Raw genomic sequence first — 144179 nt, 5'->3', positions numbered from 1 at the left:
TAAATGAATAACTTCTGTATGGCTCATATTTAATGCACGATGTATATTACAAAGTGTATTAATATGGCCATACAGAAGTGCTGAACCTCACTTGCTTTCGCGAGACAACCCCTTTAATGACTACTGTTTTATCCTCTACAAGACTGACCTATAGCAGTCTTGCAGAGATTGAATTATACCTACTGTATGTTATGGCGACTCTCTAGTTCCCGAGTTACAACCTTAGTAATAATATCACCCATCAAGGCTATTCTTTCTTGGTGGTGGGGAGCCTATGGAGACTTGCAACACATGTAGCTCCAGGATGTTACATTTTTCTGGATCTTCACTCCTTTCTCTTTTTTTGAGATTCACTTTTTGCTGTATTAAATGCTGCCGGGATCAGATGGTGCGGATATCCCTCCCCTTAATGATATTACTCTGGGATACGAAATCTTTCTTGTATAATTACATCGGAGTCTTTTGAATTGACCAGATAGTATACTTGTTGTCCATTTATTATAGTGAGAGCTTTTATACATAGTTGGCTGTTTGTATCTGTGCTTTTACAAAACTTTTTGGTGATCATTTAAAATCTTCCCATCGTGATCTTCCACCTAGCTGGCCCCCCAAAAACCCCAGACTGACTAGGGCATGGATTGTGGGCCGCGGCCAACATGTATTTCCTCTCACGTAACCTCAGCTATCCGGGGCACTGCAATGGGATTTCTTTCTGTACCGTCTGTGTGTTCCTGCTAGCCACCTATGCTGCGGGTGCACACAGACTTGCCATAGCGGAGTTGTACCTGTCTGTCCCTAAAACACTGACAGACTTGGGTAGGGTGCAGAGTGCAGATGCTTTACCCCTTGCGTTGTGGATGAGGTATCCGACACCCAAACAGAATGAGTAGTGTGTGGACACATGGAGTCCCCATTGCTATGTCACTCGCAGCACCTTGGGCCACACAAGGTGTTTGCTGGGACCGAGGCTGACCCAGGGCCCGCTAACATACTTCCCACACTGAGTATTGCTGCATTGTGGAGATGTGTAGAAGTGCTGGGCTGGCAGCGGACTCCCCTTTATGCCCACGTTTGCAGCTTCTGACGGAGGTGGCAAAGGATTGGAATGATGATGGAACGTCAATCTATTATCAATTCTCAAGAGCATTGTGGGCTATGGCCCACACTTTCAAAGAGGGTTGCTACCTGGCCCTGCCAACCCTCTGCAGTGTGTGCCTCCGGTTCCTCCTCATGGCAGACGCACTTATAAATAGACATGAGGGTGGTGTGGCTATGAGGTCAGTGTGTGGCATGAGGGCAGCGGAGGGCTGCGCAGGGACACTTTTGTATGCGCTGCGAACGCAGGGTCGTGCGGGGGGGGGGGGGGGCGGTGTGTTGGGCAGCATGTAACCCAGGAGAAGAGGCAGCGGTGTGTCCCACAGGCAGTGATTGTGCTTGGTTGGAGGTAGTGTGGTGCTTAGCCAAGGTGTGCCTTGCTAATGAGGGTTTGTCCAAAGTAAAAATTGTTGGGAGGGGGGGGCACTCTTGCCACTATTGTGGCTTAATAGTGAGACCTGGGAACCTGAGATGCAGCCCTGCATGTTGCCCCCCGCCTGCCCTATCCGTTTCTGTGTCGTTTCCATCACTTTCGTAGGTTTTGCAGATTTGCACAAATAAAAACCTTAGCGAGCATCGGTCATATACAAAAATGCTTGAGTCGCCCATTGACTTCAATGGGGTTCGTTACTCGGAAAGCTCGACTCGAGCAACGAGCACCCGAGCATTTTGGTGTTCGCTCATCTCTAGATTTTACCCATATGATGGTTTTACTGCCCTATTTTTTTCAGCAAACAAAAATAATTTTTGCTTTGTTTTTTTCCCTATGACATACGAGGTTACTTTTTATATCTTTTTTTAGTGACATTATTTTTTGTTTTTTTTACTTTTATTGGGCATAAAAACAATTTTTTTAAATTTATAGTTGTTTATTTTTAAATTTTGTATATTTATGTTAAAATAAAGTGCAGGAATGGGTTCCTTATTTTGTTTTGGGTGTTGTTATATATTTTCTATAGTCTCAGATTACAGGGTACATATGGCAACAGTTTTGGTTGGTGTCAGGGGTGGGTCATTTTCTTTTTCATATGTATATTTTAATTTTATTCTGTAATTTTTTAACCTATTTTTGTAACTATATTTTTTAACATCTGTCCCCCATTACCTCATATATGACCTCTGGGGGTCATTCACATTGTCTTTTTTTAAAAATAATTTCCCACTTTTTCATTCTAACTGGGGCAAACATCCCATTGTAGTGACAGTAACAGAGCTGATCAGGGTCTGCTACAATCCTGCAGCCCTGCTGTGCCAGGGGGCACCCAGCAATCACGTGATAGCTGGGTCGACTAGCTGAAGTAACACTTCCGCTTTGTCTCCGCACTACATAGCACTCATTGAGTACTATGTAGCCTGTAAAGGAGTAAGCAGAAGTGTTTTTTAACCATTTCTGCCTTCTCCTCCGGGTCCTCAGCTGTGACTAACAGCCGAAAACCCGACCTGCTCCGTGCTGTACTTTTGCTATTGACCAGGATTAAAGCACAGGACCAAGTGCCATAAATTTACTGCACTGGATCCTAAAAGGTTAAAGTGCATCTGATTTTTCACAATAACCTATCAATGTTTGTAAACATGATGAATAATGCAATTTCTGAACATTAGATTACTTGTATCCTGCATTTTTCACCAGCTTTCCCCTCTAATTCTTATTGTTTTTCCTGAGCAAATGGGTAGCTAGTTACTGTGGTCTCTCCCATACACAACACACATAGGAGAGCAGGATATCTATTGTATCTCTATGTAGCACTCCCTAGTAAGTAAAAGCATCATGGAGGACAGTGTCCATCATACCAGACGTGACATACACATTTTTTTTTTTAAACTCGTTTTATTGAACAGTATGCATCCCATACAACAACAATTGAAATTAACTGTGTATACATCAAGAAGCTCTTTGGCATCGATATTCAGTACTCAAATACATTACATTTTCTCTGTGTTTATCGAGTATATATTAGTACATGCATTTATAGTGTTAATGACATTCTTGTTTATTTTACATGTCGAGCCTGGGTGTGATTCGTCTTAATAAATTTTGAAACATTTCCTGTGTGGGGTTTGTGTTTGTTGATCCGCACCATATTCCCCAGACTTTGTCGAATTTTTCCGGGTATTTTCTGTTTTTGTAGACAATTTTTTCGTATGGTAGGATGGTATTAATGATACTCTGCCATTTTGTAATTGTCGGGGGCGCCTATCCATCCATCGCAGCGCTATAATCTTGCGGGCATAGAATAGTACTTTAGTAAGAAATATTTTATCATAGTGCTGCCACTGTTCCTCGTCCATGATCCCCAGCAGACACATTGCAGGGTCCAGTGGTATTGGTATTCCCATCAGTTGGGTTAGGAACTCTATGACCTCTTCCCAATACGTGTGTACCATCGGGCAGTCCTATATTAGATGGTTAAAGTTTGCGTTTGGTGCACGGCAGCGGTGACATTGGCTGGTAGCTGATCTATTCATTTTGTGGAGTCTTGTAGGTGTTAGGTAGCATTGGTGCAGGATGTATAGTTGGGTTAGTTTGTTGTTTGGTGAGACCCCGGTGTATGTAGCCATCGCGGTCTCCCAGTCCTCATTAGTCAGTGTTGGGATAAGTTCTCTCCATCTTTCCAGCACCGTCGTTTGTGTGCCGGGGGTCCTGGAGTGTAGTAGGTGAGTGTATAGTGCCGAGATTAAGCCCCTGGGACCTTGTGTGCGCAGTATACCTATTAATGGGTATGTTGAGAAGGGTCTCCTGGGTTCCGGGAATTGGGCTGTCAGCGCGTGTCTGAGTTGTAGGTATCTGAAGAACCCTGTTCTAGGGACCTGGTATAATTGTTACATTTGCTCAAAGGAGACTAGTATTCCATCGATATATAGGTGTTCCAATGTGGTAATTCCCAGGTTTGACCAGAATTGTCTGCTTGGTAGGTTCAGTAGGTGCGGCAGCGCTCTGTTGTTCCATAAGGGGGTCTCCAGGGGGGTGTCATCCCATCTAGTCAGTTGCCTACATGCCTTCCAGACATTTGTTGCAAGTCTGTGAATGGGCAGCCTTTGTTTTGTCAACAGTCCTGGTGCCTCCAGGAGGATCCAGAGTGATGTCTGTGAGAGGAAGTACATCAGGTGGTGCTCGGAGTTCGGGAGGGGAGAGCCTGACAGCCAGTAGCGTATATATCTGACTTGTCCCGCTAAGTAATATATTTTAAAGTCCGGCAATGCCATCCCTGCTAGTTCTTTGGGTTTTTGTAGGGTCTCTATACAGAGTTTGGCTCTGGATTTCCCCCAGATGAATGAGGTTATTAATGAGTTAGTTTTTTTGAAGAATTTTTGTGTTATAGTCGTTTCTGCGTGCTCCAACCGATATAGGTATTTGGGGAGTATTATCATTTTGATAAGGTTTATTCTACCTGCTACAGATAGGGGTAGAGGGCTCCAGGCTCTTAATTTCAGTTGCAGGGTTGTCATTAGGGGTGCAATGTTTAGATCAAAGCTTTGGGTGTGGTCTCTGGTGATATAGATCCCTAAATATTTGAATTGGGGAACAATTTGCAGATTATGGTACACTTCTCCCGTCTTCCACTCCTCTCCTCTCAGCAGCATAAGGGTAGACTTCTGCCAGTTAATACGTAGGCCTGAGAAATTCCCGAATTCGTCTATTTGAGAGATGGCCAGCGGTAGGGTGTGTTTGGGTTCTGGCATATAGAGTATTATGTCATCTGTATATAGTCCTATCTCATCCTCTCTAGGTCCGATCTGGATCCCCTTGTATAGTGCGTGCTGTCTGATCTTTAGAGCCAGGGGTTCTATGGCAATTGCAAATAGAAGGGGGGAAAGTGGGCAGCCCTGTCGGGTCCCCCTACGGAGTGGGAAGGAGGTGGAGATCAGACCATTTGCCATTATTCTTGCCGTCGGGTCGCTGTATAGGATGGAGACCCATTTGATAAACGGCTCTCCGAATCCCAATTTCCGTAGAAACTCCATCAGGTATGGCCATTCTACTGAGTCGAATGCCTTGGCTGCGTCCAGTGAGGCCAAGGCCCAGTTCGCTCTCCCCCTCCACCCCACCTGCGTGATTACCTGCGTCCTTCTAATTGTCAGAACCGGCAACTCTCGGGGCCGCCGTGCCCGCACCACCGGTCCGGCCACCCGGGGTACAGGAGCGCGGCGCAGAGGTACCCCGGTTCTGGTGATCTCCCCGGGCCGCTGTAAGACTGGTCGCCGCCGGGTTGCTAGGGAGGCAGCTGGTGCTTCTAGTCGCTCGACTACCAGGCTGGCTTCCCTAGTAACTGTCTGTGCAGCTAGACTGGGGGCGTGTCCCCAGCACCTCCCTGATTAGCCCTGCTGCTGTCAGGCTCTCCGCCCCAATCAGCTTCTGGGGCGGGAGCGCTGACAGCATTTAAATAGGTGTGTTTTCCTCTCAGGCCTTGCCAGTGTTAGTTCGGTCTTCCAGCTGCACCCGCGTATTCTTTTGACTCCTGTTTGTGACCCCGGCTTTCCTGACCTCTGCTATTGGACCTTGACTACGTTTTGCCTGACCCCCCTGTACTGCGTACCCTCCTGTTGCCGACCCGGATTGTCTGACCATTCTACCGTTGTTTGTCTTCAGTGTCTGTTTGTCTTCCCGTGTCCCGCTTCCCTAGTGAGGGTAGGGACCGCCGCCCAGTTGTCGCCCTGGGGGTTAGCCCAGGGGGGCAAGTAGGCAGGGACAGGGGTTGCGGGATATCTCAGGGACCCCCATATCCCGGACACTGTCCTGACAGTAACACTGGCCGAACGAAGGTCAGACCCTTGCATCCGCCCGGCAACTCTGAACCCCTCGATGGAGGCCATGGCAGCTTTAGCGAACCAGGTCCAGTTCCTTACGAACCTTGCCCAGGACCTAACAGCCCGCTTGCAGCGACAGGAACAAGCGGCAGCTGCAGGTCCCATGCAGCCCCCTTCCGCTCCAGGAACAATGACAGAACCTCGAGCCACGCTTCCGGATTGTTTCTCCGGAGAGAGAAGTCAGTTTTTCGCATTTAGAGAGAGCTGCAAGCTCTACTTTGATCTCCGCCCCCACTCCTCTGGTACTGAATACCAGAAAGTGGGAATTGTAATTACCCGCCTGAGGGGAGAGCCCCAAAATTGGGCTTTCTCATTACCTGCTGGCTCTCCCGCCCGACTATCCCTTGACGCCTTTTTTTCCGCCTTGGGTCAAATTTATGACGAACCCGACCGTGCCGGCTACGCAGTCTCCAAGCTTCTGGCCCTGCGCCAGGGTTGCAAGATGGCGGAGGACTACTGTTCCCAATTCCGCCAGCACTGTACAGAATCCGGGTGGAATGATGCCGCCCTAAAAGACCTATTTTTGACCGGTCTGTCTGAGGGTCTTAAGGACCTACTCGTGGCCCACCCGGAGCCAAGAACCCTGGAGCAAGCCATGTCGCTGGCTATTCGGGCTGACCGACGTTTGAGGGCCAGACACGCCGCTCGGACCACTCCACTCCCCACGCCCACTTCTTCTACTGACCCGACTTTTCCACCTCCCACCACCGAGGCCATGGAGCTGGGAGCCATGAACCCCAAGCAACGACGGGAAAATCGCCTGAAGAAGAACCTCTGCTTCTACTGTGGGGAGCCGGGTCACCGCATTGCAACCTGCGCCAAGAAGCCATGGCAGGGAAAACGTCCGCTCCTAGGCAGTTGTCCGGAGGACTGTCTAGGAGCCAAGGTACCCCCTGTGTTGTCCAAAATGTTATTGCCTTGCACCCTAGAATTTCATGCTTTCCACCGTACTGGGCAAGCCTTTGTTGATTCTGGGGCTGCGGCGAATTTCGTTAACTTTAATTTCGTTGCTCAACTGTCCGGGGTTTTTTTACGTTTAGAGACCCCGATTCTGGTTTCAGGAGTGGACTCCACCCCATTGCAAGCAGGGGTGGTTAATCTGGTTACCCCTGAAGTAAGGTTTACCATAGGAGCCTTACACGTGGAAACCTGCACCTTTCTAGTGATGAGAGATTTGTCTGTAGACGTCGTCCTAGGCCTCCCCTGGCTCCGGGAACACAACCCGGTAGTAAATTGGGACACGTTGGAACTGGTAAAGTGGGGTCCCCGCTGTGCCAACCACCTTTGTGCGGTGAAGGTGGGAATCTCCACCTGCGAGGGGACCCCCCTACCAGAATACCTCTCCGAGTTTTCTGACGTGTTCTCCAAACAATTATCCGAAGCTCTGCCCCCTCATAGGGAATGGGACTGTAAAATAGACTTGATTCCTGGGGCCAAACTTCCCAAGGGCCGCATTTATAACGTTACGGTTCCTGAGAGAGAATCCATGAGGGACTATATCCAGGACAGCCTGGCCAAGGGGCACATCCGGCCCTCGGAATCCCCGGTGGGTGCCGGGTTTTTCTTCGTTGAGAAGAAGGATGGGGGTCTCCGGCCCTGTATTGACTATAGAGAGCTAAACAAAATCACAGTCCGAAACCAGTATGCTCTTCCACTCATTCCTGACCTCCTCAACCAGGTCGCTGGTGCCCGATGGTTTTCTAAACTTGATCTCAGGGGAGCATACAACCTCATCCGCATTCGGGAGGGGGATGAGTGGAAAACCGCCTTCAATACGCCCCTCGGGCATTTTGAATACCTAGTTATGCCTTTTGGATTGTGTAACGCCCCCGCCATTTTTCAGGGGTACATGAACTCAGTGTTTCAGGATATCATGGGGGTGTTCGTGGTTGTATATCTAGACGACATTTTGATTTTTTCCTCCGACTTGCCGAGTCACCATACTCACGTTCAGACTGTACTAGCTCGACTCAGACATAACAAGCTGTTTGCTAAACTCGAGAAATGTGTTTTCGGGGTACAAAAGATATCATTTTTGGGGTATATCATCACGCCATGCGACTTCCAGATGGATCCTGAAAAGGTGAAAGCCATCACGGAGTGGGCCCAGCCAGGGTCGTTGAAAGCCCTTCAACGCTTCCTCGGCTTCGCCAACTACTATCGCAAATTCATCAAAGACTTCTCCGTGGTGGCTAAACCTCTAACGGACCTCACCAGAAAGGGGGCAGATGTGAGGACCTGGTCTTCTGAGGCTCTGAGGGCCTTCGATACCCTAAAGGCGGCGTTCTCTTCTGCACCGGTCCTAGTACAACCGGATCTGTCCAGCCCTTTTGTGGTGGAGGTAGATGCCTCTGAGTTTGGTGTGGGAGCGGTACTGTCCCAAGGTCCCTCCACTCTCACCAACCTTAGACCGTGTGCCTATTTTTCTAGGAAGTTTTCTTCCACCGAACGGAACTATGATATAGGCAACCGGGAATTGCTGGCGATTAAGTGGGCTTTCGAAGAGTGGAGGCATTTTTTGGAAGGAGCCCATCACCAGATCACGGTACTCACAGACCATAAAAACCTCACCTATCTAGATTCCGCTAAGAGGTTAAATGCTCGGCAAGCCCGCTGGGCCTTGTTCTTCTCTCGGTTCAATTTTGTTGTTACCTATAGACCCGGTTCTAAGAATGTCAAGGCTGATGCCCTGTCGAGGAGCTTTGGTTCTCCGGAACCTGCCGAGCCGGAGCCTGAGAGCATTCTCTCCCCTGGGGTGGTCCTCGCTGCTGTCTCCTCCGACCTTTCACCTCTCATTCACGCCGCTCAACAATCTGCTCCTGAAGCCCTTCCGGAAGGCAAATTATTTGTCCCGTTATCACTGAGATTGAAAGTGTTAGAGGAGACACATGCTTCAGTCCTAGCTGGACACCCCGGCATCAGGGGTACGCTGGAGTTAGTGTCCAGACTCTATTGGTGGCCGCACATGGCCAAGGAGGTACGGGTATTTGTGTCCGCGTGCCCGGTTTGCGCAAGGGGGAAGAATCTCAGGAGACGTCCTGAGGGTCCTCTTCTTCCCTTGCCCATTCCGTCCAGGCCATGGTCCCATTTGTCCATGGATTTTATTACTGATCTGCCATCCTCGCTGGGGAATACGGTCATCTGGGTAATAGTAGACCGTTTCTCTAAAATGTCACATTTTGTTCCGCTTTGCAAGTTGCCTAACGCCAAACTTCTGTCTGAAATGTTCATCAAGGAGATTGTTCGGTTACATGGGATCCCCGAGGACATTGTGTCAGATAGAGGGGTTCAGTTCGTCGCTCGCTTCTGGCGAGCCTTCTGTAAAAATCTAAACGTAAATTTGTCCTTCTCCTCCGCTTTCCATCCCGAGAGTAACGGACAAACGGAACGAATGAACCAAGAACTTATCCAGTATCTGCGACTGTTTGTCTCTGATAACCAGTATCAGTGGGCCAACTACTTACCTCTCGCCGAATTTGCTATCAACAACCATGTTAACTCGTCGACCCAATTGTCACCTTTTTTTTGTAACTATGGGTTTCATCCCCGGTTCTCGCTTTCCACTCCTGTGGTCTCGAACAATCCGGCCGCCGACATATCCTCTGAGGAACTGTGCACAGTTTGGGCCCAGGTTCGTAAGAACCTTCAGGGTTCCCAAGAGAAACTGCGTAAATACGCAAATAAAAGATGTACCATCTCTGCACCTTTTGTAGTCGGGGAGCAAGTTTTGTTGTCATCCAAGAATCTGAGACTCAAGGTTCCCTCCCTGAAACTTGCTCCTCGGTTCATTGGCCCATTTACTGTTTCTCAGGTTATCAACCCGGTGTCATATAAGTTGGCACTTCCTGACCCCTGGAAGGTCCACAAGGTTTTTCACAAAAGCTTACTTAAGAAGTATGTGACTCCAGTTCTACCCACCCAGAACCCGCCTCCTCCTTCTCTGGTACAGGGGGAACTGGAGTATGAAGTAGAAAGGCTGGTGGATGCCCGACGGGTTAGAGGTGTGCTGCAGTACCTGGTCCACTGGAGAGGATTTGGCCCTGAGGATAGGACGTGGGTCCCTGCCAGGGACGTTCATGCGCCACGCCTAGTCCAGGCATTCCACAGGGCTTTCCCGCTTAAGCCCGCACCTGGCCATGGGGGTCCGGTGTCCCCCCGTAGAAGGGGGGGTACTGTCAGAACCGGCAACTCTCGGGGCCGCCGTGCCCGCACCACCGGTCCGGCCACCCGGGGTACAGGAGCGCGGCGCAGAGGTACCCCGGTTCTGGTGATCTCCCCGGGCCGCTGTAAGACTGGTCGCCGCCGGGTTGCTAGGGAGGCAGCTGGTGCTTCTAGTCGCTCGACTACCAGGCTGGCTTCCCTAGTAACTGTCTGTGCAGCTAGACTGGGGGCGTGTCCCCAGCACCTCCCTGATTAGCCCTGCTGCTGTCAGGCTCTCCGCCCCAATCAGCTTCTGGGGCGGGAGCGCTGACAGCATTTAAATAGGTGTGTTTTCCTCTCAGGCCTTGCCAGTGTTAGTTCGGTCTTCCAGCTGCACCCGCGTATTCTTTTGACTCCTGTTTGTGACCCCGGCTTTCCTGACCTCTGCTATTGGACCTTGACTACGTTTTGCCTGACCCCCCTGTACTGCGTACCCTCCTGTTGCCGACCCGGATTGTCTGACCATTCTACCGTTGTTTGTCTTCAGTGTCTGTTTGTCTTCCCGTGTCCCGCTTCCCTAGTGAGGGTAGGGACCGCCGCCCAGTTGTCGCCCTGGGGGTTAGCCCAGGGGGGCAAGTAGGCAGGGACAGGGGTTGCGGGATATCTCAGGGACCCCCATATCCCGGACACTGTCCTGACACTAATATTGTCTGACGTGGACATTCCCGGAATGAAGCCTGATTGGTCTGGATGTATAATGTCTTTGATTGCTTGGTTTAGCCTGGAGGCCAACACCTTGGTAAGGATTTTATAGTCCGTGTTTAAGAGGGAAATAGGCCTATATGACCCACACTCCTCTGGATTTTTATCGGGCTTCAATATGAGAACTATGTTGGCTTCGAGCATCGATTCTGGGAGATGTTTTTTCTCAAATATATTTTCATATAGCGAGAGTAGTTGTGGTGTTATTTCTTCTCTGTATTGTAAGTAAACCTCTACTGGTATGCCGTCTGTACCCGGGGTCTTATTTTTTGCCATATCCTCCATTGCCTCCCCTATCTCTTCTATTGTAATGGGGTCATCTAGCAGAGATCTATACGTTTCTTGTATTACTGGGAATGTTATACTGGTTAGGTAGGTCTCTAGCTCTGTTGGGGTGTAATTAGTTTGGGATTGGTATAGGTCAGAGTAAAATTGTTGGAATCTACTTAATATGTCTTTGGGATCAGTAATTATTGTGCCCTCCGCTGATTTAATCCTTAGTATGGCCGGGGAGGTAGTCTCTTGTCCGGCCATGTATGCTAATAATTTGCTGGACTGGTTACCCAGGTTCGAAGAAGGACTGGCGGGTAAAGAATAATTTTCTTTGGGCTTTCTCTTTTAAGTGTAACAAATACTCTCTGCCTGCTTGTGGCCATGTATCTCTTTTTTCGTTTGAGGGATCAGATATGAATTCCTTTTCTAGTTGTCGGCATTGTTCCGCTAATTGTTCTCCTTCCTTTGCTGTGGTTTTTTTGATGAAGGAGATTGAGGATTTAAAACATCCTCTAAGGTATGGTTTGAAGGCTTCCCAAACCAACATCCTATCTGGGCTTGCTTCGTGTGCTTCATAGTAAATTTGAATTTGGTCTACTATTCTATCATTTGGGCCAAGCAGTGACAGCCAAAACGGGTGTATTCGTTGTTTCTTGATAGCAGGAGAGCCTGGATTTTTGAGGGCCATACGAATTGGTGAATGATCTGATACCCCTCTTGGGAGGAATTCTATGGATTGAATTTTTGAGAATAGTGAGGGAGATCCAAATATGTAGTCTATTCGACTCAACGCATGATTATGGGCTGCGTGACAGGAGAACTCTCGCTGGTGTGGGTGGAATGATCGCCACATATCCAACCATCCCGTCACTGAGATCATAGAGGCTAGGTGGGTTAGGCCCGTGTCCCCCGATCCCCGAGCACCACCCCCAAATCTGTCAAGGATTGGGTCCATGACCATATTCATGTCTCCCATACAGATAGTCGTTGCATCTGGTGAAAATGAGGCAAATTGTATTCCTTCTGCCAGAAGGGCTGTTGACGTTGATGGTGGGTTATAGTAGCATAGGAGTACATATAGATTGCTATTTATTTTGGATCTTACGAAGATAAATCTGCCCTCCGGGTCTCTTTTCAATTGTTCCACCTCCCATCTGAGTGATCTCTCTATCAGTAGTGACACCCCCCTGGAGTATGATGTGTGATATGAATGTGCTGACCACTGGACCCATGGCTTCGACAGGCATTTGGAAGTTTCAGGCGTGAGGTGGGTCTCCTGTAGGCACAATACATGTGGTCGCCAGAAGCGTATTAAGAAATTTATTGTGGTTCGCTTCCTGGGGGATCCCATGCCTCTGACGTTCCAGGACACAAAGGTTATCTCAGCCATTGGCGGAGGTGATTTGATTGAGTCCGGATAGAGTTTTTTGTGGTATCCTGGCCCCCAGGAAACCCCTCGTCAAGCCTCACCACATCTTTATTACTCGTTATGCAATCGCATTTCAGTACATTTACAGGAAAAACATTATCATTGAGCACCCGATGCATACAACTAAGAAACATTGCGGTAGTATATTACCAACTTGTAACTTCTATAACTTGTAATTAAACAGGTTTTGGTAACTGAATACTTTCTTGCTATGTCAGTATTCGTGGCTAATTTTTACTCGGGGTAACCAACTTAGCATAGCTTCAACGTTCGCTATACTCGTGGTTCTATTGGATTGTTAAAGCAGTGGTGTGAGCCGACCATATCTCGTTGTATATTGGTTAGGTGGACTCCCTTTCGGAGGGAGAGAGGAGGGGGGAGGAGGGGGTGAGAAGGAGAGAGGGCTGAAGGGGAGGAGAAGGGAGGGGTGGGGGTAAAGGTGGGAGGGGGTGCTATGCCGGGATCGGCCCGGAGGCAGCGCTTCATCTTTGGTTTAATGGTTTGCAATATCATTAAGTGGTTTTAGTAACACATTTGTATATCGCATGAAAGTCCCATCACCTAAAAGGGAGATAAAAAAACGGTTAGGTTTTGTATACGTTACAGTCCTTCTGGTTGTCGTCTGGTGGTTAACCAGTCTTCTGCTTCGGATGGTGAGGTGAAGAAGCGGGTGCGCTCTCCGTCGATCACTCGCAGTCGCGCTGCATACACCATGGAATACGGGAACTGTAAATCTCGAAGTTGCCTTTTAACGCTGAGGAATGATGCTCTTTGTTTTTGGAGGTCTGCCGAGAAATCCAGGAAGATGGATATTGTGGCGTTGTCGTGACGTAGAGGTCCTCCTTTTCTGGCGGCTTGCAGAATAGTATCTCTGTCACGGGAGTTGAGTAGTCTTGGTAGCAGAGGTCTGGGTGGGGCCCCAGGTATGGGTGACTTCATTGGCACTCGGTGGGCTCGTTCGATAACGAAGATTTGTGATAGGTCAGCCTTGGGAAGAAGTTCGCGGATCTATTTATCTAGGAATTCTTCGGGTCTCTGCCCCTCGGTTCGTTCTGGGAGGCCGACTATGCGTATATTATTGCGTCTCGAACGGTTTTCAAGGTCGTCCGCTTTTTGTCTCCAGTAATCGGCTTTTTGTGTGAGGTCTCTTATTGTGGCTGACATTGGGGAGATGGTATCATCTAGTGTGGATATTCTGTTTTCCGTATTTGTGACTCTTTCTGTCAGCTTTTGGAGGTCTTGTCTAAGGAGGCTTACATCCATTTTAACTTCATCGATTTTACTGGTAAGAGTAGTCGTAGAAGTTTGGATTGCGGTTAACAGCTGCTCGGACAGCTGTTGTAGGGTTTGGACTGTCCCCTCTACTGGGCTTGAGTTGGTGTTTTTTGTCAGGGGAGGTGAGCCCCCTGGGGCCGATGGTGTGGGGTCGGAGCCTGGGTCCTTACGGGTTTCATTTCTAGCAAACGCCTTCAATTTATCAGCTGTTGCATTCTGCCTGGTAGGCCCCATGCTGCCCTCTCAGGATTGTTTGGTGGCGTGCTCGGTTGCTTTGTCTCAAGTTTGTGGTGTTAGATACTGAAGTGTCCGCTGACGTGCCCTTTTTATGGCTTGTGTATCAATTATATGTGGCGCAGGGCTTGTATATATGGTGCTTCACCCCTGTTTCGTCTGACTGTTACGCTTTATTAGCAGTGACTGTTTGCCGCCGCCTGCAGAGGGGGGGGGGGGGGTTCTTCTGCAGGATCTCTGCCACCCTTTCCCTCTATTGGAGGTATTCTGTGGTTGCTTCTGTGCCCTCTTCCCTTGGTATGGTGGGGAGGGGGGGGGGTCTGCTCCTGGGCTCTGGTTTGTATAGGATATAGTGGCTACTGCCCCTTTCCCCCCAGCACTCAACTGGTTGCCGCTCCCAGTGTTACCTCTCTCCTCCGGTAAGGAGTTCTCTGCGCGCCCTCTCTGCTGAGCCTTTCCCCTTCAGGGCCTGTCGGCTCCGTTCACAGACCGGCGGCTGTATCAATCGCGGTGCCGTGGGTCCGCCGCTGGCGTCGCTATAGCCGCTGGTGCTACGGGTGCCTCACTGGGTGTCCGGCTCCTTCCCTCTCTGTGTCAGCGCGTGCGGGGGGGGGGGGGGGGGGGGTTGCGCCGGGCTCCGGCGGTTGCTCGCCGGCCACTAGTCTTCCCTCAAGATGGTGGCGGTGACTGCAGCTCCACGTGCTCACTCTTACTGTGGGTGCCGTGTGGGTACTGCGGTGCTCTGCGGTGTCGCCGGTGGTCCTGGTCTCCCCCTCTCTTCTTTCTGCTGCGTGCAACACCGGGTCCGGGGCTTGCCGGCTGGCTGTTACCTCGTGTTGTGAGATGGCGGTGCCCTCCGCTTCTCGGGTCTCCTGTCGGCGCTGCTGTCGCTGTGCGTTCTCCAGGGGCTGCTTTTGTTGTCTAGCCTCTTTCCCCTCTCCTCTAGAGTTGTTATACCGCGGTTGGGAGTCCTCAGGATGGGTACAGGATTGTTTTTTGGTCGGTTAGAGCAGGAGCCCTTCTTACATGCGACCGGTCAGCTCGGCTGCTTGGCCACGCCCCCCGTGACATACACATTTTAGTCTATATTAGCCTTTCAAATTCTTCAAACTGGCCATACATGTTTAATGACACCAGGCAACGGATAAATCATCTTTACGAGAATAGTTTTTCAAAGATAATTTGTGGACAAAACATTGTTCATAAAAACATAAGATCTTTTGACCAACTCTTGGTTGAAAATTTCTAGTGCAGCTGACTCATTTTCAGATAATGATAATCTATCCTTCATTCATTTCACCTGATGAATGATTATTTACTTGAAATTGTTAATTTCAATCAGCTTTAGGGCGAGCACCCACTGGCGTTTTTTTACCTGCGTTTTGCGTTTTGCGTTTTTCCTGCACAGGCATAGAGATAACATGTGTTCCTGTCCACTGGCGTTTTTTTTTGCGTTGCGTTTGCGTTTTTAACATAGGAACTGTCAGTTGCATATGTGTCCTTATTTTTCTCCTAATGCACCCATGAAAGTCAATGGAAATTAATGGAAAAGCCGCGAAAACGCCGCGAAAAACGTGCGGAAAAATCGCGGGAAACGCGGCGAAAACGCTGCGTTTTTTTCCCGCGGAAAACGCAAACGCCAGTGGGTGCTCGCCCTTATTCTGGAAGAAACTGGTAACCAGTGTCCAGGGGCATAACTAAAGTTGAATGGGCCCCAGGGCAAACTTTTAATCTGGCCTTTCCCAGCTTGTTGCTTTGTTGAGTAATGCCAGTTCCAATGGCGATGCTAGGGATATAGTGTCAGGCAGACAACGGTGAATCTACCTTGCCACGCACCGTTTGACTATGGGCTATCTGGGGATGCAGCATCTCAGGTAGCCTGATTTTCATCCATCATCCCTTCACATGGGATACGGTCTTTGCTGCAAGATCCCCAACCAATACTCATCTACATAGTTATAGTAGTGTGGCTGCTAATGCTGCACAGGGCAGAAGCATGGTACTTAATGGTGTGAACAGAAGCTTATCCAGAGATGTAGCAATTGTCAAGACTAATGACACAGAAACAACAATGAGGTCCAGGCAGTAGGTCACAGCAGGCAGCAAGCAATAATATAGTTAAGTAAACAGAGCCATGGGCAGGGAGCACAAAAGTCATAATAACCATGAGTTAGAGCAGGAGTCAGAACCAGAATACAAAACAGGGGCTTTGTCACAAGGGCTGATGTAGACCAATTGCCTAGGCTTCTGCCTTATGGGAAAGATGCTAAATATAGCTAGGGTTGAATGGTGATTTGGGGGACCAGATTAGGGAGCACATGCTGTCCCTTTAATAGAAGTGGCAGGAGTGCGTATGAGTCCTATGGGCATAGAAGAGGGGGTGAGCTGAGGAGGCATGGCAGGGAGCAGTCAGGACCCCTTGTGGCGGATAAGAAGAATGGTGGCAACCGACCACAGCCCAAGGAATAGGTACACTGCAACGGCAGCCTGTCATGACACACACACATGCATATATATAAATAAATAAAAGAGAGAAAGAAATCTGTTTTTATTCTGCCAACCTTACAAGTAATTATAGTACAACAAAAGCCAATGGCTCACAGGTGAAGTCCTCTCTGATTTGGGGGATTCTCTTTTCTTCTTCTGATGCCGTGAACTGAATTAAGGATGCGGCATGGGACGAGCGACAAGGGGGATAGGAACGGGTTAAAGGAGAAGCGAGCGAAGGTGGGCGGAGCTAGGACAGGAAAGGGAAAAGGGGAGAAGAAGGAAGTGGAGCTCAGTGCAGCGGTGAACAGCGTGGAAGAAGGAGCTAAGAAGAGAAGCAGAAGGAACAAGCAGCCAGTTTGAGAAAAGAAGGAAGAAAGAATTTTGTCACAAGCACAGAAGACTGTTTTCTACAAGCAAGCAGAAGAAGAGACCGGGGACAGAAGTCCAGTCGAGTGGAGGAAGAAAAGAAGATCGGGAGTCGGAGACAGCGTGAGCGGCAGCGGGAGAAGAACAGAAGATGGAGGAGCTAAGAACACAAATAAAGCAGGCGGTGCGGGAAGACGGCACAGCATGGCTGGAGGACTTACTGCGATCCTGCAGAGCCGAGTCGGAGGCTGGAATCCCGGAGGCGTCAGAGGCACCGGAGAAGGAAGCGGAGAGGAGCGCAGCCCAAGAGCGCGAAGAGGAGCGTGGCCGTCCGAACAGGCGAAGAAATCCCCCAGCGAGGCTCAGCCCGAGCCCGGCGGCAAAACGGCGCAGCGACAGAACAAGCAGGGGCGACGAGAGAGCGAAGGAGTCTGGAGCGGTCGGCAGGAAGAAGGCGCCAAATTCAAACCGCGCACCGGAAGCAGCGCGTGCAAGGAGCCAGCGGTCACCAACGGTCGGGAGCATGGAGCGGAGGATGGGTCTGTCAGCGGCAGCGGGATCCGGAGCGAATGAGCAGCGCGCTGTCGGGCGCAGGACGACACGGACCGGAGGAGGTGAGGAGCGGAGCAGAGCGGAGGAAGCGTCGGGGAGCGCGCGGTATGGCCGCAGGCTCAGGCAAGATGGCGGCGCCGCGTGTAGAGCAGAGCAGGTAGGAGCGCAAGGGGGAGGGGCCACCTCAGCTTGGAGGGAGAAAAGGCGTAGGGGGTTAGTTGCCAGGGGGGGCATAGGGGGGAGGGAGCCAAATAGCCCATCGCATAGCGAGTGTAGCAGCGCAAGCAGCACAGCACGCAGCGCGTTAGCGGCACGTAGAGGGGGGGTCAGCCCGCGGGTGTGCAGTGAGAGCCCGCGGTACCGCCGCAGCCCCGTTCAGGTATCGGGCCATAGGGTAATTAACCCTTTGTATGCCTCTAGTTCTGAGGGGTCAGTTTACGAGCAGCAAACCCGCCCACGGCCAGCATCCCACGATCGTACCCACGAGGTTTCACAGCGCCATATGCCAGGTGACCTCCGGCCATCGAGAGGTGAGCCCGCCTCCAGTAGGTCCCATAGATTTTGTTATGTGAACCCCAAGTATGTGTTCACGGCCGCTGACCCTTCTGGTTACTCTTCCCATAGCCCCGCAAGCCACACCAGTGACAGACGCCAGGGGCAAAATGCTAGGCGCAGGCAGAAGGAAAGGAGTGGTAGAGAGGGCTTCGCGCGCGACAGTGACAGCGAGCTAGGTAGGGTAGGCCCAGAGCGCGGTAGGGAAGCTTTTAGAGAGCGTGAGGCGCGCAGAGGCGATAGGCGTAGGGCGCGTCAGGCGTTTTACCAGCAAGAGAGCCAACGTCAGCCGGTGGCGGCGTCATCAACCATCCCGAGCGGGGATTACATACGCCGCAGGAGGCACGAGAACGAGCAGGAGCGGCCATATGGGGGCTATCCCGGAGCTACACAAGCAGGAGCGGCGCAGAGGGCTACACGTTCGAGGGATCGGCAGCCATCAAACAGACAGGACAGCAGGACCGGGAGTCGACTGGCGGGGACCACGCCCTTGGCGATGCCGGAGGTCGGTCGAGCCGGTGAGTGTGACTATAAAAAAGCTTGGTGTAATGTGATGGATCCCGCGAGAGCAGCGGACAAAAATGATCTGGTTACGGTTTTAAAGTCATTATTGACCAAGGTTGACTCAAGCGCAGCGGGGGGCGAGGGCCCAGCTGCGGTTGAGATGGTTTCTGAAACAGATCCGTTGGAAGGTTTGAGATATGCGGATTCGTTATTCTGTGGTGTTGCCCCATTAGGGGTCGGTTTAACGGATGATGTGTTGGAGAAAATCCGCAAAGGTGTATACATTGATATTTGGTCGTTGTTATCCGCGGATCATGTTACTGTTGATAAAGAACGATTAGCCGAACGCAACACGGAAAAGAAACAAAAGGTTGCTAAAACGTTCGGTAATTGGTTACAGGCCTTTTCCGTGTTGGCTTATGTTGTTTGTCAACATCAGCCGAAAAAAGGCCCTGAATTGATGGTTTATTTGAATACGATTTTCAGTGCTTACAAATTACACGGCGGGACCGCGTGGTGGCGGTATGATGAGGATTTTTGGCGCCGTGTATCAGGTGTGAGTCATGTTAGTTGGGCGTCAAAAGCGACTGACGTGTGGATCCAGTTGATCTTGTCGCAGCGTCCGCAAAAAGCGCCTTTTCAAGGGGGAGCCGCGGGGGGAAATCAACAGCCCGCTGCGGCCGCAACCCGACCTAACGGTTCTTGTTGGCTCTTCAACGAGGGCCACTGCAGATTTCATGCCTCCTGCAGGTACAGGCACGAGTGCTCTGTCTGCGGAGGGCAACACGCGGCGATTCGCTGTTTCCGAAAGCAGAGAACGCCAGCAGTGGCGGGTGCCAGCGGCACAACGAACACCGGTGAGAAGCAAGCGCCTGCTTCCGTGGTTAGACAAATACCACAGGAGGCAGGAAGCAAAAATCCTTGAGCAAGGTTTTTCTACTGGTTTTGTTATTCCTTTTGTTGAGCAGTCAGCCGTCACGTTATCTCGCAATTTAAAGTCCGCGGTTGAAAATCGAGAGCTCGTAATTGAAAAATTGTTTAAAGAGGTAGAAATGGGGCGCATGGCGGGCCCTTTCCCTGAACCGCCTTTTCCCAATTTACGGGTATCTCCGCTGGGCTTGGTACCCAAAAAGGAGTCGGGCAAGTTCCGCCTGATCCATCATTTGTCCTTCCCAAAAGGGGAGTCGGTGAATGTTGGTATTTCAAAAGAGCAAGCCTCAGTGGTTTATACCTCTTTTGATCATGCGGTTCGTTTGGTCACCAAGGCGGGCAAGCGGGCGCAATTGGCGAAAACGGATATCGAATCCGCTTTCCGCTTATTGCCGGTTCACCCGGATTGTTTTCACCTTTTGGGTTGCATGATCGATCATTTTTTCTTTTATGACATGTGCCTGCCCATGGGTTGCTCGATTTCGTGTTATTTTTTCGAGCTGTTTAGTTCCTTCCTGGAATGGATCCTCAGGTATGAAACGGGCATCACGTCGGTGACGCATTATTTGGACGATTTTTTGTTTATCGGTACAGAAGCGTCCGGTGTTTGCGGGTTTTTGTTGAATACTTTCCAGGATCTCATGCAGCGGTTGGGGGTCCCGTTGTCGGCGGAAAAGACAATGGGCCCCGTTACTTGTTTAACCTTTTTGGGCATTGAAATTGACACGGCTGAAATGGTTTTTCGGTTACCAACGGAAAAAATTGCACGGCTTCGACAAGCAGTAGCGGACGTGGAACGGTGTAAAAAAGCCACGCTGCGCCAGTTTCAGGTACTCATGGGGCTGCTCAATTTTGCATGCAAGGTCATCCCCATGGGCCGCGCGTTTTCTAGAAGGTTGTCTTTAGCCACGGCGGGGGTCAGTGAGCCCCACCATTTTATTCGGGTCACGCGCGGGATTAGGGATGACTTGCATATGTGGAGGATTTTTTTGGAGACTTTCAACGGGCAAGTGTTGTGTCAAAAGGAGGAATGGTCCGGGGCCGACGTCAACCTGTTTGCTGATGCGGCCGGATCGGACGGTTTCGGAGTGATATTTAAAGACCAATGGTGCAGGGAGTCCTGGCCAAGGTCGTGGATACAGCATCAGCTGGTAAAAAATATTACGTTACTGGAATTCTTCCCGGTGGTGGTGGCCCTGGAGCTCTGGGGAGCGGAGCTCCAGGACAGCAAGATTTGTTTTTGGTCTGACAACGCGGCAGTTGTACGAATTATCAACAAACAGTCTTCGGGGTCTCAGCCGGTGTTGGCTTTATTGAGACACGTCGTGCTGATTTGTTTGCAACGGAATATATATTTACGCGCGAAGCACGTGCCGGGGTTTTTGAACGGAGCAGCTGACGCACTCTCTCGTTTTCAGATGGAGTTGTTCAGGGAACGGCACCCGCGGGCGGAGACCGTGGGGTTACGTTGCCCGCTTTTCTTATGGAGCCTAGTCGAGAGGAGTTGTTGAAGCTTGTGGAAGCGTCGGTTTCAAAGGGAACATGGAGAAGTTACAATACGGTCTGGTCTGCATGGTTGGCATTCACAGGTGGCCGCGTTGCGGGGGGCTCCGCTGCGCGCGGGGCAATAATGGATATGTTATCCGCGCTACGATCTCGTCAAGCGTCATTTGATGTCGCCAAAAAACATTTGGCAGGTGTCGCCTTTTTGTTGAAGTTGCACGGGATAGAGGACGTGACAAAGGACTTTGCCATACGGCAAATATTGCGCGGGTGGAAGAAGGACAAGCGGCGGGTGGATGCCCGCCGGCCCATTATGTACAATTTATTATGCAAGCTGCTGGACGTTTTGGAAGCCACGTGCGTCAATGCAGAGGAGGCGTTGTTATTTAGAGCGGCATTCATGTTAGCCTTTTTCGCAGCATTAAGGATCAGCGAGTTAGTTCCCGCAAGTAAGAAAAAAGTGGGAGGCCTCCTTTTTAACGACGTGCTACTTTTAAATGATACGTTACGCGTGCGCGTCAGTCGGTCAAAAACGGACATCTATGGCAGAGGCGAATGGCTGTCAATTGGCAGCCTGGGTGCGCGTTGGTGTCCGGTGGACACGGTTAGGCGTTATTTGGCTTCAAGAGTCACAAGCGGGCAATTTTTGGGTCATGCGTCAGGTCTTCCGCTTACTCGCTTCCAATTTTCGTCGGTGTTACGCGCGTCTTTGCGCGAGGTAGGCCTAGAGGCTTCGGAGTTTGGCACTCATTCTTTCAGAATAGGTGCGGCAACGACGGCCGAGTTAGGCGGGATGAACGAAGTAGAAGTAAAAAGGTTGGGAAGATGGAGGTCTCAGGCATATAAATCATATGTGAGGCCAGATCTGATGGTTATATGAATTTTCGTCGGCCGTGAAATTTTTCTTTTGCTCGTTAGGGTTTTTTCCTAGCCATTTCGAGGTTTTTCTTGTGTTTTTTCTGTGCTTACTTCCAGCTGCGGAGCCGTGGAAGGTGTGGATCATAGGACATTCCTACATTTACTGGGCTGAAAAGAGAGCAGCCGTACGGCCGGCTGGTCGGAGTCTGAATTTAACCGGAGCTGCCGTAAATTGGCACGGAGTCCGAGGGCTTCAATGGCCTAGTTTGTTACGGATCGTTATGGACATCAGCAGGTGGACCCCCCGAAGAGTCGTACTAGTGGTTCATGCCGGGGGGAATGACCTAGGAAGGATGAAAATGAGAGACTTACTGGTTATTATGAAGCAAGACTTGCTAAGGTTCCGGGATTGCTTCCAAGAAGGAATTTTGGTTTGGTCAGATATAGTGGCCAGAAGGAGTTGGCGAGGAGTACGCGATCCGGAAGCGATAGACAGGGTCAGGAGATTAATCAACTTAAAAATTTCAAAGTTTGTACAGTCACTGGGTGGCATCGCTATCAGACATTGGGAGTTGGAAGAAAAGGAGAGAGGAGCACTCAGAGATGATGGAGTCCACCTGAGCGATGTCGGTATGGACACTTTTCTTTCGGGTTTGCAAGATGGGGTGGAGATGGCTTTGGCACGAGTTGGTGGGGTGGGGCGGCATGCGTAGGAGTAAACGACGCATTCCGCGTGGCCTGGAGTTTTTTCCATGCTGGAGAAGGAGAGTCGAGGAAGGTTAGCAGCCAAGGACCTGGGCTCACGAATTTCCTCGGGACTATTGTGGACTCAAAGTTGGACGTTTACGGCATGGAAAAGGTTTTTTCTCATAAAAGGTTTTGTTAATTGAATAAAGTTTTGATAAGCGTTGGTTTAATAAAAGCTGTGGCCCACCCCACAATTTTTACCCAACAGAAGGTCTAATGGTTATTTTAGTTATGTTAGTTAAGTAAGCGAGCATAGAGTTAAGGTTATTTGTCGCTGGTCTCTGATGCCGTGAACTGAATTAAGGATGCGGCATGGGACGAGCGACAAGGGGGATAGGAACGGGTTAAAGGAGAAGCGAGCGAAGGTGGGCGGAGCTAGGACAGGAAAGGGAAAAGGGGAGAAGAAGGAAGTGGAGCTCAGTGCAGCGGTGAACAGCGTGGAAGAAGGAGCTAAGAAGAGAAGCACCCACCCGCCCGCCCCGAGGCAGGGTGAGGAAGATGAGCGACGTCGAAGTTATTTGTTTTTCAGTTCGGATCAAGGTTTTTTCTGTTTTTGTTTTTTCTCGGAAGTTGTCACAGCTACGTTAGGCCTGGAGTTTTTTCCATGCTGGAGAAGGAGAGTCGAGGAAGGTTAGCAGCCAAGGACCTGGGCTCACGAATTTCCTCGGGACTATTGTGGACTCAAAGTTGGACGTTTACGGCATGGAAAAGGTTTTTTCTCATAAAAGGTTTTCTTAATTGAATAAAGTTTTGATAAGCGTTGGTTTAATAAAAGCTGTGGCCTACCCCACAATTTTTACCCAACAGAAGGTCTAATGGTTATTTTAGTTATGTTAGTTAAGTAAGCGAGCATAGAGTTAAGGTTATTTGTCGCTGGTCCCATATGGCCCACACTGCCAGGTTTGGACTGGCCTATCAAGAAGCAAGTGAATTTCCTGGTGGGCCCCTGAATTAACAAGTCTGGAACCAAAGCCTGCTGCCTTCCCCCAACTCAGCAGTTGACTGCAAGCAGCAAGATAAGATGTCATGCATTACACACACAACGGTAGGGCCCTTGTTCTATCAGAATGTGCTCTACTTCCTGAATTCCTTTCTGCATGGCGCCATCTGCCTAGTTTGCAGATGTCTTTGCTGCACGCATCCACGCGCTCCCTGTGGTGGGGCAGCAGTCGCAGCAAGCATATTTCAGCTACCTGCCCACATCCTGGACCTCAGTACAGTGGAGAACTTACAGTGAGTGACTGTCCCCTGCCCTCTTCTCCCAGTAGCAAGAGGGCATCACATAGTCCTCCTTCCTTGTTATTCTGCAAAGTGTCCACTCCAGGAGTTACTTGAGAGGGTATCTCTGCTACTTTCCTGCCAGGTCCAGAGGAAGCTGGAGAGCAGAAAGCTTTATCCATGGTCAGGTCCAGTTAGGCACTTGGAATATTCTGCAGCCTGGATGGGAGTGTATACTATACATGGCTAGGTATATTATATCCCAATGAGTGTATACGCATATGTATATACGAGTATCATGCCCCTGTATGTGCATATTTACAAAAGTATATATACACTCTTTGTAAAAAAAAATCAAGCACCTGGAAGGAGTTGTCGTTTTGCTGCAAAACTCAGCATGCAGTTATATCTCAGGCCGTTATGCAAATGATTAGAGTTGTGGCGTGATTAGATGAACGGTCCTGTCACCTGAGGCCCCAAAAGTGGTTCTACTGTTGGTCTATAAAAAAGCTCTCAGAGGCTCCTTGTGTGTACTAGACCTCTTTTTCCGCTTGTGTAGAGCTTGTTGACCGCTAGGCGTCTTTACGGCGCAATTGAAGAGATTTTGCACAGTTAACAGATCTTTGAGAGGGGGGTGCATTATTGGAATGTGAGAAGCTGGATGGTCACATGTAGCACACAGACATATTTGGCTTCTCGCTGTCCAGCACAGCTACATCTTTTTCCACCTGTACATAAACATTCCATCAATAGTTCTCGAGACTGGAGTAATGCCCTGTTGTGAGCCACACACAGCAATAGTGCTAACCAAACATTAATATCACCCCTTTTAGGACCCGCACAGCAATAGACGCTCTCTTTGTGCCCCATACAAAAATAGTACCTCAATAGAGTATTAGTGACTACTTTGTATTCTTACTCAGTAATGATGCTTCCTTTGTGCCCCTATATAGCAATAGAGCCCTCATATAGTATGGTAAAAAGGATGCATCTAATTCAAAATAAGACTCTGCATGCAGCCTATCATACTTTTTATGTATTACTTTTCAAATTTAATGACAAGTGTCAGAACTAGTGCTAAGTGTGGTACTCTCAACATACAACTGCACCATTGTATTTGGTGATGTCCTAGGCTTTAAAAGTTTGGGGAATATATTTCATAATTTTGCGTCCGTATGTCAGACCATGGTGGGGTTTACAGCTGTGAAACGCCGTGGGAGCCCCACAGTGTGTTACGCTTACAGCTGTGTGAGTTCGTCCTAAGACTGGTATAGTACAGTAGTACTTTGCCCACAGAAAAAGAGACATCAGGATCTCTGGAGAGCAGGGGAATAAGTTGTGGAGACTTACACGTCATCAGCATAAATAAGGTGCTGAAAAAAACCCATTTTGATAGTTTTTCAACTTCCCGACTGAGTCTACAGGGCATGAAGAGAAAATAGAGAAAGGCTATTACTGGACTGTGGGGAAGCCTTTTAGAGAAAGGAAAAGTACAGGACGCAGATCCATTAAAACAACAGTGACAGGTTCTATATAAGACAAATCCAGGCCAACCATTTGGCCATGCAGTACTACAGGAATAATGTGCACTGCTTAAGAACAGATTTACATATTTAAGATAAAGAGAGAGGCTTTACAAGGACATAATGGGATTAAAGCAGCACCAGCAGCAAATAATATGAACACCACTATAGTAAGTAGTAGAATTCTCTTTCTCCTGTTATAGGTGGTCACCAATGATTACTATAGTTACACCAGTATAAACACATTAATCATCCTATACATACAGTAAGCATTCAGAAGCAAAGCTGTGTATGTCAAAATAATACATGAACACTGTACACATATATAACAAAATTGATATTCCCTTTTTTACATCATCGTAGCTCACATTGCAGCCTATTTCCGGCCAATCCCTTTTAGATTTTTTGCAGTGGTAAAAAATATTTTAAAGTTGATGGGAACGAACAATTTCAACTAAAAAGAAAAATTCAATCTTTATAAAATAACTGCAAATGATCCTCATGAACGATCAATGACATGTCATGATCGTTCACAACGAGTTGGCTATGGTAGAGTTGTTTTTCAGGTAGTTGAAGGTAGTTGAGTGTGTGTGGATGATTTGGACGAAATTATCTGAATAGAACATCCCGAGAGGATAAGTCTATAAACACTACAGGATACAATGTAGAAACATGAGGTGTCACAGACCATCGCAGACAGGAAAATAAAAAGGTTATGGGGGTCAAAAGTTGGTGACTGAAAGCATAAAAAACCCCTGTATTTTCTTTTTTAAGTAGCACACCGTAATATCTTAAAGACCTAAAGGACCAGACATCTATTAGCGATTTTACCCGTGTGTGGTTTTTATGGTCCTATTTTTTTTCATCACATATAAGACTATTTTTTAATTCCCTTCTTCACTGTAATTTTTTCCCATTATTTTATTTTATATGGGGTAATGTGTAGAGATGAGCGAGCACCAAAATGCTCGAGTGCTCGTTACTCAGGACGAAATTTTTGCGATGCTCGAGGGTTCGTTTCGAGTAACGAACCCCATTGAAGTCAATGGGCGACTCGAGCATTTTTGTATATCGCCAATGCTCGCTAAGGTTTCCATTTGTGAAAATCTGGGAAATTCAAGAAAGTGATGGGAACGACACAGCAACGGATAGGGCAGGCGAGGGGCTACATGTTGGGCTGCATCTCAAGTTCACAGGTCCCACTATTAAGCCACAATAGCGGCAAGAGTGCCCCCCCCTCCCAACAACTTTTACTTCTGAAAAGCCCTCATTAGCAATGCATACCTTAGCTAAGCACCACACTACCTCCAACAAAGCACAATCACTGCCTGCATGACACTCCGCTGCCACTTCTCCTGGGTTACATGCTGCCCACCCCCCGCACGACGCAGTGTCCACAGCGCACACCAAAGTGTCCCTGCGCAGCCTTCAGCTGCACTCATGCCACACCACCCTCATGTCTATTTATAAGTGCGTCTGCCATGAGGAGGAACCGCAGGCACACACTGCAGAGGGTTGGCACGGCTAGGCAGCGACCCTCTTTAAAAGGGGCGCGGCGATAGCCCACAATGCTGTACAGAAGCAATGAGAAATATAATCCTGTGCCACCGCCATCAGGAGCTGCACACGTGGGCATAGCAATGGGGAACCTATGTGCCACACACTATTCATTCTGTCAAGGTGTCTGCATGCCCCAGTCAGACCGCGGTTTTTTATAAATAGTCACAGGCAGGTACAACTCCGCAATGGGAATTCCGTGTGCACCCACAGCATGGGTGGCTCCCTGGAACCCACCGGCTGTACATAAATGTATCCCATTGCATTGCCTATCACAGCTGAGGTAATGTCATGTTTAATGCAGGTGGGCTTCGGCCCACACTGCATGCCCCAGTCAGACTGGGGTTCTTTAGAAGTGGACACATGCAGTTACAACTCCCTGTGGACCCACAGCATGGGTGGCTCCCTGGAACCCACCGGCGGTACATAAATATATCCCATTGCAGTGCCCAGCACAGCTGATGTAACGTCAGCTTTAATGCAGGTGGGCAAAAAATTAACTGTAGGATTACACTGTAGGCGAGGGCCCAAAAAATTGGTGTACCAACAGTACTAATGTACCTGAGAAAAATTGCCCATGCCCAACCAAGAGGGCAGATGAAACCCATTAATCGCTTTGGTTAATGTGGCTTAATTTGTAACTAGGCCTGGAGGCAGCCCAGTTAAAATAAAAATTGGAGCCTTGTGGGCCTAAGAAAAATTGCCCGTTCAGCGTGATTACGTGAGGTTTCAGGAGGAGGAGCAGGAGGAGGAGGATGAATATTATACACAGATTGATGAAGCTAAAAGGTCCACGTTTTTGATGGTGATAGAGAACAATGCTTCCATCCGCGGGTGCAGCCTACGTATTGTTTGCGCTAGCGACGGCTGGACGGTGCGCTGAGAGACATTGGTGGATGGGGCCGAGCACAGCGGAGGTGAGGGTGTGGGTGCAGGCCAGGAGACGGTAGTGCCTGTGTCCTGAGTGGGGGGTTGGATCTCAGTGGCAGGTTGGGGCACAGGGGGAGAGGCAGCGGTGCAAACCGGAGGCGGTGAATGGCCTTCGTCCCACCTTGTGGGGTGCTTGGCCATCATATGTCTGCGCATGCTGGTGGTGGTGGCTCCCTGGCTGATCTTGGCGCGACAAAGGTTGCACACCACTGTTCGTCGGTCGTCTGCACTCTCAGTGAAAAACTGCCAGACCTTTGAGGACCTCGGCCTCTGCAGGGTGGCATGGCGCAAGGGGGCGCTTTGGGAAACAGTTGGTGGATTATTCGGTCTGGCCCTGCCTCTACCCCTGGCCACCGCACTGCCTCTTCCAACCTGCCCTGCTGCTGCACTTGCCTCCCCCTCTGAAGACCTGTCCTCAGTAGGCGTAGCAAACCAGGTGGGGTCAGTCACCTCATCGTCCTGCTGCTCTTCCTCCGAATTCTCTGTGCGCTCCTCCCTTGGACTAACTCCAATTACTACTACCTGAGTGATAGACAACTGTGTCTCATCGTCAGCGTCCTCCTCACCCACTGAAAGCTCTTGAGACAGTTGCCGGAAGTCCCCAGCCTCATCCCCCGGACCCCAGGAACTTTCCAAAGGTTGGGCATCGGTCACGACAAACTCCTCCAGTGGGAGAGGATTCGGAACCATTGCTGCCCATTCTGGGCAGGGGCCCGAGAACAGTTCCTGGGAGTCTGCCTGCTCCTCAGAATGTGTCATTGTAATGGAGTGAGGAGGCTGGGAGGAAGGAGGAGCAGCAGCCAGAGGATTCAGAGTTGCAGCAGTGGACGGCGCAGAATTCTGGGTGGTCGATAGATTGCTAGATGCACTTTCTGCCATCCACGACAGGACCTGCTCACACTGCTCATTTTCTAATAAAGGTCTACCGCGTGGACCCATTAATTGTGAGATGAATGTGGGGACGCCAGAAACGTGCCTCTCTCCTAATCCCGCAGCAGTCGGCTGCGATACACCTGGATCAGGAGCTCGGCCTGTGCCCACACCCTGACTTGGGCCTCCGCGTCCTCGCCCGCGTCCACGTCCTCTAGGCCTACCCCTACCCCTCAGCATGCTGTATTACCAGTAGTGCAGAAACAGAACGCTGTAATTAAATGTGCCGCTTATTGGCCTGTGGTTGGAGGCTGACTTCCCTTATGGAACGCACAGCAGAGCCAGGAAACAATTTTGCGCACGCCTGTAGTGAGACGTAGGTGCGTATGACTGAGCTAGTGGAATTCACAGCGCAGAAGCAGTCAAGTGGCCAAAGGCCAGTAGTAGGCCTTAAGTATTTTGCTTCTATTTTTTTAAAATGCTGAGCTGATACAGCAGACAGATACTGTAGGCAGCGTATAATATTATGTGTACTCTTTCCCTCTGGCGGGATGACGGCGATCATGTAACAGAGACAGCAGATCCAGGAAACAATTTTGCGCAAGCCTGCTGTAATGCTTAGCTGCGTATTAATTAGGACTACTACCCCCAGCAGATAGATACTGTAGGCAGCATATAATATTATGTATACTCTTTCCCTCTGGCGGGATGACAGCGCTGATGTAACAGAGACAGCAGATCCAGGAAACAATTTTGCGCAAGCCTGCTGTAATGCTTAGCTGCGTATTAATTAGGACTACTACCCCCAGCAGATCGATACTGTAGGCAGCATATAATATTATGTATATTGTTTCCCTCTGGCGGGATGACGGCGCTGATGTAACAGAGACAGCAGATCCAGGAAACAATTTTGCGCAAGCCTGCTGTAACGCTTAGCTGCGTATTAATTAGGACTACTACCCCCAGCAGATAGATACTGTAGGCAGCATATAATATTATGTATACTCTTTCCCTCTGGCGGGATGACGGCGATCATGTAACAGAGACAGCAGATCCAGGAAACAATTTTGCGCAAGCCTGCTGTAATGCTTAGCTGCGTATTAATTAGGACTACTACCCCCAGCAGATCGATACTGTAGGCAGCATATAATATTATGTATATTGTTTCCCTCTGGCGGGATGACGGCGCTGATGTAACAGAGACAGCAGATCCAGGAAACAATTTTGCGCAAGCCTGCTGTAACGCTTAGCTGCGTATTAATTAGGACTACTACCCCCAGCAGATAGATACTGTAGGCAGCATATAATATTATGTATACTCTTTCCCTCTGGCGGGATGACGGCGATCATGTAACAGAGACAGCAGATCCAGGAAACAATTTTGCGCAAGCCTGCTGTAATGCTTAGCTGCGTATTAATTAGGACTACTACCCCCAGCAGATAGATACTGTAGGCAGCATATAATATTATGTATACTCTTTCCCTCTGGCGGGATGACAGCGCTGATGTAACAGAGACAGCAGATCCAGGAAACAATTTTGCGCAAGCCTGCTGTAACGCTTAGCTGCGTATTAATTAGGACTACTACCCCCAGCAGATAGATACTGTAGGCAGCGTATAATATTATGTATACTCTTTCCCTCTGGCGGGATGACGGCGATCATGTAACAGAGACAGCAGATCCAGGAAACAATTTTGCTCAAGCCTGCTGTAACGCTTAGCTGCGTATTAATTAGGACTACTACCCCCAGCAGACACGCAGTAAACTGAAGACGGTCACAGGCAGCCCAAATATAGTATTTTTCCCCAATTTTTGGGAAAAAGCCCACTGCCTATATAGCCTGAATATCTCTTTCCCTGCCTCACCAGTACTGGCTCTATACTCTGTACAATGACTGCAGACTGCGGACGCAATGCTCTGCACGCCCGATATACAAAAAAAAAAATTGTGCAACACTGCTAAAAGCAGCCTCAACAGTACTGCACACGGTCAGATGTGGCACTAAGAAGGACCGTTGGGGTTCTTGAAGCCTAAAATAACTCCTAACGCTCTCCCTATTGCAGCTCCGGCACCAGCAGCACTTTCCCTGATCTCTGTCAGAATGCATCTGTGGCGAGCCGCGGTAGGGGCCGATTTATATACTCGGGTGACACCTGATCTCCCCAGCCACTCACTGCAGGGGGGTGGTATAGGGCTTGAACGTCGCAGGGGGAAGTTGTAATGCCTTCCCTGTCTTTCTATTGGCCAGAAAAGCACGCTAACGTCTCAGAGATGAAAGTGAAAGTAACTCGAACATCGCGTGGTACTCGTTACGAGTAACGAGCATCCCGAACACGCTAATACTCGAACGAGTATCAAGCTCGGACGAGTACGTTCGCTCATCTCTAGTAATGTGTACAAAAGTAAAAATAAAAAGATTTTTTAAAATTATAGTTATTTATTTTTTAAATTATTATATCTATATTAAAATAAGGGACAGGAATAGGTTTGCTATTTTGTTTTGGATGTCCTTATATATAATTTGTATCATCTCAGATTACTGGGCAGACATTGGCAGTGGTTTAGGTCGGTGGCGTCAGTGGGCCATTCTTTTTTAAATATATATATTGTAGAGGTGCACTGCAGAGAATGGGCTGTAGGGGGCAACAGACAGGCATTCTGGTGCCTGAAAAAAGGGAAAACGCCTGTGGTGTGGTCAGGAAGTTGGATATAAGAATACATTCCTACTACACCCAGGGAGATGTTGGCTGAGTGAGCCAGAGAGACAGCTCAGTGGAGCTGGGAGGGCTGCTAGCCCCTGGGTCTAGTGCAGACCAGGAAGGCAGGAGGTTAACAGGGTTGACCACCCTAACCTCAACACCCAGGTGGGGTGTGGATATGGACTTTATGCTTTAGGCCGCCTGCAGACGAGCGGGTCAGATCCGGCAGCGAGAAATCTCGCCGCGCGATCCGACCCCAGAGCCTGCAGGGGCGAGCGCGTACTCACCCGCGCCTGGCGGCCCCGGCTCTTTGATGTGCCGGCTGCCGCGCAGCCGGCGCATGCGCAGACCGGAGCCGGCGGCCAGGTGAGTGCGTGCTCCGCACAAAATTAGAACATGCCGCGGTTTGTTTGCCGCGCGAGATTTCGCGCGGCCAGACCGCGGCCGTCTGCATAGGAGTGCGTATTGTAATGCACTCCTATGCAGACTTTCAGCGGCGGAAATCCCGCGGGAAATCCCGCGGCGGGATTTCCGCTCGTCTGCAGGCGGCCTTACTGAAGTATGTTATATGGACTCTGTTTACGTTGTTTGTGCTGTGAATAAACACTGGCAGGAGCCAAGTTTAAAGAAAATACACGTCTCCAGAGAGTGTTTCTGCACAGCTGGTGCCCATTCCGGTCTGGAAGTGGGAAGTAGGCCCCAGCTTTTTGTGGCAAGTTGGGGTTACTTGCCCGGGATCTCCTGCTTATTTTCCCCTGCCCAGGGGTGGCAGCACCGCAATGATGTCCAGAAACAGGGTAAAGTCCAAATGCTGGTTCCTCCAGCTTTTATTTCAGCATGGGTATTCAGTTTACAAACAGCCCAGCATATCATATGCAACATGCAACTGCACACTGTTGTCCGCCACAGTGCTCACAGCAACGTACACCGCTTCTTCCAGTGGACCTTCCAGGAAGGTGACTTCGCCCCGACAGGCGATGAGCAAGGGGCCGACTACCCTGTGTCCGCTCTGTGCTTCCAAGTCCCTCACAGACCAGCACCAGGTCTACATAAACCTCAGGCCCCACAGGCCTCAATGGACCTAAGCTCCACAGGCTTCAATGACCCTGAGTTTGTGAGGGAGGGGAAATTTAAACTGTGTAGCCGCACCCTTGCAGGTGCAGGTTAAGTAAATCAAACACAGTGACTGTGCTCAGAGGCCCTCTACAGGCCAGGCTTGCTACTGCACTGTCATAATATATGTATGTATATATATATATATATATATATATATATATATATATATATATATATATATATATATATATATATATATTGTTCTGTAATGATTTTTTTTTCTTAGTTTTGTAACTTTTTTTTAACATCTATGTGACCCATGATGTCATATAAGACCTTCTTTGGAACATTGTCATTTTTGTTTTTTAATTCCATACTTTTCCACACAAGCTGGGGCATGCATAAGAGCTCCGGTTACAGAGGTAACTATCTAGCTTGTAAAAAAAGAAGTCAAAAGCTGTTAAAAAACACTCTTGTTTTCTCTTCTGGGTCTTTGGCTGTGTCTGACAGCTGAGACCCCGACCTGCTTCTGCTAGATTGCATGAGCTTTAATCCTGTGCCATATATTTACTATCAACTGGGATAAAAATTCAGGATTAAGCATCATATGTTTACAGTGCTTGGCCCTTAATGGGTTAAAGATCTATATGAATTTAGTGCCACAGTAATTGTATTTCCATGGGGTATTCACACTTGGATGTTAGCAGATTCTGTCCTTGGGGACCTTGCACACAGGCAAAATAATCCCACCGGGATGCAGTGAAAGTCATCACTGCAAAATGAAGGATGAGTTACACCATTTTCTTTCCACATTAAAATCTGCATGGAGTCGTGCAGAATTTACCGCGACTTACAGTATGGAATGTGGAAAATTACGCATGTGTGAAAAGTCCCTTAATTATACATTTTGGTGATGTTCACATCTTTAGGGTCCTTTAAAAATTTACCAAATTACTTAAAAAAACCTCAGCATGTGAACATCACCAAAATGTGTACTTTAAGGGACCTTTCACACATGCAGAATTTTCCGCATTCCGCACCGCAAGTCGTGGTAAATTCCACACTAAAATGCATTTGAAGAACTACAGAATTATATTTTATTACCCAGTCCAAATACTGCATCAGCTCCTTTAAAAATACGAATGTATTTCTGCCAGCGTCATTTGCTGCCCTACGTACATGCACTGGCTGTAGAGATAAGAGTCCTTCTGGGTGACTCTATTAGTCTGCCAAGATTATTTTGTTGCTTGCACAAGTCTCATAGTGAAACTCAGATGAGTGTCCTGCCTTCCTTGTGTGATCAACATGAGGATTGAATCGAAGCCTAGGGACATTGCTAACCCTACACCTTGCTCATCGTGATGACTACTAATTGATATGGTTTATATCTGATACTCTGTCCTTTCATGTCATTTGTTGATATCACCTAAAGGATGAAATCGAATTGCTACATCTGACACATTTACATTTTTGTCTTGATCCACTAATGTGAATATATGAGCTGACATTTTCTATTTATATAGAATGAATGATCGATCATAATTCTATCACTTTTGTGGTTGGTAAGTTTATTAATTTCATTTGATGATCTAAAATTTGTGGTAGAAATCTATTTTATCATATTATTTTTATAACACAATCTACACTCTTTTGTACTATAGAGCTGATTACTCTGTTAGTTGGCCCAGAGTGTTGGACCTTGAGGTATATACTCCAACTGTCAGCTTCTCAAATGTAGAGCATACTTTTAAGCTTTGCAAGGGTTAGAAGAAAGAAACATTCAGACTCCAAGGTTTCAAATCCAGGACCCGAGTACTGTAGGGCAAGACTGCTAACCACTGACTCACCTGTGCTGCCTACTTCAATATACAATGCACTTGGAAAGTCTTCAGACCCTTTCAGTTTTTTTAACATTTTTGGTCGTAGCCTTTTGCAAATAAAAAAAAAATATATCTAGTTTTTCCCCATCATTCTGCACTCAGTAACTCATAATGACAAAGTGAAAACAGAATATTAGAAATCTTTTCCCATTTAAAAAAAATTAAAAACATGTAAGTATTCACATCCTGTACTCTGCACTTAGTTGAAGCACCTTTAGCAGTGGTTACAGCCTCCAATCTTCTTGGGTATGATGCCACAAGGTTTAAACACCTGAATTTAGTGATTTACTGCCATTCTTCTATGCAAAAGTCATTGTCTTGTTGGAAAGTGAACCTTCTGCTCAGTCTAAGGTCCATTACACTCTGGATCAGGTTTTATATTAAGAATATGTATTTTCTTTGCTCCATTCAGCTTTCCATAAACCATGATCAGTCTTCCTGACTCAGCCACTGAAAAACACCCTCACGGCATGATGCCTCACTGTAGGGATGATATTGCACAGATGATGAGCAGTATCTGGTTTCCTCCAGATATAATTCTTAGAATTGATGTTAAAAAGTTAAATTTTGGTTTCATCAGAACAGAGAAACTTGTTTCTCTTAACATAAAAGTTCTTTTGGTCCTTTTTGGCAAACTCCAGGCAGGCTTTATTGTGTCCTTTTTTTAAAGAGAGGCTTCTTTCTGGATACTCTGCCTTAAAGTGCAGATTGGTGAACTGCTGAAGTGATGGTTGACCTTCTGGAAGTTTTCCCCCATCTCCACACATGTTCTTTAAAGCTCAGCCAGAGAGACTATTTGGTTATTGGTCCGCTGTCTTACCAAGGCCCTTCTCCCTCATTGCTTAGTTAGGTAGGTCAGCCAGCTTTAGTTAGATTCTTGGTTATTCCAAACTTCTTCCATTTAAGAATTATGGAGACCACTGTGCTCTTGGGAATGGTTTACTACCTGTAAAGAGGCTCTCCTTTGATGTATACTATAATCTCATTTGTTGAGTTTGTAATTTGATTGTGCTTTTTTCTTATGCTTGATAAATTGCTATTTATGCATTTAGACTTTATTCAGTTACTTTTTAACATTATATATTTATGAATTGGTGTTGTGATCTTTAGAATCATTTTCTTTGTGATAAATTATTATTCTTAGGGATCTTTCACATAGGACGGAATGGGCTGCAGGACGCAGTTCAGTTGCAGATTTTTTGATTGTGTCTGAACATTTGAACCAACATTGTCTCAAGAGTAAAAAGAGGACGTGGAGGGACTGGAATATAATGAAGAAGAATGAGTAGTGAAAGAAGAAGATGAAGGATTTGAGGAAGAATGTAGAGTAGTTCAGAAAATAACCAGAATGGCGTGTACCTGAATAAGAATATGCCAAATCCAGATAAGAAAGAGCTGCTGTTACTGAGAGATGTGAGCCTACATAATGATAAGATGTTGTATGTTGAAAGGAAGACTGAAAATTCACTGGGGCAGCAGAATCAACTAGATGGAAGTAAATCGCTTTCACTGTGAGGATTCTTCTATACTCATAAAACTTAACTTTTAATATCTGTCTAAAAGACTTCATGCAAAGCCTGAAGCAAACAGCGCACAAACATAAAGTACCAAAAAGGTATATAATTGCCATGCACCTTAATGACCAGGAAGCATAGAGCCAAGGGGGGAGAACATATAACCCCTAGTACATACAAAGGAGGGATAATCCAATCTCTTTTATAGAGACAAAAAAGTAGTATAGAGGACTAAAATTAAATCTCTATAACTTATTTAGAAGATAATTGCCTCTACCCTCCACTAATAGTTCCCGTGATCCTATCTTGTTGTATGGATCAATTATAAGTAGTACCGCATCTATCCTATACGGATGATATATCCATAAGAAAAAAACTGCTCTGATAGTCTGAATTTATTCGGGTTTAGGAATATCCACGAATGGATTCTGAACACTGAATACGGGGTTCAATGCGTTTCCACCGTAAGTACACAGTTTCGTGAGGAACCACTAAGTAGCAGCGTAGTTACATGGTTGCTCTAGTTTAGCCCTCTATGATCTTAAGGACCAACTCTCAATAGGATAGAGAAATGAGGAGTACAAATCAATTAGAGCTGGAACTAGTTAGGCCAGCGTACAAACCCCCAACCTCTATCTAAACAGGAACCAAAATAACAAACAGGTAGCAGCACCAGCCCGTATGGTAGGCCGCGAAGAGTCCTGCCGGAAGTGCGGGGCCGGCCGCCATTTTACCCGGACGCCGCCGAAGTGAGGGGGGAGCGAGGCGCGACACAGCAAGGAGCCGCAAAGGATGCCTCCTGTGCCCAGCAGACACCTGGTGAGTCACCAGGTACAAAGAGGGGAGGCCTGACTGACACCTCCCCCCCAAAGAGACCAGCCCAGCCCCCTGGACTCTGGCCACCTACTCAGAGAGGCTAAAGTAGGGACAGAGGCAGCTGCAGGTCCTTTATGAGACCATAATGGAAGGCGATGAGGAGTGGGCAGCCTCCCCCGGACCCTCACCAGTGACCCGGGAAAAAAACCACAACACGCACATAGGCCCCAGCCTCACCACTAGAAGGGAGCAGTTACATACCGACCCCCCTGCCCCCCTGCCTCCCAGACCAGCCCTACCACGAAGGGAAATGCCACAAGACAAGTCACCCCACAAAGGGGAACATGGAGATAAACACCCCACATATGCCTGGGTAGCCAACCCTCTACAAGGGCCACAGAAATCCGGCACGAGCCCAAAAACAACGCCCAGTGACCAGCCAGGGAACATGACCCCGCCACACTTTGAAAAACCCTCTTCTGACAATTGGGACTGGAAGGAACATCTTAGATCCATCCCAACCAAGGGAGACCTCGACAACCTTTTTGCCCAATTCGCCTCGTCACAAAAGTCAGCACTCGAATCCATACAAAAAGACATCCAGCAGATGGGACATCATGTAAGAGAAACGGAGGAAGCACAGGAACAAATATACCAACACGTGAGCGAACATCACGATATCCTGTGCGAACATGCTAGCCAGATCTCAGAACTCGCTAACCACCTGGACGACATTGAAAATCACCACAGGCGTAACAATTTAAGGATCAGAGGCTTAAGTGAAGAGATAGAAAGCAGACACCTTAAGAATTGGGCACAAAAATGCTTTGGAGAGCTCCTGAACAGACCCCCAACGGCCCCGATCGAGATCAACAGGATACATAGAGCCCTGGGGCCTAGATCGACAGACCCTGGAAGACCACGTGATGTGGTCTGCAGGATTCCCTTCTATAAGGAGAAAGAGGAGATCCTGCGCCAGACAAGAGCTAAAGGCCCGATAAAAGACAAAGACGTGCTATTCTTACCCGACCTGTCAAGGAGAACACTTCGGCCCCTATTAACATCTCTGAAAGAACAAGGAATCCCTTATCGTTGGGGCTACCCGTTCCAACTGGTGGCAGGTACAGGCAACGAGATAGCCGTCTTTAGATCCTTAGGAGACCTGCCAAAATTTCTCGCAGTCCTGAAACTCCCAATGATCTCGCTCCCAGATTGGCAGAGACCGAGTACTCCGACCCTGACTCCACCTAAAAGTCAATGGAAAACAGTACATCCTGGCAGGAGAAAGCAGAGCAAAGGTAGGGCCCCATCACCACGAGACTCAGTCCCCTAAACCGCGGAAGGACCACCGGATAACAGAGACTTCCCCCCCAGCTTGGAGGCAATCACAGCCACAAAGAAGAATTAACCCGTTGCTGCTTCAACCCTCCAGTTCCCCCCCACAGGATGTGCAGAAAGACTTCATGTGGACCCTGATCTCAGGATTCGGCATCGTTTTGCCGCCCAGGGAGCCAAGCCCCCCAGGGTTCAGCACTCCACAAATACATCATCGGAGTCCCAGCCATGTGAATACTCCATCGTGAAACTGAGGCACAGGTCCCCCCCACCTACCCAACCCAACCAGGACTTCCTACTAATGCGCCCCCCCGCGACACATCCCGCAGGGACATCTCCATCTTCCCCACCAATCCCGCCAACATCATCCGCTTCCGACGCTTTCACCTGCATTTTCGCCCTTCCGCCCCCCCTTCTCTTCTCCCCTCCCACTCTTTCTCCTTTATCTTCCCTTTTCTATTGTATACAGTATTATGGTTTGGATGCCCATCATATTGTTGTCTTTTCCAGCCACCGTGGGCGGGAGGAGCTGCGTTAAGGAGACTCGACCTGACTCAGCCGCCCCCCCCACTAGGGATCACAGCAAGCTACTGCTGCAGAGACGTTAGTCGAGTGATAGTTTTAGTAGTCCGCCTGAGGTGCAAAGACTGCAATGTTTAAGTTGTCACTTGGTGGATTGTTGTTACCCCGACTACCCCCTCCCCATCTTCCCTCCTGTGTGCCCCCTACCCCTGCCGGTCCCCAATTCCAGGTACTGTTTACGAGTGGGATTCTGTCCCATGACATACGCTAGCCAGCACTCCGTCGCTCCAACAAACCCAGATGGCCTGATTAACAATATGTTCTTTCAATACAAAAGGGCTTAACTGTCCTAATAAACGGAACCAAGTGCTATACAGACTCCACAGGAAGCGGGTTATGGTAGCAATGCTACAGGAAATGCATTTCCCTCGAGGCCGCCGGACTGTGGTAGGAACAAATTCTACCCCCTGTGGTTCCATTTCACCCATCCCGAGAATAAAACTTGTGGAGTCTCTATAGCATTCCACAAATCAATAACTCCTACAGTGATGTCCCAAGAAGGGGACGAGGACGGGAGGTATATGTTTCTAAAGGTATCCATTGGTAACAAGATATACACGATCGCTAACCTATACTTTCCTAATCAAGGACAAGAGGGCTTTGCCACCAGAGCTCTCCGGGGCCTCTCGAACTTCGCAGAGGGAACTCCGATCATACTGGGAGGCGATTTTAACATGTTCATGGACCCCCGATTGGACTCTTCCACAGAACACTCCACGCTCTCGAGAACAGCCATTCGCAGGGTTCAGAGAACTCTCATGAGCATGGACCTGATAGACCTCTGGCGCATCCTCCACCTGGGTAAGCGAGACTATAGTTTCCACTCCATGGTACATAATTCATATAGCAGGATTGATTATGTATTCATCTCACATAGCTTACTGGATGGGGACCCTCAATGCTCCTTAGATGTCCTACTATGGTCTGACCACTCCCCGGTGTTTGCATTCGTGGGCCCGGGGGACACTGAACTGAGGGCACCCACATGGCGTTTAAATGATAACTTACTCAAAGATGTCGCCTGCATGACTGACGTTAAAAGAACAATAGAAAATTTCAAGACAGACCATGACCTGGACCCCACACCCGCCCCATTAAAATGGGAAGCATTAAAGTGTGTTCTGAGAGGGGTGTTCATCTCACGCGGGGCAAGGATCAAGAAAGAACAAACCGCTAGACTTACCCAATTGATAAAAGAGCTCCACCAAAAAGAGACATCAAATAAGGCCCAGCCATCTGCCACCCTTCAAACGGAAATCTCAGATATCCGCCATAAAATCCTAGACCTCCTCGATCAAAAAGCCCTTAGCATGAGGGACAAGCTCAAAGCAGGTTACTACGAGTATGGAGATAAGGGTGGAAGATGGCTGGCTAGAGCTTTACACCCACCGGCACATACACCGGCACAAAGTGTCCCACCGGCACATACACTCCATAAATTCATCTGATGGTAGACGAATCCACACTCCTAAGGGAATACTGGAGGAATTTCGTAGGTATTACTCCAAATAATACAATATTCCCGAGACACGAGGCACGTCGGTCACCCAGCACGCACAGTTGCTTGAGGAGTACCTAGACCTGTATACCCTGGAACGATTTACGTCAGAGGAGGCAGGGGAACTAGACAGGGACTTCGAACCAGAGGAGCTTTCCAAGGTCTTAGCAGACACCAAACCAGGGAAGAGTCCAGGCCCAGATGGGTACTCCCCGAGGTTCTATAAAGCATGCGGGGACATGGTCTCAGACCTCCTGCTTCGGTCCTTCAACACCATCTCCCAGGGGTGCCCGTTCCCTCCCCAGGCCTTACAAGCGTATATCGTCCTGATACCCAAACCAGGGAAGGACCCTCTAGCCTGTGGCAGCTATCGTCCCATATTACTGATCAACTGTGACCTTAAAATCTTTTAAAAAATGTGAGCAAATAGACTGAACCCCTCGATCCCTCACCTCATACATAGGGACCTAGTGGGATTTGTACTTGGGAGGGAGGCAAGAGATAACTCCACCAAAACCTTGTCCCTAATTGATCAGGCCAGGAGAAAGGGAATTCCTCTCTGCCTGCTTTCTGTCGACGCTGAAAACGCGTTCGACAGAATCAGTTGGAAGTTCCTGGAGGCGACCCTTGAGAAATTGGGAATGGGACCCAGAGCCTTATCGTGGGTATTGGCATTATACAGTAGCCCCTCGGCCCGGATCAGGGTAAATGGTAGTTTGTCCATTCCCTTTGAGATTAAAAACGGTACGAGACAAGGGTACCCCCTATCGCCAATCTTGTACATTTCAGTGATGGAGACCCTAGCTAACGCCATCAGGAGCAACCCTTCAATAAGAGGGATGCAGATCGGGAAGATCGAACATAAAATTTCACTCTTCGCAGACGACCTGTTAGTGTATGTCACCGATCCCCGAGTGGGCCTCCCTAATATTATACAGGAATTCGCCGCCTTCGGGAAAATAAGTAACCATAAAGTCAACACACAGAAATCTGTAATTCTCAATATCTCTATCCCCCAGGGGGTCGTCGACGACTTGGCCTCGACCTTCCCCTTCCTTTGGAAGCAGGTTTCAATCAAATACCTAGGGATCCAGATTCCGACAGACCCGACTGCGTTATATGAACTAAACTATAAACCTCTCCTAATAGCCCTCCAAAAGGACTTGGAGAAGTGGGACGGAATCCCACTATCATGGTTTGGCAGGATGAGCACGATCAAAATGGACATCCTCCCTAGGGTCCTTTATGTTTTCGAGACGGCGCCTTGTAGTCCCCCCAAAACCTTCTTTGATAAAATACGTAGCCAAATCCTCCAATTCATTTGGAAAGGGGGCTTTAGGAGACTAAGCCATAAGAGCCTAACCAAACAAAAAGAAAAAGGGGGAATGGGACTCCCAGACCTGCATCTATATCACAAAGCCACAAAGCGACAATAGGGACCTTCATACTAGACCTCTTCCACCATAAGTCAGATAAATTATAGGTACAAATAGAGAATGATAGCAACAATTTCGACACAAGGGGGGGCGTTCTGGATTCCAGGCTGGACGAATAAGGAGAGGTCGGAGGCCTCAACCCTAATGATCTCGCTCTTAGAGGCTTGGCGGGGGGGGGGGGGGGGTGCAAGATATCGGTCCCGGGGTCCCTCACCCCCCTTACTGGAAATCCATTATTCCCAGCAACACATCACACACACAGTTTGGGGTTTTTGCCTCATGGAGCCGAGGCTAGGGTCGGGGAGGTGTTGGAGTCCGGAGGGCTGAGAGACCTAGTAGACTTACGGGGGACATCGGTGCTGCCCCCTGGCTCATGGATGCAATTTCTACAGGTCCGTAGCTACCTGGGAAAAATAAAACCCACCCAGGGCTGGAACACAAATCTCACCCCCTTTGAGAAGCTATGCTGCACCTCGGAAGTACCCAGACACACGGTCTCACTGCTCTACAACCAACTACTAGTCGAAAGACTAGATGACTACCGCCCCAGATGGCTGGGGGCATGGAAGGAGGCGTTGGGCGGGCCGGTTCCCAGAGAGCTCTGGACTAGGGCATTTCAGCTTACCCACAAAATGTCCATTGCAAGTAAGCTCCAGGAGCTAAACTTCAAAATCCTAGCCAGATGGTATATGACCCCGGAGAGGCTTCACGCCTTCTTCCCCTCGACACCGAACACGTGCTGGCGTTGCCAGGCCGGGATCAGCTCGATGCTTCACATTTGGTGGGAATGCCCTATGGTCGTATCCATTTGGCAAGACATGAAGAACTTATATGAGAACACTTGCAGGGACCCCCTGATCTTAATACCAGAGTTGGCGCTTCTGTCCATCCCCCCAATAACCTATCACTCAAAAAAGGCCTCTTAAAATTTTTCATCATGGCTACCCGCCTGACAATCCCTAGGTTCTGGAAACAGAACATAGAGGTCCCCAGACACACATGGGTGGAGGCGATGGACGAAATCGCTAGGATGGAGAGGCTGAGGTTATCCGATGACCTGCAGGGCTATAACAATTATTACAGGACCTGGGCAACGTGGATTGACATACGTAATTCACCCCGATTCTCTAGATGGCTGCAAACTGGCTAATGTGTATAAGACGTTCCAACCATAATCAACATGAACAAAGTCAAACTCAACACCTGGACCCCCCCCATTCCCCCTCGCTCCCCGTACCCCACATCCCCCTTTTCCCCCGCTTCCCACCCCCCTTGTTAATGTTTGTAATATCTTACAAGACTTCCCGTTGTATTACCCAGAGAAGTTCATTATCAGTACTAAGAAAGAACCATAGCTGTTTAACTTCTAGATATTCTAGACATTTTCTCATTGTAATTGTTTGGTATTATTGATGAAACCTAATAAAATCTATTGAAGAGAACCAACGACAGAGGAAGAAGTCTCCAGGCTCCTTTCCGCTGCCCGCCTCACCACCTGCGCTAGCGACCCTCTCCCCTTTCACCTCCTCCGGTCCCTTTCCCCAGCTCTCATTACTCACCTCACCACAATCTGCAACTTCTCCCTAACCTCTGGTACTTTCCCCTCCTCATTTAAACACTCCATCATATCCCCTCTGCTTAAAAAAACAACCCTGTACCAGACTGATGCTGCCAACTACCAACCCGTCTCAAACCTCCCCTTCATCTCCAAATTACTAGAACGCCTGGTCTACTCCCGTCTTACACGCTTTCTCTCTGACAACTCACTCCTCGACCCCCTCCAATCTGGTTTCCGCTCTCTACACTCGACCGAAACTGCCCTTACAAAAGTAACGAACGACCTGATTACTGCAAAGTCGAGAGGTGACTATTCCCTACTAATCCTCCTTGACCTGTCTGCTGCATTTGACACTGTCGACCATAACCTCCTTCTCACTATGCTCCGCTCTATTGGTCTAAAGGACACTGCTCTCTCCTGGCTCTCTTCCTACCTCTCTGACTGCTCTTTCAGTGTCTCCTTTGCTGGTTCTATCTCCTCTCCACTTCCTCTCACTGTTGGGGTACCCCAGGGCTTGGTCCTTGGTCCCCTTCTCTTCTCTATCTATACTTCCCCTAATAGGACAAACCATTCACAAATTTGGCCTCCAATACCATCTCTATGCTGACGACACCTCCTCTCGTGGGATCGCTGGACCATTCCTCCAAAATATCACCGACTGTCTGTCCACTGTCTCCAACACTATGTCCTCCCTTTTTCTCAAACTAAACTTCTCTAAAACTGACCTCCTTGTCTTTCCACCTTCCAAGCGACCTCCCCTAAACATCTCCATTCCAGTGTCTGGCACCATCATAACCCCCAGACGGCATGCGTGATGCCTTGGTGTCACACTGGACTCTGACCTTTCCTTTACCCCCCATATCCAATCTCTGGCCCAAACATGCCACTTGCACCTCAGAAATATTGCTAAAATACGTCCTTTCCTAACCACGAACACGCTAAAGACACTCGTGGTCGCCCTCATCCACTCCCGGCTTGACTACTGCAACTCGCTACTCATTGGCCTTCCCCGCATCAGACTCGCTCCACTCCAATCCATACTAAACGCAGCAGCTAGGTTCATTTTTCTATCCAGTCGTTATTCAGACGCCTCTGCATTGCCAGTCGCTGCATTGGCTGCCCATGCACTGCAGAACTAAATTTAAACTCCTCTACCTCACTCATAAAGCTCTGTATGGCGCTGCGCCAGCATACATTGCCTCCCTCCTGTCAGTACACCACCTAGCTGGCTCACTCCGATCCTTTAACACACTCAGACTAAACACCCCTGTAATACGAGCCTCACATGCTCGCCTACAGGACTTCACCAGAGCAGCACCCATCCTCTGGAACGCTCTACCCCAAGGCATCTGGACAATTCCCAATGCACGAAATTTCAGACGTGCCTTAAAAATGCACCTCTTCAGGGAAGCATACCAAATCTCCTGACCTAGTCCCCTGCCCCTCCCTATGGTGCCCCACCCCGTTTGCCTTCTAATAATTGATCTGCACATGAAATTCCCTTCCCTATTGCCTGTGTTCCCCCTGCCTTACTTCCCCCCCCCAACCGTGCACCTCCTGTACCTCCCCCAACCCATTTGTGTCAAACCCAATGTACTTCACATTGTAACTGTTGTAATGTTTTGCATTTATCCATTCCTGTAAGCGCTGCGGAATAAGTTGGCGCTATACAAATAAAGATTATTATTATTATATATTTGGCATCCCCATTATCAACAATAATATAAAACTCTGCCTTTCTGTGGATGATCTTCTTTTAATCCTTACCAATCTTCTTACCTCTCTTCCTAACTTATTAACGACCCTCAAAAAATTTAGTGTAGACTCTGGCCTTAAAGTTAACCAGATCAAGTTAGAAATTCTACTCTGTAATACCCCTTTCCATGTTCAAAAGCTTATCGAGATCCATTTTAAGACCAACACCCATTATCTCCCCTACAAAACTTACTAACTATTGATAGACTTTACAAATGGAACTAGGAACCACTATTCCGCCAGCTCAACCTGGACTTGTAAAAGTGGAATTGCCCTAACCTATCTTGGTTGGGATGAATACACAGTATAAAAATGGTATTCCTACCATGACTTCTCTATCTGTTTAGATCACTTCCCATTCTTATTCCCACATCAGCTATACAAGTTTAAACAAGTTTTGTCCTTTATTTGGTCCCATAAACACTTATGCATAAAAAAGAACACCTTGTATTTACCTTTATATTTTCTCTGTGTCTAACCTTCTTAAATAGTACAAGGATGACACATCTCGCCCAGATACTTCCCATATATGCATGTTCTCATTCCCCCTCTGAGTCTCCATAGAAGCTACCCAATTACATCCTCACACTTGGTCCTCCCTGCTTTGGACTAGTAAATCCTTTCCAACAGATTTTCGAGCCACTGCCTATTTCTCATTCTATTCTAGCCTGGTCTGGCGAAAAGTGTGATTCAAAATATTCCATCGCTCAGGCCCATCTCCACTTATCCTAACCTATACAAACCTATTTTAGTATATCCAACTTTAAAACCCCATATGTCCAAAGCAAGAATAAGTCAACTTCCCCAGGATTCCTCATCTACCATAAAGACCTATCTCATTGACCCAGAACCATACCTCAGCAACTAACCTCTTTGAAATCCAGGAAATCTGATGATATATTAAGCTTGATGCAAAGTGCTAATATTACTTGTTATGTTCTTTTCAATGTTTACTGCCTATTATACAAATGCCTTCCAATATGTCTCTACCTATACTCCCCTGCATGGGGTTTTTAAGGCAGATTGTTACCAAATTTTATATTTAAAATTCAGTAAACACATTTGAAACATAAAGTACAACATTTAATTTTGAAAAATGCTATAAAAGTATTTTAAGATTTTCTTTAACGGAAAAAAAAAATAATTCTGAGATTACTATGTCACTTTAAATTTCTTATTACTTGTAATATTAAATATGTTGCCATTTTACCAAACAAATATTTTTGATAGCAAAAAACATTCTTTACAATTTTAAAATAAAATTAAAAATAAATGTTAAAAATTTTAGGCATATTTAGATAATTATAAATAACACAATTACTATCTTTATGTTGCAAACAACTGAACTATAATTGTAATCATCTAAAAACAGATCCAACAAAATTTGAAAATTATACGTTAAAACATTTTATTATGCTTAACTTGTTCACTTAGCTAGACACATTGGTTTTAAATAGAGATGAGCGAACGTACTCGGATAAGCACTACTCGTCCGAGTAATGTGCCTTATCCGAGTACCGCTGTACTCGTGCTGAAAGATTCGGGACGCGCTGCGGAGCGGGGAGCTGCAGGGGAGAGCGGGGAGGAACGGAGGGGAGATCTTTCTCTCCTTCTCTCCCGCCCGCTCTCCCCTGCTCCCCGCCGCAACTCACCTGTCAGCAGCGGCGCTCCCCGAATCTTTCAAGACGAGTACAGCGATACTCGGATAAGGCACATTACTCGGACGAGTAGTGCTTATCCGAGTATGTTCGCTCATCTCTAGTTTTAAACCTTCACATTCTATTTTTAAGCATTAAAATCATATTCATATAAAAACGCTATAAGGAAAATTCATGATAATAATTTAAATGTATAGATTACACACATGTATGGATTTGTACGTGTTTAGACTTTGTTAATAAAACATATGAGTGAGCATAACTATTATTATGTAAGTGTTCTAATGAAAATACCATATTTTTTGCTTTAAAAGACACCCTCTTTACTCCCAAAAGTGGTAGAAAAAAGGGAAACTTTAGTAAAGAAAAATTTGATCAGCTCAGAATTACTATCTTCAACATTAATTGGGACAGCGTTCTCAATAGAGATGAGCGAGCACCCAAATACTTGGTTCCGCGTTATTCGAGTCAAGCTTTTCGTAAAATTCCAGTGCTCTACTCGAGTAACAAACCCCATTGACTGCAATGGGAGACTCGAGCATTTTTGTATGTGGGACGCCGGGTGCCGAGTTTTTTTATTTTTTTTCTAGGTTCGTATCTCTCTCTCTCTCTCTCTCCCCTGTTTGCCAGACAAAAAATTTGCTATTGACGCGCGCTGCGTCGCGGCGGGGAGGGGCTCAAACAGGCACGGCACAGCAGGTAGGAGCCAAAAATTGGGGCGGGGTTGAGTAACGAGCACTATCGAGTGCGCTAATACTTGAATGAGCATCAAGCTTGGCAGAGTATGTTTGCTCAACTCTACTTCTGAAACATAATAGTACAGGCGACAAATGGGAGAAGTTTAAAAACAACCTAATTACCTCATGTGAACAGTTCATACTCTTTAAAAATAAAAGAATTACAAGTAAAAGGAAACTAATGTGGCTCGACAAGACTGTAACGGGGGCTATAAGCGAAAAAAAGAAAGCGTTTAAATTATTAAAACAAGAAGGCAGCGAAGAAGCGCTAAAAGCATAGAGGGGAAAAAACAAATTATGTAAGGAAAAGATAAAAATTTCAAAGGGGGAGGCAAGGAGACTGATTGCCAAAGAGACCAAAAATAACCCTAAACTTTTTCTCAGTTATGGAAATGGTAAAAGGAAGAGCACTGGCCCTTTAATTAACAATGCAGGAGAAATCATAAAAGATGATGGTGCGAAGGTTGAACTATTAAATAGTTTTTTCTCAATATGCTGAATGTTACAGAATATTCCAGTGGCTGTGCAGACACCCTTATAATATTGTTCCCACTAGCCTTTCATAGTGGCATTCTGCAGGGAGGCAATCAATACGTTTTATGGTCTTAAAGTGATGGTTTTCAATTGTGCTTAATTTTTCTTTCTACCCCATCTCTGTATATTTAGTAAAGAATATACTTTGCATACAGCATCTATCTATCTATCTATCTATCTAGATACTGTATGCAAATTATAATCATATATACATAAAAACATAGTATATGTATTGTTATGAGCTATAAGGCACACTACCTGTACCTACTTACTAGCATACGGTACTTATATGACATATCATACCTGTGGGGTTAATGCTGTGATTTGGGCTTTGACAAGTACATTAACTTTATCCGTTCAGAGTATAATGTGTTTGCAATGTTTACACTGCAGATTAATTTGCCAGCATAGTACGATAAGTAGGTTGCAGTTGTCTCTGACCATGGGATTTGCAATTATTCAAACATCCCTTTGTTTGATCTAATAGAGGTCAAGAACTGTAATCTTGGACTTATAGGATCAACACTCTCATTGACTACTAGAAGCTGCTTGGGGTCATTGTATATCTAATCAGATAATTTCCTTAGCTGTCAATGAGATTTTGTTATAATTAACATATATTGGAAAGAACAGATAATGTGATATATTAATGTGGATTATTTTTATATCATGTAATAATTATTTTTTTTTTGTAATTTCAACATTAGGGAAAAAACATTGGGTGCAGCCACACAGCACATAAGATGCAATTTGGATTAGTTTAGATTATCTCTGTATTTATATGCTATACTAGATAAGAAATCCTATAAATGAAAACAGATCCAAAAAGCAAGCATTAAAACAACCATATAACTTAGCTTTTCTTCCTGACTCAGCCATACACACGTACACTTGGTATGCTCTCATTCATCTAATGTGTATGGGCACCTTGAGGTTTGGAAAGGTATGGTTTCTCCTTTGGGAGAGTGCCTAGTGAGGAGATTTATAAGACCACCCATGCTCCTTTTTGGAAATTTATGCAAATGTGAAGATGGAGTGCCACCTATTGGAAGGCAGCGTCCCTGAAAGTCAATATCAGACTTTTTAACAAGCCTTGTACCAATGACTAGGAATATCAGTCAAAGCCAGAGTCTTCTCTAGAAGGAAAAGATAAACTATGCATAAATTTCACTAGGTGCTCTCCCTAATGAAAAACAATAATCTTCCCAACCTATGTCAAAGGCCTCTCACCTAGCTAACTCAATAAACCTAGTGAACACTGATAAGGAGCAAAAATCCAGAAATAGTCTGTTTGTGCATGGTTTATCTTTTCCCTCTGGACAAGACTCTGGCTTTGACTATGTTCAGGAATTGTTACAAAGCTTGTTAAATGCCTCTGCAGTCTTCCAGTAAGTGGTGCTGCAGAGGCATTGTTCCATCTTCTCATGGGCACCTTAATATACAATTATTCACTGGGTATATCCCTTAAAATATAACTTTTATTGACAAATATATATAAAATGTTTGGGCCTCACAAAAAACAGACAAAACAAAACAAAACAGAAACAGAGCAGGAGATAGAACCCTGGAAAAGAACCGAGAAAAAATCTACGAAGCTGATCCCTCCAAGGTAGTACGGGAGTGTACTGATGGATAAGACACTACCGACTCACTATATCAACCGCTCCAAAATCAATTCAAACCCATTTAAAGATAAGATGGGTTCTCATGCAACGTGTGGTTTCAAAGACCAATGAAAGACAAGTTCAGAACACCAGTGGACAATCAGACTGGGTTCTCCTAGCAAAAAAAAAAAAAAAAATGATATTTTGAAAAATTGTTCTTGATCAAGACAGGAGTTGCTGTTCTTTCTCTCTTCTTCCCACTTTGCTCTATCTCTAACTGGATTGGGTTTTTTTTTTTGTTTTTTTTTTAACCTTTTGTTTTGGAGCACTCTCCATGTATTGTGGAGACCCTGTTCTGTTTGGGATATTGTTCCCAGGATATTACTTTATCCTAGCACCTTCTAGTGAGGAATCAGTGCAACATTTGTAACGCTCATTTCTCCATAGGTGTTTCAATCAGCCTGGTTAGTTTTTATTTTTATGAGCATACTCCTTATTTTTCTGGGAGTTTTTCTATTATTGGGGGAAGTGGTATTTTGGTACATTTGTTCTGTTATGGGCAATTTATCATCTTTTTATTTGCCCATACGGATAGGTACCACCTATTTTACCATATAACAGCATAGCTCACAGCATAGGGCATCTGCTTAGGTTAATCCAATTATACATGAGATAGATATTTTCACTATCAAGGACAACTATTCTTTTTCCATATCTTATGACATTATCAAGCATTAAGGTTCCTGATGAGTCTGTACGAGACAGAAACGCGTTGAACCAGTCTGAACCAATCTTGAAACAATTTTTCAAAATATCTTTTTTTTTTTTTTTTGCTAGGAGAACCCAGTCTGATTGTCCACTGGTGTTCTGAACTTGTCTTTTATTGGTCTTTGAAACCACACGTTGCATGAGAACCCATCTTATCTTTGAATGGGGTTCTCCTGCTGTTTCATTAGAAACTATTGTATTTCTGGATTGATAACCTGTGGCTTATAGTCTATCAGCCACTTGTGTTTATCTCTCGGAGGTACTCAGCGGAAGCATTGATTGGTGTCCTTGTATTCAGAAGTAATTTTCATCTAGTTCTGTGGATAGAAGCCAATCATAGACTTCTGCTGGTTTCTCATTCTGGGATTATTTCTTGCCCGCTACTATTACTTAAACAGGGCATTCCTCTGGATAGAACCGCACTTGTCTCTTACCGGGACGTCATTTTCAGAGCTCTGGGGCTTCTACTGGGTCACTTGCTCATTTTTGCTCCTGGTCTAGCTTATGGGACATAGGGCGAACCCAGGGGCTCGCCACCACTAGAAGCTGACTGTAAACCACCCACTTGGTGGAATTTTTTTCCGCTTCCATCTTTTCTATAAGGGTAGACCTCGATATGGTCCTCTAATTAGATTTGAATTGATTTTGGAGCGGTTGATATAGTGAGTCGGTAGTGTCTTATCCATCAGTACACTCCCGTACTACCTTGGAGGGATCAGCTTCGTAGATTTTTTCTCGGTTCTTTTCCAGGGTTCTATCTCCTGCTCTGTTTCTGTTTTGTTTTGTTTTGTCTGTTTTTTGTGAGGCCCAAACATTTTATATATATTTGTCAATAAAAGTTATATTTTAAGGGATATACCCAGTGAATATTTGTTTAAAAAGCCTTTCCTTTGTATCCCTCTGCTTAATATACAATGCTTTAATAAAAGATATGTAATGGGGTATTCCCAGAAATAATGTTATTATGTTTAGTAGAGACTGTGGGGACCAGATCTTCTGAACCCATGACAATCAGAAGGATGTATGGACTGAGGTTCCTTTTGTCTGTTCCTTGAACAGTGGCATTCCCAGCCACCCATTATAAAGTAGCATTGCCCCATGCAAATAAACTGGGCCATGTAGTCTAAAGAATTTTGAGGATTGGTGGGTATTCCAGCACTAGGACCCCCCCCATCTGTAAGTTATGGCATATCCTAGCTATAGGACATCGCTTAGTATGGTAGGCATACCTATTCAACTCATTAATAACCAATGTGTATTGGTCCTAGATGACCAGACAATTTATATTGATTCGGCACACACAGTGATTTCAAGGGAACTTGTCACCACGGGCAAACATCAACCCGGTACAGCTATGTCTACATATGTGTTATTCTGAAATACTATGGCATTTCAGAACAAACACACTTTAAAGTCTGACTTGGAACACATCCTGAGTAAAAGAGGCAGGCCATGCTGACTTTTTCCTATGTGCATTATGTTCACTGACAGCTCTCTCCCTATACATAGGGGGATCAAGCTACCTCACAATTTATTTATCGAATAAGCGTAGTGGTGCAACATCCAACTGAAATCCATACCCGAGCGCCATAGTTTTTCAGCTACCACTGCACTTACCCACTGCTAGCTGCTTCCCAGTAGAGAAGAGGATTGTAAAGAGAATGGGGTGCAACGAATTGTCCTTCACAACCACTAGCAATGGCAGCTTGAAGTTTCTGCATTCTCCCAGCCCACGCTGTCTCAGGCCTCCAAGACCAATATGGCAATGCCAGGCCACTAACCAGCCACTCTGCCTTCAAGCAGTTCTCTTCCTGCTAGCCGCATGCAATCAGCAGGAGGAAGCTATGGGGTTGTCTGCGAGCAGGAGTATGAGAGAGCCCTTCTGTCACCTCTAGCTGCTGAATGACCAGCCATACCTAGAATGGGGAAAGGATGCATGCTGGATCTCCACTCTAACTACCAGTAAGTTTTGTATAATGAGGAACTATCCTGCACAGGAATTGTAGACCATGCTCCTGGAGGAGAATATAGCCAAAGCTCTCATGCCCTGTCGTTTAGTCTCCCCTCTCTTCCTTTGACTCTATTTCCCTAGCTATCCCTACTCCCTTCTCTACAGTGGGTCCTCAGACAGCTCCTGACATTACGCATCTCTGGAATCTCCTGCGTGCATTACCTACCAAAAACTACATAGAATCCATGGGCCAGCATGTTGAAATCCAACAGGAAAGGGCCATTGCAGTATTAAAGACAAAACTCTGTTCGATTGTACAATGAGTGTCAACCGTGCAACAATTATCTTTGTCTTTGGACGCTCGCATGTTCAGGGTTGATGAAGCATTATCCTTAGAGATGAGCGAACGTACTCGTCCGAGCTTGATACTCGTTCGAGTATTAGCGTGTTCGAGATGCTCGTTACTCGTGACGAGTACCACGCGATGTTCGAGTTACTTTCACTTTCATCTCTGAGACGTTAGCGGGCTTTTCTGGCCAATAGAAAGGCAGGGAAGGCATTACAACTTCCCCCTGCGACGTTCAAGCCCTATACCACCCCCCTACCCCCCTGCAGTGAGTGGCTGGCGAGATCAGGTGTCACCCGAGTATATAAATCGGCCCCTCCCGCAGCTCGCCACAGATGCGTTCTGACAGAGATCAGGGACAGTGCTGCTGGTGCCGGAGCTGCTATAGGGAGAGCGTTAGGAGTATTTTAGGCTTCAAGAACCCCAATGGTCCTTCTTAGGGCCACATCTAACCATGTGCAGTAGTGTGGAGGCTGCTTTTTGCAGTGTTGCACATTTTTTTTTTTTTGTATATCGGCCGTGCAGAGCATTGCACCCTGCAGTAATTATACATAGTCCAGGGCCAGTAGTGGTGGTGAGGCAGGGACAGAAGACATATTTATTGAATATAGGCAGTGGGCCTTTCCAAAAACATTTGGGAAAAAAATCTATTTGGGCTGCCTGTGACTGTCCTCAGTGTACTGGGTCTGTGCTGGGGGTAGTTGTCCTCCTAATTCATACGCAGCCAGCTAAGTGTTACAGCAGGCTTGCGCAAAATTATTTCCTGGCTCTGTGTTGGCTGTTACATCACCGCTGTATTCCAGTCCACAGTGCAACAGTCTGTAGTTATTTTACATACTCCAGGGCCAGTAGTGGTGAGGCAGGGACAGAAGACATATTTATTGAATATAGGCAGTGGGCCTTTCCAAAAACATTTGGGAAAAAAAATCTATTTGGGCTGCCTGTGACTGTCCTCAGTGTACTGGGTCTGTGCTGGGGGTAGTTGTCCTCCTAATTCATACGCAGCCAGCTAAGTGTTACAGCAGGCTTGCGCAAAATTATTTCCTGGCTCTGTGTTGGCTGTTACATCACCGCTGTATTCCAGTCCACAGTGCAACAGTCTGCAGTTATTTTACATACTCCAGGGCCAGTAGTGGTGAGGCAGGGACAGAAGACATATTTATTGAATATAGGCAGTGGGCCTTTCCAAAAACAGTTGGGAAAAAAAAATCTATTTGGGCTGCCTGTGACTGTCCTCAGTGTACTGGGTCTGTGCTGGGGGTAGTTGTCCTCCTAATTCATACGCAGCCAGCTAAGTGTTACAGCAGGCTTGCGCAAAATTATTTCCTGGCTCTGCTGTGCGTTCCATAAGCGAAGTCAGCCTCCAACCACAGGCCAATAAGTGGCACATTTAATTACAGCGTTCTGTTTCTGCACTACTGGTAATACAGCATGCTGAGGGGTAGGGGTAGGCCTAGAGGACGTGGACGCGGGCGAGGACGCGGAGGCCCAAGTCAGGGTGTGGGTACAGGCCGAACCAGTGCGGTGGCCAGGGGTAGAGGCAGGGCCAGACCGAATAATCCACCAACTGTTTCCCAAAGCGCCCCCTCACGCCATGCCACCCTGCAGAGGTCAAGGTGCTCTACGGTGTGGCAGTTTTTCACAGAGACGCCTGATGACCGACGAACAGTGGTGTGCAACCTTTGTCGCGCCAAGATCAGCTGGGGAGCCACCACCACCAGCATGCGCAGGCATATGATGGCCAAGCACCCCACAAGGTGGGACGAAGGCCGTTCACCGCCTCCGGTTTGCACCACTGCCTCTCCCCCTGTGCCCCAACCTGCCACTGAGATCCAACCCCCCTCTGAGGACACAGGCACTACCGTCTCCTGGCCTGCACCCACACTCTCACCTTCGCTGTCCTTGGCCCCATCCAGCAATGTCTCTCAGCGCAGCGTCCAGACGTCGCTAGCGCCACTGTTTGAGCGCAAGCGCAAGTACGCTGCCACGCACCCGCACGCTCAAGCGTTAAACGTGCACATTGCCAAATTGATCAGCCTGGATATGCTGCCGTATAGGCTTGTGGAAACGGAGGCTTTCAAAAGCATGATGGTGGCGGCGGCCCCGCGCTACTCGGTTCCCAGTTGCCACTACTTTTCCCGATGTGCCGTCCCAGCCCTGCACGACCACATCTCCCGCAACATTGTACGCACCCTCACCAACGCGGTTACTGCCAAGGTCCACTTAACAACGGACACGTGGACAAGCACAGGCGGGCAGGGCCACTATATCTCCCTGACGGCACATTGGGTGAATTTAGTGGAGACTGGGACAGAGTCAGAGCCTGGGACCGCTCACGTCCTACCCACCCCCAGGATTGCGGGCCCCAGCTCAGTGCTGGTATCTGCGGTGGTGTATGCTTCCTCCACTAAACCACCCTCCTCCTCCTCCTCCTCCTCCAACGCAACCTCTGTCTCGCAATCAAGATGTGTCAGCAGCAGCAACACGTCGCCAGCAGTTGGTGTCGCGCGGCGTGGCAGCACAGCGGTGGGCAAGCGTCAGCAGGCCGTGCTGAAACTACTCAGCTTAGGAGAGAAGAGGCACACGGCCCACGAACTGCTGCAGGGTCTGACAGAGCAGACCGACGGCTGGCTTGCGCCGCTGAGCCTCCAACCGGGCATGGTCGTGTGTGACAACGGCCGTAACCTGGTGGTGGCTCTGCAGCTCGGCAGCCTCACGCAAGTGCCATGCCTGGCCCATGTCTTTAATTTGGTGGTTCAGCGCTTTCTGAAAAGCTACCCACACTTGTCATACCTGCTCGGAAAGGTGCCCCGGGTCAGCGCACATTTCCGCAACTCCAAGACGGACGCTGCCACCCTGCGGACCCTGCAACATCGGTTTAATCTGCCAGTGCACCGACTGCTGTGCGACGTGCCCACACGGTGGAACTCTACGCTCCACATGTTGGCCAGGCTCTATGAGCAGCGTAGAGCTATAGTGGAATACCAACTTCAACATGGGCGGCGTAGTGGGAGTCAGCCTCCTCAATTCTTTACTGAAAAGTGGGCCTGGTTGGCAGACATCTGCCAGGTCCTTGGAAACTTTGAGGAGTCTACCCAGATGGTGAGTGGGGATGCTGCAATCATTAGCGTCACCATTCCTCTGCTATGCCTCTTGAGAAGTTCCCTGCAAAGCATAAAGGCAGACGCTTTGCACTCGGAAACGGAGGCGTGGGAAGACAGTATGTCGCTGGATAGTCAGAGCACCCTCATGTCTATATCTCAGCGCGTTGAGGAGGAGGAGGAGGGGGAGGAGCATGAGGAGGAGGGGGAAGAGACAGCTTGGCCCACTGCTGAGGGTACCCATGCTGCTTGCCTGTCATCCTTTCAGCGTGTATGGCCGGAGGAGGAGGAGGATCCTGAAAGTGATCTTCCTAGTGAGGACAACCATGTGTTGCGTACAGGTACCCTGGCACACATGGCTGACTTCATGTTAGGATGCCTTTCTCGTGACCCTCGTGTTACATGCATTCTGGCCACTGCGGATTACTGGGTGTACACACTGCTCGACCCACGGTATAAGGAGAACCTTTCCACTCTCATTCCCGAACAGGAAAGGGGTTCGAGAATGATGCTATACCACAGGGCGCTGGTGGACAAACTGATGGTAAACTTCCCATCCGACAGCGCTAGTGGCAGAAGGTGCAGTTCCGAGGGCCAGGTAGCAGGGGAGGCGCAGAAATCAGGCAGCATGTACAGCGCAGGCAGGGGAACATTCTCCAAGGCCTTTGCCAGCTTTATGGCTCCCCAGCAAGACTGTGTCACCGCTCCCCAGTCACGGCTGAGTTGGCGGGAGCACTGTAAAAGGATGGTGAGGGAGTATGTAACCGATCGCACGACCATCCTCGGTGACGCCTCTGCCCCCTACAACTACTGGGTGTCGAAGCTGGACACGTGGCCTGAACTCGCGCTGTATGCCCTGGAGGTGCTTGCTTGTCCTGCGACTAGCGTCTTGTCAGAGAGGGTGTTTAGTGCGGCTGGGGGAATCATCACGAATAAGCGTACCCGCCTGTCAACCGACAGTGCCGACAGGCTTACACTCATCAAGATGAACAAAGCCTGGATTTCCCCAGACTTCTCTTCTTCACCAGCGACAGCAGCGATACCTAAGCAATACGTAGGCTGCACCCGCGGATGGAAGCATCGTTCTCTATCACCATCAAAAACGGGGACATTTTTGCTTCATCAATCTGTGTATAATATTCCTCCTCCTCCTCCTGCTCCTCCTCCTGAAACCTCACGTAATCACGCCGAACGGGCAATTTTTCTTAGGCCCACAAGGCTCAGTCATATAATTTTTGTAAACAATTTTTATACGTTTCAATGCTCATTAAAGCGTTGAAACTTGCAACGGAACCAATTTTTATTTTAACTGGGCTGCCTCCAGGCCTAGTTGCCAATTAAGCCACATTAACCAAAGCGATTAATGGGTTTCACCCGCCCTCTTGGTTGGGCATGGGCAATTTTTCTGAGGTACATTAGTACTGTTGGTACACCAATTTTTTGGGGCCCTCGCCTACAGTGTAATCCAATTAATTTTTTGCCCACCTGCATTACAGCTGACGTTACATCAGCTGTGCTGGGCACTGCAATGGGATATATTTATGTACCGCCGGTGGGTTCCGGGGGGCCACCCATGCTGTCGGTCCACACGGAGTTGTAACTACATGTGTCCACTTCTAAAGAACCCCAGTCTGACTGGGGCATGCAGTGTGGGCCGAAGCCCACCTGCATTAAACATGACATTACCTCAGCTGTGATGGGCAATGCTATGGGATATATTTATGTGCCGCCGGTGGCTTCCTGGCACCCACCCATGCAGTGGGTCCACAGGGACTTCACAATAGGGAGTTGTACCTGCCTGTGTCTATGAATTAAAAAGCCCGGTCAGGTTGGGGCATGCAGTGTGGGCCGAAGCCCACCTGCATTTAATCGGACGTTACCTCAGCTGTGATGGGCACTGCAATGGGATACATTTATGTACAGCCGGTGGGTTCCAGGGAGCCACCCATGCTGTGGGTGCACACGGAATTCCCATTGCGGAGTTGTACCTGCCTGTGACTATTTATAGAAAAACGCGGTCTGACTGGGGCATGCAGACACCTTGACAGAATGAATAGTGTGTGGCACATAGGTTCCCCATTGCTATGCCCACGTGTGCAGCTTCTGATGGCGGTGGCACAGGATTATATTTCTCATTGCTTCTGTACAGCATTGTGGGCTATCGCCCCACCCCTTTTAAAGAGGGTCGCTGCCTAGCCGTGCCAACCCTCTGCAGTGTGTGCCTGCGGTTCCTCCTCATGGCACTTATAAATAGACATGAGTGTGGCGTGGCATGAGGGCAGCTGAAGGCTGCGCAGGGACAATTTGGTGTGCGCTGTGGACACTGGTTCGTGCAGGCGGGGGGGGGGGGGGGGGGTTGGGCAGCATGTAACCCAGGAGAAGTGGCAGCGGAGTGTCATGCAGGCAGTGATTGTGCTTTGTTGGAGGTAGTGTGGTGCTTAGCTAAGGTATGCATTGCTAATGAGGGCTTTTCAGAAGTAAAAATTGTTGGGAGGGGGGGGTCCCACTCTTGCCGCTATTGTGGCTTAATAGTGGGACCTGGGAACTTGAGATGCAGCCCAACATGTAGCCCCTCGCCTGCCCTATCCGTTGCTGTGTCGTTCCCATCACTTTCTTGAATTGCCAAGATTTTCACAAATGGAAACCTTAGCGAGCATCGGCGATATACAAAAATGCTCGGGTCGCCCATTGACTTCAATGGGGTTCGTTACTCGTAAACGAACCCTCGAGCATCGCGAAAATTTCGTCCCGAGTAACGAGCACGCGAGCATTTTGGTGCTCGCTCATCTCTAATTATCCTCCCAACGTGCCTTCAATAGAGTTATCCTACTTCAACTTGATGAACAGGAGAACAAAGGCTGCGGAAAGAATATCAAATTGCACGCCATTCCTCAAACTACATCAGCCTCTGACCTTCGAACCACTGTGATCACCATTTTCAATAAAATCTTGTCTTGAATGGAGACTACAGAGATCTACATTGATAGAGTCCATAGGGTGAAGAGCCCCGATGCTCTACTTCTCCATAGCAAGAGTTGTTCTGCTTTGGCCCATTTCCTGGGTCTAGATGTGTTAACTTTTCTGGACTGGCTGATTTTCCTGCTACCTCCTATGCAACAACTCCTCCTGCCTCAGTGTCTTCAGTGGAGTTTGCCCTCTAGACCCTGTCACTCTCCATTGGATGGGATGTGGGCCCCCACCTTCCCCAATCTCACTCAATGTCTCCAGAAGAATAATGGTCGGCATCCTGTATCCTACTGGGATCCATAACTCTACCACATGTTAAGCAGGACTGATCCAATTGACTGTCATACTCAGAGCTATCATATAAACTGGAAGATAAATAACTTTGCTGGTCTTGCATCTCTGACTGGGTGATAGTATGCTCGGTGACTTAGACTTTTGCTTTTCTTCATCTTGTCTCTTTGCTCTGTCTTCTATGTCATCTCTTTACTTCTGCAACACTTCATTTTCACACTGATGACCCTATATTCTCATCGTCTGTTATTGTTTTGTTCTTTTATTATTAACTGTAGAATTAGCTTTTCCAATATAGTGTTTGGCTTTTTCTCCCTCTGGGTGTGTCACCTCTGCCCTCTTTGTCTTCTGTTGAGGGTTGGCTTTCTCTCTCCATGGGAAGCCTCTGGTTGACTTGGGTATGGATATAAAAGCTTTGATTTTCCAAATAGATTTGGGGACTTGTGTACTACCGGAGGTGTTTGCCCGGCTGCCTAGGTTTTATCATTGTTAGTATTCTTACCATCTCTTCTACCTGTCCCTGGACTAGCCAGGTTTAGCGCTAAGGCTGGTTTCGGCTTGGCCATGACGTGTTCTCTCCTCCTGTAGTTTTCCTTATTTCTCCCATCTTTTTTTCTATTCTTCTTTCCCCTTCACTTCCGCCACCTTTTTTTTCTTTTTCTTCTCTCTTTTTCAGGCTGAGGATTAGACATGGACACCCCCTCCTTTGCTACATTCAAACCGAAGGGTCTCAACTCCCTTTTGGCCGAATGCACACGGCTGGGTTGGATTCTGCATGCGGGATTCCGCATACAGGATCCCACAGTGTAATCCGTCCCGATGCCCAGCCAGTGATTCCTGCAGACCCTTGCAGATCTCTATTGCAGATATGCCAGCTGGGCTGCCTAACACATGCGGAGTACAAACGATGTCGCGCTGCAGAAGGGCCACAGGATGGACGGCTTCCATTCACTTTAGTGGAAGCCGTCCGTACGGAATCTGGCTCAAAATAGAGCATGCTGCGATTTTTCCAAAGTGAGCAGAAAATCGCTATTGATTTCCGAGCGTGGACATGGAAACCCGCTTTTACATAGCATGCTATGGACAGTATTTTCTGAGGAATCTGGAGGCGGACACCTGCTCTGGAGTCCGCAATGCAAATCCGGCAGTGTGCATTGGGCCTTAGAAGAGATAATCTCTCCTCCGTCTCCTTTGGAGCAAAAGGGACCAGATAGTTTTTCTCTAAGAAACTCCTCAAAAACAGCTGTTTCATCCTTAATTCCCCCAGGTACCCCCTCACCTACCACAGTTGTTACCACAGAACCAATGTACGAGATGTGAGTATCCTTATTTCCCAGGGTGTGCCATGGAAGCTTGGCGTGACTTGCACTGACAATGTAGGTCAGTTGGTTGTTAGAGGGAAATTGGTAGGTTGGACATTTACCCTGGCGAATATATATTTGCCAAATTACAACCAACTGGCTGTCTTAGAGGGTATTCTATCTGATTTGGCTGAATTTGATAAAGGTGCCCTGTTGGTTGGAGAGGATTTTAATCTTTAATCCCTTGTATGATATGAGGTTTGTTGCATATAGTCAATTTTTACCTTTGACAAGTTAAATGTCACCTCCAGTCACATCAGTTTGGAAGTCTGGTGCACAGCTCACCCAGATGGGAGGGACTCTACATACTATTCCCCTGTTCATGACATGGATACATGGATTGATCACTGTTTCATTAGATACGTGGAGCTTTCCCTGACCCATTTCTCCACAATAGACTCAATCAGCTTTGCTGGCCACGTGATGTAGCATGATTCACTGACATCTGCTTTGACCTTACTCAGACCCTTGCACTGGCATTTGAGTGAGTCCTTATCATATGACATCGCTGTCAGTTAGGCCATTCATACAGATCTATCTGATACTTTGAAGACCCCCTCCCTGAGGACACTTCTTTCCTCATGGTGTAGGCAGTTCAAAATATGTCATTCAGGGTTTGTTTGTAAAGCATGGGATGCATCTTAAAAAAAAGGACAGATCCCATGAGATAGCAGTCCTTGTATCTGAAATTGAAACCCTGGAGAGGGCGCATAAACTCTCAGATGCGGTTTCAGTCCACTCTATGCTCATGGTGGCCCATACATACCTCAAAGAAAAACAGGCCTTTAAAATTAAGTCCCTTTTAGTCAGATGGTGGTCACATTTCTCTGAATTCGGGAATAAATGCAGCAGGACCCTAGCTAGGTTTTTGAGAGAATAGGGGTCAAGGAACTTTGTGCCGATGATTTAATCCAGAAATGAGTTCAGCACTAGTAACCCTGAAAGAATTGCCATTGAGTTTGCACAATATTGAAAGGAGCTATACAATCTTGCTTACGCTCTCGAGGGTTTAAGGCAGCGCTGTTTGGAGTTCTCAAATTCAGTAATATCTGATGGAGTTAGGTCTACTGACAATGTCATCAGAGCCTGTGGATGCTATGGACCAGCCTATCTCAAGGGAGGAGATATTCCCTGCTTTGCAAACTATGCCATCAAGCAAGGTATCTGTTCCAGATGGCCTCCCAGCCTCCTACTGCAAAAAGTACTCAGACTAGTACTCAGACTTAAACTAGATTGCAGGGGGTTGTTCCTTCCCTCCAAAGATGTCTAGTGCCCAGATCCCAGTTATACATAAAGAGGGTAGGAACGTTGATCTCAAATTATTCACAAAGGTAGTGGCCATGCATCTTGCACCTCTGCTACTGGACCTGATCCATTCTGACCAGGTGGTTTTGTACGATCGCGGGAAGCTTTTTTTTTTCTGTTCAGTTCATAGGTAGTTGACTTATCTGTTTTGTAGTGACCTCAGATAATGTAGATTGAACTGTATATCGGTTGTTTCCCTTGCTGTGCTTTAAGACTGTATATCGGTTGTTTCCCTCGCTGTGCTTTAAGACTTGCCTTAGACCTCCACAGCACATATGACTGTACCAATCTCTTGAGTTGGAGCTCTCTCCCCACCTTTTGGCAATGCCCTTCTCTTTTTTTTCTGTTTCCTTCTAAGGCTACAATCGTTTGTTTCCATTATGGAATGTTCTGTTAATTTTTCTTCTACTGTTTATTACCTTTTTGAAATAATTGTAAAAATGCTTTAAATAATTTATTAAAAAAAACATTATCCAAAGTAAAGACAATTCTAGAGTTTATGAAATTCTGTACTCAGCTCTTTATCTTTTAGACCTGAAATCTCTCTTCTTGTGAGCCCAATGTCTGCATAAAGGACATGTAGGTTCTATACAGTAATTTGGTGTAAAAAAAAATGAACCCTCCCCAATCATTATTGGAGCTCAGCTTACTGTGTGAGGAAGTTCTGCTATATGGAACTATTACTGTCATGGCTGTTGGTACCTCTCCTCACCTGCCCCACCCACTAGTCACAGCCATCTGCTTTCATTCTCTGTGCATTGGGATGTGTAGGGCGTTTGAGCAATAGGTTCTGCTGTTATTTTTTGATTGATCTTGCTTCTGACTTATGCCCGTTCACCCCGCATTCTCCTATACTGACCTTGGCGTTCTCCTTGACCATGATTTTCTTGACTGCTGCCTGCTCTGATACTTTAACCCTTTCCAATCCACTGTCTGACATCTAAAGACATTATGGTTTAAGGCTGTACAGCTCTGATGTTGGAAGACGTCCGTCAGGGTTCTCTTATTGTATATTGCCAGCCTCTCTGCTGTCTGAGCCTATCCAACGTGTCACCTAAAGCAGTACTGGCTTTAGCTGGCATATAGCGCCGTTATGTAACAGCAGAAAAAGAGCAAGCTCCCTAGGTAAACCAGGATACAAATTGGATTGGAAAGGGTTAATAGTCTCTCAATCTTACATAAACTCTACCTGTCCTAACCTTGGGCTGCTATATTGACTATGCCTCTGCCTGCCCCTCTGGTACCACCCAACAGCGCCTTTGACTTCTTTGTATCAGCTGCTACTGCACTAAGATTACTCTTGGGGTCCCTGCAGCTAAGACTAGCTCCCTAAAAAAATGACTTAAATGGTGAAAACCAAATGTCCCCTAGGTGCAACCCGCAGGAATAGCCCAAAGTTAAATCAGTCAGTGGACATGACAATACAATTTCCTATTCTTCATCTCATTATTCTACTCTTGCTGAAATAGAAATCAACACTATATGCACAAACCTCATAGTTAGCCTGAGTTGGGCTTTTGCTTATACATGGTAGCCAATTTAAAAAGGGAGATCTGCAGTTTAAGATAATAATAATAAGGCAAGGTCTTGATTTCTTAAGAGCTTTATTTTCAGTTTTATTCATTTACATGTACAGTCCAAATTACATATAAATAAATATATTAACATATGCATTAAAAATAGCGCTTTAAAATGCACACACAGAAAAGTACGTAGGGCAATCGAAAAATGTCAAATAAGGCAGAACCCATAGTAAATATTATAAGAGAAAGATATTTAAACTGTTCCTTGCAGTCCCTCTTTTACTTTTCATTGCTCTGAGCATCTGTCAGGCAGTTCTACTGCCATAAAGCTACTCAGATTGGTATGGGGAGGGTGGGCATTGTAGTGTGTATATCTAGTTGCTTCGAAAACCAAATTCTAGAAGGCCTGAGCTAATCCACAGATCTTGTTTTATATATGTCTGTAAAGACTATAATCCTATTTCCACTGCAATGAAGGGGAATCTGTCACAGACTGTTCCAAAGTGTGTGTTTATAGTGTACAATATATGTTCAAACATATATTTATATATATATATATATATATATATATATATATATATATATATATATATATATATATATATATATATATATATATATATATATATATATATATATGTATGTGTGTGTTTGAGAGAGAAAGAAACATTATCTATCTATCTGGTTAAATAAAGGACTGCATAATGTATTTGATATGTTCTCAGAGTTACCATCTTGATTTCCATTTTTGAATTGAATGTATTGGTTGCAATAATTAACATGTAACTAAGAGATGCATCATTTTTAATTCCATGATATTAACATGCTGCACTTGAAGAACATAGTATATTTGCTTGAGATAATGATGAAGAGAGAGAGAGAGAGAATGAGAGTCGAATTATCTACCTAAGTGGATAAAGAGTTTACAGAGGTGTTGAGTCAGGAGTATTAGTTCCTCACCTGTCATTTAGCTATCTCTTCTAATAAGACATTCTTATATTATATCACACACGATCTGGATTACTATTTTACGTCTGAGGTGATTTCCATTGCACATTGACTGTTTTTTTCTAATATTTTTGTATTTATGTTTTTTAGAACCGTTCAAAGCTACAAACTGTTTGGCCTATTATTTTCTCATGCACAGTTTCATGGACAAGGAATACCCTATTCAAGACCTTAGTCTATAATTCTACTTCGATCAAAGGGATTTTGCTAAGCCTGGAAGCACTGGATGCAGAGGGCAGATCTTCCTTTCAGTCAAGATTGTCTTTCTGTAGCTACCAAGTGGTTCATGTTTGGTTCAGGAGACTAAACAATCAAAGATGGATTTTGGGGCACTAGAAACTGTGGTAGCCAATTCTGCGTATATCACTGCACGTGGCAGCTTTGATGGGGGCTTCAACCCTCAAATTACTCGGAACAAGAAGTTTCGTGCCAAGCTAAAGCTACCTCCCCTCTCAGAGTGTGAACATCTGAAGAATCAGCTTGATCTGGAATATGAAAATATTTGTGAAAAGCAGCCCATTGGCAAGAAGTTGTTCCAGGAGTTTTTGGGAACAGTTGAACAATTTGTTCCTGCATTGGATATCTGGGTTGATATTGAGGATTATGATGTAGCTGAGGATGAAGATCGTTTGGGGAAAGCCAAGAAAATTATTAGCAAATATCTTGAAAGCAACTCTAAGCAATATTGCTCCTATTTAGATGAAAAGACTATTGCTCCAGTGGTGGAAGCAAGCAACAAGGTCCCTGATGGACTCTTTAAACCATTGCTTCAGCTTACTTTAAGTTATTTAAAGGAAAATGCATTTCAACAATACCTGGAAAGCACACATTTTTCAAGATTCCTTCAGTGGAAATGGCTAGAATCTCAGCCTGTTGGACATGAATGGTTTATGGACTTTAGAATTCTTGGGAAAGGTGGATTTGGGGAAGTGTCGGCTTCACAAATGAGGGCAACCGGTAAAATGTATGCTTGTAAGAAACTCAACAAGAAACGCCTGAAGAAGAGGAAGGGATTTGAAGTAAGCATTTGATTCTTCATAACTAGTCAATATGATCAACTTTCCACTTTTGTAACTTTAGCAGATTTGAAGGCAAGCGTTTTGGAGTACCATGATTGGCTAAAGGTCATATGACCAGATTACTTGATAGGCTTAGATGTTTGAAGGTCATGGTTAATCACATTTAACCTAATGTTTTTGTGCTTCTTCCAACAGAAATGTAGTTAAACATAAATATTGCTGGGCCTATCAAAATTTGTGGTGCTAACTTCCATATTTTGGGGTGTATTTATTTCATTTATGGTAATACCACCCTGTTTATTTCAAGATATGGATTTACATTAGATGTTGTTTATTTTTTATGCAGATATCTATCTATCTATCTGAAAATTTTTAACACAAGGATACAATTTCATTGGGTTTGCATAAAGGGCATGTAAGAGAAGCAAAAACATGCTTTGTAGTTTACTTTTTATACATGGTATAAGATAACATTTTAGTGATATAAGGCATTAATTTAACTTTTACAAATGTACCTATAAGTATAGAAGTATTAAAAAGTGGACCCATAAGAAAAATAAATATAAAAGATTGGAATATATGCAGTATGAAATACATTATATACTCATGAGGTGTTCTTATAGTTAAAGTAGTGATAAGAATGCAGTATCAAAAACTCTCTTGTGCTAAACATCAAATTCTATATTTGCAGTTTTTCGAAACACATCTCTGGGACTTTCTAGTTATGAACAGGTTTTGTTGCGCAAGCCTTATTGCGTTAGTGTAGCAATTATATAGAATGCAATATTTCATGCTGAAGCGCTATTGCGACTAAGGTCATTGAGGCCAATGATTTTGTGAGAAAGCATATGTAACAAAATCATTTTGCATGCATTATACACACATTATGTTATACCAAAAACTTGTACAAAGAGTCAAAAAGTTAAAAAATAATCTCTTGTCACATTAGAGTTCTAAATGTTACTTATTCTCTTTATTAGTCTGCCCCTTTTTGCCTATTTGCATGGCTCCTTTTCCACATCCTATGGCCTTGACCCTGTATTTAACTGTACATAATAATATATGATTGTACTGTACTTTTCCAAAGTATAAATACAAAAATATTAAATTAACCCAAAATAATTAAATGCTTTAAAAAAACATTTAAACTCTTGAACATTGCAGACATTTTACCATTATTTCCTCCAAGTTTTGGCCTCATAATGTTGTGACAGTAAATGAGTCTTTCCCCATACAGTATCATGGATAAGATATCCAGTTACAAGATGAAACACACCTTTAGACACAGTTATCAGAGGTAGAGGTAGGATCCAAGACATCAGAATATCAATTGCTTATCTTTATTCATCCATCAGAGCTTTAAAAATACAGTGACTTATCAGTTTCACAAGACTTTTCTCAAGTCATTTACACATTACAACTTAGCTATTTCTTTGATGCTCTCATGGATCAATACAGATGATCAATCCATATTCGTATGCTTTTATTCCTGCTACAATCATCAAAGAAGTAAGCAAGCGAATTTAAAATATTTAACTTTTTGGTACTGCAAGGTATCAAGAGTCAATTAAAATTGATGGGGCACTAAGGCTTATCAGTTTTATGTATCGTCATTTGATTTCCATTTTGGTGCGCCTTCATTTTAGTAGTATTGCACTTTGATTAATTTAGCTTTGACTTACCACACATGCAATTTTTTCATGAAGAAAAAGAAAAAGCCACATCTAGAGAATGCAGCATTTTGAAAATACCATGGACGCAAAAACAACAAACGAAAGGAAAAATGTCATGAAAAAATGCTTATGGAATGTTTTATATCTTCCCAGAGACTTACAGCCAACATCTAGCGACTGTGGCTTTTCTTGCAAAAATGCTGGGAAAAAATGCAACTTTTTCCTAAAAACACTATTTGGGAAACCACTCAAAGGAAACACACATCAGGTTGTTAAGACAAAGTATAACTGTACCTTGAGTGTTAAAAAGGGTGAGCTTTGCACCCTTAAGAGCCCTTTTAGAGAATCATATTTTTAGATTCATGTCGAGGGGACTGTGATATGGAGCTAATATGAACCTATGAAGCTATTCACAGCGCCATAATTTTTACAGTCGATTTTCAAACACGCAGCACACTCTATTTTTTGCGTATTTGCCTCCGTATTTATAGTCTTTTCTATTTGATAATTATGGATCAGTTTTTTTTACCAATAGAATATAATAAAAATACAAATATGGATAAAAAAGTGATGACATATGGATGTAATGTCTTAAGGATGTATACTCTCATCGAAAACTAGCCTAAGAGAAAATCTTATTTTTAAATGACTTCTTTTTTATGGTTTTGTTGGTGGAAATAAAATAATTGACATTTTGTAAGTGAAAATTTAAACTACATCACATGCTTATTTAGTGCATCTTGTTAACAAGACCGATCATCATGTCAATCTCAATGATTGGCCCTCGTTCAACATTGATATCAGCCTCTTTAAAAGGGCCCATTCAGTAGGTCCATCAAGTAATGTATGGCTGTAAAATTCTTGTTTGAAGGGACAAAATAAAACAGAACACTGTATTGTACTTTTCACATCTTCTAGCATCTGCACCTTTCTCCTTATCCCTTCTAAGTGTCCTTCTCCTATTTCCACAGCTCTGTGAATGCCGAATTAACACATAAATATCTATAACATATACATTGATACACACTGTTCCATGTAGCTATATGCACATTTTCTTTTACCAGGTGCCCTTTTCCAAAGCCACCTATTGTGACTGTAGGTTGAATTTGTTTTATTTTCTGTGTCTTTCATTTATTCACGATTACACTTAGACTGGCAGCATTTTTATGCATATTGAATTGCGTATATTTATGTGTGCGCACGTTTTTTATGCGTATGCTTACATATGTACTGCATATTTTACATGTTCAAAAACAAACACAAGTGAGGAACGATGTCAGAAGTTGCCCAACCCCATGGAAACACCTCAAATGATCACACAGGTGCCATTTTCTTGTGCTTTTCTGTATTGGTGAGAATTATCGGTGAACTGAGAAACATGTCTTCACTAGAGGATGAGGCTCTCTTGGTTTGGCTGGTCATTCCTGTTTTGCACAGCCATGTCCAATGCATCAGAGCAATGAGTTTGCCCATATCAAGAGTAGCCATAGTAATATTATGGCCTCCAATATCCAAAGACGATAGCTTAGATAGGTGTGGTGGTCCTTAGAGGCTCCTGCACTGTTTGTCTATAACTTCCTGCTTTCTTGTAATTTCCTTCACATGTCTCCAAGTAACTTAAAAACGTAAAAAACGCTGCAAATACGTGAAAAAAAAAGAACATGCTGCGTTATTTAGGTGTGTAACATACACATTAAATATATGCGAGTGTGAGTAGAACAATGAAAAGCAATGGACTTTTGTTGACGCCATTTCACACATATTATACCTGCATACATTTACGCCTAAAACGCAATGAAAATACAGTTGTGTGAGCCCGGCCTTACATTAATTCAATTATACAATTTAGGACCATGATGCTTTGCAGCTGGGAAACAGCATTCAAACTTCTTCTATACTGTACTATCTATCTGGCTTAAAAGAACTCATTATTCAAGTCGAGACAGAAAGTGAGTGCATGGAAACATCAGCTCAATATGCCTGATACCCATAAGCACTCTTTGTTTCCTGCATAGTTCTCCAAATAGATCAACAATATTGAGTTGCCGCTTCTATATTACATCTTCATCAGTTATTAAATCTGACCAATGCTTGCACTGCCCTGTCATGCAAATGATTAAATGACACTAGTCTAATCCTAAAAGCAAAACTGAATGTACTGTACCAGCAGATGTAAAGTCCCTGCCAACAGCATCTGACCTAGTTAGAGTATTAGTGAGCCCAGAGGAACATAGGTCACATTGATGGATACTGTTCTGCTTGTGTTATATGTCCATTTCTTTATATATATGGATAATACATAAAAATGCATTAAAATATGGTTTTACCATCTGCATCCAATAACAAAAATAATACATAAACATATAATACATTAACCTCATTTTTATTGTACATGGAATGCTTTGCATTGTAAAGTAATAAAGAAGTTTTCAAAAGAGAAAACATTGTATCACAAATGATCACGGCCTAGTTGGGTCTCAGCAAACTACGGTAGTATCTTGAAAATCCTGAATAACTGATACATAAAGTATATAAGAAATTGTATAACCTTTCATTTCTTTATATGCTTTAAAAGTCCCCCATTTTAAGTATAACTTGTATTGCCATGTCTGTAAAAGGCTGAATTGGTGTATCCTAAGGCCTCCTGCCCACGGCCGGGTCGGATTCCGACTGCAAATTATCACAGCGGAATCAGACCTGTGACCCCCAGAGACCGTCTATTCACCTGTCCGGATACGCCGCAAGTGTCTCAACCGACGCGCATGCGCAGTGCAGCACGTGATGGGATGGCGCTTGGCTATGATGCGGATTTCCGCGATACTTCCGCACTACTCACTGGGGATGTATGACAGGACAGACGGCTTCCATTGCAGTCAATGGAAGCCATCCGTGCGATTTTCTGCACAGAATAGAACATACTGCGATTCTCCTCCGCGGTTGATTTCTGCTCATGGGCAAGGGGCAATCTTTTAACCTAGCACAGTGGTGGCGAACCTATGGCACTCGTGCCAGAGGCTGTATGCAGAGCCCTCCCTGCTGGCAGGGCCTGGCCAGCTGCCCCGGCATAGAGGACAGCAGCGAGGCAGGGAGCGCTGGGACAGAGGACAGCGCCGACCCTGGGAGCTGCAGAGACTGAGGCGCAGGAGAAGAGCGCACCATAACTGTGAGTGAGTGGAGAGGGGACCGTTGTGGGGTGTCAGTGTGCTGCTGAGGGGGTGTCAGTGTGACGCTGGGGGCTGCTAGGGGGTGTTGCTGTTACGCTGGGGAGTGCTGGGGGGTCTCCCTGTTATGTTGGGGGACGATGGGGGGTGTCGCTGTTACGGTGGGGGCCGCTGGGGGGGTGTCGCTGTTACGCTGGGGGGTGTCGCTGTTACGCTGGGGGCCACTGGGGGAAGGGTCACTATTATCGCTGGAGTATGTTTACATGTGTCAGAAATGGGCAGGGCTTTTTCATAATAGACAGGGTGCAGATTTTGACTGCTTTTTAGATGCAGAAATGCTGCAGAATTTTCCACAGAAATTTCCGCTGAGGACATTCTGCAGTATTTCTGCATCCAAAAAGCAGTCAAAATCTGCACGCTGTCTATTTTGAAGCGGCCCTGTGCTTTATAGAACGACGGGGGTAAAACGTTGTGATAAGCCCTGCCCCCTGACAGGTTGGCACTTTGCGGTAAATAAGTGGGTTTTGGGTTGCAGTTTGGGCACTCGGTCTCTAAAAGGCTCTCCATCACTGACCTAGCATGTCTATGGACAGACATTGCTCCGTAACTCATGGCGGGCATCTTGCCGTGAATTCCGCAGCGATTATCCGTCTGTGGGCGTTCGGCCTAAGTCTGCAGTGCTATCTGCACATGTCATGCCTACATATGCTTTAGAATTTGTCTTTTATTGTATCATGTATGTTACATATAAAAACATGTTTATATTCTATGCACTCCTTGATTTTTTTTCTCACATTTGTCCATCCTGTATTTAACCACTTAGTGATGGCCCCATTGTCTTTTTACATCCTGGCTTTGTGGGCTTTAATCCTCAGGGACGTAAAAACATGCATTCTCTGAGGATTAAAGCCGCGGGGCCAGTAGACATGATAGCTGCATGCTGACGGCTACCAGAGATAGCTGACAACCTGGAGCTGTCATTGGGGGCCAAGGGTAGCGTCCCCTAGTCATGCAATCGGTGTTATCCAATGGATAATGCCGATCACATTGAAGTGAATAGAAAGTGAAAAAAAGTTAAAGTTTTAGCTTCCCTCATGGATTGGATTCGTGAGGGGAGCTAAGAGTACTCACCCCAGTCTTCCGCGATGCCCTTCGGCATTGTGGTGTTTAAGGACCTGACGCCGGCGTCTGCACATGTGCACCAGACGTCATTACGTCACACGCATGCACAGAAGGCCGGGAGGCCCAGGAAATTTAAAATCACCCTGCTCCCGGCTAGTATGAGTAGCCGAGAGCAGGGTGATGACAATGGGCACCACTGCATGCAGTTCCCAGTCACATGATCGCTGTTATCCTATGGATCATATCCGTGAGGGGAGATGAAATTATATACTTAAGGCCCCCGGATTTATCCACGGATCTTACCCCGGCTTCCGCGCCCGTCGCCAAAATGGCAGACGCTTGCGCAGAAGCCGTGGATTGCTGGGGTAATTTAAAATCTCCATGCTCCTGGCTACCAAATGTAACCGAGGGCCTAGAAATGTAACGGGGGGCTGCGGTACACGGTTCTTGGTCACGTGATCACCGGTATTCAATGGATAACAGCGATCACGTAAAAGTAAAAAAAAGTTGAAATTTTACCTCTTGACATGGATCACATCTATGAGGGGAGGTGAAATAACTTACCTAAAGGCTCCGGCAATGTCCCCCCGACGTGATCCTTATCCGCGGACCCCTCCCCAGCTTCGGCGCAAGCGTCTGTCACCAGAATGACGGCCACAAGCACAGATGCTGGGAAGGGCCCGGGAAATGTAAAATCTGCTTGTTTCTGGCTACTAAAGGTAGCAGAGAGCCTGGAGCAGTGACCAAGGTCCGCTGTAAGCAGTTTCCGGTCACGTGATCGCCATTATCCAATGGAAAATGGCAATTGCATAAAAGTTAAAACACAGTTGAAGTTTAATGCTCCTTTCGGTTCTTGTCCCATTGTGCATGTAGACAGAAGATTAGGGCCACAATTGGTATGTTTCTGAACACAGGACAAATAGGGGTATCCATTTTGGGGTGAAAGTCTTCATTCATATGTGTGCTGTACAAAAAAAACAGTTTTTAAAATGACACAATTGCCAAAAAAATGAAAATCGTAATTTTTTCCCTTCTGCTTTGCTTAGATTAATTCAAAAACTGTGGGGTCAAAATACGCAGTACACCCTTAGGTGAATTCATTAAGGCATTTAGTTTTTAAAATGGGGTCATTTGTGAGGTTACTCCCTCATTTTGGCCGTTTAAGGGCTCTACAAGTGGGCACCTTCAAGCGAAATGTCTGTTCTGAAAAACACTGTCTGCTCCTTTCGGTTTGGGTCCCATTGTGCATACAGACAGAAGTTTAGGGCCGCGATGGGTATGTTTCTGAACACAGGACAAACAGGGGTATCCATTTTGGGGTGTAAATGCTCATTTCCATGTGCACTATGAATAAAAATATGTCTTTTAAAGTGCACATTTGCAAAAATATGAAATTTTATTTTTTTTCCCTCCAAATTGCATTAACTCCTGAAAAAAACTGTGGGGTCAAAATACTCCTGGCAGCCCTCAGTGAATATACTAAAGGGTGTAGTTTTTAAAATGGGGTCATTTGTGGGGGTATCTATCATTTTGACACCTATGAGCCTTTGTAATCTTGGCTTGGTGTAGGAAAACAAAATGTTCCTCAAAATGTTGATAAGTAATGTTAAATTTGTACGTCTCCTAAATGGTTAAAAAAAAACTAAAGTGTTTCAAATGTGCATCCAGAATAAAGTAAGCAAATGGAAATATATATCTTATCAAAAATGTGTACAGTATGTTTGCACATATTTGAGATATTACAGTAGAAAATGTGAAAAAATAACAATTTTTTCCAAATTTTCCACACAAATTTTATTGGTCTGTTTGTACCACCTAAATGAGGTATAACATGTGGCGAAAAAACAATGTCAGAATCACTTGGATATGCAAAACTTTTACGGAGTTATTCTAAGTTAAAGTGACACATGTCAGATTTCCGAAATTTGGCTCCACCACTAAGGCGTAAACAGGCTTGGTCACTAAGGGATTAAAAGACAATATTTAATTCAGACACTTTTCACTCTCTTCTGTTTATATGTAAAGAGACTCTGTCAGTAGTTTTGCCAATGCAAAACTTATCTCAGTGCTAGTTTGGGGCAGGGGAGAGGTGTAAATGTACCTAAATGTATCTCTGTGAATGCTTTTAGGGTCCCCAGTAGTAAAAAATGAGCTTTGATGCCATTGCCATGAGTGCTTTATAGGTGGGACTTCTTACTCAAGTGCTGTCTTTTTTGTCCAATGAGCTGCTCCACAGCTTTGATTGACAGCAGTAACAGTCTTCTGGTTGGACACTCCAGCGGTCAATCAGACATGTAGAGTAGCTCATTAAACTGTGGGCAGAGCACTTGAGTGAGAAGTCCCACCTCCAATGTGAATATGACAGTGGAATCAAAGTTCATTTTCTGACTACTGGGGATCCAAAAAGCATCCACAGAGGTACATTTACACCCCTCTTCCCTGCCCTAAATGGTGCTGTTAGAGGTTTTGCATCACAAAAACTGCTGACAGTCTCCCATTAAGCAGTTACCATTACAGCACATCCCAAGATCTTTCTCTCCTTGGTCTCATAAATAAGCCTTATGAATGTGTACCCACGGATACTAAATTACTCCTGAACTGTATGTTGTTGATAAGCCATTAAAGTTGTTATCCAAGTTCTGAAATATGATGTCAATATCTGTCACTGATGATAAGTATATATTTAATTTGTGCACAGCGTCATTTATTATCATGTGGCATTCTGAAACTCAGCAACAGTCTGTGACTATTTCATTAAAGGAACACTTTGAGCAAAACGTATACACTGTATTCTGCTTAATGTAAGCCCTGAGGGGCTAATGTATGACTCAGTGATTTAAGTTGAGAGTACAGTTTCTCCTTGTAGAGAGTGACAAGTAGGTGTAGGGAGACTTATAGGCCAATGTAGTTAACCCCTAAGAAATCTGGTATAATGCCTCTGCAGTGCCACCTTTCAGGGATTTAAAGCACACCACATCCCTGGCCCTACCCTTGGCATAACATAGTATATCAGTTTTACTTGGAATGTTCCTTTTAATTATTCACTAGCTTATATACCCGGCATTGCCTATGTTTCCACTCGTATAGCACATTCCATGAGATTCTGTTTTAAATTTCTTGGCATGACAGGAGCTACACGTTTGGTCTATTCATCCAATAAGAACATTCAGATATTGATAGCACACCTTGTGAGGTCATATTGAAAACCTTCCAGCAACAAAATTGGAAAGTCTTCTTTTTGACGTCAGGCTTTACACTGTTTTGTGGTCTCTGTAGCCCTTGATACCCTGGCTTTTTCCTGCTCATTCTTAGGTCTTTGATCACGTTGTTTACTTGTCTCACTTGATCATAGTAATTTTACTTTCTTTGCTTTCGGCTGGACTTGTCCAATAGGTTTATTTTTTTTTTTCAGAGGTATTCCAGATCGACCATACGTCTGAATTATTCACCATGCTGAATCACAAAGCATCCCCTTTTACCATACATGTGCTCTAATTGGTGGCTATGAGCAACAAACAGTTTAAACACCCTCTTCCCCAGTATTTTAAGTTGGTCATAAAGAGTATGTGTGCCAAGTTTGGTTGACATCATCAAAGCATGTAGGAGCCTATGAATAACAAACACATTTTTAGGACAAAATAACCCCAAATTCTCTTTTGTGTTTATAGGGTGCCATGGTGGAAAAAAAGATTCTGGCTAAGGTGCATAGTAGATTTATTGTTTCTCTGGCATATGCATACCAAACAAAGAATGAAGCCTGCTTAGTTATGACGATAATGAATGGAGGTGATCTACGGTAAGTTATCATAACAATGATATTGTATGACTTAAAGTTATACTACCTGAAAAATCAGCACTTCCATAGTTAAAGGGTTTTTTCTACGTTGAGACATGTCCTAAAATGTAATGAGTTGGTGCCTGTGAGCTGGAACCCTTGATAATTCTGAGTACAGGGTCAATCATTCCATATTTTCAGTGGATAGGTGGCCTTGAATGCCTAGTTACTTTCCAATTAATAGAATGAAACTTGAAGGGAAACCTTTACTAGCTTCCAGTTGCCTGAACCATGGGCAGCATGAAAACTAGGCAGGCACTAACTGTACAGGGCGGTAGCGAGCATATAAATGGTGTAACCGCACATCCCTGTAATGTGGCTACCTATCTGGACTTTATGCTTTGGGCGGCATGAAGCTAGTGACATGTTTCCTTTACCATGGTTGTCCGAATGGTATTTTAAAATAAGCAGGCCTTATATTGGGAGTCTCCAAAAACATTTACACATCAGTAGATAAAAATTTTATACTTGTATTTTCAATGCCAAATAGCAAAAATGTGCCACATATTGTACATTTTGTATTCACTGTTACATCTAAACTCTTCAGACACTGTACATAGTCTAAACACGAATGTGTCTTTCTACTCAGAGATGAGGGAAATTTTGAATGAGACATTCGGGGCTACCAGAGTTTAGGAATCACCATTAATGCTAGTTGTACCTAGTTTAATGAGTGCTAGAGAATGGAGGGAAGCACAGGAACTGGAAGAAGTGAGTATGTGATGTGACCACCCTTCTAGGAATTTTTCTGTAAGTCTGGAAAGAAGTGCTACGTGTGTCTCTAACCTGAGACAGAACAATATCAATTTACTTGGACGATTTGAAGCTAAAAGAAGTTTTGTAGATATTTCCCCCGACTCCACACAAAAACACACATGCTCAGCTTTGTCAGACCTGCCTAGATTATCCCTCTGCAGGAGCAAAGGATACAGCATGTTGAAATTCAGCATGCACAAGAATTCTTTTTCCAAACTACTGACATGAAAGGAAAGTTGGAACATCCTTATACACATTAAATGGTTGACTGGTTCTGTCAAAGCTGATGGGCATCATTAGGCAAAACAACTTTTGACTGGTTTTCCAGATTGTATTCCATTTATTGTTCATGTTATTTTCATGTAAGAAACTAACAACTGGAAGGCAGTGAGGCGAGTTTATGAAAACTGTCTTACAAAAACTTCTGTACTATAATTGGTTGTTATGTGCAGCAGACATTGTTAACGCTTTTATGAATTTTCTCTAAACCTGTCAAATTTTTGATCCATCATTCTGGATTTTTTGGCTGCTAGTAAACCATAACTTTATGATACTACTATCTGATAATGATTCTCCCGACTGCACTCGACAAAGTGTGATTATGCATAATCATAAATGCATGTAGTATTGGCCAAAAGTACAGTTGGATGACTGACTAGTTATCCCTCTGTCAGATTGTTTAAATCTCATATCTTTGGCCCACTTAAAGGGGACCTGTCAACTCTCAATTTTTAGTAAATACATGTATTTGCTATGAAACAATTATAGAACATCTTTTTCTAGAACTTTGCATTGTGTTGTTCCTCTATCATTCCTCCCGAAAATGTAGGAATAAATTGACAACTGTAAAAGTGAATCCTCTCAGCCACAATCGTTTTTTCCTGGTTTGATTTCCAAGTCACAGTTCTTATAATACTCATTTGTTTGGCGGTAGGTGTGGTTTATTGAAGAACTCAAAGTAAAATCAAGAAAATAGCTAGTGGTCATCAATGAACTAGCAGTCCGGATACTACAAGCCAGAGGCTGAGATAGAACCATGGTCAAGAGTTCAGAATTTGATACTAGGAATGGAACCACAGGAATCTGGGGACAAATCCAAAAGGCAATACATGGATGCAATCTAGGGCCAAGACTGAGGTCACATTCAGGGCCAGGATCAGGAGTCAAGGATATACCTTGATCTGCATTCAATGTGCAGAAGCAAGAGTCCCCTTAAAATAGGCTGCCAGGGCTTGACAACATTTTTGATGGAGACATGGGTGGAGACATGGGTTGGCCGGCATTACTGACAGGTAATGCAGAGGTCATGCCCACATCTTCCTATTGGGTAGCGCACACATCAATCACGCAGGAGCTGTGCACTGGTGATGGCACAGCAGTGGTAGAAGCAGTATCACCCCCATCATCATTTACTGCACCTCCGGGGATTACTAAGTGGGAAGATGGGGAGTCTGTTCCAGCTTTTTCTGCACATTATGCTTGCCCTCTTAATCTGCTCCGTGTTATGTGAGCCATGTGCTGCCACTGACCTCCATGTGTCTGTGGTGCCAGCGCTTGTCATCTGCTCTGCGCTAGGTGAGCCGGCGCTCTTCATTTTTGTGCTGCCGCTGCCCTCCCGGTGTGTCCAGTGCCACCACTCATCATCTGCTGCCGTCGCTCTTCATCTGCCATGCCTGTTGGATGAGCCATGTGCTACTGCTGCCCTCCCGGTGTCTCCGGCATTGGGACAAACGTTTCCCCCAACACAGTATGTCTCCATTGATTGATGTGTGTGGGAGCCGCAGCCAATCAGGAGCTGTGGGCATGACCAGGACGTTAACTCGAGCTGAGCCCGGCTACAGCTACACTTCCGTTGGCGACATATTACACTAATAACGCCTTGGCAACTAGATGCTGCATTCTAGGCATAGCAGGAGAAACATGGTTCATTCCCACAGGGCGAAGTCATATGAGAGAGGAGGTCACTAGAGTGGAGGATGGATTCGATTCCCTTGCAACAGCAAGTGACGATCCGCTGGAGCTATAGCTGCCCATGAGGACTTGCCGCCAGAATCGGATGATCTGCAGTAGAACCTCAACTAACGTCATTAATCCGTCCGGAAGCAATGGACTTTAGTAGAAATCAATGTTAGTTGAGGACATTATTTCCATAGGAATTAATGTAAATCCAATTTATTGGTTCTAGACGTCCCAAAAAACACACCAAACCCCATTTAATAGAGAATAACTCTGGTCTTTAATACCAAAGACAATAACAATAACAATACTGCATGAATATAAAATACAACTGTAAAGAATAAATTAACATTGCAAGGGACATCATTATAACAGTAGGTATCACTGTGTTATCTGTGGTTTGACCTAGGACTGCAGAGACATCATTAGCAGTACGTATCACTGTGTTATCTGTGCTTTGACATAGGACTGCAGTATTTATTTGCAAACGTTTGTTTACTGTACTGTACTCATCTGTACAGTACTTACATTTTGCAGTACAGTGGGGATTCAGGAGGCAGGCAGTGTTCAGCCGACACTTTGGAGATTCAGTTGCTGTACTGTATCAGGAGGCAGGCAGACACAGCAACGTTCAGCCGGCACTGTGCACTGTGGAGAGGGGAGGGGGAGGAGTAGGCGCGACCTGATGCAGGAGAAGCGGGAAGTGACCGACATCAGCTGCTCGCCGAGCGGCACCTGGGGTCATGGAGCGGTCAGCGCCCTTATCTGAGGAATTCAACTTTATTTGAGGGATCGCCGCTTCCCTGACACATCGACTTTAGTTGAAAACAGCTTTACTTAACAGCAATACTACTCAAGAGTTTACTGTATATTCCTATAAAATAAAAGTTTGTTTAGTGTATTTTAATATATTTAATATAAATATTATCCCCATTTTCTGTCTATAAGTATCATATTATGTCACCCCTCAGCTCTAGTTATTTGTTACATACTTACTTTGTTTTTGATCTTGTTCTTATATGGTTTGTAATTAATAACCTTTATTTAAAACTTGACATTAGGTTTCACATTTACAATGTTGATGAGGACAATCCAGGCATAGATGAACCCAGAGCATGCTTTTATACTGCACAGATTATATGTGGGATGGAACATTTACACCAAAACAGAATCATCTATCGTGACCTCAAACCCGAAAATGTGCTACTGGACAATGATGGTATGTATGCTTATCTTAGAAGCTTTTTAAGTCAGGCAATCAAGGTAAATTAGGCCAATAACCCCAAAGAATGTGTAGCAACTGACAATGTGTACATTTCTATATATTGCCTACACAAGAAGTATAAGGTATTTAACCGAATTCTGAAATTAAAAAAAATCAAATGTAACATTTATGACTAGAAGACCAACCCAAATGTTGTGGATCAGCTACTGATAAAATAAGTACCTAGAAAATAAATTGCAGGGGACTATGTATTTCTATGAAGACTGGGAGACTAAAATAAAATAATATCTTCTTATCTGTTAAAAATGAAATGTATAGATTTCCTGGTCCTAGGAAAAAAAGGGAAGAAGAGGTCAGAAGCAGAGGTGGCTTATCTAAAATAGGAAACACAACACAGCATGGTAGACCAACAAGTACAGCATAGCTAAGCTTTATTTTAATAGATTTTTGTTGCAATGGTGAACAAATAAGATATCTTAAAGGGGTTAAAGAAAAAAAAAAAGTGTCTGGATACTGGACAACCCCACTTCAATAGGACCCCCAGCATTAAAACAATAGGCTAAAGTTTACTTACCCCTCCGTGGCTGCTGGAATGCAGCGCTGCAGCTCGCTGTGGTCCCGATGATTGTTGTGACATATGATGTCAAAGGAAATCAGGTGACTGCTGGAGCCATTTAGAGACTGCAGCATCATGTTCCTGACCACCTGGCATCATGGCGCTCAAGCTATGAGTATCGATGCCAGGAGAATGAGCAGTAATGCTGCATCTTCTTATTGGCTGCAGTGGTCACCTGATTCTCTGTGACATCATATGTCACAACAATTACTGGGACTGCAGTGCTAGATCTCGGTGACCGAGTAGGGGTAAGTATACTTTAGTTCATTGTTTTAATACTGGGGGTCCTATTAAAGTGGGTGAGGACCATATTTTATAAATGAATAAAATAAAAATATAAATAAAAAGAAAAATTGGATAAACAACTCTTTCTATTAGAGTCATCCAATAACCAGCTAGAGAGATGGCAAATCTCAAAAGTCCACCCTCACTGCCCAAGTGGAGTAGAATCTCGTAGACTCCCCCTCAAGATCAGAACACCTAATGATATATATCGAGTCTGGGAACATGGACAAGTGTGCCATCTTTGTGGTAAAATTGAGTGGGGATCTGCAAACTGCTTTATGTAGCCTGGAAATATCCTATCACAGAGGAGCTATAAGTGGGCATTCCCACCAGATATGTAACATAGAACCTGTATTCGACCAGCATGTCCAGCAATTGGTCTGATACTGAGGGGTACATTTTATATAGCTTAACAGGTGTTCTGTACAACTGTGATACTATTTTGAAATTGAGTACTTGTAATCTGCTTCATATATTCATCTTATAGGACAGTATGTAAGATTTGGACCAGAGCTCTCCAGGGAAAGATCTACCCAATGCCCTCTCCCACCTCTCCACCGATCTGAGCCTGAAGCCCTCCATCCGCTTCTCTAGTAACAACCCATAGACCAAAGAGATGACATGTTTAGGTGCTTAAGGGGGAATACATAATTTTTATGCCTAGATCCTACACTTGGGTTGATTTTAGGCATAAGAGTGTTGATGTAGCTGCATAACTGGATATATTGGAACCAAGCTCCTGTTGGCAAGTCAAACTCATCCTTTAGTTTTGAGCGAGTCAGCATACAAAAAAGGGCTCATTATATCTTGCACTTGGTGAAAGGCCACCAATGAAATGAACGGGATATAAGTGTGTGATAAGGGGGATGGTAATTGACAGCTTCACGCAAGTAGAGTGAGGGGACCAAGCAGCAAAATTATATGGCCCTGTTTAGTATGTCTGTTCCAAGTGTGTAATAACATTAATAGGAGGACTGAGGCTCCAATCTTCTCACAGTCCAATTCCTGGGGAATCCAGAATGCCCCTTGGATTTGAAAAGACTTTAGAAAATGCTCCACTGCCACGCAGAACTTGGTTGAAGAATGATGGAAAATAATCTAGAATGCAGTTGCCAATTTTTGCTTTGTACTACAGTTCTACGTTCTAGGCTGGGTTAGTATTTTATAGCTAAGAGATCCGCCAGACAAACTTGGGGATCAGCTTTTTGAGTTTCAGGAAATAATAGCAAAATCTCAAGGGATCATCTGGAAAATGTATAAGACTTTGGTAAGAATATCCATTTTTAGTGTATTAATTCTACCAAACCACGAGATTGGGAGTTTTTGCCATCCTTTAGTTGAAGTTCTAGAATTGATAGGAAGGGTTTATAGTTTAATTAAAAGCTTTGTTCATAACTAGCTGGAATATGAATTCCCAAATATTTTATAGAAGAATCTCTGCATCTAAAGGGGAATATTTCTTGAAGGTGTTTGGTTTCATTTAGAGGAATAGTAATATTTAGTATTTCTGATTTTTGTGAATTTACTTTAAAATGACTGAGTCTACCATAGCTGGTAAACTCTTGCTAGGGTCACACAGGGCGGATTTGTTGCGGTTTTGCTGCGTTTTTTCCGTTGCGGTTTTGACGCAGAAGAACTGCTTCTGCGGCAAAACCGCTTCAAAGGTTAATTTGAGCTTGCAGATTTTGCTGCGGATTTTCGTGCGGAAAAATCCACGAGCGTTTTTTTCCGCAGCGCTTTTTTACTTTTGTCGCGTATTTGTCGCGTATTTGGTGCGGTTTTGGCTGCTTCCATAGAGGTCTATGGACAAAAAAGCGCTGCGGAAACGACCAAAGAATGAACATGCTGCATCTTTTAAAACCGCGACGCAGTTGCATTTCCGCACTGCGGCTGTGCGGAAAAAATACGTCCTGTGAGAACAGCTTTTTGGCAAATCTCATTTGTGCTGCATTGCACTGCAAACGCAGCGGTTTTGCCGCAGTGCGGATATGCAACGGCAATCCGCTGCAAAACCGCGGCAAATCCGCCCTGTGTGACCCCAGCCTAAAATTACTGGGAGGCTAATTCTGGGGATTTGAACATAGATCAACCAATCATCTGCAGAGGGATAATTTATGTTTCTGGTTCCCTATGCTTATTCCTTGTATTGAGGTGTTGAGTCTGAGGGTGTTAACTAAGGACTACATCACTAGTATTTATAAATAAAGTGATGGAGCAATACTGTCTTATTCAATTTTTGATCATAAAAGAGGACGACAGGCAGCCATTAACCCGTACCTGTGATAATGAAAACAAAGATCTGGTACCGTGTTAGCCAGTAGAGCAAAATGTGATTGTTCTCAGCAAGAGAAACGACGTAATCTTGTAGATATGATACCTTTTAATGGCTAACAAAAATACATGATGTAATAATAGCGAGCTTCCGAACCAACGCAGGGTTCTTCTTCAGCCTTATGGATTGGATCTGAAGAGGCATGCATATTTATACATCCTTACAACATACATACTTATGACAAGGCACAGATATGGATGTGATTGGTTCGCACTTAAAAGGAATTCTGCAACAGCAAACAAACTTTTTTTGTCTAGGCACTGATAGCGGAGTGAAAGTTTTATGGTCCCTAAATTACTGTTGGAGGGGGAGAGGTCAGCAGGCTTGAATTGCTACAAGAGATACACAAACATTTTTAGCTAAACACTGATAAGGGAGTGAAAGTTTATGGTCCCTGAATTACTGTTGATGGGGGTCTTATCTGTATAATAAATGTCTTCACACTTCCCATTCACGCATAAATCCTGGGGAATAATTTAACCCAGTATTCAGCGTGTCAAAGGTTGTTATCAATTTATATTCTCAAATTCTTCTGTGGTTTTGTGACTTGAAACCCCCCTTCAATATCAAAACTCTCATATCTCCTATGTCATGTCCATGGTTAGAGAAGTGCTCGTCCACAGGTAATTCTCTTTTTCTGTGTTCAATCGTGTGGCGATGAGATCTCATCCTGGCTTTCAGTTTCTGTCCTGTTTCTCCAACATAAAGACCCCCAACAGGACATTTACTGCACATGATCAGGTACACAACATTGGACGAGGAACATGTAAATGTCCCTGGGATCTTATAGTCCTGCTGTGTGTTGGGGATCCGTATCCTGTCCGCAGTCAGTATATGTGAGCAGGTCTTACAGCTCCTTACATTACAGGGATAAGTTCCTTTTTGTGTGTCAGAGGGTAATGCACTCCTGATTATAAAGTTCCTCAAGTTAGGAGGTTGCCTGTAACACAGAGGCAGAGGGTCCGGGAATATGGTTTTCAGACGGTCATCCTTGTGCAGGGTATGGTGGAGTTTTCTTGCGGTTTTCCTTAGTACCTCTAGTTGCGGATTGTAGGTCACTACTAGAGGCACACGATTGTTTCTTTCCTTCTCCTTGTATTGGAGTAGTTGATTTCTGGGTATCCTGGTGGCTCTGGTGATTTGGTCATCAATTGAGGTGGGATGGTAGCCCTGATTTATAAATGTTCTTTTAAGATGGTACAAATGTTCCTCTCTGTCTGTTGGGTTGGAGCAGATCCGGTTATACCTGATGGCCTGGCTGTAGACAATGGACTTTTTGATGTGTTTAGGATGGAAACTGTCCCATCTGAGGTATGTGGGCCGATCAATCGGTTTTCGGTATAGGGATGTCAAGATTTCAAACAACTCAATACAGACATCCCTATACCGAAAACCGATTGATCGGCCCACATACCTCAGATGGGACAGTTTCCATCCTAAACACATCAAAAAGTCCATTGTCTACAGCCAGGCCATCAGATACAACCGGATCTGCTCCAACCCAACAGACAGAGAGGAACATTTGTACCATCTTAAAAGAACATTTATAAATCAGGGCTACCATCCCACCTCAATTGATGACCAAATCACCAGAGCCACCATGATACCCAGAAATCAACTACTCCAATACAAGGAGAAGGAAAGAAACAATCGTGTGCCTCTAGTAGTGACCTACAATCCGCAACTAGAGGTACTAAGGAAAACCGCAAGAAAACTCCACCATACCCTGCACAAGGATGACCGTTTGAAAACCATATTCCCGGACCCTCTGCCTCTGTGTTACAGGCAACCTCCTAACTTGAGGAACTTTATAATCAGGAGTGCATTACCCTCTGACACACAAAAAGGAACTTATCCCTGTAATGTAAGGAGCTGTAAGACCTGCTCACATATACTGACTGCGGACAGGATACGGATCCCCAACACACAGCAGGACTATAAGATCCCAGGGACATTTACATGTTCCTCGTCCAATGTTGTGTACCTGATCATGTGCAGTAAATGTCCTGTTGGGGGTCTTTATGTTGGAGAAACAGGACAGAAACTGAAAGCCAGGATGAGATCTCATCGCCACACGATTGAACACAGAAAAAGAGAATTACCTGTGGACGAGCACTTCTCTAACCATGGACATGACATAGGAGATATGAGAGTTTTGATATTGAAGGGGGGTTTCAAGTCACAAAACCACAGAAGAATTTGGGAATATAAATTAATAACAACCTTTGACACGCTGAATACTGGGTTAAATTATTCCCCAGGATTTATGCGTGAATGGGAAGTGTGAAGACATTTATTATACAGATAAGACCCCCATCAACAGTAATTCAGGGACCATAAACTTTCACTCCCTTATCAGTGTTTAGCTAAAAATGTTTGTGTATCTCTTGTAGCAATTCAAGCCTGCTGACCTCTCCCCCTCCAACAGTAATTTAGGGACCATAAAACTTTCACTCCGCTATCAGTGCCTAGAAAAAAAAAAGTTTGTTTGCTGTTGCAGAATTCCTTTTAAGTGCGAACCAATCACATCCATATCTGTGCCTTGTCATAAGTATGTATGTTGTAAGTATGTATAAATATGCATGCCTCTTCAGATCCAATCCATAAGCCCGAAGAAGAACCCTGCGTTGGTTCGGAAGCTCGCTATTATTACATCATGTATTTTTGTTAGCCATTAAAAGGTATCATATCTACAAAATTACGTCGTTTCTCTTGCTGAGAACAATCACATTTTTCCCGTACCTGTGCTGATGGGTTATTGTAAAGAGACATGATCCATGGGAGAATTTTTGGGCCTAAAGCTATTTTACAAAGCATTACTTCCATAAACTCCCATTTGACTCTGTTAAAGGCCTTTTCTGCACTTATAGATAAAAGGCATAATTGGGTTCCAGATCTATGAGTCTTTGTGATTAACGATATGGTCTTAATGGTGTTGTTTTGAGCCTCCCTGCCCAGGACAAAACTAACCTGTTCCACATGTATAGGTCTCGTTCAGACGAGCATTTTTTTACGCGTTATAGGCGTCATGCGTATTAGATCTAATGGTTTCCTATAGAAGCGTTCACATGAACGATTATTTAGATGCGCAAAATACTTGCATTTGCAAAAGATAGGACATGCGTGGCTAAAATACACACATCTAAGGTCCATACTGCATGAAAAAAATCGGACCTGACCTATCTTTGCTGCTAGCCACGCATAATTCCCACATGTGAATGCGCAAATTATGCACTTAGCTTCGTTCACGCATTTTTTAAACACGTGAGAGGCGTTCTTTTCACGCGGCTGCTTATGTGCCAAAAAAAAACAACGCACGTCTGAGGAATGTAAGGATTTAATCTGAGAGCTATAATTTTGGAAAACAGTGTAATATCATTATTTATTGAAGAGATGGTACAGTAATTACTACAAATTGAGGGGTCTTTTCCATTTAGGAATGACAGTTATATGTGCCTGAAGGGCCAGTGGAGAGGGAAAGGGCAACCCTGGGAGACAGCATTGAACGCTTTAAGTAGTGGGTCAGATATCTGTTCTGAAAATATTTAAACAAAACTGGGTGTGAATTCATCGGGCCCTGGGCTCTTTCCCACAGACTGGATCCTCCTCTTCCTGTGACGAAGTGTACATTGCCGGCATTCTGCTTCCTGCGAGTCATGTACGCTATGTCACTAGTGATGTAGATTTCACTGCCTAGTAGGGAATGCCAAATCATTAGCAGCCTGCTTTAATGTGACTGCGCATGCGCAATGTCTCATTGCTAGTGTTTCATATACTATATGAAACATTAACGGCGAGATATCGCGCATGTACGCTAAAGCAGGCTGCTGAGGATTCTGCATTTCCTGCCAGGCAGTGAACTCTACATCACTTGTAGCATTCACTGCCCTGCAGGAAGTGAACTGCAGCTGATCGACGCTCCAAAACAGAAAGAAGAGGATCTGCCCATCTGGAAGGACTGGAGGACTGGAGGAGCCAGGAGAAAATATGTGAGTAGAAGATGCAATAAGAAGACTGGGGAGTAATAGGTAAGTATTGATTTTTTTTAATCTAATGACAAAACCCCTTTAGACTCCAAATATTGTACAATGTAATTTTGTAAAGAGACCTCGGAGAAGCTAGCTATTGTTGATATATTATATAATTTAGCGTGATAAGAACAAAACTTCTCCAAAATTCCCCGGGTGGAGTGCGTCACACCACTTGAGGGTGAGTTAATGGAGAAGACATGAGATGGAAATAAGCATGGGTGCAGAACCCTTGCCAGCTATCTTCCACACCTATCCCTGTACTCATATTATTTTCCTCGCATTTTATCTCTAAGGCATAATGTTTTTTGGTCGAGAAGCGATAAAATCTGTTGTCTAAAAGCCGATATTTCCACGGACAAAACATTTGAAGAATGTGATTTATTACCTGTCTCTTTGATACCTAAAGTCAGTGGGAGTTGGAAAAGTTTTTGGGATCTGTCTTTTTTTAATCTTGTACTGTGTAAAAATCTCTTTAAGGACACATTTTAATGCTTCCCGTTGAAGGGGGAAAAAGCAGGGTCGTCTTGGTGATCTGTTAGGAAATTGGCGATGGTATTTTTAATGTCTGAGATAAATGAGGTATCTTTCAATAAGTTATCATTGAGATGCCAAGTAAGGCCTTTGATACCTTGGTTTCTATGTCCCAGGGAACCATAGACGAATGTGTGATCAGACCATAAAAAGATATCTATAGAACACCTCGACCCAGTGTCCAGTAAACTATGTGAGACAAGGAGGTAATCTAACCTACTCTAAGAGTTGTGTACCAGGGAGTGGAAACTAATCCTTAGTGCTAGGGTGTAGTGTACACCATAAATCAATCAACCTTAGTCTCACTAGAGCCTTCTTTAGTCTATGTTTTGTGCATCAGGAGACAGAAAAATGCCCTGTCTCCAAGGCTGGTTCCAACGTCATTCAAACTCTGCTAGTCTCTGGAGAGCTCTGATCCCAAAAGAAATCTGTTCCTGGTTGGGAGAATAAAGATTAAGAATTGTATATAAAGAACCAGAAATCAAGATTTTCATGAAAATATATCTCTCATTTTCATCCACTAGTGAAGATGAAATTGTAAGAGTAAAGCATTTGTGAAATGCTATGGAAACGCCACAGGTTTTGTGGTTTGGGTGTGGAGCATGATGCCTGAAAGAATAATATTTATTATGACAATGTGGCCACAAAATGGGACTCTTGAAACATACCTATCATAATTTTCGTCTATATGGGATTTTGGAGCATTTTTCTGGCTTATTGAGACCCTTAGCATTATATGTGTAAAATGCCAAAGTCGCCATTACATCTCAATGAAATGGTGGTTTGAAGGATGAGCAGGTCCACACCGCAGGGCAAACGACGGGAGTACAGAGAATAAAAGAGAAGGAGAATAGGAGAAAAAAATGGGCGGGAGGAAGGAAGATGAAGAATAGAATAAACAATAAACCTAAAATTATTAAATCTAGAGCTGTTAGGAGGCAACTCCGTAATGTAGTTTAAAACTGACTCACTTCTCAGTAACATTATGTGTTACCATTAGAGATGAGCGAACACCAAAATGTTCGGGTGTTCGTTATTCGGAACGAACTTCCCGGGATGCTCGAGGGTTCGTTTCGAACAACGAACCCCATTGAAGTCAATGGGCGACCAGAGCATTTTTGTATTTCGCCGATGCTCGCTAAGGTTTTCATGTGTGAAAATCTGGGCAATTCAACAAAGTGATGGGAACGACACAGAAACGGATAGGGCAGGCGAGGGGCTACATGTTGGGCTGCATCTCAAGTTCCCAGGTCCCACTATTAAGCCACAATACCGGCAAGAGTGGCCCCCCCCCCTCCCAACAACTTTTACTTCTGAAAAGCCCTCATTAGCATGGCATACCTTTGCTAAGCACCACACTACCTCCAACAAAGCACAATCACTGCCTGCATGACACTCCACTGACACTTCTCCTGGGTTACATGCTGCCCAACCGCCCCCCCTCCCCCCCCACAGCGCACACCAAAGTGTCCCTGGGCAGCCTTCAGCTGCCCTCATGCCACACCACGCTCATGTCTATTTAGAATTGCGTCTGCCATGACGAGGGACCGCAGGCACACACTGCAGAGGTTGGCACGGCTAGGCAGCGACCCTCTTTAAAAGTGGCGGAGCGATAGCCCACAATGCTGTACAGAAGCAATGAGAAATAGAATCCAGTGCCACCGCCATCAGGAGCTGCACACGTGGGCATAGCAATGGGGAACCTATGTGCCACACACTATTCATTCTGTCAAGGTGTCTGCATGCCCCAGTCAGACCGGGCTTTTTAATTCATAGACACAGGCAGGTACAACTCCCTATTGTGAAGTCCCTGTCGACCCACAGCATGGGTGGCTCCCTGGAACCCACCGGCGGTACACAGAAATATCCCATTGCATTGCCCAACACAGCTGAGGTAGTAATGTCGTGCTTAATGCAGGTGGGCTTCGGCCCACACTGCATGCCCCAGTCTGACTGGGGTTCTTTATAAGTGTACAGATGTAGTAAAAACTCCGTGTGCACCTACAGCATGGGTGGGTGCCAGGAAGCCACCGGCGGTACATAGAAATATCCCATTGCATTGCCCAACACAGCTGAGGTAGTAATGTCGTGCGTAATACAGGTGGGCTTCGGCCCACACTGCATGCCCCAGTCAGACGGGTTCTTTAGAAGTGTACAGATGTATTAAAAACTCAGTGTGCACCTACAGCATGGGTGGCTCCCTGGAACCCACCGGCGGTACATAAAAATATCCCATTGCATTGCGCAACACAGCTGAGGTAACGTCAGCTGTAATGCAGGTGGGCTAAAAATTAATTTGATTACACTGTAGGCGAGGGCCCACAAAAATTGCTGTATCAACAGTACTAATGTACATCCCAAAAATTGGCCATGGCCAGCCAAGAGGGCAGGTGAAACCCATTAATCGCTTTGGTTAATGTGGCTTAAGTGGTAACTAGGCCTGGAGGCAGCCCAGTGTAACGAAAAATTGGTTCAAGTTAAAGTTCCAATGCTTTTAAGCGCATTGAAACTTATAAAAATTGTTCTGAAAAATTATTTGAGTGAGCCTTGTGGCCCTAAGAAAAATTGCCCGTTCAGCGTGATTACGTGAGGTTTCAGGAGGAGGAGCAGGAGGAGGAGGAGGAGGAATATTAGACACAGATTGATGAAGCAGAAATGTCCCCGTTTTGGATGGTGAGAGAGAACGTAGCTTCCATCCGCGGGTGCAGCCTACGTATTGCTTACGTATCGCTGCTGTCCGCTGGTGGAGAACAGAAGTCTGGGGAAATCCAGCCTTTGTTCATCTTGATGAGTGTTAGCCTGTCGGCACTGTCGGTTGACAAGCGGCTACGCTTATCTGTGATGATTCCCCCAGCCGCACTAAACACCCTCTCCGACAAGACACTAGCCGCAGGACAAGCAAGCACCTCCAGGGCATACAGCGCTAGTTCAGGCCACATGTCCAGCTTCGACACCCAGTAGTTGTAGGGGGCAGAGGCGTCACCAAGGATGGTCGTGCGATCCGCTACGTACTCCCTCACCATCCTTTTACAGTGCTCCCGCCGACTCAGCCGTGACTGGGGAGCGGTGACACAGTCTTGGTGGGGAGCCATAAAGCTGGCCAGGCCCTTAAAGACTGTTGCACTGCCTGGGATGTACATGCTGCTCGATCTACGCACATCCCCTGCTACCTTGCCCTCGGTACTGCGCCTTCTGCCACTAGCGCTGTCGGCTGGGAATTTTTACCATCAGCTTGTCCGCAAGGGTCCTGTGGTATAGCAACACTCTTGAACCCCTTTCCTCTCCGGGAATCAGAGTGGGCAGGTTCTCCTTATACCGTGGATCGAGCAGTGTGTACACCCAGTAATCCGTCGTGGCCAGAATGCGTGCAACGCGAGGGTCACGAGAAAGGCATCCTAACATGAAGTCAGCCATGTGTGCCAGGGTACCTGTGCGCAACACATGGCTGTCTTCACTAGGAAGATCACTATCAGGATCCTCCTCCTCCTCCTCCTCCTCAGGCCATACACGCTGAAAGGATGACAGGCAATCAGCCGGTGTACCGTCAGCAGCGGGCCAAGCTGTCTCTTCCCCCTCCTCCTCATCCTCCTCATGCTCCTCCTCCTCCTCCTGTACGCGCTGAGAAATAGACAGGAGGGTGCCCTGACTATCCAGCGGCATACTGTCTTCCCCCGCCCCCGTTTCCGAGCGCAAAGCAGCTGCCTTTATGGTTTGCAGGGAATTTCTCAAGATGCATAGCAGAGGAATGGTGACGCTAATGATTGTAGCATCGCCGCTCACCACCTGGGTAGACTCCTCAAAATTACCAAGGACATGGCAGATGTCTGCCAACCAGGCCCACTCTTCTGAAAGGAATTGAGGAGGCTGACTCCCACTGCGCCGCCCATGTTGGAGTTGGTATTCGACTATAGCTCTACGTTGTTCATAGAGCCTGGCCAACATGTGGAGCGTAGAGTTCCACCGTGTGGGCACGTCGCACAGCAGTCGGTGCACTGGCAGCTTAAAGTGATGTTGCAGGGTGCGCAGGGTGGCAGCGTCCGTGTGGGACTTGCGGAAATGTGCGCAGAGCCGGCGCGCCTTTACGAGCAGGTCTGACAAGCGTGGGTAGCTTTTCAGAAAGCGCTGAACCACCAAATTAAAGACGTGGGCCAGGCATGGCACGTGCGTGAGGCTGCCGAGCTGCAGAGCCGCCACCAGGTTACGCCCGTTGTCACACACGACCATGCCCGGTTGGAAGCTCAGCGGCGCAAGCCAGCGGTCGGTCTGCTCTGTCAGACCCTGCAGCAGTTCGTGGGCCGTGTGCCTCTTATCGCCTAAGCTGAGTAGTTTCAGCACGGCCTGCTGACGCTTGCCCACCGCTGTGCTGCCACACCGCGCGACACCGACTGCTGGCGACATGCTGCTGCTAACACATCTTGATTGCGAGACAGAGGAGGAGGAGGAGGAGGAGGGTGCTTTAGTGGAGGAAGCATACACCTCCGCAGATACCAGCACCGAGCTGGGGCCCGCAATTCTGGGGGTGGGTAGGACGTGAGCGGTCCCAGGCTCTGACTCTGTCCCAGCCTCCACTAAATTCACCCAATGTGCCGTCAGGGAGATGTAGTGGCCCTGCCCGCCTGTGCTTGTCCACGTGTCCGTAGTTAAGTGGACCGTGGCAGTAACCGCGTTGGTGAGGGCGCGCACAATGTTGCGGGAGACGTGGTCGTGCAGGGCTGGGACGGCACATCGGGAAAAGTAGTGGCGACTGGGAACTGAGTAGCGCGGGGCCGCCGCCTCCATGATACTTTTGAAGGACTCAGTTTCCACAACCCTATACGGCAGCATCTCAAGGCTGATGAATTTTGCTATGCGGACGGTTAACGTTTGAGTGTGCGGGTGCGTGGCGGCGTACTTGCGCTTGCGCTCGAACACTTGCGCAAGCGACGGCTGAACGGTGCGCTGAACTACACTGCTGGATGGGGCCGAGGACAGCGGAGATGAGGGTGTGGGTGCAGGCCATGAGGCGGTAGTGCCTGTGTCCTGAGAGGGGGGTTGCATCTCAGTGGCAGGTTGGGGCACAGGGGGAGAGGCAGGGGTGCAAACCGGAGGCGGTGAACGGCCTTCGTCCCACCTTGTGGGGTGCTTGGCCATCATATGTCTGCGCATGGTGGTGGTGGTGAGGCTGTTGGTGTTGGCTCCCCGGCTGAGCTTTGCGCAACAAAGGTTGCACACCACTGTTCGTCGGTCGTCAGGCGTCTCTGTGAAAAACTGCCAGACCTTAGAGCACCTCGGCCTCTGCAGGGTGGCATGGCGCGAGGGGGCGCTTTGGGAAACACTTGGTGGATTATTCGGTCTGGCCCTGCCTCTACCCCTGGCCACCGCACTGCCTCTTGCAACCTGCCCTGCTGATGCCCTTGACTCCCCCTCTGAAGACCTGTCCTCCTGAGTAAGCGTTGCACACCAGGTGGGGTCAGTCACCTCATCGTCCTGCTGCTCTTCCTCCGAATCCTCTGTGCGCTGCTCCCTCGGACTTACTGCCCTTACTACTACCTCACTGCAAGACAACTGTGTCTGATCGTCATCGTCCTCCTCACCCACAGAAAGTTGTTGAGACAGTTGGCGGAAGTCCCCAGCCTCTTCCCCCGGACCCCGGGAACTTTCGAATGGTTGGGCATCAGTGACGATAAACTCCTCTGGTGGGAGAGGAACCACTGCTGCCCAATCTAAGCAGGGGCCCGAGAACAGTTCCTGGGAGTGTTCCCGCTCCTGAGCAGGTGTTATTGTAGTGGAGTGAGGAGGCTGGGAGGAAGGAGGAGCAGCAGACAGAGGATTCGGATTGGCAGCAGTGGACGGCGCAGAACTGCGGGTAGACGATAGGTTGCTCGAAGCACTTTCTGCCATCCAGGACAGGACCTGCTCACACTGCTCATTTTCTAATAACCGTCTCCCGCGTGGACCCATTAATTGGGCGATGAATGTGGGGACGCCAGAAACGTGCCTCTCTCCTAATCGCGCAGCAGTCGGCTGCGACACACCGGGATCAGGAGCTCGGGCTGTGCCCACACCCTGACTTGGCCCTCCGCGTCCTCGGCCGCGTCCACGTCATCTAGGCCTACCCCTACCCCTCAGCATGCTGTATTACCAGTGATTTGATTTCACAGGCAGGAAATAAATTGGCGCAAGACTGCAGGCCAAATATAATTTTTGCCCTTTTTGGAAAACGAAAGGCCCCACTGCCTCTAGTGAATGAATTATCTAAGTTTAATAACTGTGCTGTGTCCCTGCTAATGTGTCACAGAACGTGAAGGTAGCAGAGTTATTATAACTCTTGGAGAGCAGGTATTTTTTTCCCAATTAAGGAAAGCAAATGGCGAAGCCAGCAGTAAAGCGTAGCTGGGTGCGTCTGATTTAGCAATGTTGTTCACGCAGCTCACACGTGTCCACCGCCCTTAGGACGGACAGAGGCTGGACAAATAGATTTGTTTTCAGTTTTTTTCCACCAAAAGGCAGCACTGCGTATATTCAATGAACATGAGAAGTTTAATAACTGTGCTGTGTCCCTGCTTATGTGTCACAGAACGTGAGGGTAGCAGAGTTATTATAACTCTTGGAGAGCAGGTATTTTTTTCCCAATTAAGGAAAGCAAATGGCGAAGCCAGCAGTAAAGCGTAGCTGGGTGCGTCTGATTTAGCAATGTTGTTCACGCAGCTCACACGTGTCCACCGCCCTTAGGACGGACAGAGGCTGGACAAATAGATTTGTTTTCAGTTTTTTTCCACCAAAAGGCAGCACTGCGTATATTCAATGAACATGAGAAGTTTAATAACTGTGCTGTGTCCCTGCTTATGTGTCACAGAACGTGAGGGTAGCAGAGTTATTATAACTCTTGGAGAGCAGGTATTTTTTTCCCAATTAAGGAAAGCAAATGGCGAAGCCAGCAGTAAAGCGTAGCTGGGTGCGTCTGATTTAGCAATGTTGTTCACGCAGCTCACACGTGTCCACCGCCCTTAGGACGGACAGAGGCTGGACAAATAGATTTGTTTTCAGTTTTTTGGCACCAAAAGGCAGCACTGCGTATATTCAATGAATAACAACTGTGTTGTCGCCCTGCCTATACAATTCTTTCCCTGCAGTATCAATGGAGGGTGCAATGGTCTGCAGAGGCGATTTTGAGAAGCAAAAAAAAATGCAGCACAGCTAACAGCAGCCTGGACAGTACTGCACACGGATAAATATGGCCCTAGAAAGGACCGTTGAGGTTCTTGAAGGCTACACTCACTCCTAACACTCTCCCTGCCTATGCAGCACTTCTGTCCCTAATGCCAGGTGCAACGGTCTGCAGAGGCGATTTTGAGAAAAAAAAATTTGCCACTGCTAACAGCAGCCAACACACAGCTATCAGTGGCCCTAATAAGGACCTTTGGGGGGTCTTGAAGCCTACACTAACTACCAATTCTTTCCCTACAGCAGCTCCGGTACAAACAGCACTGTCCCTCATCTAACTCACACCGCATCTGAGGCGAACCGCGGGAGGGGCCGACTTTTATGTTCGGGTGACACCTGATCTTCCCAGCCACTCACAGCAGGGGGGTGGTATAGGGCTTGAACGTCACAGGGGGAAGTTGTAATGCCTTCCCTGTCTTTCAATTGGCCAGAAAAGCGCGCTAAAGTCTCAGGGAAGGAAGTGAAAATAACCAGAACACCGCATGGTGTTCGTTACGAATAACGAACATCCCGAACACCCTAATATTCGCACGAATATCAAGCTCGGAAGAACACGTTCGCTCATCTCTAGTTACCATCCCTAAATGGGAACACAGGAGAAAATGACAAATTCCCTACCCGAATCCTTGATAATTATAAAGTGCCCTTCAACGGGCATAATATTAAAAACAGCGTTGTAAGCCCAGATAAAATTGTAATTGACACGTGGAGTACCAGGCAAAACAGATCATCCCAGAGCCGGCAGCCCAAATGATAGCCTGGTCGAGTAGACCACAGGCCATGGTCCCAAGAGAGTCCACCCCAACCACTCCACACTCCAAAATTGTGCATTATATATCCAATATCAATGGAATGTAAAGAGCAAAGATTGAAGTAAAAATATAGCATCGTAATATCGTAACAGCATTTTATTTCAGGCAGCAAAAATAGTGCCCTCTGCTCAGGGCACGTCAGAAAGCAAGCCACAGCATGCGGGTTCTACTTCCTCACTTAGCCCTCTTATACAGATATTGTTGCATCTATGGCAATTTTCAATATCATCCAAGTGAGTTAATATATCAGCAAATTGGTTGGAATGTTCCTTCAGTATAGTGTGATGATCACTGATAAGGCCTTAGTCAGACGAGCGTTTTTAGCCGCGATTTGCGCATGCGCATGCGTCCGGCGATTTTTTAAAACCATTGCTTTGCAATGGTATCGGACACATGAGCGCTTTTTATGCGCTCGTCCGATAAATTATAGAACAAAAAATCGCAGATCGCACCTATCTGCGATCTGCGATTCCTGTTCTCTTCTGTATATGCGCTCAATGGGTCCGGCGGCAGCAGCACCGACCCCATTGAGAACATATAGAAGACAAATCATTCTTCTCTGCCACAGCTGTAACAGCTGTGGCATAGAAGAACGATGTTTGCCCATTGAATTCAATGGAGCGGCAATACAGCCGCTCCATTGAAAGCAATGGGCTGCCGGCGTGCGCGGGGTGAATTGTCGGGAAGGGCTTAAATATATAAACCCTTCCCTGCAATTCATCCTAAAATGTGTTAAAATAAAAAAAATTGTATACTCACCTTTCCGCTGCAGCCGGAGTCCAGCCGCGGCCGCTGTCAGTTCTCCTGAACTGCTTCTTGGCACTATTCAGCCGGCGGGGCTTTAAAATCCCCGCCTGCTGAATGATCTGCCTCTGATTGGTCACAGCCCTGACCAATCAGAGGCTGAAAACACTCACACACCCATTCATGAATTCATGAATGGGTGAGTGACTGCTGCCTCTCAGCGCTGAGCCAATCAGGGGCAGGTCTGACTCACATCCATTCATGAATTCATGAATGGGTGTGAGTGAGGCATGCCTCTGATTGGCTCAGCGCTGAGCCAATCAGGGGGCAGGTCTGACTCACACCCCCTTCACACCCACTGCAGGACTGCCGCACGGAGCTCCGGCTGCAGGCAGAAGGTGAGTATACAATTTTTTTTTATTTTAACACATTTTAGGATGGATTGCAGGGAAGGGCTTATATATTTAAGCCCTTACCGACAATTCATCCCGGGCTCGCCCGCAGCGCATTGCTTTCAATGGAGACGGCTGTATTGCCGTCTCCATTGAATGCAATGCGCTGGACAGCTCCGGCCCGTTTCTAATGAAACGCGGCTAGGAGCAGATTTTCGGGCGATTTGCGGGCGACTTGCGCGCACCGGTCACGCGATTTGCGGATGCGCATCCGTCATGCGATCCGCAAATCGCGCGAAAAATCGCCCGTCTGACTAAGGCCTAACAGTGAATTTCTGATCCTGAATTTCTTCCATAGGCGATATCTTATGTGCTGTATCTCTTTTTGTATATGTGAGGATGCAAAGTGTGTGAATAAGGTATCCAATTCCACTTTGGTGGGTATGGCTCTTAAGTGAGCCTTCCAATCCCAGTGAATTGCTTCCCCAGTAGCTTAAGGGGTAACAGCATGCCTCCCTGCAGTTGTGTGAGGAGGAGAGGGGCTAAGTGAGGAGAAAGACCATTGCTGGGGTGATGTATGGCAGGGTGTTGAAGGTGGAAAGGGGCCAGAACAATCCCTACTGACCACGACTGTAAGAGAGGTCCATATAATGTGGACTGGTGATTTCTCTTTCCTTCCCTTCTACTCCGGCTGAACTTCTGTGGGAGTCCCTCTCTTTTACACTTCTTGCTGCTGGCCGGGTGATGTCGCTGGCACCATCTTGGAGGCCTGAGCCAGGCCGTGCTGCCTGGTATTAGCGCTAAAATTGCACTCCAGCGCTGTATCTGGAATACCACTCTTCTGCTGTCGCTGGGATTGAGGACTGCTTCCCCTATCCCATCCTGCGGGTGCGCTGCCAGAGCCTGTAAAGTTAATGCTTTGCCAGGGTCCAAGAGGAGTGCGAGACAGAAGCGTCTAATCCTGCCATTAGCTAGGCCATGCCCGTGCTCATTAAACATATTTTTAAAAATGCGATTAAAAGAAAATCTTCCTTGTCACTATCTATAGTAGTAGATAATTCAAAAACCCTGCAATTTTTACACTGAAAACTAAGCCTAATAATAGATTAGATTTTCTGTTCTATAGGGAAAACCTTTCAGCCGTCATTTCATTATCATCACAAGCATGATTACACTGAAAAGTGATACCTATTGGATTCACTACTCACACTAGCTAATGCACAGCTCCCCCTCCCTATGCAATGACCCCTGCACAGGTCACAGAGCTTGTCTAGAATACACTCCCATAGAAGTTAATGAACATCTTCTACCTATAGCTGTAAACAGCAGCTCAGGAAAGATTGCAGACTCCATAAACATGTACAAATAGCAGAATGAAAAAAAAACTACAATTATATACACTGATAAGAAAAAAAACTGTGATACATCCCTTGAAGTGCAATAATTCCGATTCTTGTATTCAGCTTTCACAAAAATAAGAAACTCTCTACATTCAGCATCTGGGTCCTTGGGTGATTTTCAGTTTATTTCCAGGTACATTTTGTAAGCAGGGTACACAAGTTAAATACTACATGTGAGAGATGCAGAAACAGTATATGGACTTGAAGAATAATGTCTGTGCTTACTTTTTAGGGAATATCCGTATTTCTGACCTTGGGCTGGCTGTGGAATTGAAGGAGAAGAAAAACAAAACCAAAGGCTATGCAGGAACTCCAGGTAAGAGCATAGACAAAAATATAACATAGGCTTACCCTCATAAGCCTAAATTACTGCTACTACTATTACTTAATTCATAATGGCAATTTCCTATGAATTATGAAAGAAAGTATAATAACATAATAAACTGTTAGTAAACGTAAAGGGCCACTCCAGCAAAAACACATTTTTTTCATCCCTGTCCCTCTCACCTGATTGTCTGTCACACTCTAGAGTTTTTCTGTGTATTTTAGCCACTTCCCTGCAGTGTAGCCCCATTAATGAGAATGTTGATACTGAAAGATTTTGGCTATACTATCCCATCTATCCTATAATGCATCAGCACAGCTATACCATTTCTTTCTGCGGGAATGGGGGTGGGGGTGGAGTTTAATTATCATTAGCACCTATAGTCTTCTCAAAAGCTACTGACTATAAGTATACAGTCAGGAGGATGAGCTGTGATCTCCTCTATCATATGTGTGACAGGAGTTATGTGATCATTAGTAACGGTGACAGGAAATTACTCCCCTGCAGCCAGGTCCTGTGTAACAGGATTACATATACTGAATAGGTGACTATGAAATTAAGACAAGCAAATCTGAACTGGTCAGAACTGAGATCACATGACCATTTGAGGAGAAAGAGGCTGAGAGGTTAAGACAGAGAGGTATAACTAATCATGATAATAGTAGGCTACTTATAAATACTGGGGGGATAGCTACATAATGAATGAAGTTTAAAAACTCACCGGAGTGGCCCTTTAATAAATGCCCATGAGTTTTGTAGGGATGGATTCTTGTAACCAGTTAAATATTGTGGGTGGGGGGATCTATTAAGCTAAATTTACCTGAATTTTAACTCCATTTGTACCAGAAAACTGGCGTACATGCCTTAAGCCTGATTAACTATGTGTTTTAGACATGTTTTCTTCTGGACTAGTGATCAGTCAGTATAGTATTAGTTTAGTGTGATGTCAGTGTGGTATTAGCTGTCTGTATATTAGTAAAATATGATCAGTTAGTGTATTGTAAGTGTAATATGATCTGTCAGTATATTAGTTAGTAAAGTGTGATTAATCAGTATAGTGTTAATATAGTGTAATCTAAAACAAATAAAATTCCTGCTGTGTTCCCATCCCCGTCTTCCCGTCCCATATTCACCCATCCCATGTGTGGTTAGTAATGAAGTGTCAGCATATCCGTCAGTGTAAAAAAACAAAAGCAAAAACATTCCTGCTGTGTTTCCATCTCTGTCTCGCAATTACCTATCTTGTGGTCAGTGTAGTGTGTGGTTAGTCAGTGTAGTATCCGTCAGTGTAAAAATTAAAATGTGATTATTCCCAGCAAGAGAAATCAAGTAATCTTGTAGATATGATACTTTTTTATAGCTAACAAAAATATATGATGTTATAGCGAGTTTTCAAACCTTCTTAGGCCTCAGTCACACGGGCGCATCGGCACCCGTACACCGGCCCCGATGCGCTAGTGTGACTTTCAGTGAGAAGACGGCCGCACCTGAAGACGGCCGTCTCTCTGGGGGGCTGGAGGAAAGAACATGTGACCGGCTCTATTGCCGGTCATGTGTTCTTTCCTCCAGCGCTGCAGAGAGACAGCCGTCTTCAGGTACGGCCGTCTTCTCACTGACAGTCACACGGGCGCATCGGCGCTGGTGTACGGGTGCCGATGCGCCCGTGTGACTGAGGCCTAAGGGCTCATGTCCACGGGCAAAATGAGATTTAAAATCCGCAGCGGATCTCCCGCGCGCGGATCCGCACCCCATAGGGATGCATTGACCACCCGCGGGTAGATAAATACCCGCGGATCGTCAATAAAAGGGATTTAAAAAAAATGGAGCATGAAAAAATCTGGACCATGCTCCATTTTCGTGCGGGTCTCCCGCGGGGTCGGCTCCTGCGGGCTTCTATTGAAGCCTATGGAAGCCGTCCGGATCCGCGGGAGACCTAAAATAGGAATTTCAAGGATTTACTCACCCGCAGCGGGCCGCGAAGCTCTTCTCTTCCTCACGGCCGCATCTCCCTTGCTTCGGCTCGGCGGATGTGCCCGGCGACGTGCCGCCAGCGTAAGGAATTCATCCGCCGGCCGAAAAAGAAGATCCGGCCGTGAGGAAGAGCAGAGCTTCGCCGCCCGCTATGGATAGGTAAATTCCTTTTTATTTGTATTTTCAGCGCTCACGTCCGCGGGGCAGGAGGGACCCGCTGCAGATTCTACATGTAGAATCCGTAGCGGGCCCGATTTTCCCCGTGGACATGAGGCCTAAGGGTTCTTCTTCAGGCTTATGGAATAGAACTGAAGAAACATGCATATACTGTATATATATATTAGCTGATATACCCGGCTTTGCCCGAGTTCACTTGGTACAGGTGTTTACCTGTTCGCACGGAAAATTTTATGGAGTCATGGTTACTTAAAAAAAACGAGGAATAAAATATGTATATACATAGAGGAGTATTAGATTCTCCTCAGACTGAATGTACCAAATGTCCCTCTGCAGAACGTGCCATCCCTCCCACTCTCCTCACTTTATACCCTTAAAGAGTAACACCCCTTTTATTCAAATTTACGCCCAGACTTCTTAGCCTTAAAGGGGTTGTCCCGCGCCGAAACGTTTTTTTTTTTTTAACCCCCCCCCCCCGTTTGGCGCGAGACAACCCCGATGCAGGGGTTAAAAAAACAAACCGGGTAGTACTTACCCGAATCCCGGCGGTCCGGCGTCTTCATACTCACCTGCTGAAGATGGCTGCCGGGATCCTCTCTCTCTGTGGACCGCAGGGCTTCTGTGCGGTCCATTGCCGATTCCAGCCTCCTGATTGGCTGGAATCGGCACGTGACGGGGCGGAGCTACACGGAGCCGGCATTCTGCACGAGCGGCCCCATTGAAGACAGCAGAAGACCCGGACTGCGCAAGCGCGGCTAATTTGGCCATTAGAGGCCGAAAATTAGTCGGCACCATGGAGACGAGGACGCCAGCAACGGAGCAGGTAAGTATAAAACTTTTGATAACTTCTGTATGGCTCATAATTAATGCACAATGTACATTACAAAGTCCATTAATATGGCCATACAGAAGTGTATAGACCCACTTGCTGCCGCGGGACAACCCCTTTAAAGGAATGCTCCATTCCTGCAGTTGATGGCCGCTTCCTTATGTACTTTACAGCCTTTCAGTAGATTCTCCTCAGCATATACACATAGATGCGAGGTAGATTCTCCTCAGTATAGACATATAGAAGTGAGGTAGATTCTCCACAGTATATACACACATAGAGGCAAGGTAAATTCTCCTCAGTATACAAATCATTTCCCTACCCTTTATGGTTTCTGAGAAAATAACTATGTCATGGATTTTCACAGATTTTAATGCTTAGCATTCAATATTGAAGTTGAAACCCCTTTACTTTTCTTATTAGCATTTAAGAATTGTCGTGGCAAATTTCAAGTTTGTATGACACCAAGAAGTTACATAACATATGGGTGCCCTTACTTTAGCAATTAGCATTGAATAATCGAGTTATGACCACTTTACTCTTCGCACGGAAAATTTTATGAAGTCAAGGTTACTTTAGAGTAACTGAGGAATAAAATATGTATTGTGAGGGATTAGCGTTTAGGATCGGTAGCAACCTGGGCATAAGCAGTCAGAGACAGTGACACTTGCGATAAATTCTTTAGTCCTGGCTTCGCCTGGGTTTATTTCAGTGCGAACAAAGCAAAATACAAGCCTTAACTCCAGGCAAACATAAAGTAAATCCTGCTCGTCCGAGCACTTACTAAACATGTAGCGTCCCTGTCTACACACTGGTAACACAAATGGCTCCTGCACACAGCCAGCCAGGACTCTCAGACCTGCAAAAGGTCTCAGCTCTCCCCCTAGGCCCTGTAGGCCCAGGCTTTATAAGGCCTGGTACCAGCCCCACCTGGTACGTGGGAGTGACCATCCCACCCTTCACTTTGGTCACTCCAGGAAAAGCCGGCCCGGATTATGCGGCGTGGAGCCACCTACTTACTACAATGTGTTAGTAGCTTAATGCTACTAACAGTATACTGCCGGCTTCCTCCACCGAGCCCAGGCTGCTCGGTGGCACGTATCTGCCCAAGCGCTCCCCAAAGCAGCATAGGAGAGCATCCTAGGCGAAATATACCTGCCCTCCAGCACCTTGCCGGTCACCGTCTCACATACCCTCCCCCTCTGTTCGAGCCTTTGGGGTCGGACACCTTTCGCCGTCATGCAATGCGTCCTTGATAAGGCATTGGCATTGCCCTGTAGCTTTCTGGCCCTGTGCTCTACCGAAAAACTAAAATTTTGAAGGGTCAGGAACCATCTAGTGACTCTGGCATTTCTTTCTTTTGCCTGTGACATCCAGGTTAAGGGGGAGTGGTCTGTGATCAGCCTGAAGTGCCGACCTAGCAGGTAGTATTTTAGGGATTCCAGGGCCCACTTGATGGCTAGGCACTCCCGCTCAACGATACTGTAATTTTTTTCCGGTGGCGTGAGCTTCCTGCTCAGATAAATTACGGGATGTTCCTCTCCCTCTACTTCTTGGGAGAGAACTGCTCCCAGTCCCACATCGGACGCGTCTGTTTGGACAATAAATTCCCTTTTAAAATTGGGTGTGACTAACACTGGACGTCTACAGAGGGCCCGTTTTAATTCTTGGAACGCCTTTTCTGCGTCAGGTTTCCACTTGACCATGACTGACTTACTGTTCTTGGTCAAGTCTGTTAGGGGCGCTGCTATGCTAGCAAAGTTTTGCACGAACCACCTATAGTACCCTACAATGCCCAAAAAGGCTCTCACCTGCTTTTTAGTTGTGAGTTGTGGCCAGTTCTGAACGGCTTCAACTTTATTGACCTGGGGTTTTATAATACCCCTACCTATTATATACTCCAGGTATCGTGCTTCTTCAAGACCCAGGGCGCACTTCTTTGGATTTGCTGTGAGCCCTGCTTTTCTAAGGGAGTTCAGTACTACCTGTACCTTGGGTAGATGGCTGTCCCAGTCTTCGCTAAAGATGATGATATCATCTAAATATGCTGATGCATATTGACGATGGGGTTTGAGTATGATATCCATCAATCTTTGGAAGGTTGCTGGGGCTCCATGCAAACCGAAGGGTAGGCAGATGTACTGAAACAACCCTTCTGGTGTGGCAAACGCAGTCTTTTCTTTCGCGCTCTCTGTAAGGGGAACCTGCCAGTAGCCTTTAGTAAGGTTGAGAGTGGAAAAGTACCTGGCATGACCCAGTCTCTCAATTAACTCGTCCACTCTCGGCATTGGGTATGCGTCAAATTTTGACACGTCATTTAGCTTCCGGAAGTCGTTACAGAAGCGCAGAGAGCCATCAGGTTTTGGTATCAGCACGATAGGGCTGGACCATTCGCTTTTCGACTCCTCAATTACTCCGAGGTCTAGCATTTTCTTGACCTCCTCTGAGATGGCTCGTCTGCGGGCTTCTGGAACCCTGTACGGTTTCAAATGAACCTTTACCCCTGGTTCAGTTATAATGTCGTGTTTTATGACACCAGTACGCCCTGGTATATCAGAGAACAAATCTGAGTTACGTTGTATAAATTCCCTCGACTCTTGTTGTTGGGATTTGGACAGGGACCCTGATACACACACCTCTGGGACCCCACCATGGGGGGTGCTCACTGCAGTCAGGGCTTCTCTGTCCTTCCATGGCTTAATTAGGTTTACATGGTACAACTGTTCTGGTTTCCGCCTACCTGGCTGGTACACCTTATAGTTTACCTCTCCGACTTTCTCGATTATTTCATAGGGCCCTTGCCATTTTGCTAGGAATTTACTTTCCAGGGTGGGCACCAACACTAGTACCTGATCCCCAGGGTTGAAGTTTCTCATCTTGGCGGACCTGTTATATACCAGGCTTTGTGCTTCTTGAGCCTGCTGTAAATGTTCTCTAACAATGGGCATGACCGCCGCAATTCGATCTTGCATCAGGAAAATGTGTTCAATAACACTCCTGTAGGGGGTGGACTCGTGCTCCCAGGTCTCCTTAGCTACATCAAGGAGCCCTCGGGGATGTCTACCATAAACTAATTCAAAGGGAGAGAACCCAGTGGAGGATTGTGGGACTTCACGGATTGAGAACATTAAATATGGTAGCAGACAGTCCCAGTCCTTCCCATCCTTATTGACTACCTTTTTTAGCATGCTTTTTAGGGTCTTATTAAACTCTCAACCAGGCCATCCGTCTGTGGGTGGTACACAGACGTCCGTAAGTGCTTAATATTCAGCAGCTTACACAATTCCTTCATGACCTTTGACATAAAGGGGGTTCCTTGGTCCGTCAGGATCTCTTTTGGTATGCCCGTGCGGGAGAACATGTGAAGCAGTTCCTTTGCAATACCCTTGGATGACGTATTGCGTAAAGGAACGGCTTCGGGGTAATGGGTGGCATAGTCTACAACCACTAATATATGTTGGTAACCCCGGGCAGACTTTACCAAGGGCCCAACTAGGTCCATAGCGATCCGCTCGAACGGCACCTCTATGATGGGCAAGGGCACTAAGGGGTTCCGGTAATGGGGCATAGGAGCTGTTATTTGACACTCCGGGCACGACTCACAGTAACGTTTTACATCACCATGTACCCCAGGCCAGAAAAAACGCTGAAGGATGCGTTCCTTAGTCTTTTCGCTCCCGAGATGACCTCCCAGCACATGCTTGTGCGCCAGGTCTAAGACCATCCTACGATAGGACTGAGGTACCACCAGCTGTTCCACAACCTCCCAGCGGACCTTGTCAACCTGATACAACAATTCTTGGTTGACTGCCAGGTGGGGAAACACAGTATCAGCCCTTGGAAATTGAGGCTCCCCATTTATCACTTTAACATTTTCCCTGGCTTTTACTAAGGTGGGGTCTCGGAGCTGCTCAGTTCCGAAATTGGCATGTGAGACCTCTAAGTCAGGCATAGCCACTACTTCATCCTGTACCTCCGTCTCACCCGCCAATACTGTTAAGGGAAAGTTATCCCCATTCTCTTGGGTCACCCCTACTGCCGGAACCGTACCCTCAGGGTCAAACGGTTCTGGACACACATCATACACATTTGCATTATCATGAACCTTATTTGCAGATGACCCTCGGTGTCGCCACAAGTCCCAAAATAGGGGAAAGTCTCTTCCGAGGATCACGGTGTGCATTAAGGATTTTACGACGCCCACCTCATGGGTGGCAAGTCCACACGGAGTCTCAAGTCTTACAAGGGCAATAGGATACTCCTTGGTGTCCCCATGCACACACACAACCCCCATGCGATGGCCGGTGAAGGTTGTGGGATCGACCAGGCTGGAGTGCACCAGCGTAACCAAGCTCCCTGAGTCCAGTAGAGCTGTCACCGCAAAGTCATTCACCTTTAGGTGACATAATGGTCGATCAGTCTCTGACACAGTCTCTGCAGAACATACTGGCCGTGCGAACATCGACCTCCGCCGGGCAGAGTCACAGTCCGTGGGTTCCACAGTGAGGGGACAGCTGGCAGCAAGATGCCCGGGCTCATGACAGCGCCAACAACGTATGGAGGCCCGGTCTCCTTGGGGTTCTACCCGGGACCCGAATGTCCATTTGGGGCTCCTCCTCTGCCCCAAACGATCCCCCTCTGAGTCGCCTCCCCTGGGGACACTTTTGACACCCCTTACATATGGAACAGTCTTACCAGGTGCTCCGGCCAACTTGCTGTTCCCAGGGTTGGAATGTCAAGGAGGCACGGCTTGCAGTAAGTCCTCCGTGGCTTTATACCTCTCGACGAGGCTCACGAGTTGGCCCACATCCTGGGGACCCCCTTGTCCCACCCAGCGCTGGATGGCGGGGGGCAACGAGCGGATGAACTTGTCCAGAACCACTCTTTGTACGATCTTCGCCGGGGACGACTCCTCTGGCTGCAGCCACTTTCTCACCAGGTGGAACAAGTCGTACATCTGGGAGCGAGCTGGTAGGTCGTCCGTGAAAGTCCAGGAGTGTACGCGTCGGGCCCGCACATGCGTGTCCATGCCCAAGCGTGCCAGGATCTCACCTTTGAGCTTCTTATAGTCCTTGGCATCCTGCTCCCCGAGGTCAAAATAGGCCTTTTGGGGTTCTCCTGTCAGGAAAGGCGCTACTACCTCCGCCCACTGAGGCGCTGGTAATTTCTCCCTCTCGGCCACTCTCTCAAAGACCGTGAGACAGGCCTCGATGTCATCGGTGGCCGTCATCTTTTGTAAGGCCGCCTGTACCGCAGTACGGGTGGTGGGGAGCGAACCAGACGACCTCTGCACACTTTGCGCCAGGAGAGCATTAGTCTCGGCCTGAGCTCTCATGGCCTCCTCATGGATCTTTTGCTGGGTCGCCGCCACTTGTTGCTGCTGGGCCAACGCTTGCTGTTGCTGCACTTTCATTTGTACCAGCTGCTTTATCAGTTCCTCCATCTTGGCAGTATCTGATGGCTGTGCCGTTGCAGCTTTCACCCAGGATATGGGGGTTACAGCACTCTCCAGTCAATCTCTCTCGGGCGGTTGCCCTTAGCAACGGTTCTCCAGCTGCTGCAGCAAAATGTCCATTAATTGGTGTATGTCTCTTTAAGACCGCTGCCCGCATCCAAAGACCATATGTGAGGGATTAGCGTTTAGGATCAGTAGCAACCTGCGCATAAGCAGTCAGAGACAGTGACACTTGCGATAAAGTCTTTAGTCCAGGCTTCGCCTGGGTTTATTTCAGTGCGAACAAAGCAAAATACAAGCCTTAACTCCAGGCAAACATAAAGTAAATCCTGCTCGTCCAAGCACTTACTAAACATGTAGCGTCCCTGTCTACACACTGGTAACACAAATGGCTCCTGCACACAGCCAGCCAGGACTCTCAGACCTGCAAAAGGTCTCAGCTCTCCCCTAGGCCCTGTAGGCCCAGGCTTTATAAGGCCTGGTACCAGCCCCACCTGGTACGTGGGAGTGACCATCCCACCCTTCACTTTGGTCACTCCAGGAAAAGCCGGCCCGGATTATGCGGCTTGGAGCCACCTACTTACTACAACGTGTTAGTAGCTTAATGCTACTAACACTATACTGCCGGCTTCCTCCACCGAGCCCAGGCTGCTCGGTGGCACGTATCTGCCCAAGCGCTCCCCAAAGCAGCATAGGAGAGCATCCTAGGCGAAATATACCTGCCCTCCAGCACCTTGCCGGTCACCGTCTCACAGTATACATATAGATGAACGTTAGATTCTCCTCAGGATGCATGTACCAATGTCCCTCTGCAGAATGTGCCATCCCTCCCACTCTCCTCATTTAGGACCTAAAGAATGCTTGGGCCAATTTTCACGCTTGTATGACACCGAGAAGTTACATTACATAACGATGCACTTACTTTTGCAATTAGCAATGAATAATTGAGTTGTGACCCCCATACTTTTCCTATTTAGGACCTTAATTTTCCTATTTAGGACCTAAAGAATGCTGATGCCAAATGTCATGTTTGTATGACCCTAGGAAGTTAGAGAATTAGATTACTGTATATTCCGGCGTATAAGGTGATTGGGCATATAAGACGACCCCCCAACTGTTGATGATGTCATTGAATAGCTGTGATAGGCTAACGCAGTGCCAGCTTTCATTTGCTGATGCTGCCTGAGTTAGCCAATCAGAGCATTAGCTTTCTGGAGGCGGGGATTTCAAGTCCCGCATCCAGAAAGCAATGCTCTGTCAGCTAGGAGGAGGGAGTGACAGCCTGCAGCAGTGCCGTAGAACGCCGTGGGAGATGAGTATTGTTTTTTTTTCTACAGCTTATATCTGGCATATAGGATGACCCTCGACTTTGGAGAAGATTCTCCAGGGTTAAAAGGTTGTCTTATATGCCGGTATTTACGGTAGGTACATTACATAGGGGTGCCAATACTTTTGCACTTACTATTAAATAATCAAGCTGTGACCCCTTTATTTTTCCTATATAAGACCTAAACAATGGTCATGCCAAATTTCTTGTTCGTACGACACCGGGAAGTTACATTACATAGGGATGCCAATACTTTTGCACTTAGCATTGAATAATCAAGTTGTGACCACTTTACTTTTCCTATTTAGGACCTAAAAAATGCTCCTGCCAAATTTTATGTTTGTACAACATCGGGAAGTTAGAGAATTAGATTTGGTACATTACACAGTGATGCTAATACTTTTGCACTTAGCAGGGAATTTTCGAGTTGTGACCCCTTTACTTTTCCTATTTAGGACCTAAAGAATGCTCCTGCCAAATTCAATGTTTGTACGACATCGGGAAATTAGAGGATTAGATTTCGTACATTACACAGGGGGGGGCAATACTTTTGCACTTAGCATTGAATTTTTGAGTTGTGACCCCTAAACTTTTCCTATTTAGGACCTAAAGAATGCTCCTGCCAAATTTTATGTTTGTTTGGGAAGTTAGAGAATTAGTGGCGAGTCAGTCAGTGAGTCAATCAGTGAGTGAGGGCTTTCACCTTTATATATATAGATACGTATGACAAGGCATAGGCATGGTGTGATTAATTTGCACTTAAAAAACACCAGAACAGGATGAGTAGAGAAGTAAACACTTACTTAGCCCACTGATAAGGATGTGAAAGTTTTATGGTCTCTGAATTAGTGTTAGGGGGCCACTAGGCCAGCATGTTATCTATGCTATAAATTTCTCATACTTCCCAGTCACGCATGAATCCTCTTGAAAAATTTAGACCTCTGTGAAAGAATTAAAGATGCCTTTCATGTGAAAAACAAAAAAGAACTCATCCCAATGTAAGGAGCTGTAAGACCTGCTCACCTGTACTGACCACAGGCAAGATACAAATCCCCAATACACAGCAGGACTGTAAGATCCCTGGGACATTCACATGTTCTACGTCCAATGTTATGCAGCTGATCCCCTGCAGTAAATGTCTCCTTTATGTTGGAGAAACAGGACAAAAACTGAACGGAAGGATGAGACCTCATTGCCACACAATTAAAAAGAGAAAGACAGAATTACCTGTGACCGAGCAGTTTTCTAGTCACGGACACAACATAGAACATATGAAAGTCACCTATATTAAAAGGCTATTTTAATTCACTAAGCAATATAAGAATTTGGGAGTACAATCTTATAATCATCTTTGACACTTTACACAGAGGCCTAAATTCTTCAAAAGGATTCCTGACTTAACTGTGAACTCAATACAATTTGATACAAGAGGATTCAGAGGGGTGAACTGTTTTAATCCCTTAGTGACCACCCCATAGACTTTTAACGTCCTGCTTTAGTGGGCTTTAATCCCCAGGGCCATAAAAACATGCTCGCTTTGGGGATTAAAGCCATGTGGGCTGTGGACGTGACAGCTCCATGCCGATGGCCACTAGAGGTAGCCGACAACCTGGAACTGTCATGGGGGGCCGAGGGAAGCCCCCCCCCCATCACACGATAACCAGTATCAACCAGATACTGGCGATTGCATAAAAGTGTAAAAAGAAGGAAATAAAAGTTAAAGATTCATCTCCCCTCATGGATCGGGTCCATGAGGGGAGCTGAGAGTACTCACCCCCATCCTCCGCGATGTCCTGCGACATTCTGACCCTTCCAGGACCTTACGTCGCCTTCTGCGCATGTGCCAGACGTTATAAATTTAAAATCTCTTTGGCTCCCGGCTACCATGTGTAGCCGAGAGCAGAGAGGTATGACTGGGAACTGCTGTATATGGTTTCCGGTCACATGATCGCTGTTATCCAATAGATAACAGCAATCATGTAAAGTAAAAATAAAATGTAAGAAAATGAAAAAAAAGTTTGCCTCATCTCCCCTCTTGGATCATATCCGTAAGGGGAGATGAAATTACGTACCTAAGGCACACGCCCGTCGCCACAATGGCAGACGCATGCACAAAAGCCATGGATTGCCAGAGTAATTTAAAATCTCCCTGCTCCTGGCTATTACACGTAAAAAAAGCTAAAGTTTTACCTCCCATCACTAATCCAAACCATGAGGGGAGGTGAAATTACTTACCTAAGGCCTCCTGCGATGTCCCCCTGATGGGATCCTTATCTTCGAGCCTTTCCCCAGCTTCAGCGCATGCGCCCGGTGCCAAAATGGTGGACGCAAGCGCAGAAGCTGGGTAGGACATGGGAAATTTAAAATCTGCTTGCTCCTGGCTACTAGAGGTAGCCGAAAGCCTGGAGCAGTGACCGAGGACCATGGTGAGCGCTCTTTGGTCACATGATCGCTGTTATACAATAGATAATGGCGATCACGTAAAAGTTAAAAAACAGTTGAAGTTTAATGCTCCTTTCGGTTTGGCCCCCGTTGTGCATACGGACATAAGATTATGGCCACAATGAGTATGAGTCTTCATTCGTAAGACTGTTTTTAAAATGGAACACAAATGGAAATTGTATTTTTTTCCTTCTGCTTTGCTTAGATTCATTCAAAAACTGTGGGGTCAAAATACACAGTACACCCCTAGATGAATTCATTAAGGGGTCTAGTTTTCAAAATGGAGTCATTTGTATGGGCTCTCTTGTCATTTTGGCCGCTTAAGGGCTCTACAAGTAGGCAATGGGGCCTAAAACACCTTAAATCAAAATTTCTGTTCTGAAAGCTACCAGTTGCTCCTTTCGTTTTTGGGCCCCATTGTGCAAAGAGATAAGATTAGGGCCACAGAATATATGTTTCTGAACACAGGACAAACAGGGGTATCCATTTTGGGGTGCAAATCCTCATTTTCATGTGCACTATAAAAAAAAATGCTGTCTCTTGAAATGACATATTTCCAAAAATATGAAATATTATTTTTTCTCTAAATTGCATTAATACCTGAAAAGAAACTTTGGGGTCAAAATACTCATGACACCCCTCAGTGAAAAAAATTAAAATGTGTATGTTTTAAAATGGGGTCATTTGTGGGGGTATCTATCATTCTGATACCTATGAGTTTTTGCAAACTTGGCTTGGTGCAGGAAAACAAAATGTTCCTCAAAATGTTAATAATTAATGGTTAAAAAAACGGAAGTTTTCCCAATGTGCTTCCAGAATAAAGTAAATAGATGGAAATATATATCTCATCAAAAATGTGCACAGTATGTTTGCATATATTTGAGATATTGCAGTTGAAAATGTGAAAAAATGAAAATTTTAAAAAAGTTTTCCAATTTTGGCTCTTTTAATAAATATACACAAATTCTATTGGTCTATTTTTACCACCTAAAAGAAGTACAATATGTGTCGAAAAAACAATCTCAGAATCACTTGGATATGCAAAACCTTTACAGAGTTATTTTATGTTAAAGTGACACATGTCAGATTTCCAAAATTTGGCCTGGTCATTAAATCGCAAACAGGCTTGGTCACTAAGGGTTTAGGTATTATTTCCCACATTGTTACCCAAACTAATTCATATGCCCGAAATTTAATCAGAGAAAACCCCAATTCCAGTTTTGCAAAACCCCACAAGTGGACCCTCATGGATGCATCAGAAATCGCTACATTTTGTGGCATTCTATTGTGTATGGTGTTCCGGATTTATGAAGGGAAGAACACCAGAATTCAGCCCCCCAGAATGCTCCCGCTTCCTGGGAACATTCCTTGTCACTGGACTAATTATTTACTGTTATGGTCATCCCTTATTGCTATTTATCTAAATGCTATTGATCCCAACATGTCTGTGCCCTCTTACCCTCTGTCTCTGGTATTTATCTAGTGTAAATTAAGTTCACTATTAGAGATGAGCGAGCACCAAATTGTTCGGGTGCTCGTTACTCGGGACGAACTTTTCGCGATGCTCAAGGGTTCGTTTCGAGTAACGAACCCCATTGAAGTCAATGGGCGACCGGAGCATTTTTGTATTTCGCCGATGCTCGCTAAGGTTTCCTTGTGTGAAAATCTGGGCAATTCAAGAAAGTGATGGGAATGACACAGCAACGGATAGGGCAGGCGAGGGGCTACATGTTGGGCTGCATCTCAAGTTCCCAGGTCCCACTATTAAGCCACAATAGCGGCAAGAGTGGGCCCCCCCCCTCCCAAAAACTTTTACTTCTGAAAAGCCCTCATTAGCATGGCATACCTTTGCTAAGCACCACACTACCTCCAACAAAGCACAATCACTGCCTGCATGACACTCCACTGCCACTTCTCCTGGGTTACGTGCTGCCCAACCGCCCCCCCTCCCCCCCACAGCGCACACCAAAGTGTCCCTGCGCAGCCTTCAGCTGCCCTCATGCCACACCACCCTCATGTCTATTTAGAAGTGCGTCTGCCATGACGAGGAACCGCAGGCACACACTGCAGAGGGTTGGCACGGCTAGGCAGCGACCCTCTTTAAAAGGGGCGGGGCGATAGCCCACAATGCTGTACAGAAGCAATGAGAAATAGAATCCTGTGCCACCGCCATCAGGAGCTGCACACGGGGGCATAGCAATGGGGAACCTATGTGCCACACACTATTCATTCTGTCAAGGTGTCTCTGCATGCCCCAGTCAGACCGGGCTTTTTAATTCATAGACACAGGCAGGTACAACTCCCTATTGTGAAGTCACTGTCGACCGACAGCATGGGTGGCTCCCTGGAACCCACCGGCGATACACAAAAATATCCCATTGCATTGCCCAACACAGCTGAGGTAGTAATGTCGTGCTTAATGCAGGTGGGCTTCGGCCCACACTGCATGCCCCAGTCAGACTGGGGTTCTTTACAAGTGGAAACAGATGCATTTATAATTCCCTGTGGACCCACAGCATGGGTGGGTGCCAGGAAGCCACCGGCGGTACATAGAAATATCCCATTGCATTGCCCAACACAGCTGAGGTAGTAATGTCGTGCTTAATGCAGGTGGGCTTCGGCCCACACTGCATGCCCCAGTCAGACTGGGGTTCTTTCCAAGTGGAAACAGATGCATTTATAATTCCCTGTGGACCCACAGCATGGGTGGCTCCCTGGAACCCACCGGCGGTACATAGAAATATCCCATTGCATTGCCCAACACAGCTGAGGTAGTAATGTCGTGCTTAATGCAGGTGGGCTTCGGCCCACACTGCATGCCCCAGTCTGACTGGGGTTCTTTACAAGTGGAAACAGATGCATTTATAATTCCCTGTGGACCCACGCCATGGGTGGGTGCCAGGAAGCCACCGGCGGTACATAGAAATATCCCATTGCAGTGCCCAACACAGCTGAGGTAGTAATGTCGTGCTTAATGCAGGTGGGCTTCGGCCCACACTGCATGCCCCAGTCTGACTGGGGTTCTTTAGATGTGGAAACAGATGCATTTATAATTCTCTGTGGACCCACAGCATGGGTGGGTGCCAGGAAGCCACCGGCGGTACATAAATATATCCCATTGCATTGCCCAACACAGCGGATGTAACGTCAGCTGTAATGCAGGTGGGCTAAAAATTCATTTGATTACACTGTAGGCGAGGGCCCACAAAAATTGCTGTATCAACTGTACTAATGTACATCAGAAAAATTGGCCCTGGCCAACCAAGAGGGCAGGTGAAACCCATTAATCGCTTTGGTTAATGTGGCTTAAGTGGTAACTAGGCCTGGAGGCAGCCCAGTTTAACGAAAAATTGGTTCAAGTTAAAGTTTCAACGCTTTTAATAGCATTGAAACATATAAAAATTGTTTAGAAAAATTAGATGAGTGAGCCTTGTGGCCCTAAGAAAAATTGCCCGTTCAGCGTGATTACGTGAGGTTTCAGGAGGAGGAGCAGGAGGAGGAGGAGGAATATTAGACACAGATTGATGAAGCAGAAATGTCCCCGTTTTGGATGGTGAGAGAGAACGTAGCTTCCATCCGCGGGTGCAGCCTACGTATTGCTTACGTATCGCTGCTGTCCGCTGGTGGAGAAGAGAAGTCTGGGGAAATCCAGGCTTTGTTCATCTTGATGAGTGTTAGCCTGTCGGCACTGTCGGTTGACAGGCGGGTACGCTTATCTGTGATGATTCCCCCAGCCGCACTAAACACCCTCTCCGACAAGACGCTAGCCGCAGGACAAGCAAGCACCTCCAGGGCATACAGCGCTAGTTCAGGCCACGTGTCCAGCTTCGACACCCTGTAGTTGTAGGTGGCAGAGGCGTCACGGAGGACGGTCGTGCGATCGGCTACGTACTCCCTCACCATCCTTTTACAGTGCTCCCGCCGACTCAGCCTTGACTGGGGAGCGGTGACACAGTCTTGCTGGGGAGCCATAAAGCTGTCCAGACCCTTAAAGACTGTTGCACTGTCTGGGCTGTACATGCTGCTCGATCTCCGCACCTCCCCTGCTACCTGGCCCTCGGAAATGCGCCTTCTGCCACTAGCACTGTCGGATGGGAATTTTACCATCAGCTTGTCCGCCAGGGTCCTGTGGTATAGCAACACTCTCGAACCCCTTTCCTCTTCGGGAATGAGAGTGGGAAGGTTCTCCTTATAGCGTGGGTCGAGCAGTGTGTACACCCAGTAATCCGTAGTGGCCAGAATGCGTGTAACGCGAGGGTCACGAGAAAGGCATCCTAACATGAAGTCAGCCATGTGTGCCAGGGTACCTGTACGCAACACATGGCTGTCCACACTAGGAAGATCACTTTCAGGATCCTCCTCCTCCTCCTCCTCCTCCTCAGGCCATACATGCTGAAATGATGACAGGCAAGCAGCATGGGTACCGTCAGCAGTGGCCCAAGCTGTCTCTTCCCCCTCCTCCTCATCCTCCTCATGCTCCTCCTCCTCCTCAATGCGCTGAGATATAGACAGGAGGGTGCTCTGACTATCCAGCGACATACTGTCTTCCCCCGGCTCTGTTTCCGAGCGCAAAGTGGCTGCCTTTATGGTTTGCAGGGAACTTCTCAAGATGCATAGCAGAGGAATGGTGACGCTAATGATTGCAGCATCGCCGCTCACCACCTGGGTAGACTGCTCAAAGTTTCGAAGGACCTGGCAGATGTCTGCCAACCAGGCCCACTCTTCTGAAAAGAATTGAGGAGGCTGACTCCCACTGCGCCGCCCATGTTGGAGTTGGTATTCCACGATAGCTCTACGCTGCTCATAGAGCCTAGCCAACATGTGGAGCGTAGAGTTCCACCGTGTGGGCACATCGCACAGCAGTCGGTGCACTGGCAGATTAAAGCGATGTTGCAGGGTGCGCAGGGTGGCAGCGTCCGTGTGGGACTTGCGGAAATGTGCGCAGAGCCGGCGCACCTTTAAGAGCAGGTCTGACAAGCGTGGGTAGCTTTTCAGAAAGCGCTGAACCACCAAATTAAAGACGTGGGCCAGGCATGGCATGTGCGTGAGGCTGCCGAGCTGCAGAGCCGCCACCAGGTTACGGCCGTTGTCACACACGACCATGCCCGGTTGGAGGCTCAGCGGCGCAAGCCAACGGTCGGTCTGCTCTGTCAGACCCTGCAGCAGTTCGTAGGCCGTGTGCCTCCTATCTCCTAAGCTGAGTAGTTTCAGCACGGCCTGCTGACGCTTGCCCACCGCTGTGCTGCCACGCCGCGCGACACCGACTGCTGGCGACGTCCTGCTGCTGCTGACACATCTAGATTGCGAGACAGAGGTTGAGGAGGAGGAGGAGAAGGAGGGTGCTTTAGTGGACGAAGCATACACCGCCGAACATACCACCACCGAGCTGGGGCCCGCAAATTCTGGGGGTGGGTAGGACGTGAGCGGTCCCAGGCTCTGACTCTGTCCCAGCCTCCACTAAATTCACCCAATGTGCCGTCAGGGAGATGTAGTGGCCCTGCCCGCCTGTGCTTGTCCACGTGTCCGTAGTTAAGTGGACCTTGCCACTAACCGCATTGGTGAGGGCGCGTACAATGTTGCGGGAGACGTGGTCGTGCAGGGCTGGGACGGCACATCGGGAAAAGTAGTGGCGACTGGGAACTGAGTAGCGCGGGGCCGCCGCCATCATAGCTTTGAAAGCCTCCGTTTCCACAACCCTATACGGCAGCATCTCAAGGCTGATAAATTTGGCGATGTGGACGGTTAACGATTGAGCGTGCGGGTGCGTGGCGGCGTACTTGCGCTTGCGCTCCAACACTTGCGCTAGCGACGGCTGGACTGTGCGGTGCGAGACATTGGTGGATGGGGCCGAGGACAGCGGAGGTGAGGGTGTGGGTGCAGGCCATGAGACGGTTGTGCCTGTGTCCTGAGAGGGGGGTTGTATCTCAGTGGCAGGTTGGGGCACAGGGGGAGAGGCAGCGGTGCAAACCGGAGGCGGTGAACGGCCTTCGTCCCACCTTGTGGGGTGCTTGGCCATCATATGTCTGTGCATGCTGGTGGTGGTGAGGCTGTTGGTGGTGGCTCCCCGGCTGATCTTGGCGCGACAAAGGTTGCACACCACTGTTCGTCGGTCCTCAGGCGTCTCTGTGAAAAACTGCCAGACCTTTGAGCACCTCGGCCTCTGCAGGGTGGCATGGCGCGAGGGGGCGCTTTGGGAAACAGTTGGTGGATTATTCAGTCTGGCCCTGCCTCTACCCCTGGACACCGCACTGCCTCTTGCAACCTGCCCTGCTGCTGCCCGTGCCTCCCCCTCTGAAGACCTGTCCTGTGTAGGCGTTGCACACCAGGTGGGGTCAGTCACCTCATCGTCCTGCTGCTCTTCCTCCAAATCCTCTGTGCGCTCCTCCCTCGGACTTACTGCCCTTACTACTACCTCACTGCAAGACAACTGTGTCTCATCGTCATCGTCCTCCTCACCCACAGAAAGTTCTTGAGACAGTTGGCGGAAGTCCCCAGCCTCATCCCCCGGACCCCGGGAACTTTCGAATGGTTGTGCATCAGTGACGATAAAGTCCTCTGGTGGGAGAGGAACCACTGCTGCCCAATCTGAGCAGGGGCCTGAGAACAGTTCCTGGGAGTCTTCCCGCTCTTGAGCATGTGTCATTGTAGTGGAGTGAGGAGGCTGGGAGGAAGGAGGAGCAGCAGACAGAGGATTCGGATTTGCAGCAGTGGACGGCGCAGAACTGTGGCTGGACGATAGGTTGCTGGAAGCACTTTCTGCCATCCAGGACAGGACCTGCTCACACTGCTCATTTTCTAATAAAGGTCTCCCGCGTGGACCCATTAATTGGGCGATGAATGTGGGGACGCCAGAAACGTGCCTCTCTCCTAATCGCACAGCAGTCGGCTGTGACACACCTGGATCAGGAGCTCGGCCTGTGCCCACACCCTTACTTGGCCCTCCGCGTCCTCGGCCATGTCCACGTCCTCTAGGCCTACCCCTACCCCTCAGCATGCTGTATTACCAGTGATTTGATTTCACAGGCAGGAAATAAATTGGCGCAAGCCTGCAGGCCAAATATAATTTTTTAACTTTTTAAAAAAAGGAAAGGCCCACTGCCTCTAGTGAATGAATAATAAGTTTAATAACTGTGTTGCGGCCCTGCAAAAGTGTCACAGAACTTTACTGTTGCAGAGTTATTAACTGTGGCAGAGCAGGTATTTCCCAGGCAGGAAAGAAATTGGCGCAAGCCTGCACTCAATCGTAGCTGGTTGCGTCTGATTTTTTTACGTTCTCCACGCAGCACACACGTACCCAGAGCCCTGACGGCTGTCAGAGGCAGGGCAAATATACTTTTTTCCCTTTTGTTTAAAAGGAAAGGCCCACTGTGCCTATTCAATGACTAATATAACTGTATTGCGGCCCTGCAAAAGTGTCACAGAACTTTACTGTTGCAGAGTTATTAACTGTGGCAGAGCAGGTATTTCCCAGGCAGGAAAGAAATTGGCACAAGCCTGCACTCAACCGTAGCTGGTTGCGTCTGATTTTTTTAGTTCTCCACGCAGCACACACGTACACAGAGCCCTGACGGCTGTCAGAGGCAGGGCAAATATACTTTTTTCCCTTTTGTTTAAAAGGAAAGGCCCACTGTGCCTATTCAATGACTAATATAACTGTGTTGCGGCCCTGCAAAAGTGTCACAGAACTTTACTGTTGCAGAGTTATTAACTGTGGCAGAGCAGGTATTTCCCAGGCAGGAAAGAAATTGGCGCAAGCCTGCACTCAACCGTAGCTGGTTGCGTCTGATTTTTTTACGTTCTCCACGCAGCACACACGTACCCAGAGCCCTGACGGCTGTCAGAGGCAGGGCAAATATACTTTTTTCCCTTTTGTTTAAAAGGAAAGGCCCACTGTGCCTATTCAATGACTAATATAACTGTGTTGCGGCCCTGCAAAAGTGTCACAGAACTTTACTGTTGCAGAGTTATTAACTGTGGCAGAGCAGGTATTTCCCAGGCAGGAAAGAAATTGGCACAAGCCTGCACTCAACCGTAGCTGGTTGCGTCTGATTTTTTTACGTTCTCCACGCAGCACACACGTACACAGAGCCCTTAGGACTGACAGAGGCAGGGCAAATATACTTTTTTCCCTTTTGTTTAAAAGGAAAGGCCCACTGTGCCTATTCAATGACTAATAACTGTGTTGTGGCCCTGCCTACACAATTCTGTGCCTGTAGTATCAATGCAGGGTGCAATGCTCTGCACCGCCGATTTTGAGAAAAAAAAAAAAAAGCAACACAGCTAACAGCAGCCTGCACAGTACTCCACATGGTTAAATGTTGCCCTAGAAAGGACCGTTGAGGTTCTTGAAGCCTACACTCACTCCTAACACTCTCCCTGCCTAAGCACCACTTCTGTCCCTAATGCCGGGTGCAATGCTCTGCACTGCCGATTTTGAGGAAAAAAAAAAATTTCTCCACTGCTAACAGCAGCCTGCACACACGTAGATGTGGCCCTAAGAAGGATTGTTGGGGTTCTTGAAGCCTACACTCACTACAAACACTCTCCCTACAGCAACTCCAATAGAACAGCACTTTCCCTCAGCTAACTCACAAGGCATGTGTGGCGAGCCGCGGGAGGGGCCGATTTTTATACTCGGGTGACATCTGATCTCCCCAGCCACTCACAGCAGGGGGGTGGTATAGGGCTGGAACAACACAGGAGGAAGTTGTAATGCCTTCCCTGTCTTTCAATTGGCCAGAAAAGCGCGCTAACGTCTCACAGAGGAAAGTGAAAGTAACCCGAACACCGCGTGGTGCTCGTTACGAGTAACGAGCATCCCGAACACGCTAATATTCGCCCGAGCATCAAGCTCAGACGAGTACGTTCGCTCATCTCTAGTATTTATATGAAACTGGCAACCCCTTTAATGTTTTTTGAAAATGCTTGAGGAAGAAAAAAGGGTTGCTGACAATATTATTTCAGTTTACAAAAATACTTAGCTTTTTAAATGATTTACATCCTTTATGACCTGTAATGAATATGCATGGAGTCCTACCAAGAAATTCTCAGAAACCACCATATCTCAGTTTGTGAAAATGCCATATACATCAGGAGTTGAGCCTACAACATCAGCAGCACAGCATATTGCAGCTGACACTCTGCTGCAATGACCAGGATCAGAGATAACTCTATTCCTGGCAGTTTAACCTTTTAAATGACATTGTTAATAGTGAGCATGACATCTAAGTGGTTGACAAACGGAGAAGACTGCCTACTTATTGCATTGTCCCTCCCCAAAAGCAATTGGGTGCCAATAAATGCCATGGTAGCCAAAGGCTTAACAGTGGCCTCTGGGTCTACCTTTTATGGAAGCCTATTAGGCCCTGTTGGATAGGTTGCCTGCCTGTCAGTGTAAAACTGAAGGGTATAATAAACTGCAGTACAGAAGCATACAAAGCAATCCCAGAAAAAAATTGTTTAGCCTGACTTAGTGCCAGTAATATGGATTTAACTTGATGTAATTTCTAAGTCATATAGTTTCAGAGCCTAGCATCATGCTTTAGTAGGGAGTAGAATAAAAATAAGCTTGTTCTGGTTCCTGGTTATATGCAGATAATCTGTTTTTCCACTTGTGTAATTACCCTTATTAAACTCATGATTCACAAATATGCAGTATTTTTAGATATGTAATTATGGAAGTTGACATATTAAAGATGGACCTTCACAATCTGTTAGGTAGGCCACCACTATCCTAGCCTCTTGACACTTTGCATCATATATCCTTGAGCTACATTTTTCTAAATGCCCGAAACTTTTGACGCATACCATATAAGTTATGAACAAGGTAATGACTAACAAGGTAAAACCTAAAATGATCACGCTGGTGAATTTTTCTTTTCATTCATTATATAACTAGTACCCAGTATATATGCGTCAACTAGTATTACCGTGTAAATCCTTCTCTTTAGGGTGAATACCCACTTGCGCTTTTCTTGCTCGTTTTTTCATGCGATATCGCTGCGTTTTTTTCACACGATTGTCAATGGGACTTTTTAATGTTAAAAACACATCACCCAAAAATTGCAAAGCACCAACTTGCGATGTGTTTTTAACATTAGAAAGTCCCATTGACAATCGCATGAAAAAACGCAGTGATATCGCGTAGAAAAAACACGCAAGAAAAATGCAAGTGTGCAGGAACCCTTAGGTGGGTCAGGAGATCTTATTGTGACTGTCTGAGAAGAACTGTAGAATTGAGTGGAAGTCATTTTTTGGCTATGTTCACACAAGGTGGAATTTGTTGCAGACCGTCCACAGTGGACATTCTGATGCAAAACTACTCTGCATCAAACATCTGTATGTTTGATGCAGATTTTGGTGCAGAATTCACCCCATCATTTGAATAGGCGGACTAAACATTGCAAATCCACTGCTGTAATTGAGATGCTGCAGATCCAAAAATCCACTCAGGGGTCAATTTTGGGAGGATTTAGTGCTGATTCTTTATGCAGCATGTGGGCAAGATTTGGAAAATTCTATCCCTTTTTTTGCTACTGTAAATGCAGTAGATTTTCTGTGCGGAGAGTCAAGATAGAAAACACACAGCAAATCCACCTTATGTGAACAAGGCCTCTCAGTGAGCTTAATTCCTGTGTGATGAAACTGATTAGACTGTGCCACATCAGCTCTTCACAGGGGGGACAGAAACTCCTATTACAGTTACTGCTGTTAATCAGAGGCTTCTGTCATTCACTTATAATGAGCAAGATGACAGTTCATCCTATCAGACTATATACTTATCGTACTCAACTTGTAACTGTCAGTTTTCCTTGAACTCAGCTCCAGCAGGGGGTGTAGACTACTGGCTGTGATGCACATACTATACATATCACATAGACAGAGAAAAGATTCTACTTTTCATTTTTTTTAGTAGTGTTCCCTTACAAGCAACTGCAGAGCATTATACAGAAGTGCAGATGTGAATGTAGAACTACCGCGTTTCCCCGAAAATAAGACAGTGTCTTATATTAATTTTTGTTCAAAAAGATTTAACTTTTTTACTTGTATAGCTGCCTGGACACTATTGAAATTGACTTTTTTAAATTAACTGTTAGCAGGGCTTAATTTTGGAGTAGGGCTTATATTTCAAGCATCCTCAAAAAGCCTGAAAAATCATTTTGCATCCTCAAAAATTCTGGAAAATCATGCTATGTCTTATTTTCAGGGAAACAGGGTAGGTGAGGGATAACACTTAGGCTAACTTCACACGGCAAACCGATATTGGGCAGGGAATCGCAGACCGATATTGCGCTCGCCAACATGTGATTTACTCATGGATATGAGTCGTTTTAATATCCAAACTGCCTCGCATCACTTTGGGGAAGTAGAGAAGTAGAGGATCGCGGAGTTTTTCCCTTTGTTTTCAATAGGGAAACCTTGCATCCCATCGCACCATGTGCACCTAGCATATAGTGCAATGCTGCTGCCGGCCCCATTGAAAAAGAATCACTCATGTGTATGATCCCATTCAAAAGAATGGGGTTCATAGTTGTGCGAGAATTGTGCATTTTACAATGCACAATTTTTTCGGCCTTGTGAAAACAGCCTTATTAAAGTTTGCAGCCACTTCTTTGTGTGAGTCTCCCTGCCTCTAGAAGTGCCCCCCCCTGACTTGTCTCTATAGACTGTTACCTGAGCTCTGTATGTATTGACTTCTGTGTACAGATTTCCTCAGTTCATGCAGAGGGAATGATCATTGCACCAGGGGAAGGAAAGGAGCCTGATAAGTGGAGAAAGAGGCATTTTCTCTAAGTTATATTCCAAATTTCTTATATTTGTTTGTTCTATTGTTCTACTATTCAAGAGTGGTTTTAAAAAATTGATGAGCTATATCGATTTAAGCAACTAATGGCGTGAGAAAAAGATACTAGAGGCAGTTTATTGCTGTGTGGGGTAGAGTCTATTGACCTTCTATGGTTTGTGCTGTCTTTGTTGATGGTTCTTTGTGCCCCTGGGCATTTTGTTTTATAATATGTCTTCCCATATGTTATAATAGGTATGTCAGCGGTATGCTCTCATAATGCTCATTTGTTCTATACTACAAGTCATCTTATTTTGTACTACTCTTTTGTTAATATATAGCTCTTCTGGTTGTTATGTTTTTTAAATTATAAATTAGAACATGAAATCTTAATTAACAAAGATTTGAAGAAAAAAAGATCAAAAGTTGAATTACTTTTTAATGCAATAATAGTATATTACAATCTGTTTACTAAATGATATTCAGATGTTTTCATACATGGATTGAAATACATGTTTTCCAGGATTCATGGCTCCTGAGCTGCTAAATGGAGAGGAATATGATTACTCTGTGGACTACTTCTCTTTGGGTGTAACTTTATATGAAATGATTGCCGCACGTGGTCCGTTCAGATCAAGAGGAGAAAAGGTGACTAAATATTAAAATAGCAAAATATCTAATATGTTCAGTATTATCTAGTATTTCAGTATTTTAACCTACGCACGATACTTTTCATTATAACAAAAATATGTTAACTGGGAATGAATGGCGTATTGTGGATCACAGTCTCAACCATTACAGCCTCAGGGCTCAGTCAGACGGGCGTTTATTGCCGCGATTTGCGCATGCGCATGCGTCCGGCGATTTTTTAAAACCATTGCTTTGCAATGGTATCGGACACATGAGCGCTTTTTATGCGCTCGTCCGATAAATTAGAGAACAGAAATCGCAGATCGCACCTATCTGCGATCTGCGATTCCTGTTCTCTTCTCTATATGCGCTCAATGGGGCCGGCGGCAGCAGCGCCGACCCCAATGAGAACATATAGAAGACAAATCATTCTTCTCTGCCACAGCTGGAACAGCTGTGGCAGAGAAGAACGATGTTTGCCCATTGAATTCAATGGAGCGGCAATACAGCCGCTCCATTGAAAGCAATGGGCTGCCGGCGTGCGCGGGGTTAATTGTCGGGAAGGGGTTAAATATATAACCCCTTTCCTGCAATGCATCCTGAAAAGTGAAAAAATAAAAAAAAAGGATGTACTCACCTGCTCCTGGCAGCCTGAGATCCCCGCGGCCGTCCTGCAGTGGGTGTGAAGGGGGTGTGACTCAGGCTTGCCCCTGATTGGCTCAGCCTGAGCCAATCAGAGGCTGATCTCAGTCACACCCATTCATGAATTCATGAATGGGTGTGACTGAGACTTGCTTCTCATTGGCTCAGCGCTGAGCCAATCAGGGGCAAGCCTGAGTCACACCCCCTTCACACCCACTGCAGGACGGCCGCCGGGATCTCCAGCTGCCGGAAGCAGGTAAGTACATACATTTTTTTTATTTTTTCACTTTTCAGGATGCATTGCAGGAAAGGGGTTATATATTTAACCCCTTCCCGACAATTCATCCCACACTCGCCCGCAGCGCTTGCATTCAATGGAGCCGCTGTATTGCCGTCTCCATTGAATGCAATGCGCTGGACAGCTCCGGCCCGTTTCTAATGAAACGCGGCTAGGAGCAGATTTTCGGGCGATTTTTGGGCCGATTTTTGGGCGCCGGTCACGCGATTTGCGCATGCGCATCCGTCATGCGATGCGCAAATCGCGTGAAAAAACGCCCGTGTGACTAAGGCCTCAAGGCTCATGTCCACAAGTGTGATTTCACCATGTATTATGCACTCAATGCACACCCATGTAGTCAATGAAAGTACATGGATTTTCTTTGATTCATTCACATTGCGGGTAACTAGGCGCGAAAAAGATTGCAGATACTCTATTGCACTGTGTATCACGCAGCGTGAGCCCTATTCTTTTGTATGGGTTGTATATGCAACGCTGTCCATATACAATACATTGCATATGGGCGATGATACATATACAACGCCACTATGATAAAAAGTGGGGAATTAAGTAAAAAAAAGAAAGAAACAAGTCAGACTGTGCATGACAGTGTGCATGGGATACACGCTGTCATGTGCAGGGCACTATCTCTGCCATACACAGCCATAGCCGACTTAACACCAGCTCCCACACAGTAAAACATTGCTTAATCCATGCAGCATTTTATGCATATGCCCATGGGCATGAGCCTTTAGCGATAGAGAATAACTTTGTGCAAGGACTGGGAAGTACATCACCGCTTCTTACAGTACATACATAACACTGGGTCACGTTTCAAGCATTCTTGACTTGTGCGGTGTAGCGCTTCCAGGTTCAGCAATGAATTTGGAATTTTCTAACTTCGGGAGAAAATTTTGTATCTGTAGAGTTCTGAATGATAGTGGAATAGTGTGTGTTCACTTAATAATTGCCTGCGGCTCACAAGCACCACACTTAGCATGGACGCAGGGTGATGTTCACGACTACTAGAAGATAGACTTATGCACTGAAGAGCAGTGTGCACCACAGCTGAAATATGTAGCCCAGATTATAAGCCCGTGCAACACAAAAGTACTACACTCAGCACGGCAACAGGGAACGTACACACAGATAGAAAAAGCCACACACCACACTATGCGGGACGGTAGCACCACTCCAGAGAGAGGGAAGGAAGCCTGGCCCTAACCTAGCAGGGAGGTGATGGGTCCCTGCCTGAAGCGGGGTCATCACCTCGATAAAAGGCGGCCCCACGGGCTTCTTTCTGGGCCCTGGCTGTCCCTATAGGAACCCCTGGAGAGATAAACCGACACGCAAAGCAAAAACAGAAATGAAAAGCAACAATACAACTGAAAAAGAACCTGCAGCAACTTACCTGCAAGTAGAAAAAACACCCAGCACAGGAGAGCTCCAAACTCCCAAGTTCTCCACTCTGGAACGGAATAAGCAGCACTGAGCACCAGGAGGGATGAGAATATATAGCCACTCGGCACCTGAAAAACTGGCAGAGTGAATAGAAAACCACACCTCCAGCCTACTCCCAGGCATGGCTAAGACAGCATGCATCCATCTAGCAAAGGATGACAGTGCCAGCAGACTCTGCTCAGAATCCAGATTTTATTTTTCTAGCAAAAGCATGAATAACAAATAAGCTATCTGGTAGTTGTCCTTGGAACAATCATGAGCTTCCACAACACAGGGACAGGAACTGTGCTGTCAAACCACGCACAGAAACTCTTTCCACAGCAGCCTATAACTTTGCCAAATAGACATGGGGAAGCAAGTTCAGTGTGATGTCCCCCCACTCCACTATCAGTGTGTCACAGGTCCTACTGTGATGGATAGAAGTGGCAAACGAAAGGGAGCAGATGAATAAAAGACCACACTCCTTCTTTGGAAGCAAGTAGGAGGTTGTTCATGGAACTATTGAGGGAGATAAGGCAGAGGGAGGAAAAAGGGAGCTGCTTTCGAGGTCTACTGGCTTTGAAAATACGTAGCCTGTCATGGAGGAAGAGCAATAGAGGGGCTGATGGGGCTTATTACAAAGAGTTCCTGCAGGGAAGTGGAGAAGATGACACACACAACATCAACATGTGTGCACTCCAGCACTTGTAGAAATGCATGCACTATATTAAAGGGGTTTTGTCATAAAAAAAAATTCTATACTCACCTATTCCTCTCCCCTCTGTCTCCTTACCACATCTTCTCCTCACTGAGCTTCTGCAGTGCCTGGAGTCACCTCACCGCAAGCCAGCCGGCTTGTTATGAAGGCTGCATTTCTCACATTCTTTTCCGGCCAGGTCAGTGAAGGTCACGTCCCTGTGCTGTAGCATTCACTGTCTAGGAAGGAATTCTGATCTATTTCAGAGGCAGCTCGCATAAGCAGTCTCTGAAGTAGATCGGCACTCCCCCTGCTGGCCTGTGAGCTATGACGTAATGTACATTGGCTGGCAGGAAGAAGACTGCCAACCAGTGTATGCAACCTCACAGGAAGGCGAGGAATCAGCCAGCTGGAGGTGACGTGATGTCCCCCTCACTGCAGGAGACAGGGAAGACAGGGGTGGTGAATATCTAGCAAGTAGACTGACGGCAGGAATAGGTAAGTATAGAATTTTTCTTTTTAATGACAGAATCCCTTTAATGATATTGAATTTTACTATGTATAATAATAAGGGAAGACACTAGAAGACCGCACTGCTGCCTTAAAGGGTTTATATCAGATTTAAAAACCATGGATTCTGACAAGAACAACACCACTCTTACAACAGTGGTGCTGTTCTTGTAAGAAAGTGGATATGTTTTGCTAATCTGATACAATCCTGTTAACCCTCTAGATGTTGTGGCATCTACGTGGTTGTATACAGGAAGGTGAGTCCCTCTGTCACTCCATCGGTGACAGCATTATACATAAAAATGATAAACAGATTACACTATAAAATTCCCTAGGAGGACTAAAAAGTATAATTAAAGTTTAATAAAATGTATTCAAATAGAAATTCATGGTAGGAAAAGTTAAAACCATTTTTTCCATAAAAAGTGGTTTAGTATCACTGCAATTGCAATAACCTGTATAATAAAGTTAACTTATTTAAAGCAGATGGTGAATGGCATAAAAAAATACAAAAAAACAATGGAACAATTGCTTATTGTAAATCAATCCCACCCAAAGATAATAAATGTAAATCATTCACTTATATGTACCCCAATAAGGTTTTATTAAAAAAAAAGAACTAGAATTACGAATTACTGCAAAATACGAGCTCACAAACAGCTACATCAGTAAAAATAAAGAAGTTCTGGCGCTTGGAATTTAGAGACAAAATTTTTTATTTTTTTCAATGAAGTATGCTATTACTTTGTAGAAGTAGTAAATCACCATAAAAAATGCACTATACATATTTGGCATCACCGTAGTCTTGCTGATATAGTAAAGCTGATAAATGCGCATTCTCAGGTCGGGGGCTTTTAAACGTTTGCTGCCTTTTCTAGATGTGACAAAAGGCTGCATATGATCAAAATATTTTCAGCCTGGTAACTGCAGACGGTGCCGGCTAAAAAAAGCACAAGAGCTGTCTGGTAAAACTATGCCCCCAGGGAAGGTAAGGACAGAAGAGGTTGCCGTGCAATGCATTTTACTGTCCCACTGAAAAGAATGGGCGATGCTTTCCGAGGGACATGCCACAATTTTTTCCCGCATTGTGATGCGATGCGGGAAAAAAATTGCTCATATATATGGCCCAATTTTTTTGAATGGGGTTCATATTTGTGTGATATTTGTGCGTCTCGCAACGCACAAATCTCCCTTGATTTTGTCAGCCATGTGAAAGCGGCCTCAGTGTATCTTAGGCCATACATGTACCAAAAAATTTAATGTGTGCCAGTTAGAAGCTGGAGTACATTTCTGGCATGATAGTAAATTGGTTGGATTGCAGGCAGCCACCCACTTTCTAAAAAAGTAGGGTGTGTGTCCTAGAGATTAAAAAGTTACAATTTATTGTGTGAAGAGTCTTGCACCAAAATTCATAACTTTTTTATAATAGTTTTGCGTTGATAAATTTAAATTTCACCAAGAATATTCCTTAAACTTTACTATTATCACGTTAGTAGATTTTGGTGCTTAGTATTCCATCCTATTTGAAAGGCCCCTTTAGGTGCTATATAAAATATGAACATGTGTCTGTATGAAATAAGTTGCAGACTTTTGTTCTTACTTAGTGTAAAAGCTCTGCTCGCCAATAGTATATCTATAGTACATTGTACGCTATATTAGTATATCGATCTCTTTACACTGATCCTCACTTTTAGGGTTTAAACAGATTTTAGTCCCAATCACGGACGCATAACAGGACGTTTCCATTATCAGAATTCTCGCTCATTAATACTACGTTTGAGAAAGATAGTGCAGGACCTATCTTCTCTCTTCTTTTCTTCTTTCAAACGCACATGTACTAGCGCGGAATTTGAATAGTCCAAAAAAAAAACCACCCCGATTCATGCACTAATACGCTCCATAGCAGAGAGCGCATTAGCGTATGTGCTAATGTGCTTTTGCCCTAAGACTAGTTTCACATAGGCAAGGGCAATATCAGGCCGTGAATCATGGCCCAATATCGCACTTTCCGCCATGTGAAAGCCCCATGGATGTGAAGTGTTTTCATGTAAAAACAGAATCGCATCACAGTGGGGAATCCCTTCATCCCACTGTGACAGCAGCGGCCATCCTCTGTGACAGCAGCGGCAGGGGATTCCTTTTTTCCCGCAGGAAATCCCTTCACCCCCTTCGCGGCTGAAGGGATATCCCTGCCGTGTCTTAAGGGATTCCCCGCAGGGATGAAGGAATTCCCTACTGCTTCTGTCACACCTGCGCCAGAGGATCACAGAGTTTTCCCATTGCTTTCAATAGGGCCAGCGCGGCAAACAATGGGCGATATCGCAAGAAGGTAGAACATGCTTTGGTGCCATGCGGGAAAACATCGCTCATGTGTATGAACCCATTCAAATGTATGGGGTTCATATTTGTGCAAGATTTGTACATCTCGCAACGCACAAATCTTGTGCGATTTTATCACCCATATGAAACTGGCCTGAGGCTGCTCTTACATGCTGTGTCTCTCTACTGCAAAATGCAGGCGAAGAAACACAGATTCTGTCCAGCATCTGGACTCGTCAAATCAAACAGGATAAGGAGTACAGGCACTGGAGCTCCGCCTACGTTTAACGGCAGAAAATGCTTTCATGTAATAACATCCTTAGGGTATATTCACATGGGCATATGCGAGCTGTGCCTACATTCTTGGACACAATTCACATTGCACAGCGTATGGACACACATCCGTGTGCTGTGCGAGACCCCTGGGCAATGGACATTGCATGTCTGATTTCAGTCCATGCAAATAATGGAGATGGAATAATACCTCCACAGTACCACCCATTGGAAGGCAGCATTCCTTCAAGCCAAAGCCAAACTCTTTATACAAGCCTAGTAAGAGTCATTGTTACAAGGCTTGTATAAAGAGTCTAACTTTGTCTTGAAGGAATGCTGCCTTCCAATAGGTGGCACTGTGGAGGTATTATTCAATCTCCCTCCCTTATCTGCATATTACCTAGAGGAGCATGAATGGCCTTTTGCGTCTCCTCACTTACCGTCTAGGTGCTCTCCCTAAGAAAAAAAGATAGCATTTCTGATTCCAGCCATTACACAGATCATAATAGGACATTCTGCAATTTGTTACACGTGAACCATTGTAGTCCATGTGAAAAAAAAGCCTGTGTCTTTTGGGTTATTTTGCTATTATAGGTCCGTTTGCCGTCTATGAAATGCATGGATGTCACACAGACTGAGTATGTGTACGTGTGCATGAGCCTTTACTCTGGTTGTTTAGTTGGAGTCAAGTACTGTATGCTTGTTTAACATTTAGAAATCGAGATTTAGGTGACCTTGATTCCCTTACAAAGGACTACATTGCCCTCTTGTGGTGAACTGCAAAATATACACCTGGTTATGAAAATGTATGTCTGCCAAGTTACTTTATTTTTATATTCCAATCTGTTGTAAAATTTCAGTTATGTCTCTCTTTTTCCAACCATTCCAGTTGTGGCCCATCTATAATCGGGGAAATGATTAACATTCAAGTACCTCTTGTCAGTACTCATTTATCTGTTTATTTGAAATCTGAAAAAGACAAGAATTTCTAGTATATCTTAATAGCATATTTTTTCTCCAAGGAAAAGAATTGTGGAACAATTCCCAGTTCTGCAAATTGAATACATATGAAAAATATGAATAATACTTTTTATTTTGTGCTTTTATGTTTTAGGTAGAGAATAAGGACTTAAAGAACAGAATTCTTAATGATCCAGTAACATACACAGAAAAGTTCAGTAAGGACTGCAAATCCTTCTGCGAAGCCTTACTGGAAAAAGACGTTAAGAAACGTATGGGATTTAGAGATGGAACTTGTAATGATCTGCGAGCAGTTCCTTTCTTCAATCCTATAAATTGGAGGAAACTTGAAGCTGGTATGTCTTATATCTTCATATATGCATATCTGAAGCATAATGTGAAAATCACCCCAAAACTGGTATAACAGTAAAATAAAATCTGAAATCTTGCCGTTTTCACACTGACCTCCATAACAGGCTGTTCTGTTGAGGTCTCTTTTCAGTATTCATCTCTCCCACAGAAGTTAATAAGTCATTTCCAGACTACAGGTTACATATGGCAACTACAAAACATGTCTGTTAATGCTGTCAACATAGCGGACCAGAAGCTACTGCAAGATGGCTACCTCCATAGTCATGTACAGAGAATAGACCAAAAAGTATCAGAAAATAAAAACAGATGAGAAAAAACATATGTTAAATATACTGATATTAATAAACAAAAAAAATATTGGAGATACATTCCCTTTCACATTCATAATCTCTGTTTGCCATCATTCAATATGAGCCTTCCTTGTTTAGTCCAAAGAGTAAAAAATTTGCCCTGGTCATGTGATGAAGACAGAGGCACTGTATTCATCGGAAGACACAGTTCTGAGACTTGAAACTATAACTGTAATCTGTGTGTCTATCACATGATCAAGATGAATTGAAAACACGGGGAATGAATACTGAATTGATACTTTATATATATAAAATGTGTTGAATTTTTCATTATACAAATCCCCTTAAAGGGTTATTCCCATCTCAATCATCATGGCTCAAACCAGGATTGCTGCAGCCAAAGGTAGTCCAGATTACGGAAATAGCCAAGCTGGATGTTCTACACTATTTCCCATAGACGTAAATGGGAGTTGCAGAAATAACATAGTACAGTGAATTATGCTGTTTCTACATCTCAAAAGTTACAGACAGAATAGATTGCTGTGCTATGCTGTTTTCGGAACTCCCATTCATTTCTAGTATAGTTATGGACCAGCATAGAAAAGCCAGTTCAGATATTTTTGTAACCCTATCCACTTCTGGCTGTGGCATACAGATAGCTATTCCCATTTTAGTCATGAGTGACTATAGTCAATGATGATGTATAGTGACTAGAGATGAGCTAGCACGCTCGGTAAGGTCAGTTACTCAAGCGAGCCTCGCTCATCTCGAGTAACTGCCTTCTCCTCCGAGCATGCTCGGGGGGTGGCAGGGGTGAGCAGCCGGAGCCGGGGTGTAGCGGAGGGGGGGGGGGGGGGGGGAGAGAGAGATATCTCTCACTCTCGCCCTGCTCCCCTCCGCTTTTCTCCACCGCCCCCCGCTCACCCCCCCGAGCATTCTCGGAGGAGACGGCAGTTACTCGAGATGAGCAGTGTGCTCGCTCATCTGTAGTGACTTAGCGTGTGCGTTACTTGTCTACTGGCTGATGAATTGTGACAGAGGCCACAGTGGTCAGATGCCATTCTCCTGGCAATATGGCTTCCAGCATTTGAGCAGATATGCCAGGAGAACGGCATCGGGGCTCTGCAACCTCTGATTGGGTGCAGCGGTCATGGTAGCCATTTCTACACAAAGACCAGGTGGAGCGCAGTGCTGCAGCACTGGATCGCTGGGCTGAGGATAGGTAAGTACCACTGGATTTGTTATTTTAACACCTGTGTCCTTGTTCTTAAAAGATTACAATTGAAGAGATAGATCAGCACTCCCAGGGTCATCTTTAAAATAAAACCATTCTTTATTCCTCAGTGAAAAAGTTGCGACGTTTCGATCCTGTTTCTGATCTTTATCAAGCATGTTCTTAAAAAGATATCATAACTGTACAACCCCTTTAGGTTGTTAGAAATAGAAAATTTTAACCATTATGTAATTACAGTGTGGACATCTCATGATGCATTCCAAGGCTTATAATCAACTGACCCCTAATGGAAAGAACAAATGACCCCATGCTTTCAAGCTAAATTTAAGAATAAATCTAACATGTTTGAAGGGTGTGTAATACTAAACTATGCGGACATACCACTGCTAGTAATGTACAGCCACCTATCTGGGCTTATTCTATGTCAGGTTTTAAGAATGAATTTGAGTCTATGTGTTTGGTTTTACTTATGGTTCCATGGGAAAAAATACAACACATCAACCCCTATTCATAATTTACCTTCTCCTAACTAAATCTTAGTCTTGGAGATGAATACATAAAATGTATAATATACCAGGGGACTTTACCTTTACCTTACACTTGCAAAATTCATTTATGTCACCCTAGGAGTCAGTCGTGACTCGGTTCTTGCACCAGGTGACACATTTCCTTTACCTTACACTTGGAAAATGCATTTTTGTTTTTGATACTATCTTTATTTTAACTAACTGAAATCTTGGAAACATAAAGTAGAATATTCTGGCAATTACAAAGCAGATAATATATATAAAGGGGAAAGCCCTCACTGACTGACTGACTCGCCACTAATTCCCAAACTTTCCGGTGTTGTACAAACTTGAAATTTTCCACAACCATTCTTTAGGTCCTAAGGAAGTAAATGAAAGGGGTTTCAACTCGATTATTCAATTCTAAGCATTAGTATTCTATAGCAACTGAGGCCGCGGGTGTTTGTAGGGAATGTAGTCTGCTCGTAATCTGCTCATGTGATCAGGGGTGGAGCTCTGAGCCCAGGTGATTGATCACATGACATAACTCACTCACAGACAGGTGGTCATTAGTATTTTGACTTAAGAATCTGTCCTATTTTACATCTATGACTCTAGAAGAGCTTAAATCTACAGCAAATGATGACTGTATTTGCCCTTGCCCTGTTACATGTTCAAGTTTTCTATTTTCAGTACATTGTGTGATTACGTCAAGGGGTTCCATCACGGGTGCAGAAAGCAGCACTATGACCAAAGTCCTGAATGGAAACAAATTCAACCAATCACTTGCATTGTGAAATGAACACCATTTTGGTGTCTGTTTTACAAGAGTTCCGTTTGTTTCTGTTATATTTGGATTATAGAATAATGTAGCCAACTATGCTATACTTCACTCCAAATAAAATTGAAATGAACGGAAATCTCGTAAAACAGACACCAAAGTGGTATTGATTTCACAACGCAAGTGAATGGTTTCCATTTGCTTCTGTTCAGGGCTTCTGTCATAGTGCTGTGGGAACACCCCTTAACACTCATCATACAATGTTCAGAACTTTTTCTTGTGGAAAATGGGAGTATTATAGTGTATTTTGGGATATGGTTTTTCCCTTTACTTCCGTTAGTATGTAATTCTCTATGAATTCACAGTTCTTTGTTTTGTTTAATCCAACAGGTATTCTTCCTCCACCATTTGCCCCTGACTCCAAAACAGTGTATGCTAAGGATATTCAGGATGTAGGAGCATTTTCAACAGTGAAAGGAATCAACCTTGAGGATAGTGATAAGGAATTCTTTGATGAATTTGCTTCTGGCAACATTCCTATACCATGGCAAGAAGAAATGATTGAAACTGGAATCTATGAGGAACTGAATGCAGAATTGAATGACGTCGGCCACAATTCCACTGCAAATGACAGCGCTAAGTCTGGAGTATGTCGAATTGCATAAAAAAAGTTTCCCACTTTCTCCAGATATGCAAAAATATTATTTATCTAATCTTTTTCTCTGTATTTTAAGAACTTCACACTAGGCTGTTGAAGTATTCTGAACTATGAAGCACTTAAATATGTAAATGACATAAGTGCAAATATAATTGCCCCTCCCCATCCCCTTAAAGAATTCACCACATATAATAATTGGAAACAGGACTCTATATGGACCAGAGATACAATTACCAGCACCTACAATGAAGCCCTCTATGATAAATGTATCATGCACATTATCTCAGGCTCATAAAGGGAGGTGTTTTTGTTGTTATAAAATGACTTTTTGAACTTGGATTTTGCCAGCACTGAATGTCTTGGACTTGATGTATTGATTGGACATGGGACTGTTGAAAAAGTTTTTTTCTAAACATATGAACAAGATACAGATATAAATTTGATTACATGGTAATTTTGCTGAGGGAATTCCTGCATAAAAGGGGATTCCTATCTGAGTCAATCATAGCTGCAATGGCTAGAGGCAACCATAATTACAGAAACAGCCTAAGGCATCATTCATATCAGCACTGTAGGGTCCTTTCAGAGTTTCTGGTGCAGATCTAACGAAAAAAGGTTTGGTATGGTGTTAGCCAGTAGAGCAAAGTGTGATTGTTCTCCTTGAGAGAAACCAAGTAGTCTTGTAGATATGATACCTTTTAATAGCTAACAAAAATACATGATGTTACAGCAAGCTTTCAGGTGGTTATTATCGACCCTTCATCAGGCTTTTTGGCATGCTACACTATTGCTCTATTGATACTGCGCTATATTATCCAGGAAAATTTCATCCAGCATGCCTGTAGCCAGATGGACCCCATTTTAGTCAGTGGGATCTGTCTGGCACCACTGACTAGCCTGCGTTGAATTTGGTGGTTCAAGTATTTTAGTTGCTTGGCTCTGAAATTGGAGCCGAACAACAGACATACAAGGCAGGTGTGAAAGGGGCCTTACTGGCTGTTTTGTGCTGTTTCTGATTCCATTCCCATAGAAGTGAATGAGTGTTAAAGAAACAGCATAGCACATGGAGCTACACTGTTTCTGCAACTTGGGAGCTACGGGGATTGTTTGTAGTCTATAACGATGGAGAAACATAGATCTGCATAGTAGCTGAAGACGTAAAATAGTAAGATATTTTTTACTAAAGTGGTTTTCCAGTATTTTTATATTGATGACCTATCCGTGTGATAGATCATCATTATCATATCAGTGGGTATCCAACTACTGTCACCCCCGCTAATCAGCTGTTTGAAAGGACTGTAACACTATAGCCAGTGCTGCAGCCTCTTCATTGTATACTAGGCATGGCAATCTACGTTGCATAGCCTTGTATTGCGGCTGGATGCCATTAATTCGAATAGGACTAAGCTGCAGAAAGGCATGTTTCTTATGAACATCATGTCAGAGGCCAAAGAAGAGGTTACAGAGTTCTTCCGAGTGCTACAGTCCCTTCAAAGAGCTCGTCAGTGGGGTGTTTTGGGAGTCAGATCCCCACAAGTCTGATATTGGTGACCAAGTTTAAAGCGTACCTTAGTTTTCAACCACGTATCTAAAATATAACAGGTTTCCTTGCCCTCTCATTTGCTGCTGTTTGCACACTTTCATGTTTATAAGTTCTGATTTTCAGGTGGTCTTCCCCATTTTTCTGCTGCTTGCAATCCACATTCAGGCAGGGGGCATGTCACAATCATACCATTCTGCCAGTAGTTTACTGTTCTGCACTTCCCTGCCCTGACTTCCCATGCTGCATTGTACTATCAGTGAGGCAGTATCTGAATGCAGATGATAAAGTCTTATTTTTATTATTTTTTCATGTGCTTATATATCAGCACTAGAGATGAGCGAGCACGCTCGGTAAGGTCAGTTACTCGAGCGAGCCTCGCTCATCTCGAGTAACTGCCTTCTCCTCCAAGCGTGCTCGGAGAGGGCAGCGGGGGGTGGTGGGGGAGAGTGGGAGGGAGCGGAGGGTGGGGGAGTGAGAGAAATCTCTCTCTCCCCCCCGAGCATACTCGGAGGAGAAGGCAGTTACTCGAGATGAGCGAGGCTTGCTCATCTCTAATCAGCATATAAAATTGTGGACACTGTGTAATTTATTTTATATCCCAATACAGTGCCCAAGCTGAGTTCTCTATGGCATGAGGATGAATATACATATTGGTGTATATATAGATGTACATGAAGTTCTTCTCGAGTGTATCACATTTTTTGCTACGCGGTATATTTACATGTTCTCGTGTAGTGCCACTGTCATTAATATTGAGTTGCATCCCCGGCTTAAGATAGAAGCCATAGCAGAATATGCAGCATCAGACAACTTAATCTTTACAATGACCAAAGCTACTTATGCAGAACTTTGTATGTATAAAACACATACATACAAAATGGTGTATATATAATTTAACTTTTCAATTTATCCTTAAAATAACCCTAAAGTATGTAACATTTAGATCATTTGCCCTACATCCCTGTATCTGTAATCATGATATTATCATGATATAAAAAGGATTGATACACAGAAAGTTTATCTGATAAGATTTGTATCTGTAAAAATGTAACTTCCTCTAGATGTGTTGCACACTACTAACTTTAGCAGCTCTCACAATTTATATATATTTGAGATAATATCTTACTATCATGTCTTCATTGATTGGATGTATGATATTTTAATAGAGAAACATTGAGGCTGTTTAAATTATTTTAATGTTAGAAGCTAATAGACTTGAAATGGAATAGAAAATGGCAACATTCGTCTTAATGAGATGGGCTGCCTTTAACAAAATACCAATGCTACAGTTACAATTTTCTGTTAGGTAACATATTTGATGAAAATGAATCTGTGTCACAAGAACATTAAAGTAGGTTCATAATTTGTATAAAAGTTTTAAAATATATTTTCAACGAAAATACTACGATAGTTAAGTGAGTGAGCACAATGATGTTATTTTAAGCTGAAATTGTAGAAAAATTTTATTTTCCTAATATATATATTTCTTAATTCAGAACATCTCAGTGAATGCTATATCCTTGTTTTCATGACATATAGTTGCTTTGTGTTACATTTCGGTTAAGCATGTGCATTTGAAATGTGAACATATCTGCTTTGTATACTGCTGAAAATCCTGTATAGAATGACTTTGTTAAACTTTAAAATAAAAATGAGAAAAATAATTGTTTTTCTTAAACAATTAGTTGTTATCTTTTTGGAATTTTCTATGATTACATTTTATTTTTGCCTAAAAGAGGTTGTTTTTTTGTGACATTAGCAATGAGGTTACATTCATAAACAGATTTGTTGTTGAAATTTCAGCAGATAGATCAAACAACTGAATGTGATTTGCAGGAATTAGGCATATGTACTGAAACAACTCCATCCAGATGTGCGGAATGAATTTTTAGTCATATAAATCTCTGCAACAAATTTGCTAAGTATGAACATACAGTTGCAAAAAACTTAAGTGAACCCTTGGGAATTACCTGGATTTCTGCAGTGCTTACAACCTTACAAAAAGGTTTTTATTTTTTTCTGGACAAATTGTTTGCGTTTCTTACAAACTTTTGGGTGCTGATTCCAAATTTGCTTTCAAATTTTGACAATCTGGAACAGATTTACAGACAATAACAGTAGAATAAAGAAATGTAGATATAATTGCAATTCAATAAACCCTGTATAGGGTAACCTGTTATAAGCATAACATAAGATCACCAGATGGCAGATGCATAATAACAATTAATTTCAATAAGTGGCATGAAAATTTGGGGAGTTGGATGCAATGTTTGCATATGTCACTTATTTCTTTCATGTATGCCAGTGTTCTCCCTTGGAGTATTCCAGCATTAACCAGATGGTATCTCAGGCATCCACTTTTGTTCATACTGTTTTTTTAATTACACATATGTCCTGGTCAGATCTTTGACAATGCTCATCTGATAAGTCACTGCATCTTTCCGTGAAGTAGTCAAGGTGTGAGGGAATGAAATGTACTTTGAAGGACATGTTGCATCCCAAATCTTTGAATGATTTCAACATGTCGGTCACAATCTGTTCTATCTGGATAAGTTGGGGGCTTCGGTGGAAAAGTGGCAAATGAGATTTAGCACTGATAAATGCAAAGATATGCACATGGGCAGAGGAAATACATGTCACCATCACACACTAAATGCGAAACCACTGGGAAAAATTGACATGGAAAAGAACTTGGGGATTTTGGTTAACTGTAAGCTTACCTGGAGCAACCAGAGTCAGGCAGCTGCTGCCAAGGCAAATAGGATCAAGGGGTGCATCAAAAGAGGTCTAGGGGCACATGACGAGAGCATAGTTCTTCTTCTTTACAAGTCACTAGTCAGACCACGCATGGAATATTGTATATAGCTTTGGGTATCTGTACTCAAGAAGGACATATCAGAGCTTGAGCGGGTACAAAGGCGGGCAACTAAAGTAATAAATGGAATGGGTGGGCTACCATACCCAGAGAGGTTATCAAAATTGGGATTATTTAGTTTGGAAAAAGATGACTGAGGAGCGACCTAATAACTATGTACAGATATATCAGGAGTCAATACAGAGATTTCTCCCACTGTCAGGGAAATTCTGCGTACAGCACCAATCAGGCCCACTCCAATACCCCGTTGCCAGCGGTAAAGAAGAAACACCACACATGGAGGTCTGGTATAGTTCCTCCCATGGGGAGTAACTGTGCACTTTATTACAGATTACATGGCGCTTTATACCCCTTATCATTATATCACACGTCATTAGAAGTGTGTCTTATTGGCTCAAATCCACCGCATAACCATATATGTGATGTCCACAGTTCTGCCTGAGGCAGTATTAGTCATATACATAGTTACACAGTTTTTATCTAGATACTTGGAAAATAGCCAAGCACGAGGCCTTCGTATCCGGTTCTTCCTTGCAGTTTTCAAGATACATCTCACTTCGCCTTGCAAAGCCTTGGCATATCTGATATGATTTTTAAGGCTACATATTAAGTTTTTGCACTTTAGCATTGCATAGAACTTGCATACAGGTATAAAAGCATAAAAAACATATGTCAATATATACATATACCCTCACAAACCCCCCTAAAAACTTATTATGGAGATCAAGCACCAGGCCTCGCACTCTCCCTCAGTCGCCTCTCCCTTGAGTCGGGGTTTCCCCACTGCCCGAAAGGCCCTACTCCTAGGAGGGGGGATCCCTACCTCAACTCAGAAGGAGGCCATGGATTCCCTGCGCTCATTTTCCGGGCATCCATACCCTCTATCTGTACAAGTTAACACCCCGTAGAGTGCGCCCTCGCTGGAACCTATGGTCTTTTACACTATCCCTAGTCAAATGGGAAATCCACTGACAGTCAATCTTAGGAGACCTAGTATTAGTCCATCTCTCCATGTCTTTGGTAGCGTACGGTGGTTGGAATTATCGGGACTGGCTCTTCATCTTTTTCCAACAAGGGAAATGTCGGTGTCACATTGTCCAGTCCCTTACTCATACTCTTTTTGATCAAGGGGATAATACACGTACAGGAAATCAGCAGGACTAACAAAACAATGCCCAAGATTATGCCAACTTGAATCAGGACTTTCTGCTATCCCTTCAACCATGAGAAGTATTGGTCGCAGGGATCTGTAACCCCTAAATTCCTTTTGAGTTCTTCTGACAGACAGGTTAATTTTTTAATAGCAACAGTCACTTTGCCTGTAGGTCCGGTGTTATCGGAAATGTAGGTGCAGCAAGTTTTACCAATCATCCTACATACTCCACCTCTTTCTGCTAAAATCATATCCAGGGCCATTGTATTCTGGAACGTCATAGATGCAGTGGGCCCTAACTGGTCAGCTAACCCTTGCAAAGCATCCCTGGTGTAGTTTACAAACCTCTGCTGATTGTAATAGATATAATTTATCCAATCTACATTCTTATTAACAGTGACAATAGCAAATAAGGACTCAAAACCTGCTTTAACCTGATCTCTAGCCTTAAATTCATCTGGCAGCCCCCTTGGCACTCCTATTGCATCTATATATACATGTGGATCAAAGCTACCACCTGCAGCGTCAACTTCTCTTTTAGTATGTTGCGGTGTTGGATTCTCACCCTCAGTGTAGTCTTCATATTGCACATTTGATTGTATTAATTTGTTCTGATCCCTGAAACAGGGAGCTAGTGTACAGTAGTCAAAGGTGTATGTGGCTATGTGTGTGTTAGAGGAATTGTACAAAAATGCCACTTCCCCTTCATATTCTCCGGACCAGGTGTTCCAGTTTCCCTCCTTTCCTGCCCCTGAACGTGTGACAGCCACTTCCGCCCAGGTCCCCCACCCTGCCCATAGCATGTAATGGATATGCAGGATCATGAGTTCTGTGCTCCGGGACCCAGGGCCTTTTTGCAGTGCAAGGCGTGGATCCAAGTGGGCTTTCCTTCGAGCTTGACTGCAGTTGGGGTAGGAACCTGGTAGAGTCCTTCTCTCTCAAACTTTTTCACATAGACCCGGTCACCTGGTTTCAGGTCTCCACTTTTTCAGGTAGAAATAGGGCCTCCATGAGACTCTGCACCGCTGCATCATTCTTAATTGGCTGTCCTACTGAGGTAATAAACTGTCTGGCTTTCTATATTGGGCAGTACTCATGAGCTATGCCAAATGTATACCGGGAATCAGTGTAAATGTTTGCCGTCTTACCTTCTGCCACTCTACATGCCTCAGTGAGAGCCTTCAGTTCTGCTTCTTGTGCTGAGACATGCGAAGGCAGAGCTTCTGCTTTTAGGACATCTTGTTGTGTGACCACTGCATATCCAATGTGGAGTCATCAATCCTCACCCTGGGACCATCTATAAAAAACTCAAAATATGCATTGTTAACAGGGGTTCCAGTAACTGTTTTTAAAACTTAAAGCAATGCTAGACAATCGTGCTGATATTGTATTTCACATAGATCAGAATCTTGTTGCAAAAAATTTAAAAAGAGCTGATCTGCAATACCTAGATCACCTATGCCTTCTCTTCCCCCCTTTGAACCAGAATACTCAATTGGAAAACAGTAGCCGGGTTCAAAGTAGTAGAACATTGGAAAAAGATGCTATGAGGCATAAAGAGGGCTGGATCTGACAGGCCAGAGATTAAGTGCTTGGGTTGCACTTGTGTGCATATGCTCTGGATGTCAAGAGGGGTGAGGACCACTAGGGGGTAGTCCAGAACAGTAACCTTGTTCCCCTCTCAGAAGTCATGGACCATGCGGTAGGTCTTTGTGTCTTTTCTTGACTGGAAAAGAAAGGTGTTTGCTTGAGGACATTTCTCGCACTAAACCTCATTGGAACCAAGTCTGCCACAAATCTCCAACAATTCTTGTGGGAAACTAAAAGGATGCTGTTTGACTCATACCATAATAGGGGGTACATTTAATTTCCCTATGTCTGTCTTGGAGGTGGCCAACAATTTGTCAGGACCTGTGGAAAACACATGAGTCGGATCCACCAAGAGAACAGTTAGTTTACAAAATTCTTCTGAACTGGCACCTGAGGTCTCAACCCGTACCGATCCATCCGGTGAGAATTTGATGGATGCAGATAAGGCCTGTAAGATGTTAGCGCCAATAACAGAGACATGAGTTACATCAGGGCAGAATAATCTACAAACATCTATCCATATTTGAAATGGGATATCCTTTAAGCAAATTCATCTGATCCTGCCTGCAATGTCTCATCAAATTTGAGACAAAACAAATCTTTTACTGGCTGCTCAATATTCTCACCCCCTCCTTTGTGGCCAAGAGAGGGATGACCCATTACGTACTTTTACATCATCTAGCTCCACCCCTTCATTTCTGGCCGTTTGCATGTTTCTTCATACTTTCATTTAAATGGTACAATCTGCACATCCACATCACAAACAAGTAAAATCTTATGCAGAAGGGGGAAGGAAAACGTTTTTCCCCAGTCAATACCTGCATCACACATTTTACATTCATCACAGTCTGAACACGGGTCATTAACTCTCATCCATCCATGCGGTCGAGTCTGCTTCGTCACCCCCCCATTTGAAGGTGTACCAGTACATACAGATACACAGAAAAAAGTGTAACATCAGTTTAAAAACATTGAGGTGAGTGCCATAATGTTATAAAGTACATGAGATGAGATTGTGAATGAGTGCTATTTTTGACATTTTGTGTGAAAAAGTTTGCTGAGTGACTGAGACATTATATCTTTCTTATTTACTGAAGCTATTATATGCTATATTAAACACTGATGTATTTTAGAATGCATGGGCATCTTTCAGCCCCCCTGTCTTTCCTTCTCTATCTGTGACCCTGAGCAAAGAGTGAAGTCTGAGAATGCCAACCCCATCTTTGCAAAATAACTGACATCTCTCTATGAATATAAAAAACACACATTGAACAAAGTTGTTTTAGTTTAACTATTCCTTGCATTTAAACTCATGAATAATACATATGCTGGGACCTTCTGACAATGCAACATGTTCTGCATTTTTAGCCCCTGTATTCTTAAAAGCCCCCATAGGATGTGAGTGGGGTATAACTTTCTTACACTTGTATGAAAGAGACCAAGACATGTCCATTTGTGACCTCAGAACTCAGCAAGAATGTACCTTAAAATTCCTATCTTTCCTGCCATCTAAGACAGTATAATTCATTAGATTCATTACAAGCTTCTATTCCATTAAATCCAACAAAGCTACTTTCCAAGGTTAGAATCACATCCTCTGTTCTTATCTCTTGGCCTTGGAGGAGTTAGACAGAGACAAAAATTTCTACAGCTTCAAGTAAACAATCTTTCTCTCACTAAAAGCAAGCTCAGTTAACCATTTGTGTGTATATATATATATATATATACACACACGCACATATACATCTATATTTATCTACCTAATATTATACACCTTTTCCTATATATCTAGAGGTGACACAATCACATATTGATCCTGTCTCTCTGCCACCAAATCACATGCCTTGTAACCTTTCTCTCCACTATGCTTGTTCCCCATATTTCTCTCACTACCTGACCACCAATGTAACGTTCGGTAGACACTCTGCCGGACACAATATATCACATACTGTACTTTCAAACATTTCACTTACAGATACTTTCTTACGCAAATAATACATGTACATACTTAACTTTCCCTTACTGTCCCTCTGCTCCTCATTTCAGCACTTTCTAGTAAACCTTTGTCTTTCAAGGCACCCTTCTCGGTCCTAAGCACCTCCTCCCAGTCACCATACTGTAATCTACCGTGCCCGTCCATGTCACACATTTTACAAACTGGGACCCTTGTCTCTCCGACACCAATTCATCCGCTCAGTGGCAGCCCTTAAGGGGCTCCGCCTTCTTTAATAAGGTCTTAAGCATATTAAAACAACAACAACAACACGTTCCATAGAGTGTATCCTTCTAATCCAAATTGTCAGCCCCTCATGTATGGCAAAACAACCGAAGGTCTCTTCTTCTATGGAACCCGTTTCATAAAGTACTTCTCTCTATCCCAAATGATCTGCTCTCCGTGGCGAGATAACCGAAGGTCCCTGCTTCTGTGAAACTAACAAACTAAAACTACACGCTACACAGAGTACTTCCTTCTAGCCCAAATTATCTGCTCTCTGTGGCGAGATAACCGAAGGTACCTGCTTCTGTGAAACTAACAAACTAAAACTACACGTCTCACAGAGTACTTCCTTCTGGCCCAAATTATCTGCTCTACACTGGCTATTCACATCAGCGATCCCACTACTGATCGGCGTGGGGGTTTTCACCTGCTCCGTTTCCGACCTGGGTCAGTTCACTCCTCCTTAGACAACCTGGTGGCTCTGAGCTCCCCCAAAGTCACCATATTGATACCAAACTTAGTGCGGACACCTGATCGACATAGCGCAGAGCAGACCAGAACTCCTGAATTTTTTGTTTTTCTCATAAAAATTCTGAAATTGATTGTAAGAATATTTTCATCCAATAGGTGGTGCTGTTGAGGTAGCATTTCTAGCTTCTTATGTGTGCATTAGAGATAACAAGCATCATAAAACTGCCCCATTCCTCAGCTCAGTGGACTGATTTAGTGTTTATCTCTCTGCTCAGACTATCTTGTTATTTTTGTTTTGTCCCAGTGGGGCTTTGCAAACTAGCACTTGAACTCAGTGTTTTCTAACACCCCGATTTTTGAGCAATGTCTGCTCTATTTTTGGCACTGTTTCACGCTTTTTAATACACGTTATCACCCATCACAATGATGGGGTGGGTTAAAAAATGCTGCCGACACGGTGTGTGAGATTGGACTAATGAGAATATTTTTTTCATCGTGATGTAAAGTGTGAAATATGGAAAATTCTGTTCTGATTTTTGTAAAACAATATGTAAATAAATGCTAAGTTAATGATATGCTGTAGTTTGATATGGACTTATAACATCACTAGGTATTTTCATTGCTTACAGTTTAGTCAAATGAGTGTATTAAATATCAGACCATATATCAGGCTATATAATATATATTATAATATCAGGCTCAGAGGCATAGCTAAAGGCTCATGGGCCCTGGTGAAAATATAAAGCTGGGGCTTTATTAACCCCACAACTACTCTTCATGGCTGTCGACCGTGGTCTGCCTAGAACTTTCTGCTGCACACTGATGCACCACCAGCAGCCAGGCATGTTACCAAAGTGCATAATAAATATATATATATATATATATATATATATATATATATATATATATATATATATATATATATGTAACTCTGCAGCTCTGTGGTTCACGTACAGTGGTTCAGCTTTACTATACCTTAAAATAATGTAGTCCAATACCAGTTCTACACAGTGATAGTCATTATAGTGAGTGCAGTTAACTTCAGTGATAGTGCTCATAGTGCCATTACCTCCAGTGATCATAGCTGACGTCTTCTTTGATTGAAGTCATTCTCTTTCCCGTTTCTTCAGTATCTGGGGCTAGGCCAACATAAACACTTCTTTCAGCCATGACTCATCTGTGTACACTCTCCCCATCCTGCTGATACCTGCAATGTCCCGCTAAGTGCCCCCTAGTAATAATACCTCTTTTTGTGTCCCACAAAGTAATAGTGCCCCTACACAGTAAAAATGACCCCATAATGCCCAACATAAGGAATAATGCCTCTTTTATGCCCACAGTCATACTGTGCTCCTTTGGTCCCCAATGCTGTAATAACATCTCTTTACACCCCACATAGTAATAATTTCCCTTTGTGCTCCCCACAAACTAATAATGCCCT

General features: G+C 45.4%; 1 protein-coding gene across 1 annotated transcript; it reads left to right on the top strand.

Moving 5' to 3' along the window:
• The first annotated feature begins 64215 nt into the window (after positions 1-64215).
• On the top strand, positions 64216-132895 carry GRK1 (G protein-coupled receptor kinase 1). The gene is made up of 7 exons (XM_066592892.1): positions 64216-64917; positions 74542-74669; positions 78482-78639; positions 97224-97307; positions 121823-121947; positions 129202-129403; positions 132621-132895. The coding sequence occupies exons 1-7, from the start codon at positions 64216-64218 to the stop codon at positions 132893-132895; spliced, it is 1674 nt and encodes a 557-aa protein (XP_066448989.1).
• Positions 132896-144179: the final 11284 nt, after the last annotated feature.

This window comes from Eleutherodactylus coqui, chromosome 1, assembly GCF_035609145.1.
Source record: "Eleutherodactylus coqui strain aEleCoq1 chromosome 1, aEleCoq1.hap1, whole genome shotgun sequence".
NCBI lineage: Eukaryota > Metazoa > Chordata > Amphibia > Anura > Eleutherodactylidae > Eleutherodactylus > Eleutherodactylus coqui.
This window is presented reverse-complemented; position numbering and strand designations above follow the sequence as displayed.

Bases quoted from the DNA above. Each gene is read 5' to 3' on its own strand.
- GRK1 (XM_066592892.1), top strand. From the start codon at position 64,216: ATGGATTTTGGGGCACTAGAAACTGTGGTAGCCAATTCTGCGTATATC. The intron at 78,640-97,223 runs GTATGTATGCTT...CTTACTTTTTAG, and splicing joins TGTGCTACTGGACAATGATG to GGAATATCCGTATTTCTGAC. The intron at 121,948-129,201 runs GTGACTAAATAT...TTTATGTTTTAG, and splicing joins TCAGATCAAGAGGAGAAAAG to GTAGAGAATAAGGACTTAAA.